This window comes from Brienomyrus brachyistius, chromosome 17, assembly GCF_023856365.1.
Source record: "Brienomyrus brachyistius isolate T26 chromosome 17, BBRACH_0.4, whole genome shotgun sequence".
In the NCBI taxonomy this organism is placed as follows: domain Eukaryota; kingdom Metazoa; phylum Chordata; class Actinopteri; order Osteoglossiformes; family Mormyridae; genus Brienomyrus; species Brienomyrus brachyistius.
In genome coordinates, this window is record NC_064549.1 from 12,771,056 (window position 1) to 12,873,086 (window position 102,031).

At 45.6% G+C, this 102,031-nt stretch overlaps 8 protein-coding genes and 2 long non-coding RNA genes across 11 annotated transcripts; 4 read left to right on the forward strand and 6 right to left on the reverse strand.

The window, feature by feature from the left end:
- Nucleotides 1–10,995: 10,995 nt before the first annotated feature.
- On the forward strand, nt 10,996–13,341 carry LOC125712204 (uncharacterized). The gene is made up of 3 exons (XR_007383212.1): nt 10,996–11,209; nt 11,977–12,437; nt 13,028–13,341. It is a non-coding gene; the product is annotated as an uncharacterized LOC125712204 (long non-coding RNA).
- A 6,513-nt stretch (nt 13,342–19,854) lies between these two features.
- Nucleotides 19,855–21,210, reverse strand: LOC125712106 (uncharacterized). The gene is made up of 2 exons (XR_007383193.1): nt 21,136–21,210; nt 19,855–20,812 (listed from the first exon to the last, which is right to left on the reverse strand). It is a non-coding gene; the product is annotated as an uncharacterized LOC125712106 (long non-coding RNA).
- A 6,525-nt stretch (nt 21,211–27,735) lies between these two features.
- LOC125712356 (uncharacterized) lies at nt 27,736–40,370 on the reverse strand. Its single transcript, XM_048982302.1, has 14 exons — nt 40,301–40,370; nt 40,020–40,174; nt 39,616–39,768; nt 39,070–39,217; nt 38,372–38,499; nt 37,869–37,994; nt 37,159–37,327; nt 36,864–36,983; nt 34,327–34,455; nt 31,940–32,091; nt 31,715–31,801; nt 29,815–29,958; nt 29,401–29,583; nt 27,736–29,039 (listed from the first exon to the last, which is right to left on the reverse strand). Exons 1-14 carry the CDS (start codon nt 40,341–40,343, stop codon nt 28,908–28,910), a joined length of 1,869 nt encoding a protein of 622 aa, XP_048838259.1. The 5' UTR covers nt 40,344–40,370; the 3' UTR covers nt 27,736–28,907.
- A 47-nt stretch (nt 40,371–40,417) lies between these two features.
- Nucleotides 40,418–45,160, reverse strand: si:dkey-103g5.4 (uncharacterized). The gene is made up of 10 exons (XM_048981676.1): nt 45,053–45,160; nt 44,758–44,932; nt 44,174–44,310; nt 42,465–42,775; nt 41,911–42,068; nt 41,422–41,649; nt 41,168–41,334; nt 41,005–41,080; nt 40,563–40,919; nt 40,418–40,449 (listed from the first exon to the last, which is right to left on the reverse strand). The coding sequence occupies exons 1-10, from the start codon at nt 45,158–45,160 to the stop codon at nt 40,418–40,420; spliced, it is 1,749 nt and encodes a 582-aa protein (XP_048837633.1).
- A 3,508-nt stretch (nt 45,161–48,668) lies between these two features.
- LOC125712050 (multiple epidermal growth factor-like domains protein 6) lies at nt 48,669–51,408 on the reverse strand. Its single transcript, XM_048981678.1, has 4 exons — nt 51,282–51,408; nt 50,891–51,114; nt 49,860–50,021; nt 48,669–48,920 (listed from the first exon to the last, which is right to left on the reverse strand). Exons 1-4 carry the CDS (start codon nt 51,403–51,405, stop codon nt 48,669–48,671), a joined length of 762 nt encoding a protein of 253 aa, XP_048837635.1. The 5' UTR covers nt 51,406–51,408.
- A 2,657-nt stretch (nt 51,409–54,065) lies between these two features.
- Nucleotides 54,066–56,270, forward strand: zgc:162608 (uncharacterized protein LOC100037332 homolog). 2 transcript variants are annotated; one of them, XM_048982468.1, is made up of 4 exons: nt 54,066–54,148; nt 54,261–54,333; nt 55,162–55,282; nt 55,384–56,270. In XM_048982468.1, exons 1-4 carry the CDS (start codon nt 54,146–54,148, stop codon nt 56,075–56,077), a joined length of 891 nt encoding a protein of 296 aa, XP_048838425.1. In that variant the 5' UTR covers nt 54,066–54,145; the 3' UTR covers nt 56,078–56,270. The 2 variants fall into 2 exon arrangements, with proteins under 2 accessions (XP_048838425.1, XP_048838424.1); XM_048982467.1 differs by having other exon boundaries at nt 54,074–54,148; nt 55,381–56,270.
- A 224-nt stretch (nt 56,271–56,494) lies between these two features.
- On the reverse strand, nt 56,495–62,183 carry LOC125712431 (zona pellucida-like domain-containing protein 1). Its single transcript, XM_048982466.1, has 11 exons — nt 62,088–62,183; nt 61,660–61,886; nt 60,970–61,157; nt 60,197–60,269; nt 59,506–59,603; nt 59,215–59,298; nt 58,554–58,725; nt 58,073–58,175; nt 57,842–57,862; nt 57,595–57,618; nt 56,495–57,281 (listed from the first exon to the last, which is right to left on the reverse strand). Exons 1-11 carry the CDS (start codon nt 62,179–62,181, stop codon nt 57,193–57,195), a joined length of 1,173 nt encoding a protein of 390 aa, XP_048838423.1. The 5' UTR covers nt 62,182–62,183; the 3' UTR covers nt 56,495–57,192.
- A 3,308-nt stretch (nt 62,184–65,491) lies between these two features.
- Nucleotides 65,492–67,139, reverse strand: btg4 (B-cell translocation gene 4). The gene is made up of 4 exons (XM_048980937.1): nt 66,752–67,139; nt 66,475–66,612; nt 66,150–66,393; nt 65,492–65,902 (listed from the first exon to the last, which is right to left on the reverse strand). The coding sequence occupies exons 1-4, from the start codon at nt 66,922–66,924 to the stop codon at nt 65,702–65,704; spliced, it is 756 nt and encodes a 251-aa protein (XP_048836894.1). The 5' UTR covers nt 66,925–67,139; the 3' UTR covers nt 65,492–65,701.
- A 1,610-nt stretch (nt 67,140–68,749) lies between these two features.
- Nucleotides 68,750–78,121, forward strand: laynb (layilin b). Its single transcript, XM_048981679.1, has 8 exons — nt 68,750–68,774; nt 72,732–72,752; nt 73,880–74,177; nt 74,407–74,564; nt 74,680–74,724; nt 75,534–75,617; nt 75,858–75,960; nt 76,761–78,121. The coding sequence occupies exons 1-8, from the start codon at nt 68,750–68,752 to the stop codon at nt 77,023–77,025; spliced, it is 999 nt and encodes a 332-aa protein (XP_048837636.1). The 3' UTR covers nt 77,026–78,121.
- A 2,445-nt stretch (nt 78,122–80,566) lies between these two features.
- On the forward strand, nt 80,567–99,575 carry LOC125711952 (serine/threonine-protein kinase SIK2-like). The gene is made up of 15 exons (XM_048981440.1): nt 80,567–81,067; nt 84,211–84,327; nt 85,916–85,979; nt 91,269–91,430; nt 93,394–93,518; nt 93,608–93,731; nt 94,196–94,431; nt 94,558–94,710; nt 94,937–95,056; nt 95,766–96,000; nt 96,086–96,349; nt 96,890–97,050; nt 97,423–97,536; nt 97,659–97,750; nt 97,873–99,575. Exons 1-15 carry the CDS (start codon nt 80,930–80,932, stop codon nt 98,279–98,281), a joined length of 2,514 nt encoding a protein of 837 aa, XP_048837397.1. The 5' UTR covers nt 80,567–80,929; the 3' UTR covers nt 98,282–99,575.
- Nucleotides 99,576–102,031: the final 2,456 nt, after the last annotated feature.

A 102,031-nucleotide genomic window follows, 5' to 3' on the forward strand; every position in this document is an offset into this window, starting at 1 on the left:
GATATGTATCAATAAATGTTTTTTGTTGTTTAATTAGTTTTTTTGTCATTTATTGTCATTATCTTTCATCGACATTACTTTTGAGGTGAAGGAATTAAATATTTCTGATTGCAACTGTGTGCGTGTATGTATATATACATATATTCAATTTCTTAAGATCTCACAATTTTCCTGTTAGTAGAGAAAAGAAAATTAAAGAATCTATCTAATGTTAATCTTTCTAAAAAAAAATAAAAATCTGCCTCAGTTCATGAAACTGGACAAAACATCAGTCAATTTGGCCTGCATAGTGAATAAATGTGAATATAAATGCAAGCAGATGACATTTTGCCCTACACCCCCCCCCCCCCCCACCCCCATCCCTGGAGCACAACATAACCGTGAAAAAAAGGTACATTTCTTGCACAAAAAGAAAAACTTGAGCTGTTTCCTCACGCCGTTCACGCCCTCTTCATCTACATCCTCCTATAGTTCATACATATAGTGAAGCACTCAGTGTTGCTCCAGGTAAAGCCAGAGATCAGTGGAAGACTTGACTGGGTGTGATCAGCGCCAGCTGCAAAAGTTTCAGCCACCATGAACGAATCCGCCGCCCCCACCAAGGACTACTTGGGCTTTTCTATTTTCAACACGCTCTGCTGCTGCCTGCCACTTGGAGTCATTGCAATCATCTACTCTATGAGGGTAAGTTCACATAACAGATAGTGCACTTAATAAATAATAATAAATGGATGTCACATTAGTGACTAAATGGTCTCCATGTTATACCCTCCTTCACAAAATACATGCGGAGTATAAATGTAGAAACATTCGGAAGGACAGTATTAGTTATTATGTTTCACTGTTTGTTTGGTCTGGGGTTTTCAAAATGAGTTTATATTCAACACCCAATAGTAAATGGTTATCACAAGTAGAAATATGCCACAAAGACAGCACTGATAATCAAATCAAACTGGTAATCAAAGATATTTTTGTCTGGGGTTAAATTATGTGAAATTGTATACAACTGCTTTGTCACACGCACATATACCTTACATTTTGATGTTTTAATATATATTCTACATCATTTAAAAAATGTTTTTTATTCTGTTTGGCTTACAACACGAAGACATTTTTATAAAACAAAAAGGGAAAATGAAGGATTACAATTATAATGAACCAATTTTCCATCTGGTTATCTTTGAATTATTTGCATATTTAGCTTTAATATTTAGGGACTCATAGGGCATTTGGGTCAGGTTTGACTTATATAAAAAGTATAGCACTGAAACATCCTATTTACAATAACATATTTGCACCTCCACCAATAACAATAAGGTATGTTAAAATTCATGAAAATGAACCTTTCTTGGTTTACTCATCAACCTCTAGAGCCTTTATTGAATATGCTGAATGCTGGACAACAATTAACAATGACGCTGCTAAAATAATGTACCTGCTTGTAGGCCCGGGATGCAAATGCAGCTGGAGACACAACGCGGGCTCAACAGGCATCGCACACGGCCAAAGTCCTGAACATTTCTGGCATCGTTACTGGATTAATATTCTTTGTTATCATCATAATCTACTGGATAGTTGTAGCTGTTCAAATAGCAAAGCTAAGAAAATTGTAAAATGCCTCTGTGGTCCTGGGAGCAGAAGCAAATAGGAGTTTAATTCTTGTTCTTGGATAACGAAACCTGTATCCTGGATTAAGACCTTCCTTTTGCTCTTGTCATCCAATAAATATTGAAGTTTTATACTTAATTACTTCTCGTTTTCTCTTTTTTTCTAGTGATATATAAATAATTCAGTGAACTACCAAGATGAATGAAAGACGTTCCAAAAACATCAACGTTATGAGTCACAATTCAACCCAGACCAAGTCTGGATGCTGACACAGCATGATTTTTAAAAATACCGACTGGTAACTCATCACCATCAACCTGTCATATCGCTGAGCAGGTCTCAGATGCAGTATCACTAATAAATGTAACAAATACGTAAAGCACATAATACAAAATGAAGAGATGTAGAGAGTTGTTGAGTCTGGGTTTGGATTCTGGCTCTGTGAGGAGCTTACGATGACTGGCTCACGCTCATTGCAGTCTATGGCATGCAATGGAGGCTTAACCGCACCCATTTCCCAAATGATGCTTTATGACACAATGTGAAGGAGCAGCAGAGAGAAGCTGCTCACAGACTGTAGCCACTGCCCATTACCAAATAAACCTTCTGTGTCATCAGCACATAGTTTTTTTACCACAATGCTATATGTGTCTGAGATTAGGGTGGCGAATCCAAATGCCGAGACGAACTGGTAGGGATAGAGAAATAGGTCATGTTTATTGGGAAAAAGACTACAAGCAATCAAGGAAAGCACCAATTAAAGACAGGGCTAGAGTACATAGATAAGGGCATGGGTAGGTTCAATTATTAAACAAAGTGCTGGAAGAGACACTGGTCATAAACCAACCTCGGTACTGAGTCCATGAGTTGCAGGTTTGCTGTCAGAACTGGTTACGCTGGATTGGGGATCAGCAAAAGATCTACTCCTCTGCCCTGTGTTGGTCTGCCAGCTGGAGTTATGGCAATATGCACAGCAATGCAGCCCAGGCAGCAGAGGTGGAAAGATCAGCTGCAGAAAGTACAAATCCAGACCGGGCTTCTGTTTTAACCAATCAGCAGAGTACTCTGTGACTGTGACTCTTTATACACAACAGATTGGTTGAAACAAAACCTTGGTCTGGATTTGTACTTTCTGGACCCGAACGTCCCACCTCTGCCAGATACAATCAGACCTCTCAAAAACACAGAAAGACCACCACAGTGAGTGACAACTACAGAAAACCTGCTGGTAGATTAAAAAAAACTCACCTCCTGATTAAAACATATTCAGTGCAAGGCCAACGCAGACTGTGACGGCCCCATAAAATGCTGTGAGAACTCCTTTCACTACTCAGTCCCTTGGCAGACAGAGTGAGATGAAGAAGCGAGGAAACAGCAGCATTTCTTCACGTCTATGGTTTTATATATTAGCACATAACAAAAATCATCTGTCTTAATATACCATAATATCAGGTAAATCTAACTGCAACACATAACAGAATACACTGCTATTATTTCTTTAACATAGAATACGGCAAACATGGAGAAGCAGCAATGATATGAAGTAATCGTTTCATGTGTGAGTTTCAGTTTCTCACAACACTTAGGAGGAATTTTGGCACTAGAACAGGTCCTGCTACTGCATCTCAGTGGGTTTGAGGGCTGCACTTTGACTTGGCCGCTCCAAAACCTTGGTCCTTTCTTCTCCAGTCATTCAGTTTCAGAAACCATCAATATAGAGAATGGGAAAAACAATATCAATTAACACACATACAGTATTACAAGTAGATAACACCTGAATCCAACCTGCAAATCTTATCATTAACATGAACAATACAAACTTGATTAAACACAAAAAACTTAATCTTCTGCGGAACTGCAGAAAATCCATAGCCAAGGAATAAGTCACTTCAGATAATGAACAAGTTCAACCCTCTTCCCAACAACCAAATAGAAGAGTGTTAGGGTGCCAGGATCTCTTCTGACCAAGGGACCGTAAGTAACAATCAGTTTTATTTTGTGATGCAGTGGGAGCCAGTTGGCAAGGACTAATTATTCAAGTATTTTTGCATGGATTTTACATGAACCTTTGGCATCTGAATGCCGTGACCTGGAAGGTCTGCATCCACTGCCCCAGACTAATGATGCACTAGATCAGGTTGTGGGCAGTCTTATCCGCAAAGGTTCCTTGTATATGCAGGTTTTTGGGGTAACCTTTAGGTCAGCTGTACAAACCCAAGTGTGAGGACTATTCAGCCAATCAGTCCTCTAATTGGTAATCTAATTAGGGAGCTGCAGGGAAAATCCACACACACACCAGGCCTTTCTGGGTAAGATTGCCCGCCCTTGCACTAGACCCTTCGTTTTCAAACTGGTATCCGTTCCACTGGCGGTATTCAGGCTCCCTCTAGTGCTCGATATAGTAAAGCTAATATCCTGACTTATGTGTTTGACTATGGAAGACATAGCTAGAGTTCACCAATATATTATAAACCTTCAAAAACTACTATATTCTTTTGAAAATGTCACCAAATCTCAGTCAACAAATGTATAGGTAGAGTACTGGTTAATTATTTCCCCACCACTATTAAATGCTGTGTCAATTCAAAATTTATTTCAAACTGCCCCAGACCTTACCCCCGCCTGGGCAGCTCGTACAGGTCGAGGTCGTTTATGAAAGATATTTTAATATTAATTATCAGTAACAAAAAAGAAGTGAGAACTACGGGATTACTGGTACTTCGGTGGCTGTGTGGAGATAGAGGAAAAAGTGTCTGTCACATGACCATTCCTAAATTTTCAGTGCAGTACAGATGATATCCACCCTCTGCTGTGAAAGTTTTAATGCGGTACAGTTGTTAATGTTGTCATTCGGTTGTGGCAGAGGATTACAGTAAATACTAAATATTATTCATATTAGGAATAAAATTGGCACGTGTAAACTATATTTGTTTACACATATGGTCTACGCTGCTGCATTTTAATAGTGATCATTATGGTGATACTGGGGAGAGCAAAATATTTTCTGAGCTGGTTCTTCTTTGCGAAAGGTTTGAGAACCATTGCAGCAGATTACATCACTGGGTCAATGTGGTTCAGTTCCTTAAACCTTCAAAGTGGCTTTTGACAGGTCGAACTAGGTGCAAATGTATGAACCAAGACTGCATTTACCATTAGTCAGGGTCTCTGGTACTTCTGGGTTTTGGTCCTGCACGATGTGCTTGCTCACGCTGCTGATTACAACAGAGCACTTAGTAACCTGCTCACTGTCTTCGCTGCCGTCTACCAAGCTGCCCTGAATTGTAACTCCCAGAGGTGCTCCCTCCTGCAGCAGAAGACTGAGTGCCTGGGTCACATCGTGAGTGCTGAGGGCATAGAGACAGACCCAGGGAAGATTGTGGAGGTAAAAGACTCCTGGGGCCACCTGGCAAAGCTCCACCGTGCTCCACAACTTCCGGTGTCTTGCCTCCTATTACCAGCAGTTTGTGAAGGACTTCTCCAGCACGACCAAACCTCTCCCCCGGCTCCCAGAAAAGGGATGGCCCTTCACTTGGGCTTTTGACTACCTCTGGACTGTGCAAACCAAGGCCCCAGTGACGTACCCTGAGTTGGTGCTCCTTTTCACTGTCGACATGAATGCCAGCAACGAGGGTCTCTGCATCCCAGCTGAGGCCTCAGGATGAGAGGCTACTTCAGCCAGATGCTAAGCTGCCCTGGAAAGAACTACTGTGTCACCTGCCATGAGCTTCTCGCTGTCATCCAGGCCTGTCATCATTTTCAGCCTTACCTCTGCAGACAGCACTTCCAGCTGCAAAGCGACCAATCATTCCTCACCTTGTTGAATCAAGATGGTGGCTTGTGCAGACACAGTGCAAATCAGTGCAATATGTTAAATATAGTCTTTTTGCCTAAAATCTCTGTAATCTAAAAGAAACCAACAACCGGCACACGTGTCGTTGCAAAACACTGCTAGAAATAAAAAAAAAAATATGGCTCAGCATAATATCTGAACTGAGCAGAATCTGGACAGCTTTGCTTTGCGGTGCAGATGGGGACACAGACTGCATCCTCACTCAAGGTAACTGCCCCGGGCAGCACTACATGCCATTTGCCATGGATCATTTCATCAAGTGGCGTAAAAGGCGTAAAAAGTTCCTGACCAAAGTGCAGCAACTACCGCTGAAAAGCTTGTGGAGGAGTTCTGCCCTGTCAGTGTGCTCAAATAGCTGCACAGTGACCGCGGGTGGAATATTGAAGTGCCGGTTATTATATCGTGGGTATCTTTAGATAATCATATAAAAAATAAAACGAACACACTGCTTACTGTACGGGGAGCTCTCCTTTATTATCAGATCACAAAGAAGGTCCATACATGGTAACCGAGGTGGCACTGCACCCACTAGGGGTGAGCATATTACAGTACGTCACACGGATATTTAGTGACGTCTGCAACTCACTGAGGATGGCAAAGACTCACGCCACCTCCCTTCACCCCCAAAGTGATGGATATTTTGGATTACCTAATGGAATGCTAAGCAAAAGCAAGTGATTTGTCTGCACTGCTTTGTGTCTGCACTGCATTGTGTCTGCACTGCTTCGTGTCTGCATTGCTTCGTGTCTGCACTGCTTCATGTCAGCACTGCTTTGTGTCTGCACTGCTTCGTGTCTGCACTGCTTCATGTCTGCACTGCTTCGTGTCTGCACTGCTTTGTGTCTGCTTGCACAGCTGGCGGTAACAAATGTAAGAGGATCTGATAATGCTGCTACTTGTAATTTTAAATGTACATTTAGGTTCTCATTTTTTTCTTTTTTGTGTCATTATGTTTATAACAAAAATTTCATATATCACAATGCGATTTTTAAAATATTGTTCAGCAGAAGATTGTCTTAAATTATCGTTTTTCAGCAACAACTGGTGTTTAATTTTATAAGGAAAAAAATGTATGGATTATGCTATAAACCAAAGAAGCATTGTTCTCTGTGTTGTTAAAGATGGAGAAATCGGCATTCGACGTAACTGCCCAGTGCACTGACCATTAAATGTTATTGCACGCAACTACAATTCAGCTATATCCATCCATCCATCCATTTTCCAAACTGCTTATCCTACTGGGCTGCGGGGGGTCCGGAGTCTATCCTGGAAGCAATGGGCACGAGGCAGGGAACAACCCAGGATGGGCGGCCAGTCCATCGCAGGGCCAATTCAGCTATATCTTCAGCTTAATTTAATTTCAGTTTCTATTTAATTTATCCAAGCTAATTTTTAATGCTTCATGTTTTCCTTTTGCAGTAAGGAGCAATATCCAATTTTGCATGGAAATAAATACTCGATACATGTTTTGTCTTGTGCTTGGTGAGGGCAGGGTGCTCGAATAATGATTGGCAAAATTCGAATAGCAATTTTGCCTGAAATGTCCATCCCTAGTAAACCATCTGTGGCACTGCTAGTTAACACTGGCAGTGGGCTATCATTAAAGCCGGAACTTAACTTTTAAACAAGCTTTATAGAACAGTTAGTTCCGACCGAGACATCTGATTGGACAAGAGGTGTTCGATGAGTGCTAATATTATAACCGCACCCGGACATTTCACATAAGATGCATCATTTCGCTTTGCAGAGGTACCTAAAAACCGTTATTTAAACTTAACCTTCTGGAGTCGGAGCAAAATAAAGCAGAAATATCGCCAAACCCTCTAAGACACTCCATGAGTTTTGTCATAGAAATATTTAAAAAACAAGGCTTTTAAACATGAAAATTACTCGGCTGGTGACCTCGTGCCTGTGACTGAATCACTGCCGTCATATATTGTGATATGTTATGGAGTACAACCACACTCCTTCTTTGTCATTGCTTAAGTCATCTCCATTATTAAGATGGCCCAATCAAACACACATTATGCTAATGTTGTGCTCATGCATCGTCATGTTTCAGTCTTTATTTGTACCAGCATTATAGACCTTTATCAGAGAGGAATTCGTCACTGGAAGCGTCAAAGTAGTGTGTCACCTCTGCTGGTTTTTAGCAGCAGCATAACAACCTGGCATCGGGATAGCACTTCTTCACTTACTGATCAACTATGAACAACCAATCAGCAAGTTCATAATAGCAATCAGCAAGTTTGTGCATGTATAGTGTACATGTCTGCTTGCTTATGTCAGTCACATCATTGATGTCATATCCGTGCTCTGTACTAGGGCATGCTTAGCGATCACACTGGTCAAACTGGTCGTTGGGGATTTAATGTGCTCGGGCACGGTACAGATCAGCTAGTGTGAGTACACCCTTAATGTTCTGGGCCCATGCACGTTTTCATCATAACCATGCGGCTATTTGTGTTGAAGAAAACAAAGGTTGTGTTCAAAGTTGAGGGCTGCATCCTACGAAGGATGCAGTCTACAAAGGCTAGCATTGTCTAATGGGACGGCCTGGCCATCACCTTTCTCCCACCCTTTCTCTTGAACCACAAAGCACTGCTTCTATCACCGACCTGGGACACACCCACTTAATCTCAGTGGATCTTGGGATATGTTGAGCTGTGAAGGGTCCGTCTGAAGGATCTTAATCTTGCTGCACGTATGAGAAGATCACCCATCTGGTCCTGTCCTTCGTGTCTCTTCCCTATTTGGCCAGCAGGTGTTGCTGGCCATCCAGTCTGGTCACCCCTTGTTAAACCCTTTTGTCTGACTGGCATATAAGTTGGTGGGCTGAGTGTACAGTTCAGAGACTGAGTCCTGCTAGACATGGGTTTGAGCCTGGTCCTGGTCCAGCCTGTTTGTTCATATTTTGTGGGTTTTTGCTCCTTTGTGCATATTTATATTAGTTTTCTTGTCCTAGACTTTCCCTGCTTGGGTTCTTATCTGTTCCATTCTGGTTCTGTTTAATTATCCATGCATTCTATTCTTAGTGTTTAATTTCCAGTATGTATTTAGTGTTTCCTAGTTTTTGGTATTAAGCTCCCTGGTTTCTGTGCTTGTTATTAGTTCCACGTGTTGCCCGTTTTCTTGTGTCTTTTGCTCGTTGTCCTGTGCCCTGTGTTGATTGGTCAATTGACTGCGTTCCTTCTTTGCCCCAGATTTCTATGTGTATTTAAGTGCTTCCCCTGCACTGTCCTCTAGGGGAGGGGGGTCACTGTATTAGGCGTATATGTGTTCTGTTATGTGAGTGTCATGGTGCTTTGTCCTCTTGTTAGGTTACTTTATTTTTCCCTGTTAGTTTTTGGACCCCTCAAGGTCTTTTTAGTTTGTGGTTTTCCCCAGTATGTTAGTTCCCTTAATAAATGCCTTTGTCTTGGAGCTTTTAAATGGTTTGACACCTATTTTCCTGCCAGTGCCAAGCCTTCAGTATGTAACAGTCCTGTATTTTACTGAATATCTCAGAGTTTTTGCGTGTTGCATCCTGTTGTTCCTGGATACTCTCGTCAGCTCCAATTTCCAGTTAACACTGCACTGCTAAATGAGGAAATGTAAATATAAAAGTGGGTGACAGCTGAGTAATGTGTGCATAACTGTAAATGCATGGGGGGGTAAATGTTACGACCACCTGGCTCAACAGCAGAGCAACATAAAAGGAAACCACATGCAACCAATATAATCAACTAAAATATTTATTTAAAGAAATAAGTGTATATAACGTCAGTAATATGAAAGTAAAACAAAATGGGTGCAAAGTATGTGTAGAAATGTCTAAAAATGTAACCCAAACCAAAAATGCCAGAGGAGAAAATAAGGGGGGGCCCTTCCCCAGAAGATGCAGGTCTCTTCATACCCCTCCCAATTAAGGCTTCACACGACACACCTGCACCTGATCACCTACTTTAAAAAAAAACAGGGACTAGACCACAGGTAGGAAGTGGGTGGGGCCGACAGACCGGCAGGGCCATCACACCCTCCCCCTTAAAAGTGGGCGGGGCCGACAGACCGGCAGGGCCGTCACACCCTCCCCCTTAAAAGTGGGGCTCTGTAACAAATCAACATTACACATGAAAACAATCAACTCGAGCCTACTACAAAATCCAAAAAACAAGAAAAATATCCAGGCCATACATCACCCCCCCACCTCCCGGCCCCTCCCCAATGTCCTGAACTCCAGCTATCTCTGACCAACACAGAATTTTGCCAATCAGACATGACAGGCAAACCTGCCCTTCAACAGCCGGGGTGCGAGACGATGCGTCCGCCATTACATTGTCTACACCACGGATGTGACGTATAACCAAAGCATATGGCTGTAAACATAAAGCCCACTGCATCAGGCACTGGTTTGGGTTCTGCAGAGAATGCAGAAAGGTAAGCGGGTTATGATCTGAATACACCACCACCGGATGCAAACCCCCACCCACATAAACATCAAAATGCTGCAGAGCCCAAACCAACACCAGTGCCTCCTTTTCAATGGTACCTAAACTGGTGTTTATAAAATTTTCGTGAAAAATAACTGACCGGCTTGACCACACCCTGGTCATCCTCCTGCAAAAGCACAGCCCCTGCTCCAACATGGCTTGCATCCACCTGTAGCTGGAAAGGCTTGTCCAGCCTGGGGCAGCCATTTTCAGGTCTGGCTCTAAACTTCTCCCTTTCATGTTCCAATTTAGCACGTTCCCATTCCTCAATTTTTCATATTCTAATCATCTTTCTTTGTCCCATCCCGAGCTTCCAAACGCCTCTGCTCCATCTGCATCTGCAGCAGTTCTTTTTGTTGCTCAAAAGTCAGAACCGCAGTGGCAGTGCACTGCGAAGAACCAGCCCCTAACGGCATAGAAATGCCTGTCGGACCGGCAGTATCTGACAAGAGTTTAACAGATAAAATATCCATTTCTGCTAATTTGATTTTAATCAACTCCTTAAGTTCATTTTTTCTCAGAGTTTTGGGCAGATCCTGATCAATTCTATAGTGCTTTGCAACTTTACGCATCTGCTCTTTTGTCATATTAACCAAAACACTTTCAGATGGAGACGCGCAGAACGCAGAAAATATATCCATGATTACTTATATCAAAAACAAAACCAAAAAGCTCAAAAACTAACCAAAAGTTCTCACAAAACACCAGTCATTAATCAGCCAATAACCACCGATGCAGGTAATCTCCACATGCTATGGGAGAAACACACTAACAATGAGCTGCCCCGCATCTACCTTCAGCAGGAGGCCCTACTTACTGTATTTCCAAAACTAGTCTTCAATGTGCCCCCATACGACTGAACTGCAAGCAGCCCCCCTTGCGTTCGACACATCAAAAACAACAAGCTAAAGACTAAAGTCCCAATTAAGACCTTCACACGACAACAAAAAACGGGGACAAGACCACAGGTAGGAAGTGGGCGGGGCCGACAGACCGGCAGGGCCGTCACAAAAAACTTGAGCTGTTTCCTCACGCCGTGCACGCCCTCTTCATCTACATCCTCCTATGATTAATATATATAGTGAAGCACTCAGTGTTGCTCCAGGTAAAGCCAGAGATCAGTGGAAGACTTGACTTGGTGTGATCAGCTCCAACTGCAAAACTTTCAGCCACCATGAACGGATCCGCAGCCCCCACCAAGGACTACTTGGGCATTTCTATTTTCAACACGCTCTGCTGCTGCCTGCCATTTGGAATCATTGCAATAATCTACTCCTTAAGGGTAAGTTCACATAACAGATAGTGCACTTAATAAATAATAATAAATGGGTGTCACATTAGTGACAAAATGGTGTCCATGGAAAATGTTATACCCTCCTTCACAAAATACATGCGGAGTATAAATGTAGAGACATTTGGAAGGACAGTATTAGTTATCATGTTTCACTGTTTGTTTGGTCTGGGGTTTTCAAAATGAGTCTATATTCAACACCCAATAGTAAATGGTTATCACAAGTAAAAATATGCCGTAAAGACAGCACTGATAATCAAATCAAACTGGTAATCAAAGATATTTTTGTCTGGGGTTAAATTATGTGAAATTGTATACAGTCTGCTTTCTCACGCACATATACCTTACATTTTGATGTTTTAATATATATTCTACATCATTTAAAAAATGTTTTTTATTCTGTTTGGCTTACAACACGAAGACATTTTTATAAAACAAAAAGGGAAAACAAAGGATTACAATTATAATGAACCAATTTGCCATCTGGTTATCTTTGAATTATTTGCATATTTAGCTTTAATATTTAGGGACTCATAGGGCATTTGGGTCAGGTTTGACTTCTATGAAAAGTATAGCACTGAAACATCCCATTTATAATAACATATTTGCACCTCCACCAATAACAATAAGGTATGTTAAAATTCATGAAAATGAACCTTTCTTGGTTTACTCATCAACCTCTAGAGCCTTTATTGAATATGCTGAATGCTGGACAACAATTAACAATGACGCTGCTAAAATAATGTACCTGCTTGTAGGCCCGGGATGCAAATGCAGCTGGAGACACAACGCGGGCTCAACAGGCATCGCACACGGCCAAAGTCCTGAACATTTTTGGCATCGTTACTGGATTAATATTCCTTGTTATCATCATAATCTACTGGACAGTTGTAGCTGTTCAAATAGCAAAGCTAAGAAAATTGTAAAATGCCTCTGTGGTCCTGAGAGCAGAAGCAAATAGGAGTTTAATTCTTGTTCTTGGATAATGAAACCTGTATCCTGGATTAAGACCTTCCTTTTGCTCTTGTCATCCAATAAATATTGAAGTTTTATACTTAATTACTTCTTGTTTTCTCTTTTTTTCAAGTGATATATAAATAATTCAGTAAACTACCAAGATGAATGAAAGACGTTCCAAAAACATCAACATTATGAGTCACAATTCAACCCAGACCAAGTCTGGATGCTGACACGGCATGATTTTTAAAAATACCGACTGGTAACTCATCGCCATCAACCTGTCATATCGCTGAGCAGGTCTCAGATGCAGTATCACTAATAAATGTAACAAATACCCTTCACAAAATATATGCGGAGTATAAATGTAGAGACATTCGGAAAGACAGTATTAGTTATCATCTTTCACTGTTTTTTTTTCTCACCTGGGGGTTTTTTAAATTAATTTATATTTAACATTATTTTAAAAACATATTTTTTATGTATGTTCTGCAAGGAAAGGAACAGTCACAATCATAAAAACGATAGGGATCCATCAGCTTCGTTGCTTGGACCCTTAATTAATGGACTGGACATGATTTTCTTTGAATAATTTTACTTGCCTTTGATATTTGGATACTCAGCAGACATTTGGGTCAGGTCTGACCTTTATGAGAAGTACAGCACTGAAACATTAAACTTAAAATAAACACTAAAAAAGATTAAAAAGAACATGCAAGGTGCTGGACCAATATTTATACCGGCATCAATATCAAAGAAGTCTGTTAAATTTAATGAAAATGAACTTCATGAATTGCTAGTTAACAATTAAGAATGATAATTTTACAAATAAAATACTGTGCCTGCTTGTAGGCGCGGGATGCGGCTAACACTGGAGACGTGACGAAGGCTCAACATGCATCACACACAGCCAAAGTCCTGAATATTTCTGGGATCGTCATTGGAATAATAATCATGATAATCATCATCATAGTGAAAACTACGGTTAAAACTACAGCTCCGTAGAACACAGCTTGGTGGGAGTATCAACTGACTGTGATCTTACCCTGTGTATGCAGAAGCAAATAGGAATTTAATTCTTGTTGTTTGATAATGAAACCTGTATCCTCAATTATGACCTTTCCTTCTGCTCGCATCATGCAATAAAGATCAAGTTTCATACTGTATTACTTCTTGTTTTCCCTATTTTTTTCAAGTGGCAGTGTAAATAATTCAGAAAACTAACAAGATGACTACAAGATGTTCCAAGAAATGTCAATGATATGGGTGACATTTCAGCCCAGACCAAGTTTGGATCCTGAAATTGCATGGTTTGTACAAAATATGTAGATTTGCATAAAAAATTATCCAAAAGTCTTATTTACAGACCTAACAGACAAACTAATTCAGGACAGGGATGGACGGTAGTTATGATACATGAATTTAAAATATCTTTTTCAAACCCAAAATAGTAATTTGTATTTTATAGGGTTGATGAAAATGATGAAAAGTCCTGAATGCTGTTGGGATCCATTGGATTAACATTCCTTATAATCATTATCTGCAACTGAAGATTTACTCATCTAGAAATTACTAGAACATGGTTTGGTGGGAGTATTAAATGGCTCCGTGATCTTACCCTGTATGCAGAAGCAAATAGGAGTTTAATTCTTGTTGTTTGATAATGAATCCTGTATCCTCAATAATGACCTTTCCTTTTGCTCGTATCATGCAATAAAGATCAAGTTTTATACATTATTACTTCTTGTTTTCAAGTAATACTATAAATAATTCAGAAAACTAACAAGACAAGTACAAGATGTTCTAAAAAGGTCAATATGAGTGACATTTCAGCCCAGACGAAGTTTGGATCCTGAAATTGTATGGTTTGTAATAATATTTATTCGCATAAAAAAGCCAAAAGTCAACACACACCTAACGAACACATATTTGAGACAGGAATGGACAGTATTTTTGATACATGTATTTAAGATATCTATTTCAAATGCAAATACGATTTTGCCATTTGTGTCAAAATACTTGTGTGTTGTATTGTAGTAGTCTAAAAAAAACCATAAAATACTGTCTGTGTGGCATCTACATGATGATGCGTGCATCGTTACAGCTTTTCTGAATTTCTGAAGCACATTTCCTGAAACCTTCTATCCTTTCCTCAAAACGGTAAACACAAAACCCAAAATTCAAATAACATTCACTCATCTTCTAAAATCAATCTTCTCAATTATCACTATTTTTTCTTGGCTCAAAACCAAGCACTGCATGTTTGATGTGGACATGGTCTTTTGCATATTGAGCTGCAAAATTGGAAAACAAAAGACTATAATAAAAAAAAGCTGTTTATTAAGAATATTTGTGTACATGTAAAAGTAAAGCATTAAGTAATATTTGCAAATCTGAGTCACCCTTTTTGCAAAACTCTAACCACATTCTCATTCATCAAAACACATTTTGCACCTTGGTGAACTTTGATGTGAAATAGAAAACACAGGCTGCAAAAGTTAATCGCAGCCAGCAGACAGTAGTCAGCATTTAAACACAATGACTAAAAACTGTTGATACGTATATAAACATGAGAAGAACGCAAAGACTGACTTGAACAAAGAATGCGTGCTGGAAGAGATTGCGTGTGCCGTAGGTGAGTTGAATTTCAAATAGGGCACACAAAGGATTCTTCATGTCCTCTGTCCTGATCCAGCCCTGAGACATGGTGATGAGGCAGAGTGAATATTCTTCCTTGACTCTAGCTTGGCAGTTGCACAACATTTTACTGTAATATGCCTCTCACTTGAATTTTTTACTTTGTCCTTTACAGTAACCTGTTTGGAGTACTGAATACTGAAAACATTGCATATCAGTTTAGTATAACTGAATACAAACATTTTTGGTAGTGAATATATATGTATATTTTTTTTACTGCAATCTTTTGGTTTCCAATTTTGCAGCTCAACATGCAAAAGACCAAATCCACAGTAAACGATTCTCTACATGCCAGCAACAGTTTTGACTGGAAGTGTTTTCAATTTCTTGCTATGGTGTGTATTGACTGCTCAGTAGCGTTTATGAACTGAAAATGAACCAAGTCAAACGTTTTGTCAGTGTAGCTTGAATTTTAGGGTTTGTGCTTAACGTTTTGACCAAAGGAGACAAGATTTTAGGAAATGCGTTTTAGCAATTCAGAAAAATTGTAATCAGTCAGTGTAATGGTGAAGGGTTAGATCAAATAGGACAATAGACAGAAGGGATTTCATGCTGCTTTCGAGAACTACACAGATAAAAACTTGAAGCGATAACTTGAAGTAATTGTTTTATGTGTGAGTTTTAGTGTGTCACTTCATTTTTCTCACAACACTTAGGAGGAATGACAAAACATGACAGTTGGGCTCAATGAAACAATATAGGTCAATAAAGACACAAAAATGTGTGGTTAACAATATGGGGAACAATGTAACAATACAGGGATCAGGAAATGGTTAGGATTCAGGGAAGTGGAATCCAATATACACAGAATGTGACAGCAGGACCATTCTTCTTCTGTGGTCGCGAAACCTAAGCGCAGCCAGTACACAGTAGTCATCATTTAAACACAATGACTCAAAACTGTTGACATATGTTTCTAAACATGTGTAGAAGCCAAAGAGTGATTAGAACATAGAATATGTGCTGGATGACAGTGCAAGTGCCATAGATGAGCTCAATGGCAGAGTAAAAATGGGTCACACAGAGGATTCCTCCCACATCACAAGGGAGAGGATTTCCTGTGATGTAGACAAAGTCCTCTGTCTTGATCCAGCCCTGAGACATGGTGATGAGGCAGAATGAATATTATTCTTTGACTCTGGCTTGGCAGTTGCACAACATTTTACTGTAATATGCCTCTCATTTGGATTTTTACTTTGTCCTTCACAGTAACGTTTTTGCAGTACTGAATACAGCAAACATTACATATCTGTTTAGTATAATTGAATACAAACACAGACAACATTTATTTTTATATATATTTTTTTTTACTGTAGTCTTGTGGTTTCCAGTTTTGCAGCTCAGCATGCAGACGACCACATCCACATAAACGTTCCTCTATATGCCAGCAACAGTTTAAACTGGTAGTGTTTTCAAGTTTTTTGCTGTAGTGTTTAATGACTGGTCAGTGGTGTTACAGTATTCAACTGACCAGTTTGATGCGTGATCTGAAAGCAGTTTGCTTTTGAGCCAAGATAATATAGTTTCGAGAAGATTGTTTGATTTTGCGAGTTTGGTTTTGTGAGTGTAGCTTGAATTTTAGCATTTGTGCTTAGTGTTCTGAGAAAAGGCGAGGAGATGTTAGGAAAAGCGTTTCAGCAATTCAGAAAAACTGTCACATAGAGAAATGCATTGTCTGTTGTATTATCTGATGCTCGATTTGTTTTTATACTGGTGAGGACCAGACTATTGTTTTTTTGCACTGATAGTTAAAGCAATAGAAATTAAAGAATTCCACGTGGCACTAGGATGGTGGCATAGTGAGCATGCCAGTTTCATACCTCTGGTACTATTGGTCAAGTATTAACTAAAGTAAAATAACAGTGTAAAGCCCAGAGTACCTGTCTGCAGGGTATAAACAAGAATGTATCAATTCAGGGATGTTACTTCAAGTTGTGCAAAACAAGAATCCTATTTGAATCTCTAAGCATTTCATTGTAGTAACACAATGGTCTGAGGTTGGTGAGAAAAGAACAGACCAGTTTTCCCACCACATAAACTTCCTGTGTCACTTCATACATTTCCAAAAAGAACTATGTGGAAATACCAAAATGAGGTTAAATATTAACCTCAAAATCTTAAACACTGTTCATCTGGTTAGACACAATTAGCAAATCTGAATCCCCCAATTAGCAAAACTCTAAACACATTCTCATTCACAAACACATTTAGCAGTGTGGTGTACTTGTACCCAAAATGGCACACACAGACTCCAAAAGGTACACACAAATAACACCCAGTTTTCATCATTAACACACTATCACTCAAAACTGTGAGCACATAAGTCAAATGCAAGCGGCGTGACTGAATTCAACATGGAGCATTACAACAGAAGAGGAAGAGGAGGGCGAGTCAGAGGTGGTGGACGAGAAGGAAGACCAAGAAGAGCTATAATCTCAAATGAAATCAGAGCGACGGACATAGATCATGTTGTGGTTGATGGCATGGCTATGAGGGAAGCAGGACAACGTGTGCAACCAAATCTATGCCGGTTCACAGTGGCCTCCATGGCCAGGACCTTCAGAGAAGAAAACCGGTAAAATGTATTTTTGTCTCTAAAAGTTACGGCATGATTTCAGTGTCAGTAAATGACTCCACCACTCTCTAGAAAGGGGACAGGGAAAAGTGAATTCCTAATGACACTATATCTGTTTTTCTACAGTAGAGAACATTTACAATAAAGCATGTATACTTCTAACAATATTATCTTTTTTCAGAATTGAAAGACGGCCACATAGGGGTGGAAGAACGCGTATGTTCTCAGAACAACAAGTGATAATCGTTGAGATGGCCCATCAAAACAATGCAATACAACTGTGTGAAATACAACAGTGGATTATTGAAGACAATGTGCATTTCGATGGAATAAACCATGTGAGTCATTCAACAATTGACCGTGTCCTGCAACGCAACCAGATAAGGATGAAAGAAGCCTAAAGGGCAACATCTGAGCGAAACTCTGAAAGAGTGAAAGAGCAACGATATCAATATGTGCAAGTAAGTAAGCTGTTACAGTACATTCAGCACTAGCATGTAGAGTATACTGTGCTATGTATGTCATTCACAGAATGGAGTGTACTCTATTTTCATTGTGTATAGAGACTTTTTGAACTTGACTCAATGGAGAGGCCTCTTCATGGATGAAGCTGGATTCAATCTGGCAAAATTGAGAAAGAGAAGTCACAACATAATTGGTCAACGTGTCATTATATAAGTTCCTTGGCTAACATGGTGGAAATGTGACCATATGCGCTGCTATCAGCAGCTATGGGGTTGTCCACCATATGGAAGTTGGGCCATACGACACTGACCTTCTGCTAACATTTGCACTGAAAACTCATTGCTGCCAGTTCCTGACTTTAAGTCTTTCTTAAGTTCAATCCACATGCACTTTACATGTTGTTCACTGATCACATACTGTTTACTACCTACATATTGTTTACTGCTACAATCCATGCACTTTACATGCTGTTCACTGTTTACTCACTGCTTACTGTACATACATGTTTTCTGTTGTGCTGCACTTGTACTGTTGTGCTGTACTTGTACACTTGTTTGTCCTGTCTTGTCTGTCCACTGTATTTTTAGTGTTTAGAAATAGCGTTTAGACTTTGGTATAACACAGGTTACGTTGTTGTTATGTTGTTGTTCTGTGCACTTTATAGTTCGTCCCATCCTGTATTGTTTGTCTAATGTACGCAAGGGACAGTGGGAAACGTAATCTCGATATCTTTATATGGGTAGTACATGTAAAGGAATTCACAATAAAACTCTCTGACTCTGACTCTGAACATTCCTGGTAGTCTACAGCCCAATCTTGCTCCTGGAGAGCTACCACCCTGAAGAGCTTAGGTAGAGCCCTCATTTAACACACCGGATACAGATATGAATGTTTGCCTTCCACCATACTCTCCCTTTTTAAACTCTGTTGAGGAATTTTTCTCAGCATGGCGGTGGAAAGTATATGACCGAAATCCCTACATACAGGAAAATCTCATCCAAGAAATGATGCAGCGTGAGATGATGTAAGAGTAGAATCTTGCCAAGGCTGGATTCGGCACGCCAAAGAATTCTTCCCACGTTGTCTTGCAAGGGAGAACATTGCATGTGATGTAGATGAAGTCCTCTGGCCTGATCCGATGCAGAGGCATGAAGATGCGGCAGAATGACCGACTGATTTTAATGTAAAAATATGTAAAAGCTCATAGTGCATTTTGTTTTGCTGCAGGTTTCTTTGTTTGAAGTAAATAAGCTTTCATAAGTACAGGAATCTTCAAATACAGATTATTTTCCTTTTATCCCAGAGTGTTTTGCATTTCTTTATGTAGTGTCACAATTGCTGAGTAGTGTTTTTACATTGGCTAGTTTTGTGCGTTTTCTGACAGTTGTGCTTGATTTGAGTAAGTTAAAATAGTTTTGGTTCAAATGCTTGATTTTGCAAGACAAGTCAAAGGCTTTGTGAGCATAGCTTGAATTTTAGGGTTTGTGCTTAGTGTTTTAAGAAAATGAGAGGAGATTTTGGGAAATGCGTTTTAGCAATTCAGAAAAACTGTAAAACACTTATGGACAAGCTACAAATAACCCCATATAAGTGTATAACTTACAGTCAAAAGATCAGTTTTTGGAAAAAGTGACATACAGTACCTGTGTCAGTCAATGCGTTTCTCTGGTGTTTAAAAGAAATGAAGCTGCATGTTTAAACAGGTCACTGCTTTCACTTTCATGATGTTCACACTAAAAACCAGTAAAGAACAAACAAAGACATTGTGAACTAGAGGTCGACCGATATGGGTTTTTCAACAGCTGATGCCGATATTTAAGAGTCAGGGTCAGCCGATGGCTGATATATGCTGCCGATTTTTTTCTGGCCGATAATTGGAATTTTTCCCCTCTATTTGCATGGTAAAATGTCACACTAATAACAACAAACAATACACAAAATATCTCAACTTAGCATTTATTGAATACTGACTTGTGTAAATTTAAATATAAAATTAACAAAAACACAATACAACTTGTAAACAATAACAAACAAAGAATAAAAATAGCAGCATCGAAATCTCTTTTAGCACAAAATATAGCAGCAAACTCCTAAAATTTGTAAACAATACAAAAAGGAATGTGCATGTTATCTGCAGTTCTAATCCAATTTATTGCACGTGGCTTTTCCTGGTGTTGGCCTGGTGAAATGCCATACAGGATTAAATTTTTGTTCAGCCATCAGACAACAATTGCTAAAACAGAAGAAAAAAACGCAAGGTTAGCAATTACATTATAGTGCCTTCGTCTTCAATTCATTCTACAATTCCAGAATTCCATGCACAGTAAAACAATTACACTAATACATTTTGGAAGAAAAAAAACACTAGTAATTAAGTGCATCATGGTATGATGAGTAGTGTACAAGGCCCAAAACCATTCACTAACATATTGTTTATGTTGTTAGCAGACAAAAAGCTTACAAGCCAAATTCACAGTCAGAATCTAGCGATCGCGGAAAATAAAATAACTTTGTCGTATTACACAGCCTTGCATGCAAGGACAACGTAAGCCCCTGTGATTGTGACGTTGTAGACGGATAAGCCCGTATAAAGGATAGACATGTTTAACGAAGAAACCAACTGCGCAAAGTCGTGCACTTTTTATCTGGATATCTGACAAATTGTTCGAATCTCCGCTCTCAACTGCAAACAAGTTGCACAGAAGGATCATTGTTAGCATCAGCTCAAGTGAATGGTAACCAGGCTTTCGAACAAACAGTTTTCTCCGCCATACATTGTTCTTAGCAGCTCTGTGTCTCCGAGGACGGTGCTGTCTGTGATCAGGGCAGAGTAACGCAACAATCACGCTGCAGTGTTTGAGAGAGCTACCTGCTCCGCCCCACACGCAAGCAGTGAAACTCTACGACACAAGAGAAAAAAAAACAGAACTGGTAACATCGGGCTGATATGGTAATAATTAAAAATTTAACAATTAAAATGTTTTTAACGATTAAAACAACGTCTGTGAGCCCACCAACAAGCGCACAGCATTACCTCTGTCAGAATCAATGATCCTTAACGTTACCTATAAGTTATAAGCTATAGTTGGTTGAAGGCCCATTATCCTTACGCCACTTCCCGACAGTGTAATTCACGTTCTCTTTCAAAAGCGCTCGGATTTTCTTTTAAAACAACATTTCAAACCAGTTAAACAATAGATCTTTGAAAGATCAGTATCCTTACCGTCTTCTCCCAGGACTTTTCCAAAACTTCTGGCTGGGGTCCTGCACGAGGCAGCATGGTCACGTGTTCCACAGCAACAATTAGCCCGCAAACATGCCTGTCTGTAAATCGGCGTCCTACACTCGTATATCGGCCGATGCCGATACATTAAAAAATGCTAATTATCGGCCCGATATATCGGTCGACCTCTAACTGGAAGCAACATGTTAGTGAAAGGTTCGTTTAACCATGTTAGCGCTCTGCTAGCAGCACACACAAAGTAGCCGATCGAAAGTGTCTGTATGAAAACATTTAGCTTGCTAGCCGGGAACCGTGTCTGCGCCCAAGAAAATTTATTTCTAGGACAGCTCCTAAACCCGTTGTCATAGGATTTGTAGATAATGTTGGTTTTATGGGGTTGTACGAGAAAAACCTTTTAAATTTTAAACATTACGATGCAGAATTTGTCACACTTTTTGGCGACGGGCAGCAGTTTCCCGCTGAACCCTTTCAAGTGGAGATTAACCAGAGCAACGTGTCCTGGGAGTATTACAGTTTGATCCTGGCCACGGGGAGACACTTTCGCCATTGACAGAAATGAGTACGTAAAAGGCTACACTTTGTGTTTAACTTGTCACCAGATGAGGGGTGCAGTCAACATCTCTTACTGGTTAAGATTGGTAATATGCATTTGGAGCTGAGATTCCACCAGTCACTAGTCATAACAGCAACATTGATAGTTTATGCATGCTTTGACAACATAATTGAAATTAACCAAAAGAGGAACGTCTTATACGGTTACTACTAACCATAAACACACAGGAGCTGATGAATATTCAGCACTACACCAGCCCTGATCCTCAACAGGCCTGACCCTATTAGCTCTCCGACAGTTTCGACTCTTCCGGGGATCAGGCTCCTGAAGGATTCCCCCCCTTCACGATACACGCAGCCTGTCACAGACTCAAGCAGAGAATGCACAGGAATTTGGCCTGGGGAGCAGGGGGGAACACACTAAAGACTGATGGGGAAGACAGGGTGGCCAGCAACACCTGCTGGCTAAACAGGGAGAAGACAAGATGGTAAATGGAGCTGAATGGAAGAAAGCAAAAACAACTGCTGTAACCTCCATGGGTGCCTACTGTATATTATCTGTATTTTTTTTTACAGTGGAGGGTAATGTGGTATCAGTATGGAGGTCACCATGTCTGTGTTGATTACCTGGGCACGGTTAGCGATCACACTAGATGCGTATTGTGCTCTAGCCTAGCAGGCCAGGGCATGGTATGGATCAGACTACTCAAACAAACCACTTTAAGAGTCAAATGCACTCGGGCACGGTACAGATCAGCTAATGTGAATGCACCATTAATGTTTTGGGTCCAGGCACACTTTCATCATGACCATATGACTATTTGTGTTGAAGAAAACAAAGGCTGTGTTTGAAATCAGGGACTACATCCTTTGAAGGACATGGTCTGTGAAGGCATAGCCTTCGTAGGTTCCGCTCTTCAAAGATTGAATGGAGAGCGCTGTAAAGTAGAATGACCTGGCTGTCACCAGTTGTTCCCACCCTTTCCCTTGAGTCACAAAGCACAATTTCTGTCGCCTCGCTGGGACACACCCACTTAACCTCTGTGCAGTGGATCTTGGGATATGTTCGGCTGCAAAGGATCCATCCGATGGTTCCTCACTATTCTGCAAAGGGAGGGTGCATTTCCAGACCACATTTGGAGGAATGTTCAAAATGGGACAGCCTTGTCACCCTGCTATGGTGCATTCAGTCCTCAAATGCAGCCTTAGAAAGGTGCGGCCCCTAAATTCATTAGGGACAGATAGCCCCTGAATTTGAATGCAGCCATAGGAAGAAAAGCGTTATCGCAAAGGACAATGGAGTTAATTATTATTGTCTTAATTTTGTGGATTTGGAGGCATGATGCACCACGGCCCTGTTATAGATTTATTGAGTATGCAACGCAACGATTTTCATTTAATCATGCTGCACATATAAGAAGACAGTCCTGTATTTTACTGTCTCAGAGTTGTTGCATCCAGTTGTTCCTGCATACTCTCGTCAGCTCAAACTGCCAGTGAACACTGCACCTCAGCTGTGACAGCCACTGCCCGATCTGTGCAGCATAACCAATCCATTCCATCCAGGTCTGGTTCAGTGTATAATGTACATGTGTGCATACATGTGCCCATTGCATCATTAACGTGCTCGGGCACAGTTAGCAATCATACTCGATGTGTCTAACTGAACTGTGCCCAGGCCCACCTCTTCAAGTGGTACAGTATAGATTTCCTAGTGTTAGTTCCTAGTGCCTCTGTTTTGAGTTAGAGCAGCCAAGTACACTGCAATATCACTAGTGAGAGGACTCACTCTTTGCTTCTCAATAAACCAGAAGTACAGATACGCTGCTTCACTGAATTTCCACCTCCCGTATGTCAGAAGTGTGATAAAGGCCTTTTAAATAAAGTTGTCATTGTCAAATTTTTCATTAAACCTTTAAAACAGTGTCATTAAAGATCTCCGAGTGCAACATGTTAGAACAATATTCTCTATGTGTGGGAGGTTTCCTGACCATCAAACTACTAAATAAAAATCCTATCCCAGTTAATTAAACTGAATGAACCAAAAGCCAAAGAAGTCAACCTGCTAAATGACTAAATGTAAATATAAAAGTGGGTGACAGCTTTCTTGTATGTTCTTCATGTACCCCCCCCCCCTTTTCCCAACCCCCCCATCTGAGTAACCTGTGCATAACTGTGAATTCATTGGGGAAGAAACTTCTGATCTGTTTCCTAACGCCGTGCACGGCGTCTTCATCTACATCCTCCTACAGTTCATACATATAGTGAAGCACTCAGTGTTGCTCCAGGTAAAGCCAGAGATCAGTGGAAGACTTGACTGGGTGTGATCAGCGCCAGCTGCAAAAGTTTCAGCCACCATGAACGGATCCGCAGCCCCCACCAAGGACTACTTGGGCATTTCTATTTTCAACACGCTCTGCTGCTGCCTGCCACTTGGAGTCATTGCAATCATCTACTCTATGAGGGTAAGTTCACATAACAGATAGTGCACTTAATAAATAATAATAAATGGGTGTCACATTAGTGACAAAATGGTGTCCATGGAAAATGTTATGCCCTCCTACACAAAATACATGCGGAGTATAAATGTAGAGACATTTGGAAAGACAGTATTAGTTATGTTATTAGTCATTAATTAAAAGGAACAGTCACAATTATAAAAACGATAGGGATACATCAGCTTTGTTGCTTGGACCCTTAATTAATAGCTGACTTTGAATAATTTTACTTGCCTTTGATATTTGGATACTCATCAGACATTTGGGTCAGGTCTGACCTTTATGAGAAGTACAGCACTGAAACATAATACTTGAATGTAAAAAAAAAACAAAAATGTAAAGTTGTACCGGATTAATATTTGCACCTGCACCATGATAAATAACAAGTAAGAATGATAATTTTACGAATAAAATACTGTGCCTGCTTGTAGGCGCGGGATGCGGCTGACACTGGAGACGTGACGAAGGCTCAACAGGCATCACACACAGCCAAAGTCCTGAATATTTCTGGGATCGTCATTGGAATAATAATCATGATAATCATCATCATAGTGAAAACTACGGTTAAAACTACAGCTCCGTAGAACACAGCTTGGTGGGAGTATCAACTGACTGTGATCTTACCCTGTGTATGCAGAAGCAAATAGGAATTTAATTCTTGTTGTTTGATAATGAAACCTGTATCCTCAATTATGACCTTTCCTTCTGCTCGCATCATGCAATAAAGATCAAGTTTCATACTGTATTACTTCTTGTTTTCCCTATTTTTTTCAAGTGGCAGTGTAAATAATTCAGAAAACTAACAAGATGACTACAAGATATTCCAAGAAATGTCAATGATATGGGTGACATTTCAGCCCAGACCAAGTTTGGATCCTGAAATTGCATGGTTTGTACAAAATATGTAGATTTGCATAAAAAATGATCCAAAAGTCTTATTTACAGACCTAACAGACAAACTAATTCAGGACAGGGATGGACGGTAGTTATGATACATGAATTTAAAATATCTTTTTCAAACACAAAATAGTTTTATAGGGTTGATGAAAATGGCTCCATATTTTGTCAAAATAATTTAGTGTTTTGTATTTTAAAAATACTGCAACATACTTTCTGTGAGGCGTCTGCATGATAATGATGATTAAAATGCAAATGATGCATGTAGCCTCTGACTGGTGACACTCAGAGAAGGTAGCTGCTCTTATATAGCAAGCAAGTCTTTATTTTCCTTCACTGAATTGATCAACAGGCTCCATCGACAATTATATGCCATTTTTTGGAAAGTTAGTTGTGCTTAAAGGCATCAGTAGTTAAAGGGACTCCTGCAATGTAGGCCACACTCTCTCTTCACACACTCATTCAATACACTCCCTCTGCCTCTTTCTCTCTCTCTCTCTCTCTCTCTCTCTCTCACACACACTTAATTGTGCACTTACTCTCACTCATACAGTTTTGCCTGTTTTTTGGAAGAACTTTTGTACTGTTTTGAATAGCTGATATGTATTCTCTATTCAGCCTTATGAGAGTTTCAATACATGTTTTTACTACACTGTGAATGTGCATGTGTACCCCGAACCCACATTCTGCAGCCCTTAATAGGTTCAGTGGTTAGAGTTTGTGAGTTTCAGTTTCTCACAGCACTTAAGAGGAATTTTGGCCCTGGAACAGATCCTGCCGCAGCGTCTCAATGAGATTCCACACTTTCACTTGACCAGTATATGATAAAACATGACAGTTGGGCTCAATAAAACAATCAATGAGAAAACAAAAATAGCGGGTAACAATATGTGTCAACAGCTCGCACAGGGAAGCAGGCGAGGGTAGCCGTGGATACAGACAAAGGAGATTTATTAACAAGGTAACACATTTAGAAGACATGCAACATTAATGACCGGACTGGGGAAACATACTGAACTGCGGACTAAATACATTGAACTAAAGGCAACAACAGGAAACAGCTGGTGAACACGGGGAATCCACATGGGGTAGATGAGGGGTGTGGCACACGGGGGGGGTAGGACGAGCGGAGCATGACAATATGAGAACAGAAAGTTAACTTCTTAAATCCTATGAAGGGAGGACAGGTGTGCCTGCTTCTTCTCACATGGCTTCCACATTTTGGTTTATATTTCCATCCATCCTACCGACACTTATTCTGTTCAGGTTCACAGAATAAAATATAACATAGAGAAATCCATTATCTGTTGTATTATCTGGAGCTCGGTTTGTTTTTAGAAACTGGTGAGGACCAGGCTATTGTTATTTTTGCCCTGATAGTTAAAGCAATAAAAGTGAACATGCAAGCTTCATATCCCCGATACTATTGTTCAAGTATTAACTAAAGTAAAATAACAGTGTAAAGCCCAGAGTACCTGTCTGCAGAATATAAGCAAGAATGTATCAATTCAGGGATGTTACTTCAAGTTGTGCAAAACAAGAATCCCATTTGAATCTCTAAGCATTTCATTGTAGTAACACAATGGTCTGAGGTTGGTGAGAAAAGAACAGACCAGTTTTTCCACCACATAAACTTCCTGTATCACTTCATACATTTCCAAAAAGAACTATGTGGAAATATCGAAATGAGGCAGAATATAAACCCACAACTGTGCCGTTGCAGCGAGTTGTCTAAGTCCAAACGGTACAAGAAAGGTGGATGGGACCTTGGTGTTGATGCTCTAAAGCAGTGTTTCTCAACCCGGTCCTCAGGGACCCCCAGACAGTTCACATTTTTGCTCCCTCCCAGCACCTGGTAGCAAAAATGTGGACAGGGTGAGAAACACTGCTCTAAAGTAATGTCTTCTCCCTCAGTTTCCCTCTTCTTCAGAGCCTTGGTGGTGGACCCACAGACCTGGGATGAGGTTGAGGCACAGGGGGAGGGGGACACAGATGCGTCATATAGTAACAGGATGTTTCACAAAAGGTACCGTTAAGCAGCTCGGAAAAAATACACAGAGAACAAAACCTCTTCCACCCAAGAGAAGAGCTGTGATGCAGCCAAATGCTGCTGTTCATGTGAGCCACTCCTCATGGCGGGAGATGTGTAAAAAGCTCTATGTAAGAACTGTAGGTGTTTTTGATATTGGGTATTCATTTGAAATTTAAAACATAACTAGCACATACTGTGTGTGGAGTTTGCATGTTCTCCCCATGTCGTCGTGGGGTTTCCTCCAGGTACTCCGGTTTCCCCCCACCGTCCAAAAACATGCTGAGGCTAATTGGACTTGCTAAATTGCCCGTAGAAGTGCATGTGTGTGTGTGTGTGAGTGAATGGTGTGTGAGTGTGCCTTGCGATGGGCTGGCCCCCCATCCTGGGTTGTTCCCTGCCTCGTGCCCATTGCTTCCGGGATAGGCTCCGGACCCCCCGCGACCTAGTAGGATAAACGGTTTGGAAAATGGATGGATGGACTAGCACATACTGAAATTATGGTGCTTACATATCCTGTCCTTAAAGCAAAGGGGTGGGGCTCAGGGGGGAGGGCCAATAATACAATTTTCCCCGGATAATATAGGAGAAATCGTGGCCTGTATTGATTCAGAAAGGAGCACAGTATTTTATTTTTCAGTGTTGGTGGCAATTCAGAACAGAACAGAACTGTCCTTTTCAATAACGCTTTAAACCAATCAGGATGAAAAACAAAGAAAGAAATGATTATAGTAGTATGTATGATTATGCCAATTGATGTTTTTCCTTGAAGTGGAACCTGATACATGTAACGCTGATTACATAATGATAAGGGAAACCAATCAAGTAATCATAAAAACGGTACGAAAACAGACGTTAACTTTACATCTGCATAACTCGCATGAACTTCTGGGAAGAACCAATCATGTGAGACCTTAATGGTGACCACACTCATTCCAGTTTTAACAATATCGATTGGACTGAGCAGTTCAGATCTTACTCTATAGCAGAATATGCATGCATGTCAGAAAATCACTTTCATGATTTACGCAGCCAAACTGAATATCGGCATCTTGTGTGTTATGAAGGGATTTCCAAGGTAGCATTCCACTCTGTAACCGTCTTTTCTGAAATAAAATAAATCAGTGTATGGCTAATACAATAAAGGTGAATAATAGATACATTTTATTTTTATTTTGTTGACTGTATTTTATTAATGTGTGCCGCAGAGGAGAAGGAGAAATGAGAATGTTTTTTTTTTCCACTGTGGGTAACAGAAAAAAAAGTCTTGGTCTCATGACTTGTGAGATGCTGTGGTCTGAGACCGACTCAAGACCAAGTATAAAACGGAAATGCTTTCAGTTCCATGAGAAGGCTAAGTGAAAAACTTGAGTACTGTACTTCAACCCTGCATATAACTAAAGATAAATAAAAAATAAATTAGTGAATGTACAATACCACTCATTGTGCCCGGCATTTTTTTTTTACCATTTTTCCATTTATTTCGAAAACAACAGATTTTTAATTCTTGATAAGCACTGAAAAGTTTAGTGAATACATATAAATTAAAATATGAATGAAATAAAACAAGTTTCCTTTATAATATGGAAAGAGTATGTAACAGTTGAAAAACATGACAGTCATGGGCTATATATTCTGTGTGAACCTTCGGTGACTCATGACCACCGTACCCTCAGATCTGCGATATCAGGTACAGTACAAATGCGACTTGTTCTAGAAAAATGGAGCCATGCGCTGAGCTGCTTTCTGGGCCGCTGGTTCTGATGGTCTCACGCTCACTGTGGGCTGTGGGGTTGAGCCTTCCGGCAGCTTCTCCTGACTTCCGACCTGGCATCCCTCAGCAGGCCCTCCAGATGCCACAAATCAGATGCCTTCCGGTGTTTCTCAAGCTGCTCTGGCACGTGTTCCTGCCCAGTAAGCAGTGGCATTGACATTATTATGATATATTTTTACTCTGCTATGGAATAACCACCATGCCGTAGAATAACCTTGTATCCAAAGTATCAGTTCTGTCTCTCGATACAAACATGCAAACAAATAAACATGCATGGGGGGGCAGGGGGGGGTTAATGGCCTTTCTCAGGGGCCTACAGACCTGTGATTGTTCTGCACAGGCTGGAGCTTGAACCAGTAATCTTCTGATCACAGGCACAAAGCCCACGGAGCTAAACACCCACCCCCGAGGGTATATCTTTTGATGTGAGCTTGGTAGCTATGACATATTGGCCCTTACACATGTTATAACAAACTTTTTCCAAGCTGCCTTACATTGTCGGGGAGGGGTCTGCATGCTGAGCCCTGCATCCTGTTCACCAGCAGGGAGCTCAGGCCTGACTCAGACATTTTGCCCTGATCAAGGTGAAGGTCTTCCTGCCCAGTATGCTGTAGGCCGTCAGCTGTGCGGGTTGCCATTTTGGACTCAAAGCCTTCTGTGAGTGTGAACTCCAGCATCTGACAGCAGAACAGAAACTGTTAAAGACAAACTGCTAGCTACTGTAGCTCAACAAGTATAGCATTGTGGTTATAGTGCAAAGGTTGTGGGTTCCAAGCCCAAGGAGTACACACACGGTACTCTTCCTTTTTACTGTCAGTCACTTTGGTTAAAACCCTCAGATAAATGAAGTAAAATGTAGAAACGGAGCCCTTGAGGTAATTTCAAAAGTACAAGACTATTCACGATACCCTGAAGAAGACCCGCTGGAACTGGTGGTCGTCTGTGCCCATGTCCCCGATGATGATGTGTGACACACAGTGGAGAAGCAGCAGCAAAAAACTGCCTGCAGATCGCAGCCGCTGACGGCGAACAAAAAGGGTGCCGCCAGACTCCTGCGCAAACAGCCCAGAGGTCACTGCTGCAGTGTGACACGTGCAGTCCAGTGTTCACTGTGACAGTATATTTTGATTTACTCACTCTTTTGAAAAAGATGCAACTTAATTGCAATCAATTTACATGCTATGCATCTTCATTCATATGGTAAGAAGAAACACCAGCGTATCAAAGTTGAATAAAGAAAACTGAAATGTCCAGTCTCAAAAACGTAAGCAATTACCAGATTAGTGCAAACCAACTGGGCTGTGCTTATTTCTTAGTTCAGTTCTCAATAGTGAACTTTTCAATCAAATTAAATGGAAAAGCATTGACATGCATAATTTTCCCACTGTCATACAGTTGACAGCTGACTAAAGTGTCAGTACATTTCATCATTTTTGACATTATAGATAGATTTTTTATCAAAGTCACGTTTTTGTTAAAAAATCTTTGTTGATGAATATTCTAAATTTCATATAAAGTTTTCAATAAAATGAACACGGGCCCAGTCATATAGATCTCTGACAAACAGAGGGGGGAAGAACAGAAGGAGTGATAGTTACAGAAACCTGCTTGCAGGAAATGAAACTCACCTCCTTTGAGTTACTAATCAAAACATTGTACAATAATGAGCTCATCGGTGCAGGAGAGAATTTGACACAACTTAATGATTTAAATACAAACATCTATTTATTGCAGGGGATGAATGAAGCCAGTATAATACTGGGGGAGACACATCCCCTAGATCATCCTATAAAATGCTGTCAGAGCTCCTTTCTCATCTAGTACCATGGAAGAGTGAAATGAACAGGTAGGTAAAACTAATGCCAAAAATGTCACAGGTTAGATAACAGTCAGTGGACCAGGTTTCACTTCGCTTTCTCACATGACTCCGACTGCACATATTCTAATAAAAGAGAGTTTCGGCGCTGAGAGGATCCGGCAGCACTTACTGTACGAAAAGAAAACTGCAGTGTTAAGAGGATCTGATTGGTCTATTCTAGGAAAAGAGAACTGAGAAAGAGAGAAAAAGACTCTTCGGACGCAGCCCTAAACTATGATTCATCAAAACTGTAGCTGTTGGACAGAAGAACTCACATTTACCTCTAAAATACTTTGGTATAAAGATAAGGTTATAGTCTACAGAAAAACTGCAAAGTGCCCAGGTGTTTGGGTGCCAAACAAGCCCACGTCATTACCACTGCACCATGGCTGGTATGAGGCATGTGGTAGTTGCAGAACAGGCTTATAAATTACTTTATTAATTCCACGGGAAGCAGTAAAGCTGTAGCGTGGCCACGGGGCAAGAAGTGTTTTGACTTACTTTTGGTTTGTCTTGCAAATTGAAATGTCGTATATATGCCTTTGTGATTTGCCTCATTTTAGAAGTTGGTGAGGATCAGAACATTGTTATCTGTGCCCTGAAATGTAAGATCACAGACCTGAAAGAGGGTTTTTTTCCTTTCTTATTGTAGGTCAGCCAGAAATTACTTCTTGTGGCAGGATGAAGAGTCACACGGTTTTTAAGCACAACCCACAGAGAGCCATGGGAAATTCCTAACTCTAGCGTAATGGGTAGTAAATTAGTAAAGTAAAAGACCAACGAAAATGCATAGAGAACATGCATCGGGTCATAGACCTGTGATTGTTCTGCACAGGCTGGGGCTTGAGCCAGCAATCTTCTGATCACAGGCACAAAGCCCACAGAGCCAAACACCCACATACCACAAAAAAATTATGATTGCGGTGTGACAGGAATTCAATCAACTGTACCTGGTAGAAGAAAGAGTTACAGAAGGGGTTGCCATGGTAACTGTTAGGGGGCAGGCTGGCTGAGATCTGGAGTGTGAGAGCTGGCGCCTGTGGGTGAAACCGCCGTGTAAACGATTCGGCAAACAGGACGTTCAGCTCTGTGTGCCGACTATCTAGACCACCTGATTGTGATTAACATGCTTGGAACCTAGCTTAACTAGTACACTGGTTAAACATGTGTCTGACCTCAGCGCGGGTGTGCAGCGCCTGCAGCAGGGACACCCCGTACTGGTACAGCAGGACCTCCCGCGTGTTCAGGCAGTCCGGGCTCAGGGGGACCAGCTCTCCCTCACACTCCCACTGGGCATCCAGCAGATCGATGAAGGGGCGTCTTCCACCTGCGGCACGCAGCCATAGTCTTACACCAGCTCTTATTTACACTTTCACATCGACACCCACAACTTACCATGCCATTTTCCCGGTTATTTTAAGTTTAGTTGTTCAAACAACAAATAATCTATGTTTTTCTGATCAGTTTTTTTTTTGTTTCACATTTTTTGAAAGCCTCGTACTGTCGGATAGATTCTCTTTCTGGGGAAAACATAGCTCCCCTCATTACTACGGTATCAAGGAAAAAAGTTACAGCTTTGTTAAATCACAGTAGCTGTAAAAGTCACCAGGCCGAACCCCACATCCACTCACTGATCCCCAACCCGGAGAACAATGAGGATCCCGATACTGCCTGAGGCCACAAACAGCTGGATCTGTCCCCATGCAGTACTGGTGAAATCCCTGCCATTCCGGACCAGTTACTGATTTCAAAATGTCAATAATTCTCTAACATGATTATCTTAATTTCACAAAATAGTTTGAATTGCCTTCCTTTCCTTTTGTGGTTTTCCCCCAAGCAATTACTACACAAAAGCATCAATCCATTGCAAATTTTATTTTTGTTTTAATTAAAATGTCGAGTGAAATTTCGCAGTTTGTCTCTGGCACAGAAAGCCCTGTGAGGCCCCCAGTACATTCTTTAATCGTCAATATAACTACACACAAACCTAAAATGAAATACAGCATTTATTAAACCGTCAACTTGATTCATTATTGCCTTGTAGTTAGTAGTGGCTAACATATCTGTGATGACTAACAATCGGCGAGGCCAATACCATGTTTACTAAAAGGTCTTCATGACTGACATTCTGTTATTTAAAAAAAAATATATATATTTTTTATTTGAACATATGCACATTTTTCCAGTTGCTCACTTGGTTCTTTGCGTTCATTTACATTGGGCTAGAAATGTGTGGGAGACAATGAGCCCAATTTTCCTCTGACACAAAGCGTGATGCAAAATGGTTTTGCTAGTTGCTCATTTGCACGCCATGCCCACACGTTGGGATTTTCTGCCCACTTTCCACTGGAAATTATCAAAACTCACAATGCACTGTAATTGAAAGGACAGTTGGATTGCTGAAAATGCATTTCAGATATTTAGATAAGTCAGGTGGAATATTACAGTACATCCCTCAAAGGTCACGGCATTCTCTGTGGCATGTTGTGTGTGGTGTAACATTGCCATGCGTGACGGATGCCTGTTGGACATAAATGAGAACACTTGAGGACTTTAGAAGGTGTGATGCTGAACTGCATGTGCCGATGCCAACAGTCTATGCTGGCAACAGCTTGGGCAAGGAGGGATCAGCTGGCAGAAGAGCTGAATCGTCTGTAGCCTGGTAAGGAATCTCAGCTGTGAGATGTAGAAAAATAACAGCCCAATAGCATTTTATTTGAACATTTTAAAACACCTTAAATCTGCAGGTTGTTTGAACAAAGATTAAACTTTTATTTAAATTTTGCAAAGTGCAGACCAAAATTAAACACACAAGCTTAATTATATCCCCGTTCTCAGCCGCTGCTCTCGTTCAACAGTGATCTTTCGTTTCCCTGTCTTCTGGCACCATTAAACCACTTTTGATGCTGCAAGAATGATCTGGCGATCCTAGAAAATGAGGACGCATTGGCTGCTGCCCCATCCCATGCCTGCTCCACTCTAAAGGCGTTTAAATGCAACAGCGCCCTTAAAAGACATGTAACAGTCAAAAAGCAATCTGGCTTGCCAGGCAAACGCACCATTGTAACGGCCGTAGACCATGCGCCGCTCCATTTTAAAGGTGAGGTTATGCGCCGTTCCGATTTGTTCATTACATGTTACGCCCAAAATACGCCTCTGAATGATTAAGAGAGTTAGGACAATCTTTTTGCACCTTGCGCTCTCGTAGAGTCTGGTTCTTTTTGTAAAGAACGCTGACTGGCCAGCCACATGCTTACCAGACAAAGACTGCTACGAGAAGAACTGACCTTTACGCAACAGGTACAGGAAGATATTTGGAATGTATGGATGCACTGCCATTGTCATGTGCAATTGATGCACAGCAATGTTAGCTAATAAAGAAAAATATATATGCATTACCTGTTACACTTCTCCATGTCGACATCTGGTGGGGCCAGGCCCCTGATGTAGAGACACCTCAGAAATCTGCTAACATATTTGGCTTGAAAGTGCTGAAATTCTGCCTTTCAGGTACAGTTTGCTGTTGCTTGCATGGTGTGCTGATGTAAAGGAGAAGCCGCACCTGTTCTGTGGGAGCTGCGGCAACCTCCCAAGATGCTCTTCTCCACAGCCAAGCTCCTCAGCTGCTCCTCCAGGTTCCTCAGCTGCTGGAAGAGTGGAGATAGTGGCAACAGCTCCTCCCAGTCCTGCACTGGGACAGGAGAAGCACCACTGTTAGAAATCTGGGCGCTAGTCCCTGGAGATCATTCAGGCCTCCCCCCCTCCCCCACCCAGGTCTCTCTGATCACATCACCATCATGCTGAGACCTGCATACAGACCCAGAGTGAGAACCAGCAGACCAACACAAAAGCAGGTACTGTATGTGTGTGGCCAGAGGGGGCCTCCAGTGCTCCAAGGAACTGCTTTAGCACTACGGACTGGGACATTTTTAAACAAGCAGCCACTTATAATGACCTCGCAGACATGGAAGAGTACGCTGAGGTGCTTACAGCATACATTGCAAAATGTATTGATGATGTCACCCACTGCAAAAAATATCACTGTTCGTTCTAACCAGAAGACGCGGCCGACAGGAGAGGTCCACAGGCTTCTGAGGACTCGTGACGTAGCGTTCGGAAGCAGTGACACTGCAGGACTAGCAACAGCCAGAGGCAACCTGTCCCGCGGCATCTGGGCAGCAAAGCGACAGCAAGTCGTTTATATCAGGACACTTCAGCAAGACCAGAGACGCTCAGTCTCTCTCCAAACCCTCACGAACTACAAACCTCCACCACAGACCTGCGCCAGTGACATCTCACTGCTCAACTGCCTAAATGACTTCTCTGGCCGGTCTGAGACACAAAGCAGCACTCCAGCATGTAAAGCCCTGTGCCCCACTGCTCTCCCTCACTGCTCTCCCTCACTGCTCTCCCTCACTGCTCTCCCTCACTGCTCTCCCTCACTGCTCTCCCTCACTGCTCTCCCCCACTGCTCTCCCTCACTGCTCTCCCCCACTGCTCTCCCTCACTGCTCTCCCCCACTGCTCTCCCTCAAGGACATTTTCTACACCTGCTTCAACTGCCGAAGCATCAGCATCCTTTACTCTCCCTCTTCAGCCTCCTCCCCTCAGGGAAAAGGTACCGGAGCCTCCAGACCAGCTCCACAAGACTGTCCAACAGCTTCATCCACCAAGCTGTCAGGATGCTGAACTGTCTACCACCCCCCCCCCCCCTCTTGCCCCCTGCCCCTAACATGAGAGTCACTACTTACCAAGTACCCTACTGTAGCCGCTACCATATAAAGTCTCAATATTACTTCTGCTGCTGACTGTCTTGTTACTGAACAGAATTTCGATTCCCAGTATGTTATGGACATAGAGTGAATTGACCATAAAAGGCTATTTGACATGATTTGATTTTATATAACTGTCCCTGGGTTTAGAATGTCCGACTTACGGACAACTCTGACTTACGAATGGACTCCCAAAAAGCCTGTTATATTAAAAATTTGGGTTAAATACAATGGTTTGTGATAAGGTACGCATGCATTACTTTGTGACACTCATGAAAACATTGCGTGGCTTCAGCGGTTCCTCGGCTCGAGGTATAGTACTGTACTGTAGTTACATGTATTATTACTGAATAATTAGTATTGCCATTATGTATTCTACAGTATTACTGTTTTTCTGACTGACAAATTCGACTTAAAAACCGACTTAGGGAATGGATCTCGTTCCTAACCTGGGGACGGGCAAGTTTCTTTTATTACTTTTAAATAGTTATTTCACTTTCACTTCATAAACGTGCCTGATTGCGGCATTTTCCAACACATGTCTTTTAAGGGCAGTAAAGTTATATTTTTATCTGCCAGCAGGGGGAGACAGATGAGTGGATTCCTTCTTAGCTAGAAGCACATCCGTAAACGGGCAGCACATTAATACACATTGTGACAAAAAGTAACAAAGCCTTACACTTATACAATTACAGTTATAGTATTATGGAGTGAAGTTGTGGTTCTGCAATGCGACACATTATGTGAATTTGCTTAGCAATGACTGATGCTGGTTTTATTGTACAATAGTGCCCTTTAGTCACATGTACACAGTAGTGCTTCACACAGGAAGCTTTCAGGTGTGAATGGGTTTATAAAAGGTGTCACAAAATATAAATGCTATATAATGATTAACATAATAGGGAAGTTTGTGTGGATGGAGCAACAGGAAAAGTGTGATGTTGATAGGTATCTAATCACCGGCGTTTAAGTGTTAATGTCTGTGAGGTCATTATAAGTGGCTTGTTTTGTTATTTAAGGAAATGTAAGAATTATACAATATTTTCTAATAACTAATCAGATAAGAGAGCTGGGATCTGTCATTTCCATGACTAAAATACATTATTTTCTGTATCAGATAAGACATTTCTGCATGTAATTACTCCAACTTTAAATTAAATTTTTAGCGCCGTCTCTCCTCTGATGAAGAACACTCAGAAATGTTATGAAAATGTTCCTTAGATGTCTACATCCCTGCAAACACTCATGCTCAGAATGTCCATTAGAGGTTTGATGCTCATTTACACAGCCTTAGATGTCACTGCACCTGTAATACACATCCGTCTCACCTTTTCCTTGGAGAACAGTTTGCGGGGCTTTTTTCTGGCTGTCTTGTGAGTAGAGCTGATTGGCCCAGGGGTCTAAAAACTTTGACTTGTCCACTGCCTTCAGAGAATGGGTAGAAGTACCTGCACCAAAGTGGGACAAATCAAGAGGGAGATCAGTCCCTTCCAGGCTTAGACAGAAGCTTGTCCTCAAGAGTTTTTCCTTAGAAATTTAGAGATGAGATTTGAACCTGCGGTCAGAGATCTGTATCGGCTATCAATGGGCAGAGACTGATTATGACCAGAGATGGTAGGGTACCTGGGCTCTCCTTGTTTCCCAGCTTCTGTTCCTCCAGCAAGTAGAGAAGCCGCTGTAGAAGGGGAAGGACTCTGTGCTGGACAACGGCCTCTGTCCCCTGTGTCTCTGAGGGGCCTCGGATGTAGGGCAGCCCAAAGTCTTTGTACCAGAAGGAACCTGACAAGACAGCCTGGAAAGAAAAGACCAACAAACCGCAAGAAAGATAAGAAAAGATAAGATTACCACTAGGTTACAGTATATTAATGAGGCGGGTAGCATTACCACATGACTGAACACCATTACCGAAAGACAGATAGCATTACCATGAGGTGAGTAACATTACCACACATCTGACAACAACATTACCAAAAGACAGACAGCATTACCATGAGGCGAGTAACATTACTGTATGCCTGACAGCATTACCTAAAGACAGATAGCATTACCGTGAGGCGAGTATCATTACCACACATCTGACAACAACATTACCAAAAGACAGACAGCATTACCATGAGGCGAGTAACATTACTGTACGCCTGACAGCATTACCAAAAGACAGACAGCATTACCATGAGGTGAGTAACATTACTGCTACCATCATAAAAAAGCAAATAACTTAGATAGTAGATTGACCACAAGGCAGGGACCATCATCATAAGTATCATTTCCGTAACGAAGGTACAGTATTATTTCCAGAGTTGGCAGTGACCTGGGTGTTGGCTGAGCATTACCTTTGCTGTGTCCATGCGGAGCTGGTTATGCTCACGGACACAGTGCTGCGCAGTGAGGGCCACTTCCAGCTCCACCAGCCTGCTGTTCAGCTGCTCCCACTGTTCCTTCAGCCGTAGGGGACGCTCCTGCAGGACAGAAGACCGAGACCAATAGGATATAGTGACAAAGATACACTGTGCAGTCTTAGACAATCATGGTAAAACATTAGACAGTCAACAGTGAAATGTTAATGCATAGTAGCAGAGGTAGAAAGTTCTGGTCCAGAAAGAAAAGTTCAGACCAAGATTTTGTTTCAACCAACTAACTGTGTATAAGGGATCACAGACTACTCAGCTCGTTGGTTGAAACAAAATCTTGGTCAGGATTTTTACTTTCTGGACCTGAAATTTCCTCCTCTGCATAGTAGACAGTACTCGGTGTGGGAAATGGTATGAAGTCCTGCCAAGGATAGTGGCAATGCATCCCTCTGCTGGAGCAGTGAGGTACTGCAACCATGTCTCACCATGCTGTGTTGCACCATCCATCTGTCCCGCTCCTGCTGCAGCCTGTCTATAGCCACACTGATCCTCTCCAGCCCAGCTGCCAGCTCCTCCTGCCACCCGCCCTGCCTGTCTCGCTGCTGCTCATCATCTGGGAGCCATGGAGGGGACCTTGCCATTTAGAGAGCTCGGTCGACTCATTCTGCTTTAATTTGATTCAGTAATTACAAAGCAAACCGAAGGGACCTTCTGAAAAACAGAAAATGACTAAAGATGACACACAGGCTGACACACACACATGCACAGTCCAGGTATTCATATCTTTATGGGAATTTTCCATTAATTTCTCATCTCAACTATGACCACCTTAACTCCCACCCAGCCCTGACCTTAAGCATAAGTAACTGTGTAAGTAAGACGTGTTCTCCTCACATTTCATAATTATTCATTTGGATCCCCCCACATTTAACATAAATTATTACTTTTATGCCAGTGTGTCGACCCCCCACATTCACAATGCTTTTGACGCCCCTGCTTATGGGGACTAAAAATGTCCCCACATGGTAGCAAGTTACAGGTTATCATCACATTATGGGGAAATCTGGTCCCCACAATTTAATAATTACAAAAACACGTGCACACACACGCACACGCACACACACACACACACACACACACCAGCCCTCACATGCCCCCCCCTGACATGCAGCCCTGCCCTCACCTCCTGTCAGGATGAGAAACACGGGCACCGGCAGCAGCAGGTGGAGGTACGAGCATCCCTCAGCACTTCTGTGCGCTTCTGCTTCTGTCTGCTGGTTCATCTCTGCCACAGTGGCCTGAAACTGCCTCTCTCTCTCCCTCCACTGCAGCTGCAGAGATGTAGATACAGCACACCCTCATTAGACCCCCACCTTACTGAGCACACCCTCATTAGACCCCCACCTTACTGAGCACACCCTCATTAGACCCCCACCTTACTGAGCACACCCTCATTAGACCCCCACCTTACTGAGCACACCCTCATTAGACCCCCACCTTACAGACCGCACCAGCAATAGACTCCCACCTTACAGACCGCACCATCAGTAGACTCCCACCTTACAGACCACACCAGCAATAGACTCCCACCTTACTGTTCACACCATCAGTTGAGCCTCAATAGACCACCACCTTACCACCATGACCACAGTATATATGCGCCTAGCTGCCCATGCCATCCATGCTCACAGTGTCCCTCACTGAGCACTGCTCTCACAGAGACACTTACCTGACAGTCCTGCACATGCTCCGTGGACTGGGTGGCTGCCTGAAAGCAATGCTGTAATGATCTGTCAAGGTCTCTGAGCAGCTCTTCTTCCTGCTGTCCCTGCTGCACCCAGAATGTGCTCCTCAAAGAACACTCTCTTTGCAGAATGTCCATCTGCAGGCAAATATATATGAATAGAAATACACCTTATACGTAAATGATTATATTGATGATATCCACTGTGAGATGCATAGTGATGTCATTCTGACTATGTCCTCTGTGAGATGCATAGTGATGCGATTCTGATGGTGCAGTGACATGGTTCTGATGATGTCCTCTGTGAGATGCATAGTGATGCGGTTCTGATGGTGCAGTGATGTGGTTCTGATGGTGAAAAGTGATATGATTCTGACTGCTGATCCCACCAGCACCGTGTCTTTCCTCCCTTCAGCCAGCCTGTCAGATGCAGTAATGGGAACGACGGATTTTCTCAGTGAGTCGAAACGAGCCCCCACCACAGGCCCCACGGCACCGCTGTCAGGGTCCACGGTCCGAGAGCCAATTCGAATGGGAACCAGACCTTTGGAGGACAGACACCACGAAAGGCTCAACGCTAAACTCCTTCTGTAATGAAGCTGCAGGTTGGGCTCTATGTGGACGTGGCACATCTACACCCACAGTCTCACACACACACACACACACACACCTCCTCCATTGGCATCCTCCATCGTCCCTGCCAGGGGTACCATGCGACCCGAAGCCCAGTCCAGCTGTGACCCCAGAACTGGGACTCGTAGCCCAGAGCCACCCGGGTCAGGATACTCTAGGCCGGGTAGGGCAGGCAGCCGCAGATCGCTGCCAGGAAACTGGATCTCTCCTGAATGCCAAGTTGCAAAAGACATGTTGCTCTGGCTGAGTTATACCATGTAAAATTGTGCGTAGCATGAATGTCCTAGGAGTTCCTCTACCTTGAACTCCTGCATCCTGAGCCAGCCACCCGGCCCAGTCCTGCATGATCTCCAGGCGACACACCATCTGCAGCAGGCAATGTTGGCTGCTCCTCCAGGCCCGCTCCATTTCTGCCCCCGCCGCTCTGACCCCGCCTCTGAGGCCCCGCCCACTGGATCTGACGGCCACCTGTAGCAGCTCCGCCACCCTCATGCGGGCTGCCAGCGCCTGTGAATCCAGCAAGGCCTGGTAACCGCCAGCGTGGGGCACCAGCTTCCCCCCCCGGAGGCCAACCCCCCTGACCCGTGCCTCCCGTCCACTCAAGGGCTCCACAAAGGACTCCCCCAGGAGCACCCCTCCCACTGGGACTACATCACCTGGGGAAGACAGAAGGAAAAGGGTTAAAACCCACACTGCCCAGGAGAGGGCCCTACCTTCAGATGTTTTAAATACCCCACCTACCTGTGAGAGGATTGAGACTGACGCCCATCACCAGAGCTATGCTCCCACCTTCGGACTCCTGCATCGGAGCCCCCACCTGGATGGGCCGGGGCAGCCCAGTAAGGGGGCACATGTGTACCCCTCCCAGGGGAAACACAAGTCCGGTCACAGGGTGAATGGTTACAGCCAGGATTGGAACCAGGACCCCAGTTTTTGGGTCGCACATGGGTCCCCCCAGAACCATCCGTTGTCCCGGGCGGAGACCCTGAAGCTGGCAGGTGATGGGCCCGTGGCGGGACAGGGGGTACGGCACAAAGGGCAGCAGAGGGGCGTCCCACCGGGCCGGCTCAGCTGGGCAGGAGAGAACCACAGTGCTGCTAGCAGAACACCACACTGAAACACTACAACCCCTGCTGTCACCTCCTTGCAGAAGCATACCTGCACGGGTGTCTGCTGCGATCATGAGGGTGGAGCTGGCTGGGTTGTAGGCTACATTGCCTGCCATGGGCAGCAGCCGACCCGTGTCAGGGTGAAGAAAGAAGTCCAAGGGCACGGGCATGGTGTGGCCGCTGGGTAAACGCATGAGGGCGTTGGGCTTTGGAACCAGCAGGCCGGTGCAGGGGTCCACGGAAACGGCCTCCATGGCAACAATGACCCCATCTGCAGCTGGGGGAAGAGATGAAACACTTCCGTTCAGCTACCGGTATATCATGAGTTTTGGTGCTCATCTTCATTGATTACACTATTACACACAGCAGCTCATCAGTCAGAGCAGCTTATGTTACAATTCATATTTGATTTACAAATTTGTTTTTAAATAATGCCCTCTCCAGATCAATATGTCTCTATTGCATATTAGAATTTCTCCAAAAGGCATGTAAAAGCCTTCCAGGGCACTGGGGCACTTTTGGGGGTAGTGTGTCTCACCAATGATCTCCTCCTTGGTGAGGATCATGCCACGGGTGGGGCAGAGCAGTTGAGCCCCTGTGCCCTCGCCCAGGATGGCCCACGCACCCTGTCTCTGGCACTCCCTGGATGCCAGGTCAATCATCTGACTGGCAAGGGTGATCAGCCGGTCCTGGGCACTGGGGTGGGGGGGGGGGGGTGGTGGTGTTCAGTTGGGCGCATAGCAGCAGTGTTTACCATCACTCAAACTACCCCAACTACCCCTGTTGGCCACAAACAGTCACTACACTACATATTTGCTGATGCAGCATGTTCCGCTAGCCAGTTAGCCACGATTTTCTGACTCTATTTGCTAGCTGTTTATTCAGCTAGGGCACTGGGGGAGGGATTTTTAAGTGGGGACCCAGAGATAGCAAACCCACCACCGTGGCCTCAGACTGAGCCTCCCGGTCAGAGGGATGCACGTAGCACACCATGCTAACAACACCACTCGAACAGCCAGCATGTTATGTCTAAGCTGAGGCCCACAATGGCTTGCGGCCTTCCTGAATGGGGGTGGGCCGGGCCCGGCTTACGGCTGGAATTGTTGGTCCCAGGGCTGCTCGCCGTGCTTGGGGAGCTGCTCCAGGAGTCGCAGGGCCTCCCTGAGCCGCGCCCCGAAGTCCTGCTGAGCCTGGCTCCGAGCTATAATCTCCATCTGCAGCATGCGCAGCTGGCTGTCTAGCAGACGTCCCAGCTGCGCAGCCAGGGCCCTCCTATGGCCTTGCTCCTTCTCCACATGCCTGCGCAGCTCCTCATACCCTGGGGGGACCGTCCCAGTGGCCCGTCCGCCCAGACCACGCAGAGCCCTGAACCAGCCAGCCACCACCTGGTACAGCTCCCTCACCTGCACTTGTGCAGAAAGGCAGAAGCGCACACACAGAAAAAAGGTTACAGGTTTACACCACATTGTGAGGAAATCTGGTCCCCATAATGTAATAATTACAAAAAAGAAGAAACACACACACACTCACAGAAACACATATGCAGTTCATACAGCACTGGAAAAAATTAAGAGACCACAGCAACAATTTCAGTTTCACTAATTTCTCAGTTTATATTTTACTCAAATGCACTCCCATAAACTTTTTTTTGCAACCTTCAGCCTGGCTCTTCCCTGCTTCTCATTGATGAAGGGTTTCTTCCTTACTTTATTGAATTTCAGTCCTGCTTCTGATATGAAGCATGTGAACTGTCCTAGCAGTGCATTTCACACCACTTAATGTTTCCCTTTCCATTTGAAGGTCACTTGAGGTCACCCTCTGATTTATGAGGCATTCCTGGATAAGCTGACGGTCATCTCTGCCATTAGAACGTTGCTTCTGCCCTCTACCTGGCTGGTTTTTGGTTTGGCTGGATTGCCAGCGTCTCCTGCTTCACATTGTTTTGAGCCTGGAAGCAGCCTGCCTTGCAGTGTAGTCTTCGGCCAGTAGAATCAAGACTAAACCAGGATTTAAAATGCAGATTTTTTTTAAATATAGAGTGTTCTCTTAATGTTTTTCCAGAGCTGTATATTCCTTTCATTGTGGGGACTCTTCATCCATTTTTAAGGGCATAACCCTAGTTCAAACTGTGATAACCCTAATGCTAACCCAACCCTAACCCAATTCTAACCTTAAGCATTAGTAACCAAACAAAATACAAGACTTTTGGCTGTTTTAGTTTTGTTCCATTAAAATTATAATTATAAAATTGAGATTTATATTGTATATTTTCTCCCCACTATATGGTAAATATAGACCCACATGTACACAGAAACACATACATGGAATTCTCTGGAATTCACTTTAATCTAACTCTCAAAGAATATATGTAGCCTGTTTATCATTTATATACCTACATATTTTATTGCAAAGTTCAGCAAGACCTTTCTGATATGACCTTTCTGATAGGACTTTGAATTCCATGCATAAGGTTACAAGCCCTTAACCATTCTGTTGCAAATTAAAAATAAGCGTAAAGCTTAATCGCATGAGCTTCTTAAAGGGAAAATCAGTCACTGGAAATGGATACAGTATGTCACTGGAAATCTGTAGCCTGTTCAGCACCCCCCACAATGGCTCTTAATAAACATAATACCTGTGCAGTGCCGTTCAGCCAATTAGGCGGCTGCCTAGGGCGCCATCTGGTGGAACTTGGCTGAAACTGGCGCCCTACAGCAAACTGACCCTGCCACTCTGCTACTGTTAGGCACCTGATGAGGGTGTGTGAAGGTGCCGTGTGGGTCTGGGGTGATCTGGCTCACCTCGATCCTCAGTTGGCCCAGGCGAGCCGTGACTGACACGCTGTGCTTCAGCAGGACCTCGAAGAACATGGTGCTGCTGAAGGCCTCCAGGTCCACCTGCTGCTCGTAGTCCCAGAACTCGTGGGTCATCAGTGACACTACACAGAGGGTGAGGAAGCGGGGGAGGAGTCAGGAGGCGGCGGGTGGGGGCGTGTGAGAAGGTCAAGGGAGGGCGTTTTGGCAAGCAGCCTGCAGGGGACGTTTCAGGAGGCAGTGGGGAGCGTCAGGAGGCAGTGGGGGGCATGTCAGCAGGCACAGGGGGGGCGTGTCAGCAGGCAGAGGGGGGCGTGTCAGGAGGCAGTGGGGGGCGTGTCAGCAGGCAGAGGGGGGCGTGTCAGCAGGCAGAACACATGTCAGGAGGCGCCAGGGGACGTGTCAACAGGCAGAATGAAGCATGTCAGGAAGTTGCATCAGCATGATTTGGCAAGACACCAAGAAAGTTGTTATAATGCAGGGGGAATGCGGGGAGACTGTGAGAACATCATATGAACATTATGAAGAGCATTGTGGGAACACCATGAGAAAACTGTGGTGACGTGGAGCACCTGTCTGGGCCGTGCCTTCTGACTCTGAGGCTCGCATGTTACGGTGAACCTTCTTCACGGCTGCCAGGCTGGAGCCCTTGGAGGAGTAGTCATCCAGGTTGTACCTGAGCTGCAGAGCCCTGTAGCGCACGGGGATCAGCACCTTCTGCGGCCAACCGTACTCCCGAAACAGGGCCTAGGAGAAGAAACCATGAGTCCTTCAGCCCATCACCCAGCCCGTCTGGTTAAACTTCAGATCAGCAGTAATGTCGGATTAATAAAACCTGTGTGACTGCTCTCGTGTACATCCACTCACCAGCAGAGTGACACACATGCCCAGCATGAGCACAGCCCCAGCCAGAAGTCCCCAAATGACCAGCCAATCAGGATGCAGCAGGAGGTTACGCTTCCGGGAGATGCCCATGCGGGTCACATGATGTGGGATTGTGGGAAAGAACGGCCCAACCTCATAGCACTGCCCACCCGACGGCATGACCTTCACAAACTGAACAAAGAGGTATAACGTGGCAGACTTGCATTAACCCCATTGGTATGGCGACGAGGACACATGCAAACGCAACTAACTCATTTATGGTGTAATTAGGCCAGGCAGGCTTCAGAAACCCAGAATACCATGTGCTTGTGAGGGTTGCTGCTCAGCTTGAAGGCATAGACTCCCGGCTCGTGGAACAGGACTAAGAAGAGCCCGGGGAGGGCGCCCTTCACAGACATGTCTTGAGCCAGGCTGCGAAAGGGCCCCCAGTCGAAGCCTTCGTTAGTGTTATAGAGGTTATCCCTGGTGTGGAGACAGAAATCCGCAAGAGATGATGAGGATTGTTATTGTCATCATCGTTTTGATGTGTCCTGCTTTACATTGACACCCCCATCCCATACCTAGGCCTTGTGCTATCTGGGATAAGTGTTTACTGCCCTGATATTATTAAATTCTTTCTGCTTTATTTGGAGATGGTGGTCACCTGTCGTACTGTGGGTGGTGCTCGGGCGTGACAGAGAACAGGAGGATGTCCCCTAGGTGTAGACATGTGGTGGGGTTCAGGAGCCCCACCCTACTGAAGTTCCCAGGTCTGCTCTTTGACCATCTAGCCCAATGTGGCCCCTCCTCCTCAGAGGCACTGCCCGAGCTCTCTGAAAATACCAAAACCAAGAGTATCATGGGAGACTTGAGTAGTCGGGCACATTAACAGCTCCCAGTCTGCGTGTCAGCTAACCTGTGCCATCAGGTGGCGTGGACGGACCCAGCGAGCTCTCTAGGGTCTCCTGGAACAAATAGTGGACGTCTTCTGGAGCAGCGTTCACCACCCCGACAAAACCCGACTCTGCAGTCAGAGGCCCACCATAGGTATTGTAACTGTAGACATCCTCAATCACACACCGATTCAAACAGATCAAGCCTACAGATCAAGCTACTCACCGGTAGTCCGGACCAGGTACACCTCATGTGAGAAGTGGACTCCCCCGGCACACATCAGGCTCTCCTGCCATGTCCACGGCTTCAGGAGGGAGTCCAGCACCCTGGTCGGCACGCTGACCTGCAGCATGGAAACTGCACACTGACACACTGCACTGCCACCGCTTTCTTCACTCCTGTGATTGTCTAGTTAATAGCCATTACATTTTTTCATTTTAGCAGGTGCTTTTGCCCAAAGCGAACTACAAGTTATAAGGAGTCAACCAGGCTTAATTGCAGCTAGGCTGAGCTTCCAGTGAATGCCAGGCTAAGCAGTGTTGGAGCTGGAACCAGTGCTTGAAGTGGGAAAAACAAGTGTCAAGTGTCCCCTTGTTATTCAGCGCCAGGTGCCTGTACTCCCCTTGTTTGGGAAAAACAGGTGCGAGTATTCTGCTTGTTATTCAGTACCAGGTGCACTTACTCCCCTTCTTATTCAGCACCAGGTGCTGGTACTCCACATGTTACTAAGTACCAGGTGCCGGAACTCCCCTTGCTATTTAGTATCAGGTGCCAGAACTCCCCTTGCTATTCAGTATCAGGTGCCGGAACTCCCCTTGCTATTCAGTATCAGGTGCCGGTACTCCCCTTGCTATTCAGTATCAGGTGCCGGTACTCCCCTTGCTATTCAGTATCAGGTGCCGGAACTCCCCTTGCTATTCAGTATCAGGTGCCGGAACTCCCCTTGCTATTCAGTATCAGGTGCCGGTACTCCCCTTGCTATTCCGTATCAGGTTTCGGTACTCCCATTGCTATTCAGTATCAGGTGCCTGTACTCCCCTTGCTATTCAGTATCAGGCACCGGTACTCCCCTTGCTATTCAGTATCAGGTGCCGGTACTCCCATTGCTATTCCGTATCAGGTGCCGGTACTCCCCTTGCTATTCAGTATCAGGTGCCGGTACTCCCCTTGCTATTCAGTATCAGGTGCCGGTACTCCCCTTGCTATTCAGTATCAGGTGCCGGTACTCCCCTTGCTATTCAGTATCAGGTGCCGGTACTCCCCTTGCTATTCAGTATCAGGTGCCGGTACTCCCCTTGCTATTCAGTACCAGGTGCACTCCCATTGCTATTCAGTATCAGGTGCCGGTACTCCCCTTGCTATTCCGTATCAGGTTTCGGTACTCCCATTGCTATTCCGTATCAGGTGCCGGTACTCCCCTTGCTATTCAGTATCAGGTGCACTCCCATTGCTATTCAGTATCAGGTACCGGTACTCCCCTTGCTATTCCGTATCAGGTTTCGGTACTCCCCTTGCTATTCAGTATCAGGTGCCGGTACTCCCCTTGCTATTCAGTATCAGGTGCCGGTACTCCCCTTGCTATTCAGTACCAGATGCCATAACTCCCCTTATTATTCAGGACCAGGTGTCGGTTCTCCCCTTGTTAATTAGCGCCAGGTGCTGATACTCCCCTTGTTATACAATACCAAGTGCCGGTTCTTCCCTTTTTATTCCATATCGGGTGCTAGTGCTCCCCTTGTTATTCAGTACAAGCAAATACTGAGAGGTGCCAGTTCTCTAATGAGAGAAACAAAGTGGTGCTGGAACTGCATACCAGTGAATACCAGCCCACTTCAACCATTGGCAGTAGCTACACAACATTTTCTAGTAAAATGGCACTTTCACACCCCCAGAACCTTTTTTCAGAACCAGGGACTTGTAGTTCCAGAACCCTTTTTGAGTACCTCAACTTTCTCTTTGTTGAGTAAGTAGTCTGCACAACATAGCCACCAGTTGGGGAACCCAGGGAGCTGGGGGTTAAGAACCTTGCTCAAGGACCCGCAGACGAGTTGAGTTTGAGCTGCCGACCTTCCGGTTACAGTGACACAGGCTCAGCCCACTGAGCCACACGCTGCCCACACTGACGCTTGTTGTTGGAATTATTTTTGTATCCCAATTACATTAACGCATCAATTACATTTTTTGCTTCTGTCTCCATATGTCTGCATTGGAAAATGTAATTGCTAACTAATATACTTCTGTCTAATTTTGTGAAACTTGACAGCGTTTATTAGTGGTATAACGTCACATCGTTTTTTATTCCGTGGAAAACCAAAGATCGATCTGCTGGCCAGATTTAATAAGAATGATAAACGTAAAATATAAATAACAGGCTATGTCCCATTTTAATCATAATCGATCTGCCCAATAGCTAACAAATAACTAACAAAATGACTTGTTTATCCTGCATTGTTTTGAGGTGTAATTTTGCATGAAATTATGTGTTAAGGTTAACCTATGAAGTTTTTGCGTTTCCCATGCCTATTTAGCATAAAGGTCCCATTTTCTGTTGTGCAGTGTGAACCCAGCACATGAAAACTGCCAGGAGCTATATAAGTTCAAGGTCGAATGACCCAGCAAATTGTAAACAGGGACCAGGTTCCGGAACGTTGGTGTGAAAGCTCATTTTTCTCTGAGTGTATATTCTGTGAGTATTTGGTGTATATTGACCAGAGTCTCACTCTCCCTACAAGCTGTCCCATGTGACCTGCCCAAGGGGGGGAGCAGCCGGGTGACGTGTGTCAGGGTGGCCCACCCGCAGGCTGGTGTCCCCGTAGAGGAGCCTCAGGTCACCAGTGCACACCAGCCAGGCGGCCGGACGAGGGGCCCACCCCTCACACCAGGGCCCGCAGGCCTCACCCCCACCGAAGGCGGGGCTGCAGACACAGAGGCCAAGAGTCTCATCGAATCCTTCGCTGTCTTCAGGGGACGGGCACACCTGGGGAAGGGGTATGGGGGCAGAAGGAAGGCAGCTTATGTAATATTACATTTATTCAGCTCCATTTAGAAACACAAATCATAAAACTGAATAATATAGAATAATATCATGTTTTGGGGAATCCTCTGCTTTTTACAGTTGTGCTGGTGGTTTGAGTTGAGGACTCATTCATTACATCATTAATATGCGACTCTGGGTTAGGAGTCTGTCCCAGAAGATTGAACACTTGAGTAAGGGCCTTTACCCCAAAAAATGCTCCAGGGGTGTTGGACGAATGGCTGACCCTGTGCTTGGACCTTGACCTTCATGTATGTATGTATCCAGAGAGCCGGATGGGACATGTAAAATTTTTTGGTCTTAATACTTGTACAATGACCATTTAGGCATTTAATCTATTCTATCTATCCAAAGGAAGCTGTAGCACCACTGCATTGTATAGCATATATATTTAACCTCTGTGTGTGTGTGTGTGTGTGTGTGTGTGTGTGTGTGTGTGTGTGTGTGTGTGTGTGTGTGTGTGTGTGTGTGTGCGTATGTGTGCGTGTATGGTATACCTATCCTTATGGGGCCTGCTCATTCACTTCTATGGGAAAAATCCTAACGCTAACTATGACAACCTTAACCCCCACCCAGCCCTAACCATAACCATAAGTAACCAAGCAAAATACAAGAGTTTATGCATTTTTAGATTTTTCATAGCAGTCACCGATTTTTATAAAATAGAGTTTTCCCTTATGGGGACCAGGAAATCGGTCCCCATAAGGGAAAAAATGGATATTTATCAAGTTATGGGGACATTGTGTCCCCATAAGGATACGTTTACCTGCTCACACACACACACACACACACAAACACACACATGCGTGTGTGTGTGTGTGTGTGTGTGTGTGTTAGCATGTCAGCACACGTTGCATGTCAAACCACATTTTGGCCGCTCACCTGCTGGCTGCAGTGCTGCCTCCACTCCTCTGAGCTCAGGCAGTCTCCATGTTGGCCCCGGGTCTGGCTGCCTCGGCAGATCTCGTACACAGAGGGCACACAGACATCCTCGTCTTCCCTGGGCGTGTACCCCAGGGCACAGACACAGCGCCCATCGCTGGGCTGGGACAGTGCACGCAGATGCTTGGGTAAGTCAAGCACAATTTTCGCACACTCTGATCACAAAACACAGGTCTCCTTGTCATTCCAAATGAACAGCTTGTGCTACAGTTCTTAGCTACAGGGCCTCTGTAGTGGAATAGTCTGGCAGTTCATGTACAGGATGCTGAGTTATTAAATCTCAACTGAAGATCTTTAATCTTGCTTACCTGCATAAGATAACATACTGGAACTATGGCAGCTGGTGCTGCTGTACATGCCCTTACGGTCACTGCACTTGTCCATCACTGTATCAAAGTCTGTTCTGTCTACCGCCGTCAGTTATTTTACTCCCCAACTGTCCACACTGAACTGGAGTGCTGGTTCAATCCCATGGAAGCGTGACACTGTGGATGCAGCCTGCAGTCTGCTGGCTTATATAGACCTGCACGGAGATTTAGCCTATTGATGAACCCGGAAGTTTTTCTCTCTTATTTGGCAGTATTTGATTCCTCTCCTCCATTTTCTTCTGGCATTCTTTCCCTTTTCCCTACTTTCCTGTAAATAAGCCATTTGGTATAAATGTACTGCCTCATACGCTTCTTTGGGTGCTGTGTTGTGAATGGTGCTATATAAAAACAAACTGAACTGAACAGAGTATTTGGCCAGCCTCACCAAATGCACAGACAGGGGAGCTGGAAACCTGAAACCTGGCTATGACTCGATCACCAGCGCTGAGAGACTCACAAAGCTGGACCGGTTCCTGCACCTACGGCGTCACCCTACACTCTCCCTTTGCGCACTGCAATAAGCCTCAGCCCATCTATTTGCTGCTTACTGTGTCTTCTGCTCTCCCCCCCCCCACCCAAGAGTGAGAACTCAGTATGTTTTACCTGAAACCATTGGCCCTCCCCCGGGCACACGCAGTGGTTCTGTCCGGGCTGATCCTGGTGAGCCCTGGGCCCACAGGGGCGGCATGAGGTCAGACCAGGTCGGGGGCCGTAATGATGGGGAGGGCAACTCATGCAGCTCTCCGATGACCAGGCTCCCGCAAGCGGTCCGAAAGTGCCACTCGGACACGGCACCGGAACCAGGCTGCCCCTCGGACAGTAGTACCCTGCAAAGGGAGAACAGGAATTCAGAACGAGGTCCTCAGGGCTCAGAGTATTAGGATACCAGGGAAAGATACCCCTGTGATACCCGTCGATGGAGACCCTGTTGGACGGTAGCACTGGGCATCAGTGCCTTATGGAGACCATGCAAATGGTTGGAGACCAGCTATACCTGGCTTACACGATGATATACCGTCCTCTCCCTCCAGGGTTCCCAGGATCTGACCGGTGACCATGAATATTAGCATCCACCAAAGAAGAGTGGTCCAGTTCATCTCTGCTGTCTCTAACATCATCCCAGCACTGTAAGGTCTCGGTGTCCTAATCATGCAATGCCTCCATGTCCCAGTATCCAGTCATCCTGCTACTGTAGCATTCCAGTGCTTCCAGTGTACCAGTATCCTTAGATTCCAGCATCCTGGCGTCCGGACCGGTGTTCTGGAGTCCCCTGCATAAGTCCTGCTCCGCTGCCGTGGCGCCGCTGAATGATTGATGAGTGCGGAAGGCGGGCCACTTTCGCTAATCCCGCTGGCCTCAAAGAGGCTACCTGACACCAGGGATCTGGTTGCACCCCAACAGTCCATTCCAATCCCACCACTGACCTGCTCACTGATTTGGATCGGCTTCGGCATCACCGGAACGGGATGATGTGCCGGAGTGAACTGACATCATGGCAGCTGGGCGTTTGTAACCGAGCTCAGTCAAAATGGAGCTGTGGCTTGAGGGGGGGAGGCACTACAGTGTCGCACCTCCAGAGGTGCGGGGTCGCTTCTAACCTTGGTTCTATCCATGGAGTTTGCATGTTCACCTGGATATATGGTTCTCTGCATTTTGCATGTTCTTCTGGTTCTATCTGTGGAATCTGCACATTCTTCTGATTCTATACGTGGAGTTTGCATGTTCTCCTTGTCTTTGTGCTGATTTCCTCCCGCAGCAAACAAAACATTAGGACTGGCTCAACCAGCATCTCCAACAGGTCCACAGTGTGAACGTCTGCACCACAATGGACTGGCATGCTGTCCCCTCCGCTTCCTGGAAGGAGCTCCAGACACTGCACAGCCCTATACAGGATACGGAAGATCAATGGATCGACGTAGCACACATGTTATCCAAAACATGTCCATTTCTCCTATATAATATTGTGAGAGCAACTCAGGTCCCGAAAACGGCTTTTGCGTTAAATCGATACACAGACCAACCCTTGAACACAGAACGTTCCAGGCCAAAGGGAGCACCCTAACTCTCCCCCCACCCCTGCTTCCCCGAAAATAAGAGAATATGCAGGCGATCAATAAAGCAAAAGAGTGAGCGGTGAGAAAACACTGAATACAGACGCATTCCAGAAAAAACAACAAACTGGAACACAATGAACAAGCCGCTCGCAGCACAGGTCAATAGATAAAGCCGGCAAACCGCCATGTTAGACTTTAGCCGGGGCTCATTACAACGATATTCATGTGTTTACAGGTATGCTGGCACAAAGTCAGGTGACTCTTGACCTTTAATGTCCATTTAAATAATTGTACAGCAGAAAAAAAGCAAACCTCGTGTGTTTTTATCTTCTCTGGACATTCTTTGGAAGGACAGCGTGTGTGTGTGTGTCAGTGTGTGTGTGTACGTGTGTGTTTTGTAATTATTACGTTGTGGGGACCAGATTTCCCATAATGTGTTAAAAATCTGTAACTTTTTGCCATGTGAGGACATTTTTTTTGGTCCCCACAAAGTTTCTTATGGTTGAGGTTAGGGCTGGTAGGGGTTGCATGTGACCTAACCATGCAAAAATGACATTTAACATATTTCTTTATGCCATAGTTCTGTCTACTTCTGTATGGGTGGTTAAGGATGGGGGCGGCATGGTGGTGCAGTGGTCAGCACTGTATGGGCGGCATGGTGGTGCAGTGGTCAGCACTGTATGGGCGGCATGGTGGTGCAGTGGTCAACACTGTATGGGCGGCATGGTGGTACAGTGGTCAGCACTGTCGCCTCCCACCTCTGGGACCCGGGTTCAAGTCTGCATCATGGCTCCTTGTGTGCTTATATGTTCTCCCTGTGTCATTGCTGGGTTTTTTTCCAGGTACCCATAGTCCAAAAACATGCTGAGGGTAACTGTAATTACGAAATTGCCCATGAGTGTGTGTGAGTGAATGGTGTGTAAATGTACCCTGCAATGGGTTGGCGCCCCGTCCTGGGAAGTTGTCTCCTTTTGCCTGTAGCCTGTAGCCTCCAGACCCCCTGTGACCCTGAACAGGATGAGTGGCTTCAGAAAATGGGTGGTTAAGGACTAAATGACAAGTATGCTGTATATTCCAATGTATAAACAGTGATTGTATCTGAACCTCTAGCCAGCCTCAGCACTGGGTATGTACCTCCGAGTACCAAGCTGAAGCCCAGCGCCACTTATTGGACTGTTATGCCCTTGCAGTTCCCCAAGTCCAGGGACTCTGTAACATCAAACAGAATGCATTACCACAGAGTCATTCACCCACCTGGTCCCGGTCCACTTTACCCCAGGCAGCAACAACTGCATGACTGACACTGTGGCCCAGTTGGATTCAATGCTATATTTGCAGTAGCTTTACAAACAACACGAAAGCTGAGGATTTTGCAGGGGTGATGAACTTAGATAAATGTTTACTTCTGGAGTTAAAAAGAAACACCAAATAATAAAAAAAAAAAACAATTCAAACATCCATGGAACACATTTTCCTGTTAACATCGACCACTAACCCAATCGCAAAGCATTGCGTAAGTCCTGCCTCTTCTATACCAGCCAGGCTGTTGGCACGCAGGTCTAATGCTTGCGTCTTCCCAGCAATCGGCTCTCATCCCCACGTCACCATGGCCAGATCGATACTACATGGCTTCTTAATGGACTCATACACATGTATAATGGGAAGCACCATCTCCATTATTGCCTTTTGCGTGCTGCTTGTTGACTCAGTGGGGGCTGGCTAGGGTCGGAGGGTGGGTGTCTCCTGATAAGGGGGCTTTAAAAGGAGGTAGAGCAGCGGCTGGAGGCAGTGGGAATACAGACGGATGGTAAGAGGCTGACTGAGGTCATCCGCACGCACACAAAACATCCATGCTGTCACATTTTAGGTACTGAATTAACACCATGGGTAATTTCTGAAATCTCTATGTTTATTTCCAGAGAAAGAAAAAAGGAAGCAAAATGATGCACTTGAGACTCCTGTGCAGTGCTCTCTTCTTTCTGATGACAGCAGGTTAGTCCTTCTGATGCCACTCTTCTCTGTTATGTAAGACGTAGCTTGTGAGCTTCTTCCCAAAGCTCCATCCTCATCTCAGTGCTCATTATCTGTGACACTGATTGAGTGACACTGGATGTGTTTCCTGTTTACCTGTGATACTCTGCATTTCCTGTTTAACTGTGTATTTCCTGCTTATCTCTGACACTGGCTGCACTTCCTGCTTACCTGTGACACATGCTTCTGGGTTGCCTGTGACACTGACTGCACTTCCTGTTTGCCTGTAACCCTGGCTGTGCTTCCTGTTTACCTGTGACACTGGCTGCACTTCCTGCTTACCTGTGACACTCGCTGTGCTTCCTGTATACCCATGACACAGACTGCGTTTCTGGGTTTCCTGTGACACTGACTGCACTTCCCATTTGCCTGTAACCCTGGCTGCGCTTCCTGTTTACCTGTGACACAGACTGCACTTCTGGGTTGCCTGTAACACTGATTGCACTTCCAGTTTGCCTGTAACCCTGGCTGCACTTCCTGTTTACCTGTGACACAGACTTCACTTCTGGGTTGCCTGTGACACTGACTGCACTTCCTGTTTACCTGTGACACAGACTGCACTTCCCGTTTGCCTGTAACCCCGGCTGCGCTTCCTGTTTACATGTGACACAGACTGCACTTCCCGTTTGCCTGTAACCCTGGCTGCGCTTCCTGTTTACCTGTGACACAGACTGCACTTCCCGTTTGCCTGTAACCCCGGCTGCGCTTCCCGTTTACCTGTGACACAGACTGCATTTTCGATTTACTGGAACACTGACCATGCCGTTATAACTTCTGCTGTTTTTTCAGCTAATCCAGTCGTGCAAGACACACATACTACAAGCAAGGGGGCGCTGTGGGAATTCCTCTATCCCAGAGACAGCAAGGCAGTCGATGGATATGATGATGTGGAGCATAATTACAATGCAAAGTGAGTTTCTGCACTGAAAATCTTATTTTTATGAAGTATTATTTTATCATGAATGCCACAGCATTGTGTAACGGTGCCACCTTGGTACTTGTCTGCAGCAGGTGGATGTGGAAGAGGATGATGGGAAACAGTGGCCCAGGGGGCAGTGCGGCAGACGGTGAAGCGGAGCGGCTCCGTGCACGGCTGCTGGGCCAGCTGGCTGAGCTGAGGGAGAGGCTGCCTGCCTACATGGACCCGCGCTTTCACTCGCGGGCGCTCATCTGGCAGCTCCAGAGGGGCCTCAGTACCAGCCTTCAGGAGCTCTGCAGCAGCCTCCTTTGGCAAAGGGGCTCTAGGAGCTCACAAGATCCACCATCTTTCCAGGAGGCCCTGCAGAGTATTGACCAGGCTGTAGAGGGTGCCCAGCAACTCATGGCCTCCCAGCTGGAGGACTTCCAAATTCAGCTGCCCACCGCCTTGAGACCAGCTCAGCAGAGTGTGAGCACCATCCTAGGTCAAGAGCTGGAGGCATTTCGCATCGGGTTGTGGAGCAGGGCAGCCATGTTGCGCAAATCACTGGGCCAGGAACCCGGCTGGGAGAGTCGCATCTCCCCTAGTGTGGCTCAGTTCTGCCTCAGCACCGAGACCGACATCAAAGAGTTGAGAGCGCAGCTGGAGCAGCACCTGGAAGGTCTGCAGCAGAACTGGCGCCGAGCGTCAACACTGCAACCTTACACTGGCTCGTCTTCCCTGGGATCAGAGTTCTCCACCAAGCTCAGCTTCCTGCTCAGTGACATCCGGCAAGCTCTGGACTGAAGGTAGCAGGAGCCACCAGAAGCAGGATGTCACAATGGGGGGATTGGTGGAGTAAGATGCCAGGGAGGCAGAAGGAGGACATCAGAAAGGCAGAAGCAAGTAGTTAAAGGGAATGAAAAAGGAAGTCTGGGGGACTGAAACAGGATTCCAGAGAGGAAATGGCAACATATCAGGGACTGAAATCACTGCAGGACAGATTGTGTGACCATATGTACATTCCAATGGTGCACAGGGGCAAAAGCAGCTCAGTGCCCCATAGGTGCTTAATTTATATATATATGTATATAAATGTATATGTATATATGTGTATTTTTTAATATAAAATAATGTACCTTGTCACTGAAAATATCGTTCCAGATTGGGGAATAAAACATGTTTGCAGCAATGTTAAACTTTATTTCATACATAATTCATGGGATTATATAGCACATCAGCAATCTGGGAGTTTAGCGGCTAGGGGTCAAGTGGCACAAGTGAGTCTCAAATCAAAGAACCTGCTATTCTCTCCTTAAAACAGATTCTTCACCTGAATTTTTCCAGTAGGCATTCAGCTATATACATTCAGTTAAAAGTGCCTTCTAAAACAAATAAAAATCTACTAATAATATTCATTATCTTTACATTTATACGTTCAGGGTTGTTTTATGTTCTAGGCTATAGATAATGACCCGCGATTTTAGGCTGGATTCCTCTAAAGTTACATTGATCATTGAAATACATTAATATGCACCGGGGACAAGGAAAAAAAATATATAAACATCACAGGCTAGCAACAGGTCGATCAGCCTCCGAGACATAATGTGACGCGTCAACTGGGAATAAAGTGGCTGAATGGTGCCGCGAGACGCTTCACTGCAGCGAGACCTCAGCACTTACAGAGCCCTGATCCGAGCAGGTTACCCAGAATGCCCCTCGGGGAGTCAGGGGGCTCCCTGTAATGTGCAATGCAGTAATTGCACGTAAACCAGTTCTGAACGGCGAAGGAGTGTCTGCGTTCAGTGCATATTAATGTGTTCATGGAGCTAGTTTTGGTTTTTGCCTTTGCAACCAATAAGAATTTGTTGGTCTACGCGGGTGATAGAAACCTGAAGGGAAATGTGACTTTGAAGGTGGAACTAGTTTAACATGAGCATCACGATGCCGACTGCAATGGAGAGAGAGAAGAAGACGTTGATGTCAGATCTAGGCGGTCGGTGGCCGCAGCCTGCAGAGGGGAGACAACCAGGAATGGGGGGGCGGGGGTGAGGCGCAGTACTGACCCTCACACACGAAAATATACATACACGCTGCCACCCACAGCACCGGCTTTTTACTGAGTGATATTTTACTTCCGTTAGCCCTCTAAAATTCAGAAAGACTAACTAAAAGGTTTGGCACTTTTTTAATAATATAAAAACTACAAAATTAGTCCCTACATCTACATGCTTAAACACACCTACAAAAATATTTAAAAATACATGATATTTCCACGTGCAATAAAATACATTAAGACACAAAAATGAGAATATGTCCCTCACCTGTGGCAGAGTATGTGGATTCACCTGTCAGGAAAAACAGGCAAAATGACTGCGCTTAACACAAACAGCTGACGTGTGCGATCTCTACGGATACGTTATAGAAGTAACATGTGGCAAGTCCAGCCACGAGTCCAGCAGACACGGTGCAAATCATTAGAAAGCCTATTAATTAAATGTACCCAAACATGTGCTGTTCAGAGATGCAGTGTCTACATGCAATGCATAATGCGGTGTCAATTTCACTCACTTGCGTCAGATGGGTTAACGGCTGTCAGGGAAAATATCAGAGAGATATAAAAGGAAATTAGTTCCCCACACTTACAGCGATCGATACGTCTGGTCTGCGTAAAATATTAAAATTGCAAGATATTACACAGTGCACTTTACCCGACAAGCTAACCTAACAGAGGAAGACTGAGGATTATCGTAATTTTTAGTATAGTGTGTCCATTAAAAGGGTGACGAGACTATGGCTTACCGTCCTCTGCGGTGTAGATGGGACCTAGAGAAACTGTTGCCGAGTTAACTGACGGCTCTCCGAAGGCTTTAATATCCCTCCTTTTCCTTGAGGTCTTACAAGCCTGGAAAATAAATGATTTATTAGTGTAGTGCGCCATGCCAAAATTGGTACAATTCCGTATGAGTTAACATAAGGTTTTAACCAAAGCAACTGACATATCGTACTAGTATTCCTTTGTGTATGTATATATTGTCCCTTAATGAAAATGCTATCAAATGACCTGCTGAGTGCAATATATTTGATTTTTGTTGGTGTAAATGGCTTTATAACTTATTATTCAAGCAGAATACTTTGTAGACAGCTGCAGCATTCAACTCAGTTGTGTGTTATACAACAGAGGAAACGCTCCTCTTCTAGGACTTGAGCTTGGGTTGGGTAAATGTGAGGTTCCTTAACCTTCGTGAGTCTTGCTGGCCCAGCGGCTGTGCGCTCCACTCACATTCATGATCTCCAGGCATTTGCTGGGTTCACAGAGTCTCACGATGCAGTTAAGGAAGATGCTGGACCGATCCCTGTTGCGGTGCTCAACAAAGCGGAAGGCCTCGAAATAGAACCGGGCTGCCTTGGCCACGCCGTTCTGGTACACAACCGTTCGTGGGTCCACATGACAACTACACAACACAGAAGCACAGTAGGGCCGAGGTCAGGGTCTTGTTAACCCAGCACCAGAAAAGCCAGCATTTTGACATACATACACACACACATATATAATATAATGTAGCTCTGTTCCTCCATATAACTATGGTACTGTGCTCAGCACAAATGAATGTGTGAGCTCCTTCTAGTGGTGCTCTTTAGGTAGGACTTCATGGTTGCGGCTGTATTATTGTGGCAGTAACCGTATTGTAAATATCTAAGTCTGTTTAAGAAAACATGCGGTGATAAGCTTCACTAAGGCCCAGCCACATTTAATCCAGGCCCACCCACGAGCCACTTCCTGTATCTGTCATCAGCTCAAAGTCTTACTAGCTGAAGTGAAGCTGTCACAAAATGAGATAATAAAGAAACAGATGACACACAGAAAACTCTTGTCCGTCTAGGTACATCAGGAGACCACACCCTGTTTCCAGCGCCTGTCATCAGAGATGATGCATACGTACCCAATGAAAAAGGTGTGAACATGAGTGGTGGAGCCATTCAGGGGAGACGGGGTGGCAAAGCATTGATCCAGCAGCAGGTTTAAACTAAAAAAGAAGAGAGCAGAGAGTTTCTGTTCCGCTAAAAGTGGCGTCGAAACAGTGAGGACCCCTAGGGTGGCCAAAAATACTCCCGACTTACTGAATGCTTTCAATCTGAAATTTCAAATGAACTTGGTGAACTTTAACGGCCATTTGCATAGCGTAGGATATCAGGCCGACCCCCCCTACGGGCGGCAGGACCTTACTGCCTACCTGTTACTGAGGTTGGTGGCCTTGACTTCAACAAAGATCGGTCTGCGCAGGGGGAGTCCAGTGGGGGGTATGTCCAGTGGGATAGTGTAGTTTGTGTCCTGATAGTCGGGGATTTATGAGAAAACAGCTTCAACTCTCCTTCACACCCAATATCAATTCATCATTATTTCCCCTTTTCATGTATGTATCACATCCAGTCTCCGACACACACATACTTGCAGACACGCATGCTTGATTTTTTTTAATGGACGGTCATCACTAAAGTGACCACTGGCTTGGCTCTAAAAATGTGTCCAACAAGGAGGACAGAGAGTGAGAAAGGGGGACACCCATGGAAAAACGATCGAGCGCAGGGGAAGGGGGTAATTATCTTATTATCTCGAGATAACAGCATGAAAAATAATTCCAAGCACAGCTGTTCCTAGCTTCCATAGCATGTGTGTGTGTGGGGGTTATGTTTTTTGTGTGACCGGAGGTGGGGGGATGGGTGGGGGTGGAATAAAAAAGGTGGACAACGGGGGCTAAAAGGAGGACATCCAGCAGCATTTCAGACAGAGGGCTGGAAAACCAGACTGTCCAGTAAAATCTGGATGAGTGGTCACCTTAACCATCACCATATTTTCCTAACCATTTGTGTATCTCCCCTGCAGCATGCAGTTACTACTGCAGACTGACACACAACCATACTCACATTGTACACGTTCATGCTCAGTGTGTTTGCAAAGCTGCCATTGTTATTGTTCGTGGCCAAGGACACTGAGGATCTAAGAAGAGAAACACACAGCCATCACAGAGAGTCCACAGTAACATGGTGAGACACATCACAGTGACCATGACATGGAGGAAGACACATTACAGTGACCATGACACGGAGAGGCAGCTTACAATGATACAGAAGAGAAAAATTACATTGCCCCGTCACACAGTGAGACAAATTGCAATGACCCAGCTCACAGTGAGACATATTACAGTGACCCAGCTCACAGCAAGACAGATTACAGTAGGATTCTCTAGTTCTGAATCCAACACAATCAGTCGGTTTTCATATTCAAACACACTTTAATCAGCTAATTACAAGGTTTATTAAGTATGTTTGAACAGGGAAACGTGCAAATTGTGTTGGATTGTGCCCCTGCTGCACTGGAATTGGGGAACCCTGGATGACGGTAATATAGAACACAGAGATTACAGTGACCCAGGTCATAGTGAGAGACTATAGTGATAGAGGGACACACCACAGTAACACGTACGAAAAAAATTACAGTGACCAAGCACTCAAAAGGTGGATTTAACTATAAAATATAACTTTTGAGGTTTAACATTTCTGGGGAAAATCCCAGTTGTTGTGCAGGATATTGTGTCCTTAACCTTTTAGGTACAGTAACACCAGCCAGCAGAGTGTATGGAGTGGAGCTGCACAAATTAATAAGAGGAGGAGAAGCGAGGCGATGGAAGGGCACTTACGTCACAATTTGGTTTGGTTTTAGGAAGTACTCCAGTGGGTAGCGGCAGGAGAACTGGTAGTACAGGTCAGTGGCGTAGCTGATAATTCCATAGGAGGACTTGGGCGTGTCGATGTAGCCGCTGATGATAACAAACTGGATGCTGGAGAAAGAGCTGAAGATTGCCTCTTGAGGGACCTCATCCACAATCTGCACCCAGAAATGTTTTTGGTTACCAAAAAACGGATATGAAGCTGAGCAGACAGACCTTATTCAGGATGTTTGGGCCCCCCCATCATTCCTGTAACAGGCCAGAGGTTGTAGCTGGAAGCAAAGACCTAGAATTATTGATGAGGGGGTTCAGCTCGTTCTGGTACAGAAACAAGATGAGCTGTAGATTCATTTCATGAGGAAAATGGCCCGTAATGGCAGCATGTAATGGACCAATTTAGCCACCATACAGTGTCAGTCTGATGACTTCCCCTGAGGATTCTCTCTGTAGAATAATTATTGGGGGCTGTTAAGATCGCATTTCGGGAAAAAAATACCCTGTCATTCTGAAACATTTCGGAGATACGTTCTCAAACAGCATCACAGCACTCAGGGAGTTTCCCTGAAACCCCCACCATGTAAATGACTCCAGTATCGGCCCTTCAGGACACCCCACACCACAGATGCCAGCAGCCGGGGGCACCCCAGCTGATGATGTCACCTGCAGGGTCTGTCGGCAGGGGTTCCCATCACTGCTGTTGACGGGCAGCATGTAGCGGATGATGGGCGGATCACGACTGGGGTCGATGATGCCCTTGCACAGGCTGTTGTTGTGCTCGCCATTCAGGACCAGGTCGCTGGCATTGTAGCCTCCCCACTGCGCCGTGCACAGGTTCACCTCCAAGGTGATGTTATTGGTGCCACAGTCTACCACCAGGTCCCGGTTGTCTGCGGGCAGGCAAGAAACAAATGAGAAGGAAGAATAAGGAGAAAAGAGGGGGAGTCCAGACAAGAGGTGAGCCAGAGGGAGATTAGCGGTAGGAGCTAACTAGCCCACAAGCAGAACTTAGGCCAGCGGCAAACATTGCACCCTAATTTAATTCAACAGGAGAGACCGCTGACCCAGCAAGATGACAGAGGTGAACTCACCGGGCATTCTGTTGTAGATGGTAGAGCAGTTGTTGATTTGGGCATTCCCGGTATGCAGGAGGAGAATCACAGTAGGGACAAAGAGTAACAGCATCATCACTGGACCAGAGAGAGACAAACAGCATCATCACTGGATCAGACACACATACAGACTTTCCAGCTTGCAGTTCATGGTGAGCAGCCATTTACTATTTATTACATGTAGAATTGGGAACATTGTATACATGTAAGCCTTTCTCGTCTGTGGACATATGGTCCCTACCTGCTTGTGTCATGTTCTGTGTGCCTTTGAGTAATGCGTTGGGGCTTTTATAGTGCCTGGGTGAGACATAGGAGTAGTCCACCCTCAGAGAGAATGTATACCTCTTGGGCGTCTACTCCAGCAAAGCACGAAACACCACCCTTAAACTCCGAACATCAAGAACCTCCTAGATGACAACACCAGTTCTCCCACAATTGGGTCAGATTTCCCTGAGACTATTTTCTGTGAACTTCTCTAGTCAATGTTCTGCAGTTTTATCAAGAAAATGTATTCAAATTGCCCCAAAAAATAACATTATGTGTAAGGAACTTCTTGTGTAATGTGTAAGTAAATATATCAACAGTGATCTGAGATAAGATAGTGAAAAGGATAAAGTTCAACATCATGTACATACTATTATGGGAAATAATAGTCACACTAAGTATAAGCTTACATTTAAAATAACCACCTGTCTGAATTACCACGTTGTAGTGGTGGAGGTGTTTCATGTGTCTCTGTGATCCCTCTTGTTGAGGGCAACTACCCCTAGTAGGGTCTCCCAAGGCAAACTGGTCCTAGGTGAGCCTGAATAATTACACAGGTCCACCATCCTGTGGACCCACCACCTGCAGGGGGAGCCACTGGGGATGGGTGCAGTGTAGATCGGGTGGCAGCCGAAGACAGGGGCCTCTGCAGACTGACTGTCAGCTACCAAATCTGACTCTAGGAAGATGGATGAATGGAGAAAGGTCAGCTAGGGTCAGCTGGCATCTGGCCAAATGCCCTGGTGATTATTGCACATGCGCGATATATGTGAACAGTAATTGTGTGTGGCAATGTGTGCTTTTCATGTGGCCCTCATTTCCACCCCACAGTCAGAAGATCTCTGACGTTTCCGTGGTGTATGTTGGGTGTTTGCATTGCCCTTATTGTGTGCTCTGTGATAGACTGGCATCCCGTTCAGGGTGTCCCCTGTATTATGGAATTATGGGGTGGGCACCATCTGAGCTGGAGTCCTGCTTCAGTCCCACGGAAGGGTGACATCACGGACGTGACTTATGAACTGTAACATCGTGGGTGCAGCCCTCAATCTGCCACCCTACACAGGCCGGCATGGAGAGCAGACTCATTGATGGACTCTGGCTTTCCCCTAGACCACAGTTCACACCTTGCCTTTAGCAAGCAAGACCATGCATTCTTTCAGAAAATGTTAGCATGCCCGTGGGGGGTGGGCACTAATTGACCCTGGACCCCGAGGTTTTTTTTCCCTCCCTACTTGGGAGTTTTCGGTTCCTCTCCTGCGTGGTCACACAGCTTGCTCTCTTTCATTTCTCTTTCCTTTTTTATTTTTGTATTATTTTGTCTTAGTGATGCAATGTGTCACAACACACCCACGTATAGTGCCTTGGGTCTACGCTGTTATGAAAGGCGCTATATAAATTGAACCGGAGAAAAATTGAGGTTCAGATAAGCTGTACGTTGCTGTGCTCTGTCTCAGTATGACACATGGCTGAATATCATCGGCACGGCAGATGTGAAGCGCCTGGAAGCAGACTTGGCTGCAGGTAACACCTGTGTAACCTTGTAGTGCTGAGCCCACATTTAACAGGTTTTACGCATAGGGATCATTGATCAGCCCCTAACACTAATTAGTCAGCATTAAGCCCAAAAAAAAAATCAAGAATTTCAGAAGGGGTGACATTACATCTATATTTAAGACCTGTCATGAAGACCGACAAGAACTGCCTGATACATTTCGAAGTGTGCTTCCCTTGGGAACTAAACACATAACATGGTAATCAGGTGTCACATAGCGTGAGGCGTTTCGTTACCATTACCACAGCTCACACGTCGGTCTGCCCCGGCGGCTTCACGAGCTGCTCGGAAGGAGACGAGAATCGCAGGGCCTAGCCTTAGGCTAGAGAGCCGCTCGGAATGAGACGGGGCATTGTCCCACACAAAGACACAAGGCCACAGATCCGGGTCAGCTTGTGTCTATCCCACATTTGGGGGAGGTAAGGATTCTTCGTTTTTAGAAAAAGGAGTGTCACCTGCCCGCGGCTTTTTCATTTGTCTTGCTACCTTGAAAGCATCAATAGCGACATGTTCCAGAAGGTGAAATGCAGATTTTTAATTGCCGTAATCAAATGCCCAGTAAACCCCAGGCCCGACCATGGACACAAAGTCAGAATAAGTGTAGGATTACGTATCAGTTATAGGAGTAAAGAGAACAAGGAGACAAAGAAAAAAAAAAATCTAAATCTTATATCCTTTTCTGAGATTGCAACCTGCCCATTACACTAACTGAAGTGCCGATAGTGTGTTTATAAATGGATATACTGCAAAGCATATGGAAATGCACTGCCGATTCAAATAATCCCAGCAGGGACCATCACTGGAATATTTGGGGTGCAGATTATGATAAAACATTGCGTCCTACATTTTAATACCCAGAGAGTCCAATATCTGAATGCTGCAGGAACACCCTCCTGTCTCAGCCCCCCCACCCAAAATCAACAGCGACACCGGAAACTAATTTCTCCCTGACAATGGCAGCTGGAACATGATCAGATCCCATCAAACCAGCAGAAGCAACGAGAGCTGAAACTCCTGAAAGATAACGCTGAGAACAGGCTCTGACAAAACCGAAACAGAACACCACACAGCTATAGAATTATTCATGAGCCCATACCAGAGGGCTTAAGGTAACACCCTCCTACTCATTTCAATCTCTCATGAGACACTGTATACTGGGGACACACACAAGACAATAAGACAGGATTCAGATTGTGCACAGGCTCTTGGGGGTCATAAAATACAATCAATCAATGGGTCAGTGTGGTTACCCAAGGTCATTTCAGGTTATACATTATGTAAAATCACCCTTAAACCACAACTTTAAGCACAGAATATCCAGGATCCACTTATACAAGCACACGGCCAGGTCGTTATTCAAGGGAGCAACAGTACCACCAGAGGATATAAGACACAAGCAAATTGCCACGTACTTTGTAATCTCAAAGTTAAATTGTTTAACACAGACATTCCTAGTGTCCTGCACAGAACCCTTTGCCCCCCCACCTCTAGGGGGGCATAAGTTGCTATGTATGCTGCCATCTATTGGACACCAAAGAAACTGCACTTCTCCCTCATGCCAAAGCAGTCGGTTTAAAACGGCATTTTTATTTTTCAGCCTTTTTTGAGCAGTTACAGTTTAAGACGACATAAAAAGAGAGTTTAAAAAAAATTTTGGGATAAAAGTACTTCAAAGGCAAGGTGTTGCCCCATAAATAATTTCATAAATTTATAGGTTTAAATTTAAAGTTTGTGCCACTTCAGCACCATCCAGGAGGGAGGCTAAATCCACAACATGCTAGGAACGATTCTTGCTGACCCAGTGGTACCGGTCCACACGCGGCCCAGAGAAGGCAAAGGAAGCCCTGAAGTTCTTGAAGGGCTTGTTCTGCAGGTAGTACCCAGCCGTCTGATGCTGCTGGTACCCATCGCCAGAGTAGATCTTCCTCTTTGGATAGAGAGCCCAGGACTGCGCAGCTGGGATGGAGAATTCGCTGGCCTGTAGGAGACAAGACAGTGTAAAACAGAACCAAGCGGACTATCCACACCAGCCAACTGGCATTAGGTGGCGCGTGGTCAACACCAGGGGTGCTAGATTGGTACATGATCTCTGAATCCAGATTTTGGATCTCTGATCCAAGATTCAGTTCCTTCTGTGGATTTGACAGGAACCATGAAGTCTATGAGTTACAGGCACCTTAAGTAGCCACCATAGAGCTGGCAGATGCCAAGGGTCGTTGGCCCACCTGGTAGACGCTGTTGGGATTGCTCACGGTGGGGATGCTCTTGTGCTCAGAGAGAGAGCTTCCACTGCTAAGGCTGCTGTTCACGCTGCTGTTACAGGTCCCAGACTCCTCGTCGGAGCTGCTCCCGGAGTGATAATCTGAGGATGCCTTCTCCACCGCGCTGTTAATCCAGCGGGAGAACTCGCCGTCGTCCCGATGGCTCTCCAGCGGAGCCACACAGAAGGGGGAGCTCTTCTCACCGTACCTTTGTGGTAATAAACCAAATCAACCTTAGATCAAAGAGCCACAGACTTGAATAGACCATTACAAACAGGCAGCCTGTTACCTGCATGACACCTCAAAGGGATCCACCCAAATGGTCATCTCCTTCGGCAATCCCAGGTCATCATAGTCTATGTCACTCCGTCTACAGGCTTGATCCAAGACTGCATCCTTGCACTGTGCTTTATTCATCCTCAAACATCTAGATGAGATCAAAAACACTAGAATGTAGTAATGTGAAAGCTTCAAAGTATGCCAATACTTTATATGCAATACTCCATACTAAACCTTTAATTAGAGGCCAGCTGGTTGCGTGAACTTGGGTATCGAATAAAGCTCACCGAAAAGCCTGACCTCTGCTCGGGTTGTCCGGGTACCAGTGGCTCTTGTATTTCTCAAAGAGAACCGACGTGAGTTCCACCGCGAACTTCTCCCTGCTGCGCCGGTCCAGCTTCCCGTGTTTCTTGGCCAGTCTAGTGATAAAGAACACAGTGGCTGCGATTTCCTCCTTCATTCTCTTAAAGAACCTAGTTTTTTTTATTTAAAAAATATTAAGTACACGCTTTGTTTTGCAACTCTAGTAACAGTAGTTACTTTGGTTAGTATTCGATTGACCACCATAAACAAACGCATAGGCGTTTTTACAAAGCGCTTCCTACGTGTTTTATATATAAAAATGCGTAAGGGCAAAACAGGTGGTACGCGTTAACTTTTGCATCACCTGTGTCCTATTACTATTTTGTCTCTTTTATTTGCGTAGAGCCGTAGAAAGTTCAAGCAGGATAGCGATTGCAATACTAATAATTGTAGCGTTTTCACGCTTGCACGGGTTCTTAGGTTTCTGATGTCTCATTTGATTTCCCGGTAACGCATAATCTTTTAATTAGATGTTGAGGCTTGTCCGCGTTAGGATTAAATGTACTTTGCATAAATATAGTTAAATTTAGTTTGTAGAGTTATTACCATTTAAATTGGTGGGGATGCTGACGCAGTGACATTTCTCGTATAAAGATATTTGCGAATGACAATAAGAACAATTCCTGGAAATAGCCAGACTATATGATCGATTGCAAACGAACAGAATTGTTTTCTTCTGACCTCAAATTACCCCACTTGACCGGTATATTTCTTCTTCCAAAGTTAAAAACTTGGGTTTTGTGCTTTTTTTCCGTGTATGTGAGACGAACGTGTTATCGGTAGCGTGACCAGTCGAATATATATATTTTTTTGTTTGTTTTTTTGCCCGATCCGGGTCTGTAATAAAACAGTTGCTGTCACAGTCCCACCGGACCGGGCTCCTGGCCAGCTGCTTGTTTCCAGAGGCTACACTGACCTCTTCATTTCCTTCGTCCTACTCTGGGATTCATGCCTTTTCAATTTGAAAACTGTGTTTTAACCGTCCCCTCGGATCATTTCTTCATACCGTCAGTGTCTGTCTAGTCTGTGCAACTTTTTTTTTCCTATTTAAACTTTCCCTGGTGCTCCTCTTTGTTAAAGAATCCATCTTGAAACAGTTTCACATGTACACACACAATGGATTCTGGAAAGTAAATAGTGATTTGTGTTTGTACCGTGTTGCAACATGGTGTAATGTTGCAGCAGTGAGCGCAGACTTTCAAAATTGACGTCGAGATCCTGGTGAGATCGTTGGGGTTATATTTTGTGGTTATTTTTTGTGCCACACTTTTGGTGTGGCAGACCAGCCTGGTGGAGTAGCAGCATTTCTGGCAAAATCACTTTCATTCATTGATGAGTAGGTTTGTAAAGGTGTGGAAAAAGTTCAGGAACTTTCCATTACGTGGGAAGTTATGCTGGGGAATTCTGGAAATATTACAATTTGGAAACTTTCCATGGGAATTAACAGGAAACTTCTCAGAATTTTGCAACCCTATGAATGATCCCACATTTAAGCGAAAATCAGCTTTAAGTTAGTCCAAAGTGCTGGTAACAGGGAGGGGGGACTGCTATGGGGTGATCCATTAGATCTATTATACACTTAATTGTTTGGTTGCTTAGCAAACACATCACCCCCCTCCCCCAGCAGAATCCATGCTGAAAACTGTATTCAAGAGCCCGAGTGGAAACAGATGCACCTTGACACGCTTTGATCTCCATTTGTTTACGAGGCTCGATCATGCAAACCTCACACAACAGAAGCTGTTTGAATGGCTGTGACTAGAATATGTCCCAGTGGAAGATACGTCACCAGCATGAGCTGGAGGGATGGAAGTTCAGCCCTCTGTGGCACACATTAGTTCCAATTATCAACCTATTATCACAAAGAAAGGACTCAGACTGCATGACTAACTCTCAGTGGATTTATATTAATCTCAATTACAATGGCAGAACTCACTTTGGGTTCAGGTACCACATAAAAGGAAATGATGACTGTTATTAAGAATACTGCACGAGGTGTCTGACCTCCAGTGTGCCTGGATGATTTACGCGTCTTACAGGTCTGGGCGTGAACTGACACCAGAAGTGTTTTATTCAGGCGTTGATTTCATGGCAGCTGTGTAATCAAATGTGCTTTGTGTTAGAAGTTATGGCTGATGTGCTTGTGGATGCAGGAAGCTTATGGTCAAAAATGGAGACATCTTTGGGCAATGTGCAGTTTATTGGTCCCCAGTGGGAAATTATGTTTTCTGATTGTGAAAATTTTAAGGAAAACTTGTAAGATCTGTAGTGCATGTGCAGGGGGCATCACTGATGCCTCACATCTTTGGGGTTTGAATTACACCTTGGCACTGTGTGTGTGTGTGTGTGTGTGTGTGTGTGTGTGTGTGTGTGTGTGTGTGTGTGCGTGTGTGGAGTTTGTATGTTCTCCCTGTTTCGTGTGGGTTTGAATCCCCATTAGTGTGGATGCCCCCAGCGCAAATGGGTGTCCAAGTACCCCAGTTTCCTCCAATAATAATAAACCAATAATCATAAACATGACCGGCATCCTTACTGTAATTAGCCTATGGTGTATTTGTCTCCTGGAAGGGACACATCTTAGGTGTACATCTGACTGTGCTGCCTCCCACCCTGAGGAGGATAAATGACTGTGAGAGAGGCGACTTTATTAAACCCTTACAGGAATGTTGACATTTCAGCGACAACATTTAACACCATTTAATTTGCATCACAACAGGCATGTTTAAAATTCAAATAAGATAAAAATGTATGAGTATCATAATAATGTTCAAATAGTTGCTAGTATTGTGCAAGTAAAGTGCAGGATACATTAACGGCTCTCCAGACAATGACGTGGACTGTTTATAAATGCAATGGTAGTCGGTAGGATCGATTTCCTGAAACAACCCTCATTACAGCAGAACTGGGTGAGCATGTAGATGCTCTGCAAAGCAGCACATTGCATGGGGGAAGTTTGTCATTATCCATAATGGAGAGCAGTTTATTGCTTATTCTCTTCTCCACCACTCACTCAAAGGTGTCCAAGGTGGAGCCTGGAATGGAGCCGGCTATTCTGATTGGCTCATTCAGTCTCTTTCTGTCTTTTGCTGTGATACTGCTTCCTTAGCACACCGCTGCTACGACAAACTGCTCGTAGATTTCCAAAATCTTGTTGCACATTGTGAACATTATGCAATGGTGCTTCATTGACTACTCAAAGTTCATGCAAGTATCAAATAATATGTTTCAGCCAGTGCTGGCAGGTCACTGGCAGAGCTTTTAAACAGCTTGTCTCATATGCAGTGCAGTTAGCAGATTGTTGTGCTGCTGTTACAGTCACCAACCGCACTGCTGCCACAACTTACTTACCCAGATAGGGTCGTTGGGTATGTGGGTTTTCACTGTAATTCTCTAATTAGATTACTAATTGGAAGATTGATTGGCCGACAAGTTCTCACACCTTTGTTACCCCCAAATCCTGCATACACACTGGGCAACCCTGAGCTAGAAGCTGCTTTGTTAATCTCTAGAAGAGTGTATGTGAAAGGAATGGAATTGATATTAAGCTTATAATTTGATTTTTAGCATTAATAATCTGAAGTTGCATATGCATGTAAGCTACCAGTCAAAAGTTTTTGCACAATGAGATTTTCTACATTTGCATGTTACTCACTTAACATTTACTAAAAATACTCTCAGTATTCTTTGCTAACAAATAAATTTACAGTATGTTTCACCATTTGAGTACCTTTCTTAGCAAGAAAATGTCATATCTTTGATTCACCAAAGCAACGTACTCTAGCAAGTATAACAACATAAAAAAATTCAAGGCATTCTTTCCACAAGGGATGTGAAATGCTGCTCTGTTTTATAGAGTTTCGTAGAGATAAAACAGATAATTAGTGCATTTTCAGTCAGTTTAATGGACAGCCTAGAATTTGACTACTGTATGTCATCACCACACACCCAGTTAATAGGATGTCAGACATGCACTGTTACAGACTCTTTTCATGTTATAAAGGAAACTTGTTTTTTTTGTCTTATACGTTCATTTATAGTCACAAACTACAAAAATGAAAAATCAGCAGCCTATGAAATAGAAAAGTGGTGAAAAAAGAAAAAACCTGTGATGTGCAAAAACTTTTGACTGGTTACGTAAGTGTGTGTTTGTGTGCGTTTGTGTGTGTGTTTGTGTGTGTGTGTGTTTGTGTGTGTTTGTGTGTGTGTGTTTGTATGTGTGTTTGTGTGTGTGTGTGTGTTTGTGTGTGTTTGTGTGTGTGTGTTTGTGTGTGTGTGTGTTTGTGTGTGTGTCTGTGTGTGTTTGTGTGTGTTTGTGTGTGTGTTTGTGTGTGTTTGTGTGTGTGTTTGTGTGTATACAGTACATGTGTGTACATGTGTGTCTGGTAATGAAGGGATGTAAACTAATCAGCTTTTTAATGGGACTGATATGACTATGAAGTCAAATCTAACAGCATCATGATCACAGCATGGAAGTCATGCACACAAACCTTTCTCAGCCAATTATATAAAAATCCTCTCTTGTGCCATTTGCTACTGTACAATGTGGAGAAGTAGAAGTGGGGAAAAAAGCTTTAAAAACCCACAGTATTAGTCATAAGGAGGCATGGTGAGGTATATGAACCCCTCGTCTGCCGTGCCACTTCCTGCCTCCCCGTCAGGTCACTGGAGAGCTTCCATCCATCCATCCTTCATCCAGGCCCCTTAAAACAGTAAAGGCACACAGCCGCTTCCCAAAACCTTCTGCAGCTTAGAGTAATGTCCCTGTGCGTTCATTCTTACTCTGTAAGCCTTGATGTAGGTGTTTGCGATTCATGCAACCTATAGTATGAAAATTGTACAAAGACACTGGGCTCATCATGAAACAATGTTGCAGAAGGTGCCTGTGCTTATTTCCCCTTGAGAGTAATAAGTGGAAAAACAAGGTATTTCGGGTATGATATCATTTACTTAAGTTGTATTGTGTCCTAAATGGTAATTGCTGTCATTTTTACATATTCTCTTGTATAATATGATGTCTTCTCTAAAGTAACACCAGCTCCGACCATAATCATAGAAGCGTCAGAGTAAGCTCTGTTCAACCACATATTGGCCTGACAATTTCTTAAGTCTAGTTTCTGTGGTAAATTAGTTCGGGTTGTTAGTGTTATGGGGTCACGTTAAACAGGGCGTTTAATGTATCGGGCTCTCTACAAACACAGGATTGTACGTTTATTTTATAAAAGCGTTCTATCGATATAGTTTTGTATATCAATCACAATTAAACGTCCTGATTTGCAATAATTTATAACTGCTGGAACAATGCAATATCTAGGTCACAATTGCAGCGGATTTCCGTTTTACAGTTTTGCGCAAGCTTCAGTCTACACACGGCTCATAGAGCTTTCCCAAAACCAAGGTCACGACTTCACCGCGTTAATCCTCGTCAAAAATAGAAACTAGAATTCCTCTTACATTAGGCAAAGTTGCCAAGACCAATTTAAAGATACGCGTTAGTTTTTCGGTTCACTTAAAAAGTTATCGGTAATTTACGAGAGCAATATATGATTCCTCTGCCCCAATACCTTTTGTTGATTATTAAAGATTACCAAATACGTTACATTTTCTCTTAATATATTACGAACAAAGTTTCTGAAACTAATTTAGCCATTGGATTACACTGCAACTGTTTCCGTCGTCCCTAAGGGTATTAGAATTATTTTAATTTGCTTCGCCAATAAAAGTGGACAATAACAGCAAGGCAGTATAGCATAGTAATAATTTATCCTATTAGTCAGTGTGCAGCCATGTTTTAAGGTTTTGCAGCTCAGTCCTATTTTTCCAGAACAAAAAGCTGTCTTTGTTGCATGACTATTTTTCCTCATGGGAAATGGGGCGGGGGTGGGGGGAAGTCTGGTTGGTAAACAGGCAGTTTGGGCATCTTCTCAAGTAAGTTCTCCCCGATGTTTGACGTTGTGCTTTGATCAGACACGTTCACTTGCTCCCTCCCAGCCCATAAACACGCCAAATTACCGCCGTCGGGACTTGCGGCTCTAGTCTGAGCTCAGTGGTCTTTCCGCTCCGGCGAAGTAAAACCAGCGGAAAAACCGCAGGATGCTGCTTAAGCGGCCGCTCAGCGGCAGGCAGTAGTTGCGGTGCGTGAATCGGTATGAAATTATGAAGATATTGTGACATGGATTTTATGAAACTGTTATGGATTGTGGTTTCCATACTCTGCTGCTCTTGTTATGCATCTGAGCTGTTCAGTGGTGAGTATAAACCACATGATTTATCGTCCCCGTCAGAGTTAAGCGGTGATTTTTATATTTCATTCTCGATTTATATTATTTTTAGCTGAACAACAAGACAGCTAAAAATTTTATTGCGTTATCCGCCCCAGTTGTGGGTCTGGTTTGAAGACTCAGCTACTTAACTTTTCAGCATAGAAATTCAAAAAATACTAGATATCTCGGCTTGTTTTTTCATTGAGTATTTAACGCATAAAGGAAGTTCGTGGCTCAGCAGAGGTGTCAGTGTTGAACATCCTGGAGCAAAGTCGCCCCAGTGTGGCGTAAGGAAGTCGGTATTTTAGGCAATTTTTTACAGATATGTGTTGAATGATTTTCATTGCCAATGTCTGTTTTATCCCGTGAGGATGGATGAAATTTCTTTTCTAAAATTCTGCTAACATTTATTTCAATAGCTTTTTAAGGAGATCTAGTTTGATTTCAGATTCATTATAAAATCCTATATTTTCAAACTTTTGCCTCCATGAAACTGTACTGGAATCGCACTTTAAGCTACCTGCCTGTACTTTCTGCAGGAATTTAAATTTGTTGCTGGCAAGACTGTCATTGTAAATTTTGTGATTTTAAAACGAAAAAAACTATTGCTTTAAATTGATCCGCTAAATGTGTATGTATGATTTGACTTTAATGACTATATCAGCTGTAACATGACTCTTAAATAGGAAAAGATTTATTGACTTGTTACGTTTTACCCACTAGAATAGATTCCTTTGTTTAGGTTCCCATCCTGCATGCGTACTTTTTTCCTGCCGCTCTCCATTCTCCAAGGTCAGCTCATTTGCCTGCGAGGCACGGAGCGGCCGTGCTACAGGATCGCGTACATCCCCGACGGCAGCGGCAGGCTAACCTTCGCCCAAGCCAGCCGAGTCTGCCGGACCGAAGGTGGCGAACTCCTCAGCGTCGAGACCGAGAGCGAGCAGCGCCTCATCATGCAGTTCATCCAGCACGTCCCGGCCGCCGAGGGCTACTTCTGGATCGGGCTCCGCAGGAGCCACGACGACCATGGGCTTGGCAGCGATTGCGGCGCTGACTATCGCTGGCTGGATGGCAGCCAGTCCACATTCAGGTATTAAGTAATGCTTTGAAATGATTTAGCAGTCTTAAAAAAATGTGACACATGACACAGTGGTTGTAGGGTCAAATCTCTAGAGAAAAATGTATATCCAAGGGGGCAACCTAGTGTATAAATCAGTCCTTAATGGGACTGTAGCCATAAAATGAACATGCCATTGCTGTTTAATTTATGAGTGCTTGTGGGCAGCATATTTACATAGGACTTGTTGAATGCTTTGCAGAAACTGGATGTTAGGCGAACCGTCTTGTGGGCAGCAGGCATGCGTGCTGATGCAGCTAGGCCCCTCGCCACCCAGGGGAGGGTGGAGCTTTGACAGGCTTCCCTGGGCCAATGGGGACTGCAGCTCCAGGAACCATTTCATCTGCAAGTACCCCAAAGGTGACAACCACTGCATGGCCGTGTGGGCAGGGACAGCCGAAGCCCAGTGTACCAGTGATGTTGGAAATAGGTTCCTTAGGTACTGGTGTGATGATGTTCTTTGTCATGTTTCCAGAAAAGCCCCAGAAGACGCTCAGAGCAGAAGAGGAGGGAAACACAGGTGAAGCCACTTTGCTGCTTCAAACACTAAAAGCCAGTCAGTGGTGGTAGATGCCTTACTGAACACCATCACGTGTTAAAAAGCACTTTTAGATCAACATTCTGCGAGCAGCGAAAAGCTGTGCGGCATAAGAAGCCATCATCAGACCATCATGGCGACACCCAATGGTCAGGAAGGTGCAATCACGTTGAGCTGACTTCTTTGTTCATTTAAATCAGGGGTCTCCAACTCTGGTCCTGGAGGGCGACCTTCCCGTAGGTTTTCTATCATACCTGGCTTCTGATGAGCCACACCTGCTCTCAGGTAAATACCAGGAACAGGTGTGGCTCATCAGAAGCCAAGTGGGACGGAAAACCTACTGGATAGTAGCTCTCCAGGACCGGAGAACCTGTCATTAAGTTTCATCCCTCTTCTAATTAAATGTCAAATTTGTACTCTTTAAAAAGCATCTGATGTCACTATATATATATATATATATATATATATATATATATATATATATATATATATATATATATATATATATATATATATATATATATATTAGCTAAAGATATTAAAACAAAATAGGAGAGGTTTTTTAAATTGTATGAGTTGTCCCCCCTTCATCCCTGACCAGAAGAGTGGTTATAACATACAACGATGGATGGATGGATGGATGGATGGATGGATGGAGTAGTTCTTATTGAATTTGCTGTATGGTTGTATGTTAGAACATGTCAGAAATCGTCTTTCCCTGAGACACTGCACTTGTCATCGAGTTCATTCTAAAAAGTTGTCCGTTAAAGCTCAGTTTGTCTTTTCCTCAGAAGCTCCAGCTATGACTGTCCTGCCAAATAACCCTCCAGTCACGATAAACACCGCAGAACTGGAAGTAGCGTCTGAATCAGCTGGTACTCCAGTGTACTCATCATTCACATTCCATCAAATCGAATAAAACAGGACGCTTTGCTTTCAGATTTAGTTTTTTTATTTATTTATGGATTTTTTATGGGTTTCATGCGATCGCCTTGATATTTCAACTAGAACAGTCGCTGAAAATGTCCAGTTTGCCATTTAGTCCATTTATTTCCGTTGTCTTTTTGAGTATGTAAGGTTCCTGTTCGGAGACTCTTGATTTTCCTCTCATCCAGGCCTTGGCACTGATCTCACTTACATCATCTGGCCCTCTGTTGTTCTCCTAATGTTCCTGCTGGTGGGTTCAGGAGTCATATGCTTCAGATACCTTACTGCAGGGTAAGAAATTCCCTCTGTTCAACACACTCATGAGAGTTTTACTAACACCAGATTGTACAGCAGTTAGGTCCAAGCACCTAGAGGAGGTGGACCCAATCAATCAGATGTCTTGGTCCTGCCTCCTCTAGTTTCTTGGAATCACCTCCTCTGCAATGTGATTTGTCAACACTCTCTTACAATCTGATTGGTTATATCTCTGAACCAATATTTTTTTCTTCTGCCTTCAGAACATTTTTGTGTAAGTAAAACTCCCTTGAGCGTTCAACACACTCCAGCAGCTTTCCCATCCAACCCACATATGTGTGTAGTAATTACTAGTGAATGAGCTGTTGTCCAATATAAGAGTGTGTCATAATAATGTATACTATCAGAAAAAAACTTACAATTTCTACCTTTGAGGGTACAATAACTTGTCACTGGAGCTGAACCATCATGCCAGTTGTACCCTAGCTGTACGATCTTTTAAGATGCAGAAATAGACTTGGGAACAGAGGTATGAAATCCAGGTCCAGAAAGTAAAAATCCAAACCAAGATTTAGTTTCAACCAGCCATTGGAGTGTAAAGAGTCACATTCACACTGTAATCAGCTGGTTGGTTGAAATAAATTCTTAGTCTGGATTTTTACTTTCTGGACCTGAAATTTCCACCTTTGCTGAGGAACATGTTTGTACTGTTGGGGGGTTATTACTGTTTTTGCTGCCTTGGGGAACAAAACTGTACCAGGGCTGTACCCCTTTTCTGGCAATGACTATACTGGTTGAGGTGTATGGGGTGATTTTATGTGTGTATTTGCCTGCAGGAGAAAAGCACAAGTGTACCGTGCTTCGCAGGGGAGTTTGGATGCCCACAGCCCAGGCACCAGGAGCCACATCGAGGATCAGAGTGTCACACAGCAGGTTTCCCCCAACTGCCCTCCCTCTCAGCCTCTGTCCAACGACTACGAGAATCTGCCAGCCAGGAACATAGAGAGCGGCTTTGTCACGAACGACATCTACGAGGCCTGCCTTGACCATGGACAGCCATCCTCTGAAACTGGATGGGTGGAAAATGAGATCTATGGCTGATAGTTGGCTGTTGAATTTCTGCAATTCATCCTGAACTGAGAGTGGACAGCACCCCCTAAAGGGTGGGGGGAGTTATTTCAGTACTGTGTGTATGAGCACATCTCATGCGGGTTTTCTGTCTTTGTTGCAAGGAGTTAAACTGAAGATAAAAGTCAAGCTCAAAGTGCGTGGGGTGGAAAATGGCCTGTGGGACTAATTGACAGTTTACTGTTCACATTGTAATTTCTACATTTCCTCTGGTGACTCCATACTGTGACACATTGACATGGTCTGCAAACACATAGTTAAACTTTAAGGGTTCACTAGAAAAGAAACCTGTCGATTCGTGGCTTTATCCACCCAAAACAGCCTCCTTTGTGTTTAAGCGACCTTGGGGTTCTGACATTTCATCTGCAGCTTGCTGCTGGACCTTTCACCCCGGTGGGAGGGAATGCCGTCACAGAAAGCTGAGCCACACCCCCCACAGTGCAGGTGCATGAGCTCGTCTCTAAAAACTAACGAGCCAGGAATGCGCCCAGCATGACATAAGCCAGCAGCATCGACGCAAAATAAACACCCAAAATATCACAGCTGCCATTTTTTTGTCTTCGTTAGCAAAAGATCTAAATTTAACCCTCAATACAAACCGGTTTGGATTTCTGCATCGACTTAAGAAATTTCAGGTTACACATCATTCAGTGTTCCCACAATACTAGTCCGTAATATGCCATTGATTTTGCATTGGCTTATAATCACTAATGAATGAATTGGAAAGGTGTGCTGAATACGCAATTGGGGAAGTCCAGCAACGCTATTCAGTCTGGAACAATGTTGTCACTCAGTTGAGTGAGTCATGGTTGGAAATGTCTTTGTGGCTTGCTGCAGGCCCCATCCACAATGCTGATGATATTAATATTTACGTCTGAGTATAATGAGCGAAGAGGGTGGAGTTCTGATCAGCCGCAACACGTAATGCTGGTTTGGCGGGAAAGGTAACATCTCGCAGGAATATTTCGATTCAATAAAGGCTGAAACAGCCTAGATGGGGTTTCCAGTAAGATGTTCAAAAGCCACCAAAACGAAGACCTTTTGATTACTTAAATATTTATGAAGCATAGACACGTCTCTTTGTCATTCCTTCCAACTACTCAGAAAATACAAAAACCATTGATAGGATAAAATGACATTATAATTATTGTATTTTTGGTGCAGCACGGTGGTGCAGTGGCACTTGCACCTCACACCTCTGGGATCTAGGTTCAAGTCTCCGCCTGGGTCACATGTGTGCGGAGTTTGCATGTTCTCCCCATGTCGTCGTGGGGTTTTCTTCAGGTACTCCGGTTTCCCCCCCACAGTCCAAAAACATGCTGAGGCTAATTGGAGTTGCTAAATTGTCCGTAGGTGTGCATGTGAGAGTGAATGGTGTGTGAGTGTGCCCTGCGATGGGCTGGCCCCCCGTCCTGGGTCGTTCCCCGCCTTTTGCCCGTATCCTCTGGGTTAGACTCCAGACCCCCTGCAACCCTCACTAGGAATGGTTTCAGAAAATGGATGGATAATACATTTTTATGTTAATTATGTGGCACAGTGGGGGACATGGTGGACTCGCAGTTCTGTGTGTGTGGCATTTGCATGTTCCGGAGGGGTTTTCTGGGTTACCCAACACACAGGGGACAGTGCCTGTCTCAGTGGGCTAAGCCTCTGTGCCTGTGATCAGAATCACTGGTTTGAGCTCAGCCTCTGCACATCGGTGGCTCCTTGAACAAAGCCCCCAACCCCCAGCTCCCTGGGTGCTGCTATGGGTGGCTGCCCTTTACAGCCAGCTTGCTCTCACCTCCAGGGAGCAAGCTGGAGGAGGTGAAAGGAGAATTTCCCCATAGGGATCAATAAGAGTATTTATTATTATTATTATTATTATTATGCAGTTTAGGTGAAGTTGTGTTTAAATTGGTTAGCGTTCGTGTTCCCTCTCTTGAATTAGCATCTTTTCCAGGGCATCATTTGCGTTGTATTTTCTAAGAAGGAATTCAGAATTGCCCTCACCCTGCACTGATGCTTCATCAGTTCCCTTGGGAAATTCCTATTTCGCCAACCCCATCTTGCTGTCCATGAGAGCGAACTTGGGGGTCACAGCACAGGGTGAGCAGCAGCATGCAGCACCCTCTGGACATGGGGACTTTATTCAGGAGCCCACAGACATGTGACTGTTACTCCAACGCTGGGGCTCAAACCAGTTATTTTCCAGTCACATGCACATAGGTTTGGCCTGCTGAGCTGGGAAAATGGACAATATGATCGTGGTAAGTCTTAAACCTTACAGGGTAGCAGATTTGGGAGAACAACTAATGTTTGGGGAGATTATACAAAGTAACATTTCTGAATATTCAGACGTTTTCCATCAGAAGCTTGAGTACTGAGAATTTCACAGTTATCTGTATTTAAACTTGTGTGCGAAATGAGAATTTCCACCAGTTGGGGGCGCTGCTAAATCGCGGACAAAGTAATAGCAAGCCCGAGACTCAACTGTCAGCTTGGCAACATGGCAGTGCGTATTTTCGCATGGGAGTATTCAATAAATTGAAAGTCAATTGAAGTGAAAACAAAAGAAAGTGAAAATTAAATTGCTATTTTATCCGTTTTCAATGTTTATGAAGATTCCCGAAAATGACTTCGGAAAACATTACGAAGTAAAATAGTCGTTTAATTCTTCAAACTTTTTAATCTACTCTATAAGTACGTGCCTGTTTTCCTACCGGTAAAGTACTAAATGAAATAAATTTAAGGTTGACTTTTTGACCAAAAAATATTATGTTTTATATCGATATATCTTTCCTACTCCGGTTTCCCCCCACAGTCCAAAGCCATGCTGAGGTATATTGGAGTTACTAAATTGCCCATAGGTGTGCATGTATGAGTGACTGGTGTGTGTGTGCCCTGCGATGGGCTGGCCCCCCATCCTGGGTTGTTCCCTGCCTCGTGCCCATTGCTTCCGGGATAGGCTCCGGACCCCCCGCGACCCAGTAGGATAAACGGTTTGGAAAATTGATGGATGGATGGATGGATGGATGGATGGATGGATGGATGGATGGATGGATGGATATCGATGTATCCTACTGTCATATGGAAGCTAATCCTAACCAAGTATCTAATCCATATTTTGCTTTCTCCGCAAAATTTACACACGGGACATGGGGACCACAGCTTTAAGGCATCAAAATGAATTTCAAAGGTAGAAGTGTAAATATTAGTTTGGGCAGTTTTATTTGGTAATGGCTTAGACGGAATTTGAAAAGAAAAGCATATGCATAACAGTACTGCAGGTGTTTCTCATTATTAATAATATAACACTTAGGTACTTGTCTGTAGAATCAAACACTTGGAAATATCGGCTGCGTTTATGTCCCTCCACTTCAGGAGGCGAAGGTGCTCCTGCCGAAGCGGACTCTGCCTCGAGAAAGCGCCGGTGTCTGACGCAAGAGGCGGGTCTGGTTGCCGTGGAGACGGATTGGCAGCGAAGCGCGAGCCGCTTCAAAGGCCCGCCCCCCTCCGTACAAATACCCCCATGGGCTCTGACGTCAATGTACGTCAGCCGGAGAACACGATGCCTCCCGCGAGCCGACTCGCTTACTCTCGCTAATAAAACTGAAATATTATAGCCCTATTGTATTGGAAAGACTGGTGCGACGGACCGCGGCGCTCGCTGGTGTCCCGGTATCTTCTCATTGGACCGAGTGCTCCGACAACCTTCGAGCTGGCTTTGCGAGCGGGGATCTTACTTTGTCTATTTTTATTAGACATATCCTAGCAGACGGCGTATTTTTCGTCCGTCTTGGTTAATCTTGAAGCCCAAGCCGTGGTGAATCCCATCTCGCTGAAGCTTCATAATACAACCCCCCCATCCTCCGGTCCCCAGTTCCCCTGTAACAGCATGGTCATGGCTGACTGTCACCAAAAGCCGATGCTTCGAACTCCGGTGCGAGTGGGATTTTATGACATCGAGCGCACTTTGGGAAAGGGGAATTTCGCAGTTGTCAAGCTGGCGAGACACCGCATCACCAAAACCGAGGTGAGTGTAGCCTCGGAGGCGCTCCTTCGCACACTCTTCGCCCGCCTTCCCCTGCAGTTGGGGTGCTCGGTTAATCCTCCTGGACTGGTTTTTAAATCATGCTCAGAATTAGTGCTTCAGCTGAAAGCATTGACATTGTCCGTATCTAACTCTGATATACACCAGTAAGTGCTGTAACAGCACTAAACATCGTTTATATTGTTTTGAGGTATTTGTTGTTCATATGCACCGTTTACAAGAGTGGCAGATGCCGATTGTCTGCTGGTGACCTTTTGCAAAAGTTACTTTTGACTTTAACTGCCTGAGGCAGTGCTGGGCTGTGCAGGCGCCCAAGCCTGTGGATTATCTACTATTATAATTTCATAATCGCCTCCTAAAACAGATTCAACCAACTGATGTTAGTGTTTATTCTAAAGTAAATGTCAACCCCAGTCTGTGACGGAAAGCGCTGTTTGCGCTGCCTGGGATATGGGACGGTGGACGGTGCACATTGCACCGCTTATGTAACGCGCCGATCCACACGCACACGCACATGCACGCGGCGCCGAGTCCCCTGTGGCGCGAGAGGAAAGGAGAGGTCTTGTTCCTCTGGCCCGACGTCACGTGGGTTTGTCCCGGCGACGCTGCGTGGCACGAGACCGAGCTGGGCAGGTTACATTGCCCTAAGAAAGAGAATAGAGCTGCCTGATCACATCCCGACAACGTGTCCTATTGTCTGGACGTCTTGGTATATGGTTTAATAGATCCGGACTGTAGAGAGGTACCGGGCCTGCGGTTGGGTATTAAATAAACAAGTGGCCTTGGTTTGTTTAGAGTGCTGACGTTGGGGAAATGCAAGTTAGTTTACAACAAACAGGCCGCAGTTGTCGAGGCACAAGTACATCAATGTAATATAGTGGTAAGCCGAATATTAAATGTAAACTACCGGCTGATAAGGGACAAACGTCCATTACCTTAATTAGTATAATAGATTGGGCACAATGAAAGTGCGCTGGACTCAAAGGCATTGCATTTATGGCTCCCTGTTATCTTTCATCTCTGAGTGACCTTAAGTGACTTTTGTGTTTGTTTTTTGTGGTACTTTTTTTTCGAAGTATTTCTTTTTAGGATTTCACTGTATTTTTTAAGCTCTCAGTACAGATTCGTCTCAGTTCAGTACAGATTCGTCTCAGTTTTACTCCACGTTTTGACAGATGTACAACTCAATAAGTAGCTTCATTCTGCTGAATGGAAATGTGACACTATATGGTCATGGCTGTTATTATAAGGTACTGACCTGACAGGTGCAGTGGTCAGATGGCCGAATTAATAGCCATAGCATTAAGAGGGCTTGATGTCGATTTAATAGTCATCTGTTTTAAATGGAATTATGAAATTGGCCCAAATTGGAAACTAGCAGTTATTTGAAGTTTTATGCATTCAGTTGTGACGTGTACAGTGAATGTAAGAGCAGTTCAGTTGTTTGACACTTTTTGTGCTTGCAGCTGGCTCTGTAAACACATTTCATACTCTAAGAAGGTTACTGAAAGTGATATTGTCTATCCCAGATGTTGACTGTCATGGTCTGTGCTGGCCCTCATAGCCAGAAGAAGTCAAGTGTGTGTGTGTGTGTGTTTGTGTGGCAGAGTGCAGGTGAATCCAGCCATCTTTCAGAAACAGAAACCTGTGTGAGGCAAACCTCAGCCTGCAGTGGCTCACTCTACCTCGGCGTATTTAGGTACTGATTCTCATGCCTACTTCGCCGTCCTATTTATAGAGCAGTGCACGGTGGGGGGAGGGGGGCCGTCACCTTTGTGAAATGAGGGGTTTAGCAGGCATGGTGGTTAAAACTGCAGGTGCGAGGCCCTCAAGGCAAGCATTTTAACAGTTTCTGTACAATAAATAAAACTGAAAGGGAGGGCATGGCATCTGGTTATTTGGGGTGGAAGGCTCCGGTGGCCTGGGGTGGCCTTGTGGCAATTCATTCAAAGTGTGTCAGTCGTCAGTTTCCGATTTGCTTCTATAGTCTTGATGCGAGTTCTCAAAGAGTAACAGTCCAGTGCTTATTTTGGGGTGTATTTTTGCTCCTGGCAAGTTACCCTTGCGAAAGCATCCGTTTTGTTTTGTACTTTATATGCCCTGTTTGTTCTGCCCCAGGTCAGTCCAGGGTCCTGAAGAGGAAAATGTTACCCCCATAATTGCCTGCTTAACCTCTGTGTGTCGTGGTTCTGTTTCCTGTCGGGCTTGTTAAGCACCCTTGTCTCACGCCTGAGGTAGCCTCCTGTAGCCTCCTGTAGCCTGCAATGCATAGATTTGAGTATTTAACCTGTACGATTATGCCCTGGAAAATCCTTGTTTTGGGATTTTTTTTGTGTTTAATATTTTCTCCGTTAGGACCGCATGCTTTCAGTAACTGCGTTTGCTCTATTGAGTGAGGCTCTCTGACGGAGCTGAGAGTGGGTCGTTCAAACGGGTGCAGGAGCCTGAGACTGCCTCCCCCCCTTCCAAGCAGTGTGAGAAGGAGCTTGATGACAGGTGTTGGGTTTCTGTCTACTTGCCCCTGGCACACGGTAGAACGTGCGTCTGGGGACTCAGTGTTGTCTAAAGCTTCCTGCATCAGTATTCTTGGAATGATATGGAAGCAGTTTGCGACCTTCGCTCTTTTTAATCCCAGCTCTTATCTTAAATACCACGTCCCCCCAAACTCTTGGCTCTCAGGCGCTTAAATCTCTTATTTCTACATCCCAGACTCCATTTCCCCGGTAACTGTTAAAATTTACAATCCATGCAAAGGGGGGCTGGCTTCCATCACTAGAAAACTTCATGGCCCGTGCCAGAGTGTGAATTCACTGACTGGATCCAGCTTGGTCATATAGTTTTTTTTAAAGGGGTGTCAGAACTGGAAAAACTCAAGCCACATGGGGGCTAAGGCTGATAACCCCACTGGTTACAGATTTGAGATTCTGGTTCTGATACTGGACTTGGGAACAAAAGCAGGGTCCTTATCTGCCTTGGGGAAGTGCACAGTCCTATCACTGAATGAACTCCTACTGTTTATTCAGCAGGACCCTTAACCTGACCTGCTTCAGGGTGGCATGCATCCAGTTGTATGGATGCCAAAGCTTCACATGATCAACAGCATGCAATCGTTCCTCAACCTGCAGGTTGCCATCAAGATCATCGACAAGACGCAGCTGGATGCCGTGAACCTGGAGAAGGTGTACCGGGAGGTGCAGATCATGAAAATGCTGGACCATCCGCACATCATCAAGCTGTACCAGGTAGGTATCTTCTCCACCTACCTACTAGAATGACCGCTGTCACACGGCCCCTTGTCACCCAAGCTGTGGCCCATCACTCTTGGGCGTCGTAGAGTCAGTGCCCAGGCACTATTCAGTCCTAATTACTGAGTTCCTGTCCACCCCCTCATCCAACCTTGGCTCCCTGCCCTACAGCTGGTGATTGTCCCTGCTGGGGTGACAGCCCCTGGCACAGGAACCTGGGGAGCCCCCCCCCCCACCAACAAATGTGCTGTCGTATGACATCAGCACGTTATACAAGTCCTCGGGTCATTGTGGTTCTACAGAATGCCTACAGCAGTTTGTCATTATGCGCCCAGATGGCATTGTTCCAGACAGAGCTATGCAATTGGTGCTTCGTCACGGCTCCCCGTGGCCGCTTAGTCATTTTATCTCCGGCTTCTTTAACGGGCGGCTGCTCTGAATGGCTCAGGCCCGCCCCTAGCCTGTCGCACACCCCGCCCCTAGCCTGTCGCACACCCCGCCCCTAGCCTGTCGCACACCCCGCCCCTAGCCTGTCGCACACCCCGCCCCTAGCCTGTCGCACACCCCGCCCCTAGCCTGTCGCACACCCCGCCCCTAGCCTGTCGCACACCCCGCCCCTAGCCTGTCGCACACCCCGCCCCTCAACCGCCAGCGTCTTCCCAGAGAAACGTCATAACTATCGCATTTTCTTTGTGTACATGTAAGATTTGTTCCTATCCATCTTCTGACTGCTTCTCCAGCTTTGGGTCGTGACCACAGTTAGCACGATTAATTGTGCACCATACTTATGCTGGTCAGTGGCAAATGTGCCCGTACACAGTGCCACTGCGGCTGAATTTGAATAAATTTTAATAAGGTAGGAATGGTTGCCTTCCTGTCTGGAACTGCGTCAGCGGCTTTTTTTGGGGTTCATCCGCTGATTACCTCATGCTCGTTTAGAGCGCCTGGCCTCACGGCGGAAAGGACTCGGCCCATTAGTGTTTGTGCCTTGTGCCAAATGCCATAAGGATCGTTGACCACGGGTCGGAGAGTGTGGGGGGGGGGGGGTGTAAATTTGCCTTAGGTTTTTTGGCCAGTTCCAAAAATGAGTGTGGATTGTTTGGGGGGGTGGTTTTCTGCAGAAGGTCCATCATTCAGCTGCAGGGCAGCATGCAGTGTTAGCGTGCTGTGAGACACGTTTGTGCTGCAGCTTCTTTGAGAAGGCTCTCCTTGTGTCCTTCCATTCAGTCTTTTGACGGAGCTTACCAGTCCATTAACTGCTAAAGCGGCTGGTGTGTTTGGTATCCGGCTCTATCGGTGCGTAGTGACTGCTCAGATATAAGGTTTTGCCAGGATTGTTTGCGCATCACATTCTGTTTTTAACTTAACCCCCCCGAGTCCAGCATCTGAGTGATGCCTGTATTTGACCTCCCAGCCTAGAGTTGGGTCAGTCTGTGTGTATGGGGGCCCCGGTAGTTAGGTGTGGGCAGACACTTACAATAATGGCACACTGCAGCGGGAATTTGAGGGCGAGGTTCACATGGGTGTCTGGCTCCGATTACAGTTTTTTTTTTCCTTTTTTTTTTTTTTTTCCCTCGATCCCCAGGTCATGGAAACCAGGAACATGCTTTACCTCGTGACAGAATATGCCAGGAATGGGGAGATTTTTGGTGAGTCTTTTTACTATTTTTTTTTTCTCCATTGCTGTGGACTATTGGTTGTTAAGTTGATGTCATTCAGTCCACGCTTTTCACGGCAGAGGACGGGCTTGAGGTCTTAACCGTAAATCTCATAATTCCGATGGGGCAGCTCCAGCCTCCGTGACAGATAGAAAATTCTGCTGTCTGTCTGTCTCTGTCTGCCTGTCTCTGTCTGTCTGTCTAAATGTGCCCCATATCATTCTGGTAATGTTGACTGTTATGGAGAACAGAATCCCGAAACCTTTTGCTCTAAACACCTGTGGAAAGAAGATCAGATTCACATTTCTTCTCATTAAAAGTTTGTCTTCAAGAGGTTTTCTGGCTGTACAGTAAGAGCAGTCAGGCCGACCTGAGATTTTATCGATAGTTTGTTCCACGTGTAAGTGATGGTGGATGGGCGTAATTGACCTTTTACCAGCCTTAAACTGTGATAAACATGCGGTGCTGCCACATTAAGAGCTGTGTTGTCCTTCAGGTAGTACGTGAGAATTCTGTCGCTGCTTTTGCATGTTGTTTGCACAGCGTGGTTATGTGATGCAGTGCCGGCATGGTGTGGCACTGTTAACTGGAAGGGAGTCATGCAAACTCTCCGCCTGAGGGTCTGCACAGAGGAGCACTGGACTCAGCATGAGGTTCAGCCTGTTTTCTGCTTTCCACCTGGGCAGCTTGTAACCTGAAGTACTAGAAGCTTCTTTGGAGTGGGATGGCCTTGACTGCTTCTGCACGTTCTAGCCATTCAGAGACTTTGTGGCTGTTAAATCACATCAGCGTGAAAGAAAAGTCCAGCTGTCAGTGTGTTCAGGGCACTGCAATGAGCAATATACATACATACATGCATACATACATTGGGAGCAGCACATGGCTCAGTGGGCGGAGCCTGTGTTCCTGTGATTGGAGGGTCGCCAGTTCAAACCCAGCTTTGGCCCCCCAACTCCTTGGGCGCCACAAAAGGTCACAGCCCTTACCTACAAAGAACAAGTTGGGGGAGACATAAAGAGAATAATAAAGTAGCAATTATATGTTATAATTATTATATACATACTGACACATACACTCACATGCTCACATGTGCGCATTCTTTCTGTCAGCGTAACTTGTTGGTTCAGGTGTTGCTGAATGCCGCTCCTTCTATTCATTTTTATTGGCTGAAAGTCCGAGTGGCTCTGCAAGCCTGACCGTGATTTGCCAGGGGGGAGGTCAAGGGTTAGTAATGGGTAGCATCTCTTGAAAAGTAACGGAATTCCAATCCAGCCATCGGCCCCGAAAGCTTTTTGACCGGGTCAGTGTCTCCCTCAGTGGACCTCTTTGTGTAACTTTAATAGCATCCTAGCCTCGACAGAGATCTCATTTAAAAAGGAGTCAGGGGTGTTTTTGGCTGGGGGGGAAGCTCACCAAACTGGCAGCTTGTTACTGTCCCCACACCCACACTGCCACTGGGGGTTGTTTAGATAGACTTCACCCAAATTTTTGATGGAAGTTTAAAGATGTTCATCTGGCTGAAATCTGCAATCCAACTATGAGCCATAAAGACTAACTTTTATATGCTGTAAAATAATAATGAGAGAGGTGAACCTGAGTCTGTTTTGATAACTTCCACACGCAATGTCTTGGGGCGTGACGGTGGTGTGCTGTTGGGATCAGAAGTGGCCAATAGCTGCTAGTTCTGTTTAACTTGTCCTTTGGGCCGGAATTTGTTTAGTTAAGCTGACATGAAAAAGCTGTTAAAATATAAATTTTATTAAGATTAATTTGAGAAATCTTCATCCCTGCCAAACTCAACCTGTTCGGTTTGATCATCTACAGTGTGGTTTCAGGCTGAGTTAATATGTGATTGTTTAACTTTGACTCCCCACGCAGTGCTGTTAGATGACTGCATGAACTGTCATGCCAGAGCAGGGTCCAGTCAGCAGATTCTGGGTGTGCAGTGGGACTTGGAAGTGTGGAATCAAGAATGTGACGTGCATCATCTAATTACGGCGGCCTGTTGCGTCAGCTTGTGGTGACACACAACCGCAATCTTGCTCCCCACCTACCCTGCCCCCCCCCACCCCCCCACAACATGTACAATAGGATTCAATCTCTTATGACACACGCCTTCATGCAGACACATCTATGTGCGGTACTTGGAGAGCACAATGACACACAGTGGCACAAAGGCCGACATAAATGTATTCTTGCGTAGACACGATCACACACATGCTAACTTTCCTGCCCATCAGTGACCCCCAAAGCCGCATGTCACCACTCGACCCTGAATGGTGTGATTATTTTGGCGAGTCGCCCACTGATGATGCAATTTCTCATGAGTTTTCGTGTCACCAAGGTTGGCCAGCACACCCAGTTCCAGAAAGCAAGAGAACATTTCTTCCTGCGTTCAGGAATCTAGGACAGTACTGTTTTTTTTTTTTTTTTTTTAAATAATTTTTTAATTTGATACCAACACCTCCAAGACTGACGTCCTCTCAGAGAATCCGGCATGAGTCACTCCGTCTGTCTGTCTGGACTGTGGACAGCAGGCATGAAGGTGCAGAGATACACCGCATCTCAGTTGAGGAGGAGAGGTGGAAATCAAACTGACGCTCACAATCTGCCCCTCCTTTGGCTCCTGAATGTCTCCCATAGGACCTCCTGGGGTCCGTGTTAGGGCTTGGCCCTGGACGGCACCTGCTGTGTGTCCCTTGATGGCCCTGTGGGTGGATTGTAATGAAAATGTGTATATAATAGGAGTGTAATGTTACATGTATTCATACTGAAAATTTCCGGTACGGATCTTTCGGTTCAGTACACATATGTACTGAACGAATGTAGCAAATGCACAACCTTTGTGTGTTTCTGTGATTCCCCCGAGCAACATCCGGAAAGTTAATATTAATACAAGTACAGCACAGGCATTTTTCAAATACTGCACTATAATGGATATTTTATCCTTTGCATCTTTTGAGACGATATTTGTGTTGTACAGTTCTAATATGAAGCTGTAAGCTGTTAATGTGAATACAATACAGATCAGCTACAGTTAGTTTTCTGAATGTGCATCTTAAATACATAAATACACACACACACACACTTTTAAGTAAATTTTAGTTTTTTTTTTAGTAGATTGCAGTAGTACTGATGGAGACTTTTTAAGAGAGACGTAGTTTACTGAACAACCATTTAATAAAGGAAAAAAATAAGCAATCTTTGCTTTGTTTCTTTCACCCACACTGTACTGAAAACATACCGAACCGTGACGTCAAATCTGAGGTACGTACTGAACCATGATTTTTGTGCACTGTTACACACCCTAGTATATATGTTGTTTGCTTTAAAATCCTTGCATTGCATTTTGCTGAGGCAGGGTTTCTCCACCACATTTTCAGGGGCCCCTGGACAGTTCCACGTTTCAGCTGCAAGGGAGCAAATACATGGACTGTCTGGGGGTCCCAGAGGACCGGGTTGGGAATCACTGTTCTAAGGTGTTTAGAGCTTGGTGAGAGTTTTTGCTCTATGCAAAACTGAAGTGGAATTGCGAGGTCATCAGATACCAGCAAAAGGTTCAACATGTAAATCTAGAAATGTTTAGGTCACCGACGGCAGGACTGCCAAGTCTCTGTGCCCTTGTCTGGCTGTAAGCGCGCGGTTATTTATCCTGGTCTTCTGGTCTGTAAGGTTTTTACTGCAGGGGCGTCAGTGTTCATTCCTTAGCCCGTATTTATTTGCAGTCATACTGGCCCTCCACACATACATTTGTGATGTTATTTATAATTCTTGTTTTAAGAGTCTCGCACTTTGCTCTGGGCTGTTAGGTCACATGCATCCTCAGAGGGGAGACTGCTTGTTTCACACATTCATAGTGTTCATGGCTGTCAGTGACAGACTCACACAGCGAGGACTGAGGGGTGAAATGCATTCTCCTGCCCTGAAAGTTACTCTTAGCTGGGGTGGGTGAGGCCAAGCCGCCTGATGTACTGATGTACCCAGCTTGATGTACGCGCGGGGAGACTGCATTGAGCACTGCTCACACTGGTACTCTCTGGGCACGGGGGAACTGCACTGAGCACTGCACATACTGGTACTCTCTGGGCACGGGGGAACTGCACTGAGCACTGCTCACACTGGTACTCTCTGGGCGCGGGGGGACTGCATTGAGCACTGCTCACACTGGTACTCTCTGGGCGCGGGGGGACTGCACTGAGCACTGGTCGCACTGGTACTCTGTGGGCATGGGGGGACTGCACTGAGCACTGCTCGCACTGGTACTCTGTGGGCGCGGGGGGACTGCACTGAGCACTGCTCACACTGGTACTCTCTGGGCACAGAGGAACTACACTGAGCACTGCTCACACTGGTACTCTCTGGGCACGGAGGAACTACACTGAGCACTGCTCACACTGGTACTCTCTGGGCACGGAGGAACTACACTGAGCACTGCTCACACTGGTACTCTCTGGGCACGGGGGAACTGCACTGGGCACTGCTCACACTGGTACTCTGTGGGTGTGGGGGGACTGGACTGAGCACTGCTCACACTGGTACTCTGTGGGTGTGGGGGGACTGCACTGAGCACTGCTCACACTGGTACTCTATGGGTGTGGGGGGACTGCACTGAGCACCGCTCACACTGGTACTCATGGTTATGAGGCATAGCAGCGCAGACTCTCCCATCCCTTCCGGCCGTGGGGTGGATTAGTGAGGTTGCACAGTGTGACTCACTGTGACCAGTACGTGAAGCAGATTAGTGAATGTTCCCCGTCATCGTCTGCCTCCACCAAGCCACAGAGGAAAGGAAATGTAATTTGTAGATGATTCTGAACTTTAATTTTGGATTGTCTCTGGCTTCCAGGCAACTTCAAAACCAAGTTGCTTTAATGCATGTTGATTTTTGCATGAGATCACTTTTAAAAATCCTGAGAGCCATGATACTGCATGTTTAATGGGGTTAGTATCACTTGCAGAAAAGGAGTGAATGCATACTGGATATGTACCTTGGGAATGTTTTCTGTTTGCATAATGAACATACAGCAAATGTTAGCATCCTGTGTGTATTAGAAAACAACATTTTGCTCTTTTATAGAGCTGTATATTTTACCGGAGCCATTTAAAGTATGTTTTCCTAGGGCCTCACTGGGCCTCTCCATGGGTTAATATAGTATGTGAGTAAAAATGGAGCCTCCTAGATGCTTTGAGATGGGGGAGGATTGACTGACTGTAAAGACACTGCAGCTCTCCGCGAGTCTCGATTTTAATTTGTTTCCCTTCCCCCCTGCTTTTCTGCAGACTACCTTGCCAGCCACGGGCGCTTGAGCGAGCCAGAGGCCCGGCGGAAATTCTGGCAGATCCTGTCCGCAGTGGAGTTCTGCCACAACCGGCACATCGTCCACCGGGACCTGAAGGCCGAGAACCTGCTGCTGGACGGACACATGAACATCAAGATCGCAGGTAGCCATGCGAGGACTTGCTGAAGGAAGGTGGCCCAGCTCTGTCCTTTTAGAAGAGGACCTGGGACCGATGGAAGTGTAGAGCATGAACCCGACATGGGCTGGAAGGGGGGGGGGTGTGTCCTTAGGGGACAACCTGTGCTTCCTTGGAGGTTCAGAACGTCCCACATGCAAGCAGTATTAATGGCTTGGTGGTTTTGGTGTCAGCATTGGGGTTCTCTGCCTCGAGTGGCCAGAGCCCCCCCCCCCCCCCCCCCCCACCTGCCACCGCTGATGAGTTGCATGGACCGAAACACATGCACAGTGTCTATTCTCCTGATTCTCAGGGATTTCCTCAGAATACCGGCATGCCCACAGATGCCCATGACATGGTGATGACACTCCAGTGCGAGATAATGACGCTACCTGGTAATCGTTATCGGTTAATTCGCTTTAGGAACATCAGCAGTTGCAGCAATAGCCATAACAGTAGACGTTCTAGCTGTAGCATGTTTGCTGAGGCAGTAGCTCTAGCCTGCAGGCTATAGCTTCTGTTAGCCGCCACCCCAGAACGGGCATGTTAATAGCCTCTGTTTTTTAAATGGTTCGGGTGAGAAAGTGAAATTCTGCTAAGTTTCTTGCTTCATCTGCTGCATTAGCAACCAGAGCTTTTCTCTAAGTCGACAAGTCGTCACCGTCTCGCTACTCGTCGCTTTATTAGTGTAGCACTTCAGGGGTTCCTGTCACTTTGCACCTGCTGATTAACCTCTGTTATGGTTTGAAATATTTATTAGACAAATGACCTAGTGTGACACGTGACCTTGTTTTCCGTTATCATGCCATTATGAAAGCTCAGCCGAGTGCATTGTTTTTCAGCATTCAGTGTGTGCGAGTGTTTGCGCGTGTGTGTGTTTGTGTGTGTGTGCATGTGCACGTGTGTGTGTGTGCGTGTGCTCATCACGCGCTTCAATTTGTGCATGCTTCGCCATTCCATGCCATGTCCCAGAATGCATCTGTGACCTATGTACAGCACCGACTCGCTTGCCAGGAGAGGGGAGGAGGTGAGGGGGGGCTCTAATTAAGGCACAGCCTGCCACCCCTTGACGAGTGTCCCATTAACGCTCTGCTCAGGCACGGGAACAAATGGTGTCTCAGCTGCGGTCACTCGCCTGCAAAGTCCCCCAGCCTCCAGGCATATGCAGGCTGAACTCTGTCTTGATCCCTGGTGAGCTTTGGTGTCCCAAAGGCAAAATAAGGGTCTTGAGGGGTTTGGCTTTAAGTTGCAGTTGGGTTTGTGTGGTGGGGAGCTGAAGCAGGCAGCAAGGAGGGCAGGGTGGGGGGTTGGATCAGGATGACAACCGCTGTGGGTGTGACGGGGTGTGGCCACCCTGTGTTCTGCCACTCGGTCATTGCGGTTGCTGTCGCATATGATGTCAGAGCCCGGCTCATGTCATCGCCTTGCTTCAGTCTCAGGCCAGATGACATCATCGCTGTGTTAACACACTGCCGTTTAAGCTGCACGCCGGTGTTGAAATGTGGGGCTGGAAGTCGCTTTGTCCTGACAGGCCTGAGCAAGTGTGGAGCTGACTGATGGGCAGGCGGGGTGAGATCTGACATTTCATACCCCCCCTCCAACACACACACACACACTCACAATCTCCATCAGCCTCAGGGGTGTGAGTTTAGCAGCTAGCATAAATTTGCCGCTTCTAACTGGGGGCCTGATTGGTGCATCCAATGCAAAAGACCCAATATGAAACCTACACCTGCAAAATGGTCCATGTGGCAAGCTGTCATTCCTGGTTTTGACCCAAAACAACATAGCTTGTAGGATAATGTCTGACTGAAGGCAAATCACGCACCTTGTTATCTGAATAATAGGCCTTTCTTTTGTGCATCCTGATGATGATGATGATGATGATGATGATGATGATGATGGGGTTGTTTTGGAGAAGGAAGTGGTGACTATTTTCCTCCCCTCACAGATTTTGGGTTTGGGAACTTCTTCGAGCCAGGTGAGCCCCTGGCCACGTGGTGCGGCAGCCCCCCCTATGCAGCTCCTGAGGTGTTTGAGGGCCAGCAGTATGAAGGCCCCCAGCTTGACATCTGGGTAAGACGTTGCCGGCTGCTCTCTTTACCCGGGTGTGACGTGCCTCAGCATGGATGACTGAAGCGTGACGCGGCCCGCTGTCCCTGCAGAGCATGGGCGTGGTCTTGTACGTGCTGGTGTGTGGAGCGCTCCCTTTCGACGGCCCCTCCCTGCCCGTGCTGCGCCAGCGAGTGCTGGAGGGCCGCTTCCGGATCCCCTACTTCATGTCGGAAGGTGAGGGCTTGGGGGTGGGTCAGTGGTCACAGCTGTGAGCTGAGGAAGAGTTGGGTGTGCTTTCCGGCCGTGAATCCTGAAGCTGCGTGATGAGGATTAAGCGTGGGGGGAAGAGATGTGCCACAAATCGGCATGGTCAGTGTTGTGGGGGGGGGGGGCGTTCTGACAATAACAGTCTGAGAAAAGCCAGGAAATCGATGTAATGAAGGGTTTCTGTATGGGTAAACATGTGTTAGACGTGCTCAGTGAAGCTCCAGAACATTCCAGTACAGAGTTGTTTGTTTGGTTGTCCCTGAGTGGAGCAGATAAGGGGTTGGAGCTGCTTGTTTACCTTAACCACGTAAGGCGGGCTGTCACGTGACCACGTAAGGCGGGCTGTCACGTGACCACGTAAGGCGGGCTGTCACGTGACCACGTAAGGCGGGCTGTCACGTGACCACGTGTTGCATTCCTGGTGCCTGCAGACTGTGAGCACCTGATCCGCCGCATGCTGGTGCTGGACCCGGCTCGGCGGCTCTCGCTGGCTCAGATCAAGGAGCATCGCTGGATGGTGCTGGAGGTGCCCGTGCAGCGCCCCCTGCAGTACCACCTGGGTGTGGCCGGCGAGAGCGAAGGAGGCGCGGCCGGCGTGGGGGGGTACAGCGAGCAGGTGCTGCGTCTCATGCACGGCCTGGGCATTGACCAGCACAAGACCGTTGAGGTGAGGGTCGCCCCTCCCAGACGTAGACACCTGAGGCGTGACCAATAGGGTGGGGGTGGGGTGGGGGGGGGGTCACAGCCCATCCCTACATCACATCCCTACATCACCTTGTATTTTGTGTCTCAGTCCCTACAGAACAAAACGTATAACCACTTTGCTGCCATCTACTTCCTGCTGCTGGAGCGTCTGAAAGCTCACCGCTGCAGCTTCCCGGCTGAGCAGAGGCTGGATGCCCGCCAGCGCCGACCCAGCACCATCGCCGAGCAGACCGTGCTTAAGGTGAGCAAGCCGGCCCAGCAGGGGGCAGCGCTGAGTCGTACATCTTTTGCATCACTTCCTTACTGATGACTGGGATGATAGGCCTTACCTCACCAGGACAAGTAAGCTAAAAAAGTAATATCAAACAAAAATGGAAATGTAAAACCAAAAAGATGTCTGAAAAAATGACACCAGTAATACCCCTTAACTCTCTGACTGTCCTCATCCTCCCGGCTTCCTTCTTCAGAGCATGCGCTTGCTGCGGACCCCAGCCTCGGCGCCCCCAGTGACAGACACCTTCCCCTACCCACAATGCCCCGGTCCATCTGACCTGGGTCTGATGGAAGAGGATGTTGGCACACCCAAGGTATCCGGGGAGCGTGAAGTTCTGTTTCAGGGTTTTGTCTCCGGGTTCACAGAACCCCTGATGGTCCGGGGCAGCCTGTTAGTGACGGAGAGTTGGGGTCGACACCACAGCAGCGCGTTTCCCAATCTGTTTCTCGTTCATCCATGTTTTTGCTTCCTCCCAGCTCCCTGCCAGACATTCCAGTTGGGAGCTGGCAGGAAGCAAAAATGTGCAATAGCAAAGCAGACATTTTGACCAAAATATGAATGTGGTATTTCAAAATGTAGTCTACATGGACATGCTTGTCTGTGTACGGAGAGGTTGATGATTCCTACAGAGAATCATTTGCTTGGGGGTGATTTAACAAGAACAATATGAGCATAAACTGTAAAGATCAGTTAGTCTGATTCAAACATGTTCCCTAACCTTAACCATGGCCTAGTAAAGCAAGTCAAGTCAAATAGGTTTTATTGTCATTTCAACCATACACACAGTATATAGAGAAATGAGAACGTTCCTCCAGGACCATGGAGCAACACAGAGCAGGACAAAACAGAACGACATCATAAGTGCAGACAGGACAGCATAACAGTGCAGATTGACAAGACAAGACAACATACAGTGCAAATTAACGGTGGTACTTAAGTGAGGGGGGTTGACTGACTGAGCAGGCACTCACGGTGTAAGACAATTCGGGCTCATTTCCCAGTATGCATCTCTCCATCTCCAGGTCACTGGCTGCCTTCTGGACCCCCTGCCTCCCCCTGTGGTCCCCAGAAAATCCAGTACATCCTCGCCCAGCACCGTGATGGGCACGTCTATCGACGAGGGGATCGAGACGGAGGAGCAGGACGCCGAGGATGACGTGGCCCACGTGCTTGCTGCCTTCCAGAGCGCCCGCTTCGGCCATCGGCGGCACACGCTGTCGGAGGTCACCACCCCAACTGGCGTCGTGGCAGCTGCAGGTGTGTTTCTCGCCGGCTTGTGTTCCTCGTTGTGTGCGGTCAGGAGCTTAGGGGGCTCTCACCCATCACGCCTCCCCCAATCCAGGACGGCTGGCAGGCTTGGGCCACAACCCCTCTATGGGCAGCATGGAGTCCGAGTGCGACACCAGCTCCATCCACAGCGAGCTAAGCCTCTTGGAGGACCCGCCGTCGCTAGGCGACCTGCCTCAGGCTGACTGCTCCTTCGCCCCCCGGGCCCTGGCCGACCCCCACGTACCGCCGCTCAGCCTGCAGTGGCGGGAGCTGCACAACCGCTCGCCTGTCTGCTTCAGGGAGGGCCGCCGGGCCTCCGACACCTCCCTTACCCAAGGTACAGACTTTCATGGGTGGGGGATTGGGGGTACAGACGATATCTTACCAGATGGGTGACGGTGGATCGATGGGCCACATTTATTGATGTGGGGCGGTAGCTGGGGCGCCATGTATTTTCCACGCAGTCACAGGGTTGCCATAGAGGCAGCTGGGGGTCTCGTTACCGCTCCAGCCCGCAAACAGCGCCCTCTGTGGTGGTTCGCCGCATGCATGCCTGTTCCTCCCTTCCCGTCCCGCATGACCTCCGGAGATGCCCCGGGCACTGGCAGTGCCTCGCAGTGCGGCCTGCCGGTCTCTGTGCCCAACGCCCACTTCCTTGTCTGCTCTTTAAATAGTCCTACAGCCGGGCTGCTTTAAATACACCAAAAGAGATGAGTCATGTGCCCCATCAGAATGTGTGAGGGCACACACCCCGGCTACGTCAGGCCGGCAGGGAGGGGGCGTGCAGCCACGCTTTAGCAAGGAGCGTGACGCAGATGACTCTGCGTCTGGTATCCGCTGTAACTGTTCTCACTGCTCCCCCCTGACCCCCCCCCAGGCCTGGTGGCGTTCAGACAGCATCTGCAAAATCTGGCCCGGACCAAGGGGATTCTGGAGCTGAACAAGGTCCAGATGCTGTACCAGCAGATGGGTTCTGGAGAGGAGGTCCTCAACATGCACGGACTTTTGCCGCAGGAGCTGCTGGACCCCTCGCTTCTGGTCAGTGCTGACCCCGCCTCCCCCCGGCCCACCCCTCACCCTTTAGTAGTTTGTCTGCCAATCACAGCCTAGTGTGTTATGTAAGCCCAGAAGAAGCAGCCAATTGTGTGCTGTTTACTGGCAACAGTTGTGTGTGTGTGTGTGTGTGTGTGTGTGTGTGTGTGTGTGTGTGTGTGTGTGTGTGTGTGTGTGTGTGTGTGTGTGTGTGTGTGTGTGTGAGAGAGAGTGAGTGAATGCTGTCTTTGTCGGGGTAGCCCTCCTGCAAGGCTGAGGTCACCAGAGCCATCGCAGCTGTCCCCTTCCCTCACAAACGCGCTCACACACCCTTCGTGTCACCCTTCCCTGTGACCGTGACACCGGTATCGTCGTCAGGGCGACGCATCCCAGCAGCTGGACGGCATGGCCTCGTTCCCTGCCGAAGCCCCTCCCTCAACAATGCCCCGCAGGCAGAGCTTGGAGACGCAGTATCTGGCTCAGAGGCTGCAGGTGAGGCTACCGGGGGTGAGCATAGACTCACTTCTTATCTCGCTCCACCCTGACTCAGCCATGGTAACCTATCAGCTAAGCGTAATACTTGACAGTGCCCGTGTGCCTCTGGCCCCTCCCAGAAAGCTAGCGTCATGGCAAACAGCCCCAGCAGCTGCCAGATGTTCTGCAAGGAGGCCCCACGGAGTCTGGAGCAGCAGCTGCAGGAGCACAGGTGAGGCCTGTCGTCAGCTTCGGCTCTCCCTCAGCACCTTGGGGGTCGAACAGACCCAATAATGGGCCTCATTTCGGCGTCCAGAATTCTTCTGAAACTTGGGGTCCGTTTTCTTCCTCCAGGCTGCAACAGAAGAGGCTCCATCTGCAGAAGCAGTCTCAGCTACAGGGCTACTTCACTCAGATGCAGATAGGGGAGAGCTCCTACACACCATGTTCCACCGTGGGCCCACAGGAGCTGCCCCCCCCGGCCCTCTGCCCTCTGCTGGAACCCGGTGTGAAGCCCATGACCTACGACCCCTACACAGGGCAATACTCTCAATTCTGCTCAACCACACAGGACTACAGCTATCCAACCTGTGAGGTCCTGCCATACGGGGGGACGGGTCAGTGCCCCCTGGAACCCGGTCAGCCTCCTCCCCCTCCCCCTGTAGGCCTACCCCAGGCCCCAGCCACAGCCCAAGGGCCCTTTCTGGAGGTGGAGATGATGGAGACTGTTGATTCGCAGCAAGGCTTTGTGTTGGTCAACTAGAACTATGGGCGTGGGGGGGGGGGGGGGGGGGCGCTGTGGAGGAGACAATGGAATGCAGTTTTGCAGTTTTCGTGTTGCTACTACTACTCTGAATATTGTGTACCTCAATCTCTTCTTTTATTTTAAAACCAAAATCCCACCCCCCTCATTAAATTGTACCACTGCGAATGGTGCCCAGTCCCAGGCGGTGGAGGCAGTGGTGGGGCGGGCCCCTCACTTCAGCGAGTGCCTGCCCCCCCTCTCCCCGTGATGGTGCAGAGCTGCTGCACGTGCTCAGTGGAGGTTGGACAAAGCCATCCCACGGCGGACAGAGACTGCCGCACATTCTGAGTGGGGTGGTGTCCTGGATTGTGTGGCAATACTTAAGCAATATACTTTTTTTTTCTAACTAAAAGGAACCTTAAGGCGTGTTAGGTTTCTGAAAGAATGTTGTTCTTTTTAAAAACCTAAAGGAATCTCAAAACGGTGCAACCGTCAGACAGCCCGCGTTAGATTTTAACGAAAAAGACTCGTCCCGGCTTTTTGTTTTTCTCCCGAGACAAGCTAAAATATGGAAGGAGTTTAGTTTTTTTTGTGCACTTAAATCTACTTGAAAGAAACTTACTGACTGCACACTACTTCCCTGGAAAAATAGGGTGAAGAGAATAAAGGAAAATGGCCAAGGCCACCACTAGAAGACTGGGAAGGAAAAAAATGCACTTTTTTTTTTCAAGGAAGTGGAAAGGAAATATAAAGGAACAGGAAGTCTGGGGCTGTGAAGAACGGTGGCCTGCAGGGACAAATGACACGAACTGAGGTCTAACCGAACAGATGTCTAACGAGGAGTCCGGAGACATTTTCTGCTTCTGTCGCTTTGTGTAAATTACACTGTAGCAGTTCCTGAACCTCCATTCGGGATTTAATCCTCTAGTGATGTTCCATATTTTTTTTTTTTAATTTAAGAACTGAATCGGTATGGTTGGTTGTTCCTGATTTGCTTTCGTTCTCCGTTTATAGAAACAGGCAGCCCCAGTTTTCATTAAGGTACGAAACCAAAGTTGCTCTTGGAGATTTTCCCCGTCCGATCCCACTGTGTGGGGCTTGGATGGTTTGGGCTTCCTAACATTGCTGTTTTGATCAGTCAGTATATGCCGTCCTAAAGTATTATAGCAATATTTAAGTATATTAGTATGAGGAAAATAAGGGTAACTTTTCTCTGTAATACCTACTGAAAGACACAGTCCTCTGCATCGCCTCGTATACCTTGTCGATGTTGTACACACATAAGCTAATTTAAAAACAAAGGTTAATTTCATCTGCTTCGTGTGCATCTTGTGTTCTGGGTGGGTCTGGCTGTGTGGTACAGATAAAAAGTGGAGGTGCCCTTCCTCGCTGACACTGGGGTGAGGATCTCGGGACCAAAGGATCTTGGAGATTAATCAGAGCTGGTGGTTTAAGCCCTGGGGGCAGAGGTCTCGGAAGGAACCGAAAAGGCACGCATGCCTGCACGGATTCAACAGTTTTCCCTCTCTGTTAACCAGTGAAGCAAATAAGGCCACTTCCTGTCCAGATAATGTCTCGAATTAAACAGCCAAAGGATGAAGTACACACCAACATCCTGTGCCTCTGGGGGGGCTGCTGTTTGTCACTCCCTCTTTTCACTTCCTGCTCCGCAGGCCATTTGTCTCGGTGGCATTCGTCGTCCCCTACGGGCCTCTAAGACGGGGAGTCGCCATCCGTAATCACTCTGCTCCAGTGATTAAGAGGTTCTCTCCCATTCTTTGGAAACTTTGATGCATGATGTAGGTGGAATATTAAAAAGAAAGGGGAAAAAAACATTTATATGACTCAGCAGGGTTATGCTAAATGTACTGTATATCATCACTTTGAGAGCTGCTTTTCAGCTAAAGTGTTAAGAGCAGGTGACTGTCATTATGACGTTTAAGATGAGAAGCTGGGGGGGGGGGTGGGGGTCTTTGGATCCATATCAGATTTTAGGTTTAATAAGAAACCTTTCCTCTTGCCAGAAGTTCAAATTATTTCCTGTAATGAACCAGCCATCTCTAATTCTGCACTTGGAAGGAGTTGGGCAGTTTTCTGCAGTGAATTAAAAGTAACAGAGCTTGACAAGAATCTGGACTTCATTAGACGCCCGCTTCTAATGTTCAGAACCCTCCGTCAGGTGGATGGTATCGCAGTTGCAGGCATATACGGAGCTGTGTGTAGCTCCCCTCCGCCCATGTGATAATTACCGGGGAGAGGGGATTTACGTAGCGGTGGGATTTGGTGAGCGACGCCAGTCATGGACGGGGTGGGAGGGTTGCCGCTGACGATGCTCATTTTGACTAATCAGACTAGTAAGTGACTGAATTGTGTAAATAGCTATGGCTGGATGAGCGGGCTAGCGGTCCGCTGACATGATCCCCCTTTCCGTCAGTAACGCACTTCCTGAGGCCGCTTGCCTCCAGACTCGGTGAGGTTTTTCCACTGTGTGATCTGCTGTGGCTCCTGCGCTCCAGTCACAAGGCTAATCTATAATTCACGGATACCCGGCACCCTGCTGCTCCCTAACTCATTCACTGTGATGGCGAGCGGCACGCTCGCCCTCAGGGACGCTCTTTACCTCGCTTCCGTTAAATGGATAAGCGTGGGGTGGGGGGGGGGGCTGAAGTGGGGCTTTGGGAGAGCGACAGATCGCAGACCCAGCCTCTCGTCTGACTGCAGAAAGGCACTTTAAGGCGGAAGGCTGATACTTTCTCTAAGTGATAATCGCCGTCACGATAAAAGCGTGTTTGCCACTTCCTGTGTCCCAGAATCCCTCCCCCCCAAGATCCCTTTTACCAAAACAAGTGACTGCCTTGCCTAGGCAGCTGTTGCATAATGCTGAAACACAATCAGCCCCCCCCCCGTTGGACAGGAAATAGCTGAACTGACCACTGAAGAGGCAGCCGGGAGGACGTGCCCTGTGACACGAAATCCCACCAACACCCCCATTCCAGAAAACACGGACCCAGCAGCCCCCTCTATCATGCCACTGGGCATGCGCTAGCCAGTCTGCAGTGCTATGCGAAGTAACAGCCTAAGAGGGTTTGCGGTTAACAAGGCTGCTGGGGGGCAAAACCGCCCCAAAGTGCCACTGTAAACAGCCAGTTGCCATGGCGATGTCCTCATCTGACCCCTTCACCTCGGGCTTTCAGTTCCAGAAGCCTTGGGCTCATTCATCATTGTGTTGTTTTTAATGTAGTTTTCTCTGCCCCCGGTGCCACGTCAATTGGAGGGATCAGCAGCGGTGTGATAGAGCCGCAGCCGTCTGTTACGTTAGATTTAGCGGCTTAAACTAATGCCTTTATCCAAAGTCACATTTTTCACCAACAGCTGCATGTCTGTGATTGATACTATGGAGGCTTCTACAGCAGGACCCTTGGTCCCTAATCAGGTCACCACCTGCCAGCTCTGTCCACCTCGGGCAGTAATGCTGCAAATTATACTGGTTATGAAATGCGTAACGTTAGCGTCACATGTTAATCACGGTGTCGCAGAAGCCAGGCCTTCCAAAGAAAAGGTCTGCCTCGTCTCAAGTTGCACAATGGCTAAATTCTTGCTTGCAGGCATGATTTCAGACCTTTAAAGGACATTGGGCGACTACCCCGCGTCAGCAACTTATCCTTTTGATGGGCAGCAGGAGCCCCATAATTTCACCGTCTGGACTGAAAGAGTCTTTAAGGTTTTGACTGAAGTGTAGAAGTATGTGAAGAGCAGGAGCGTCAGCCA

What these genes read in the sequence shown, in the direction of transcription:
- zgc:162608 (XM_048982467.1), top strand. An exon ending in CTTCTTTCTGATGACAGCAG is followed by an intron (nt 54,334 to 55,161) that starts GTTAGTCCTTCT and finishes CTGTTTTTTCAG; the next exon opens with CTAATCCAGTCGTGCAAGAC. An exon ending in GAGCATAATTACAATGCAAA is followed by an intron (nt 55,283 to 55,380) that starts GTGAGTTTCTGC and finishes ACTTGTCTGCAG; the next exon opens with CAGGTGGATGTGGAAGAGGA.
- laynb (XM_048981679.1), top strand. Translation starts at nt 68,750, where the DNA reads ATGGCAGAACTCACTTTGGGTTCAG. An exon ending in CAGTTTGGGCATCTTCTCAA is followed by an intron (nt 72,753 to 73,879) that starts GTAAGTTCTCCC and finishes CCATTCTCCAAG; the next exon opens with GTCAGCTCATTTGCCTGCGA. An exon ending in AGTAGCGTCTGAATCAGCTG is followed by an intron (nt 75,618 to 75,857) that starts GTACTCCAGTGT and finishes CCTCTCATCCAG; the next exon opens with GCCTTGGCACTGATCTCACT.
- si:dkey-103g5.4 (XM_048981676.1), bottom strand. Translation starts at nt 45,160, where the DNA reads ATGGGCATCTCCCGGAAGCGTAACCTCCTGCTGCATCCTGATTGGCTG. An exon ending in CGCAGCAGACACCCGTGCAG is followed by an intron (nt 41,335 to 41,421) that starts GTATGCTTCTGC and finishes TCTCCTGCCCAG; the next exon opens with CTGAGCCGGCCCGGTGGGAC. An exon ending in CAGTCTCAATCCTCTCACAG is followed by an intron (nt 40,920 to 41,004) that starts GTAGGTGGGGTA and finishes TGTCTTCCCCAG; the next exon opens with GTGATGTAGTCCCAGTGGGA.
- LOC125712431 (XM_048982466.1), bottom strand. Translation starts at nt 62,181, where the DNA reads ATGCTGTTACTCTTTGTCCCTACTGTGATTCTCCTCCTGCATACCGGG. An exon ending in TGAGCATGAACGTGTACAAT is followed by an intron (nt 59,604 to 60,196) that starts GTGAGTATGGTT and finishes CCCGACTATCAG; the next exon opens with GACACAAACTACACTATCCC. An exon ending in AATGCCTGGAGATCATGAAT is followed by an intron (nt 58,176 to 58,553) that starts GTGAGTGGAGCG and finishes TTTATTTTCCAG; the next exon opens with GCTTGTAAGACCTCAAGGAA.
- LOC125711952 (XM_048981440.1), top strand. Translation starts at nt 80,930, where the DNA reads ATGGTCATGGCTGACTGTCACCAAAAGCCGATGCTTCGAACTCCGGTG. An exon ending in GCCCCCAGCTTGACATCTGG is followed by an intron (nt 93,519 to 93,607) that starts GTAAGACGTTGC and finishes CTGTCCCTGCAG; the next exon opens with AGCATGGGCGTGGTCTTGTA. An exon ending in ATCTGGCTCAGAGGCTGCAG is followed by an intron (nt 97,537 to 97,658) that starts GTGAGGCTACCG and finishes GGCCCCTCCCAG; the next exon opens with AAAGCTAGCGTCATGGCAAA.
- LOC125712356 (XM_048982302.1), bottom strand. Translation starts at nt 40,343, where the DNA reads ATGGTACCCCTGGCAGGGACGATGGAGGATGCCAATGGAGGAG. An exon ending in GGATGGTGCAACACAGCATG is followed by an intron (nt 37,995 to 38,371) that starts GTGAGACATGGT and finishes TCTGTCCTGCAG; the next exon opens with GAGCGTCCCCTACGGCTGAA. An exon ending in CGCTGCACACCCGCGCTGAG is followed by an intron (nt 31,802 to 31,939) that starts GTCAGACACATG and finishes TTTCACCCACAG; the next exon opens with GCGCCAGCTCTCACACTCCA.
- LOC125712050 (XM_048981678.1), bottom strand. Translation starts at nt 51,405, where the DNA reads ATGATGTTAGAGACAGCAGAGATGAACTGGACCACTCTTCTTTGGTGG. An exon ending in GGGAGGGCCAATGGTTTCAG is followed by an intron (nt 50,022 to 50,890) that starts GTAAAACATACT and finishes GCACTGTCCCAG; the next exon opens with CCCAGCGATGGGCGCTGTGT. An exon ending in GGCAGCACTGCAGCCAGCAG is followed by an intron (nt 48,921 to 49,859) that starts GTGAGCGGCCAA and finishes CCCCTTCCCCAG; the next exon opens with GTGTGCCCGTCCCCTGAAGA.
- btg4 (XM_048980937.1), bottom strand. Translation starts at nt 66,924, where the DNA reads ATGAAGGAGGAAATCGCAGCCACTGTGTTCTTTATCACTAGACTGGCC. An exon ending in AGCAGAGGTCAGGCTTTTCG is followed by an intron (nt 66,613 to 66,751) that starts GTGAGCTTTATT and finishes GATCTCATCTAG; the next exon opens with ATGTTTGAGGATGAATAAAG. An exon ending in ATCCCAACAGCGTCTACCAG is followed by an intron (nt 65,903 to 66,149) that starts GTGGGCCAACGA and finishes TGTCTCCTACAG; the next exon opens with GCCAGCGAATTCTCCATCCC.